Source organism: Hemitrygon akajei, chromosome 4, assembly GCF_048418815.1.
Source record: "Hemitrygon akajei chromosome 4, sHemAka1.3, whole genome shotgun sequence".
Classification (NCBI taxonomy): Eukaryota; Metazoa; Chordata; class Chondrichthyes; order Myliobatiformes; family Dasyatidae; genus Hemitrygon; species Hemitrygon akajei.
Genome location: NC_133127.1, coordinates 30,312,246 through 30,456,424, shown reverse-complemented (window position 1 = coordinate 30,456,424; position 144,179 = coordinate 30,312,246).

The following is a 144,179-nucleotide window of genomic DNA, read 5'->3' as shown; positions in this document are numbered from 1 at the left end:
ATAAACATGCACTTGGTGGCGACTTCATTAAGTACAGCAGGAACCTAATAAAGTGGCCACTGAGTGTATATGCAGTCAGGGAGAAGAAGGTCTGTTATTCATTAATGAAGTTAGTTGTGATATGAAGTGACAGTAAATATATTTTATTCAAGCAAGCAGGTTCCGTTGACAGTACTTACAATTCCAAGAGGATTTGATCAAGATAGAATTCACACAGCTTTCGTGGCTCTTGCTGATGCTAAATTAGCTAAGGCTTGAATTGCATCCAATAGAAGCACAGGGGCAATTCATTGTATTTACTGTATGATCTTCATCTGGTCTCCTTATGGAGAAGAACTTGCCTTATGGAAAATAATTTGAGTGCAAAGAATTTAGACGTAAATTTATTGTTCATGCATGACACTATCTTAGATGTATGTACACCATCTTAAATGTTTATAATTCTGTGCTGCTTAAATGTTCATCAAGAAGACCAGTTTGTAATTGGTCTGCCAAATTTATTCTTTTAGTAAAAAGAATTACCTACTTGGCCAAAGTTTAGATAGCATTAAAGTATGTTATATTGGCAAAGCTGAAACTTAGAACTTTGAATACCTTTGCTATCAGGATTGCTGTTATGTCAATGGATTTATCCTATTGCCCATGAATTCTATCAAAAGATATATAGAAAAGTAAGGTCCAATTCTAAGTCAAGGATCAAACAAATTATTTCTTGCCCTGAAAGTTGGCAGCAGAATCTGTGAGGCCAATTTAAGTGTGGCCATTGTTTAAAGCAGTCCAATGAGCTCTCTAGCAGGACTTAATAATTATGTATACTATATTAACAAGACTTTTGATATTTGGGGATAATGAAAGATTTTGATCAATTTTGATCAATTAGTTAACTGGGACTTTTGTTTAGCTTCATTAGTATAACTGACTTCACCAAAGATAGAGCAAATGTTTTCTGCACTGTGTATGATAATAAGTGCAATACCATTCTCCAGACCAGTCAAAATTTATTTTCATTGGTAACTCAAATCAATTTTAATACTTCCAAAATTTTTAAGTGTGTACTTAAATAAATCTAATCCCGTTTCATTGTACATGCTTTGGAAGTTTACACTCTAATAAAATTTGGTTATTCTTGTTAAGGCCTCGATGGCAGCCTGTTCTGCCATCCACCAGGCTCCATATCAAGAACAGAGCTTTGCTGTGTCACCCTCGTCCTTCCACTTCAGCAGTATCTTCAAGATTATCTGGTACAAATGATTTACTTACTTTTATGTTTTTTTAGAAGAGAAGGAAGACGGGAAAGTTGGATTGGGCAAACACTTTTGTTCTGGATGAGAAATATAACTGTTGGAAATGATATTTTCCCACATTCTCACATCAATTCCAGCATTAGGAACTTTGGAAGTAATTCAGAAGGTGTGTGGCTCGGGTGGTTGATGGTTGGGTTGAGTTGTTCTTCAAACTTGGCAGTCCATTTGCAGGTGGGTCATCACCATACGAGAAGACATCATCAGTATTCTGTTCAATTGTGGTGTGTATTCCAGACGCTTGGCCTTTATATACTTAACAATCAGCTGATTGGTCATTATTACGGAAATTCAGTTGTGACGTAGGGAGGGGATCTCATTGCTGATTGGATGTATGGTGAACTCTGTGTGTTATAATTTGGAATTTTGCCCGCATTGGCTTATAAATAGGATTGAGGTCTACGTGTCTGCTTACAGAATTGTTTGCTGAAAACCACGCTTCTAGGAGTTCTTTTGCATGCTGCATGTTTGCTTATGCCGTGACTTTCATTGATATCCAGTCAAATTTATGCCATTCTCAGTCTTCATGGGTAGGGATAAGGGAGAGCTGGTCATGTCACTTAACAGCCAGTTGATGTTCATGTACGCCTGTGGATAGTTTTCTCCCAATTTGACCATCATAATATTTGCTGTGTCCCTGCACCGGATTTTTAGATCACGTTGGTCTTGTCCAATAGCTTGGATTGTTTTTTTGTCTGCAGAATGCTCCATCATGTATAATAGGAGCTTGATGTAAAGTAGTATTATTTCAGGGCTGATCCTTTTCCACTTCAGGAGAAGTATTTTTAGTACATTCTTACGTTAACTTTCAATCCCTTGCTGCTAGATGAGGTGGCCCTTGGATTAGGGAATTGGAGATGAGGTAGAACCCAGAGGTAATCCGGATAGAAATGTATTTGTTTCCATCATTTTCTTACGGATTGAAACTTAGAAGGCATTTTCACCCTCATGCTCTGCATCAAAAGACATGTTACATACGATCCAGGCGTTGTCATGCATGCATTTATAAGGCACACAATTATGTGGGACTCCATATAAGGCTGAAGAATTTGACAAAACTAATCATCCAGCCATAGTAAATTAGGAACAGTAGTTTTGCCCCTCAAACCTACTCAGATATTCAATAAAGTCTGATTGTAAACACAACTAGAGATTCCTGTCCTTCCCGAGTTCCCTTTTTATCTATCTCTGCCTAAAATACCCTTTGTGAAACAGAGTTTCTGATCGTCTGAGAGAAAAAAAATAAACTTCATGTTTAACATAAGTGGCTGTTCTCTTTTTTAAAACAGGGATCCTACTCCTACTAGGAGAGCCAGTGGACAGAAACCTAGCCTGGCCAACCATTGTTCCTAAATCAATCTATCCATTTCAGTTATCAGTCTCATACGGTAAACCTGATCTGGACTGCTTCCAGTTCATTCAGTCCATCCTTAGGTAAGGATACCAATGTACACTCGATATAAAATTCAATAATTTAGGATAACTACTCATTTTAGTTCATGTAGGAATTGACCAGTTCTGATGGAAGACCACTGATCTATAACACTGTTATTTTTTCTTCCTCCACAGTTATTGCCTGATCTAGTATCCAGTAACAACTGCATTCTGCATTTCACAGTTCCAGCACGTTATTCTTTCCTAACTTCCTCAGTCACCCTCCCTCCAAGAATTACTAAACATTCTTCAAGGCAGATCAGACATGATTAACTAGATGGCACCAGAAAGAAGTGTGTCATCTGAACAAACTGTCTGGGCATGACCCGAGTTCTCGCTATCTCCCCATCTCCACAAATTAAACCATATTAGCAGAGATTGGGCACCCCTTACCTGAAATGCTTGAGGTCAGAAGTGTTTCAGATTTTGGATTTTTTCGGATTCTGAAACATAGAATGAGTTAGATTGGGATCACCATAATTTCTGACTCTGAATTCATGTGCTACCAGTTAGCAGTCTTTGTCTTACACTTGTTCATCACACAGATGTACTTAACAGTAAAAAATATTACTTACCATTATTAATGGAATTATAAAATGCGTGCAGGGTAACAGAAGCAGCACAGTAGCATTAGAAGAATCAGCTGTTGTACAATAACAAACAATGTGAGGCTTTCAGTCTCCACCTACGATGTTGTGATTAAAAGGTTACAGTATACTGTATTTGTATTTTACTTTTTATAGGCTTTATGTAAAATATAAAAGCAATCAGCATTGTAAATTTGTTCTGGTGTTAGATTTTCATCAATGACAGTCTTGGCAAACTCATCAATGGATTTTTCTCTGCTGCTTTGTATTCAGCAGATGCTTTAAAAATTTAATGCCGTGCCTTTTTTTAAATTTCTTGTGTTGAATATTCACAATTACCTTCAATTCTCAGTTCGTCGTGATAGATCTTTGTTTTTTTTATGATCAGCACACCATTAAGCAGCTGATGTTCACTCTGACGCTGACAAATGCACTCTTTCAATATGCATTCGAGATCTTCATTTTTCGCTTTATGCAGTGTTTTTCCATTTTTCTTTACTTCTGCTCATTATGTGTCTGAGGTGGTTTCTCAGAACTGTCTGTGTGTACGGAGACCTGCACATCACCTGGGACCCTTCCTAGCGCCTTGTGGAATTTTCCATTTGTCATATCATGTCACAGCCCGAAAGAACTTCGGATTCTTGGATTTCCATATAGGGGTACTCACTTTATCAGTTTTGTTGATAATCCTGTTTTCCTTTGCACTGAGAAAATCTAGCATTTTTAGCTTTTATATTTCTCGCACCTGTAATACTTTTGCTTCCCATTGGAGTATTCAGCACTCCAGATCTCTGCAAGTATGGGGAGAATAAAAACTAATCTATGACTAATGTAGGGAATTCTGTAAGTGGGTTAGCACAGACACAGTGGGCTGAAGGAGCCGTTCTGTATTGTATCTCTCTGTGACTGCTCTCACTAGTATCCTCTATAACTGAGCATAACTATAATACTTTATATTAAATCACAAATATTATGGCTCCCATTGGAACCACAAATCCCTTAGAACTACTTTATGTTCTCTGTTAACTCTAGTGGAGGTAATGGATTTAAGATGCATTTAGACAGATAATTAAATAGGCAAAACATAGAAGGCCTGGTCCTCATGTGGATGGGATTTGTGTAGATAGGCAAAATGTCAGTATGGACATAGTGGGCCAAAGGGTCTTTTTCTGTGCTGTCCAACTCTGACTCCATGACATATGATGTAAAGTGAAGACTGCCATTCATTTTTCCCTTCAGAAATTTTTTGTAAAGTCCATAGATAACAATGCATATTTTCTTATTTCTCAATCAAACTCGTTTTATGATATTCCTCTCATTAAAAATACAATTAAAAATCAGCAAGCATCAAGAATTCTGCTAATAGTGTTGAAATATTAAAAAGTTCAGACATAATCTTGAAAACAAAGTAGATTTTGAAGTCAGCTTTGCCAAATGCATAGCAGCTTTTACCAGTAAGATCTACAGAGCCTCTTTGCAACCTGATCAATGCCTCAATGTCACTGCTCAGAATAAAAAAGCTTCCAATCAGATATGCCTTTAATAATTTACTTTCCACATAGTCAACTGAAATACAATAAAGCAGTTGAAACTAAAATTATAAAAAGCTTTGAGCTAATAAATTGTGTTCATGTATACTCTACAGCTATTTTAAATTGTTGAAGCCATGAATTAACACTCCCTGTAATACAAGTTTCAAAGAACTGCTTCAACGATCAAAGGTAAAATAATCAAAGATTCTGAAATGCCAAGTAACAATGGAAATTTATACAAAGCCATCAAGTTTTAGGTCCTTGAAGTTAAAATTATGAAAGACACAGAAAGAGCAGAGATTCTGCAGATGCTGGAAATCCAGAGTAACACACACAGAGTGTTCGAGGAACACAGCAGGTCAGACTACATCCATGGGAATGAATAACAGCAACGGTTCAGGCCGAGCCTCTTCACTGGGACTGGGAAGGAAGGGGGAAGATGCCAGAATAAGAAGGGGCGGGAAGGAAATGAGTACAAGCTAGAAGGTGATAGATGTGAAGCCAGGTGGGTGAGGGCAAGGGTGGGAATGAAGTAAGAAGCTGGGAGGCAATAGGTGGAAAAGGTAAAAGATTGGAGAAGAAGAAGGAATCTGATAGGAGAGTGGACCATGGAGAAAGGAAGGGTGGAGAGGCACCACCGGGAAGTGATAGGCAGGTGAGAAGAAGAAGTAAGATGGGAACCAGAGTGGGAAATGAAGCAGAGGGAAGGGAGAAGTTGGAAAATTGTTAGAAATTGGAGAAATCGATGTTCAGGCCTTCAGATTAGAAGCTACCTAGATGGAATATAAGATGTTGTTCCTCCAAATTGAGAGAGGTCTCATCACACAGAAGAGGAATTGGGAGTGGAATGGCAATGGTTAGCCACTTTAAAATCCTGCTATTTGAAGATGGAGCGAAGGTGGTTGATAAAGCGGTTCCCCGATCTACATTGAGTCTCACCAATGTGGAGGAGGCTGTAGTTTGGGCATTGGATACAGTAAATGACCCCAACAGATTAGCAGTTGAGGAACCTGGAAGGCCTGTTTAGTGGAGGTGAGAGAAGAGATGAATGGGCAATTGTAGCACCTTGCCACTTGCAGGGGTAAGTACTAGAAGGGAGATTAGTCGGGAGGGACAACTGGACAAGAGAATCACAGAGGGAGTGATCCCTGTGGAAAGCAGACAGTGGGGGAAGGCAAAGGTGTTTGTGGCAGGGTTCCATTGAAGATGGCAGAAGTTGCAGAGAATGATGTGTTGGATGCAGTGGCTCATGGATTGGTACGTGAGGGCAGGAGGAACTCTATCCCTGCTAGGGTGGCAGGAAGATGGGGTGCGAGTGAATGTTTGGGAAATGGAGGAGATTAGGGTGAGGGCAACATCAATGCTGGAGAAAGGGAAACTCCATTCGTTGTCAAAGGAGGACATCTTAGATGTCCTTTAAAGGAAAGCCTCATCCTGAGAACAGATTCGGCAGAGACAAAGGAACTAAGAAAAGAAAATGGCATATTTATAGGAGACAAGGTGGAAAGAGGTATAGTCAAGATAGCTGTGGGAATCAGTAGGTTTATAAAAGATTTCATTAGACAGTAGATGGTATAAACAGTCTTATGATTCTGCATCTTGACCCAGGAGATCTGCAAGTGTTTTGTAATCTATTGTAACTTTTAAAAAACAAAACCTAAACTTATAATCATCTGATTAGATTCACTTTTGAGATTAGTTCTGCTGCAGGAGAAAATACACAAACATCTGACAGGATTGTGTGCTAATGGAGATAGATGCCTCTTTCTATACTAAAGATGAGTTTGATCAGTGCATTCAGTCCAGATAAATAAAGTCCAGTTACATAGGACAACTGTTTGGTCAGGAGATAAAATACACGATCAATTTGCAGGCTGTTTTTACCCAGGCTCAGTCTGCAGCTGTTCAGTAGGGTATGACCATCTGCAGAGGGTACGTTACATCATTAATCAGGGATCTGAGCTGCTTGGGAAATGTCCGACATGACAGCAATGTTCGGAATGATTGTTGTAATTTATAAATATATAATTTGTTTAACATTAGGACATTCACTTTCTAAAATATGAAAACAAGTAATGTCAATTAGGAATTACAGAGGAAAATCCAAAATTTGATAGGATGTCCTGAAAAAATCGTGTTGTCAAAGTCGCTGCAGATGCTGGGGTACCCAGAAATGTGAGTTATGTGCTTAACACACCACACCCGTTATTTGCTATGCAGGCAGCTCACAATCCTTGTGTTGGCTGCACATTTATAGTGATATCAGCATCCAATTAATATGGTGATGGGCTACATAGAAACATAGAAAACCTACAGCACAATACAGACCCCTCGGCCCACAAAATTGTGCTGAACATGTCCCAAACTTAGAAATTACTAGGCTTACCCATAGCCCCCTATTTTCGTAAGCTCCATGTACCTATCTAAAAGTCTCTTAAAAGGCCCTATCGTTTCTGCCTCCACCACCGTCGCTGGCAGCCCATTACACGCACTCACCACTCTGCGTAATAAACTTACCCCTCTCTTCTGTACCTACTCCCCAGCACCTTAAACCTGTGTCCTCTTGTGGCAACCATTTCAGCCTGGGAAAAAGCCTCTGACTATCCACACGATCAATGCCTCTCATCATTGGGCTAGATGTATCTATCGATTTTGTGGATGACCTTAGTGGTAAAATGACCTTGAGCCCAAAAGAGGAGGTGTGCTGTGGTTGGTGCAGGTGAGGCTGACCTGGAAAGTTGTGATGACTTGGATGTAGTGCCAGAAGCAATGGAGAGGTAGAAAATATGGGAAATATGCTATAACTGCAGGTTACACAGCGAACAATGGGAAGAGATAACCATTGTATGTGTCCAGGACTAAGAAAAGGGCAGGATAAATCATTTTGGATGCTACCCACCCAGTAAACTGCCTTTTTTATAAAGATCCCTTCTGAAAAGCAGTATAGGACTATTAAAACAAAAACTTCACATCATCTTAAACAAATTCTTTCGCCAGGCACTGAATCTCATCGACCATTCCTTTAGCCCCTCCCCTCTATCTATACCTCAGTAACAGTACTGGCATGAAAATGTTTTAAACCACTTCTTATAATCACTATCTTCCCTCTGCATTAACAGGGATGGAGTTCCTTTTGTCCTTACCTAACACCCCATGAGCCTCTGCATCCAGCACATCATTCACAACTACTGCCATCTACATGCACCCTTGCTGAGCTCATCAATTTCATCAGCTTTGCCTCCAACTTCCACCCTGCCCTCAAATTTACCTGCTCCATTGCTGACACATCTCCCCCTCCATCTTGAAAGATAAACTGTTTTTCAATATCTATTATAATCCTACCGGCTCCCTTGACCATACCTCTTTCCACTCTCTCCTGTAAAAATAAAAATTCCCCTTTTCTCCATTCCTTATTTGTTCCCAGGACGCTACCACCAAACACATCTTTACCTCCCTCTCACTCTCTGCCTTCCATAGGGATCACTCCCTCCATTGTCCATTCATCCCTCCCCACTAATCTCCCTCCTAGCCCTTATCACAGAAACAGAAATGCCACACCTGCCCATTCGCCTCCTCCTTCGCCTCCTGTCAGGGCCCCAAACAGTTCTTCCAGGTGAGGCAACACTTCACCCGTTGGGGTTGTCAGTGCTCCCAATGCAGCCTCCTTGACATTGATGAGACCTGACCTAGGCTGGGGGACCACTTTGTTGGGCACCTTGGCTTCATCTTAAAAAAAAAATCAGGATTTCCCAAGGCCAGCCATTTTAATTCCAATCCCCATTCCCATTCTGACATGTTAGTCCATGGCCTCCTCTACCATGATGAGGCCACTGTCTGGTTGGAGGGCCAACACCTCATATTTCACATGGGTAGCATCTGACCTGATGACATGAACATTGATTTCTCCAACTTACCGTAATATTTTCACCTCACCTTTTCTTCTTCTTCAATTCCTCTCTTTTACCTCTTCTTTTCTCCTCACCTGCCTATTTCCGAACCTCCACCCCCCCCCCCCCCACCTTCTCCCATGGTCCACTCTCCTCTCCTATCAGATTTCTCCTCCAGCACTTTATCTTTTCCACCTGTCGCCTCCCAGCTTCTTACTTCACCCCCTCCCCCACCCACCTGTCTTCACCTATCATCGTCTAGCTTGCACTCCTTCCATTCCACCAACTTCTTATTCTGGCTTCTTCCCACTTCCTTTCAAATCCTGACGAATGGTCTCATGTGTGCTGTGCTTTGCTCTTACAATAGAAGTACCTGTAGGTTGATGCACACCGGGTCCTTGCTAGCTGGACATAAATGGAGTCACCAGTGGTCAGAAGAATGGTGAATCTGGGACTCATTACTGCCCTAGGAGCTGAAGTGACAGTAGGTTGACCATCTCAAGGGTTTAAGGCCAAAGAAGATTAACCTCTTAAATAAAGTACATTTCACCTTTGCATTAGACCTTGAACTCCTACCAAAATATCTGTCCACAGCAGAGAAATTAAGGAAAGTAGACTTTTTTAAACATTCCGACAACAACACTGCAACTATCACCAAAGCTTCATCAAAAATTGTCATATGTGCAGGATCTCACACTGTTTCACAGAATCCTTCCCATTTCCCTGAATGTTCTAACATACAATTCACTAACCTTTCTGGGCAGAGCACGTACAAATGACAATGGGGGACAGTTTCGATGAAGCTTTGGTGATATAAAGGTGCACTCACCCTTTGATGAAGGGTTGCGGCCCAAAATGTCGACTGTGCTCTTTTCCTAGATACTGCCTGGCCTACTGTGTGTTTCTGGGCAGATCTTGCATTTCAATTCATACTCTCCTCTGAGATTCCCTGCTTCACTCAAGCATCCTGAATACAGAAGCTCCTTTTCTAGTTTTTGAGATACAGCATATAATTGGTCCTTTCGGCCTTTCAAAGTGCTCTGCCCAGATACCTCTGATTTAACTCAAGCCGAATCATGGGACAATTTACAATGACCAAGTTCCCTATTAATGGGTACATCTTTGGACTGTGGGAGGAATCCAGAGCATCTGGAGGAAGCCCACACATTCCACGGGGAAGACATACAGACTCCTTACAGATAACGTTGGAACTGAACTCTGAAATCTGTCACCGCAAGCTGTAATAGCATCGCACTAACCACTACACTACCGTGGTGCCCCGAGAGGATCTACCATGGGTCCTTTAGATCCCATTCCAAAAGTCCATAAAACACAGGAGCAGAATTAGACCATTTGGCCTATTGACTGCTCTTTCATTTCATCGTGGCTGATATATTATCCTTGTCAACCCGATATTCCTGCCTTCTCCCTGTAACATTTGACACCCTTATTAATCAAAACGTATTAAACTCCACTTAATATATAATCCAATGACCACTTTTAGATCCCATTCCACAGGCTACACCACATTATCGAATATATCCAGTGGTGTTCTGTTCCATATTCACCACACATGGTTTTTGTTGATGTTTGTAAATTGCAGCTCTTTCTAAATAATGTACTGTTGGGGTGTTGAAATTCCACCTCTGTTAATTGCTTTACATGGAGCGAGTTGAGTCCCTGGTGAGTCTGAAGGATTGGTCTCAGTCACTAAACACAGTGTACTAATTTGCCATTCTGTAAGACTCTAGTTATTCAGTGTTTTGTTGTCTATTGATTGCACCTGTGGCTTTAATTCTTTTGGTCAGATAGTCTACTCTGCAGCACTTACAGCTGTTACTCAAGAAGTTTTAATAAGCCTTCATTTATCCTGTTCCTTTTCCTGGTTTTGTTATTGTATGAGATGTCTGTCTGCCTCAGAAAGATGCATGGTACGGGTATTGATTGAGCTCACATCTATGAACTCCAGGGTGCCCAGATTCATTACATGTAATTTCTCTTACCACGGGTAGTAATTCATCTGCTGCTGATTTTGACCAAGATCTTAATTTTTCCCTTGGCAGAATTCTTTTAAAATGTTGTAATGTCTGCAAAGTTGACATTTGATTTAGTGATGGGCATGTTCATCAGACAACACTTTGAAAATATTAGGAAGAAACAGGTTGGTACTACCACTTAAAAGGTACATATTGAATAAAAAATATAAACAAGACACTTGTTGAGAATAACTCTGTTTTCAGTGTTCCAGCTTTCATCCTAAGCTGCCTATTGCCTCTCCCTCTCTATCTTTCTCTCTGCCTCTTGAGTGGCCATATCCTCAGCTATCTTCCAACCACTACTGAACTGACATACTGTCTTCTCATTACTACCATCAGGGAGGAGGTACAGGAGCCTGACGATGCATACTTACGTTAATATATATTATATATTGAAATTTGTAGTATACTTTTTCTTTTGCATTGTACTGCTTCTGCAAAAGAACAGTGTTCATAGCATAGGTCAGTGATAATAATTCTGATTCTGATATAGTCCATTGATAATTTTATAATTTATATGGATTTTGTGCTTTTGTGAGCATTTGACTCATTATTATGATCCGTGGGTTATGACTGAAGAAAAGATGGCTGAAGTCACTTTGCACTACACTGCCAGAGTGTTTATTTTTAGCGAAGATAGCAAAAAGAAACCTGCTAATAATTACAAAAGGATATTGTGGTGAACTACATATACCTGTCTGGACAAGCCCCCCTGCTGACTGCTCCTGTGGCTCCTCCCACAGACCCCGGTATAAAGGCGATTGGAGCCACAGACCCTTCCTCAGTCTCCAGGATGTCGTGTGATGGTCACTTGCTGCTTGTGCTTTCTTCCAGCCAATAAAAGCCTACCTTAACCCACGTCTCAGAGTTATTGATGGTGCATCAGATATCTACAAGAAAACACAATTAAAGTGCCTATAAAAAGTATTCACCCCACTTGGAAGTTTTCATGTTTTGTCACAATGGATTTAATTTGACTTTTTTGACACTGATCAACAGAATCAGACTCTGTCATGCCAAAGTGAAAACAGATCTCTACAAAGTCATCTAAATTAATTACAAATATAAAACACAAGTATAAATATTCACCCCCCCCCCCCCGAGTATGACACACCAAACCATCACTGGTGCAGTCAGATGGTTTTAGAAGTCACATAGTTAGTTAAATGGAGATCTGTTTCTGGAGACCTCTGCAGTCAAGGTGGTTCAATTGATTGTAGTTAAAAAAAAAATACAACTGTATCTGGAAGCTCCAACTGCTGGTTAGTCAGTATTCTGCCAAAAACTACACTATGAAGGCAAAGCAGCTTCGCGAAAAGGTTATTGAAAAGTACAATTCAGGAGATGGATACAAGAAAATTTCCAAGTCCCTGAATATCCCTTGCCTATTTATTATGTGTGGTGTAAGCCAAACACCGCGCATCATCAAAAACACACCATCCCTGCTGTGAAGCATGGTGGTGGCTGCATCGTGCTGTGGAAATGCTTCACTGCAGCAGTTAAGTCACTCATCATGAATTGGAAAGAATATGGCACAGCTGTAAATCTGGCTAGAGCAGGCCGTCCTCAAAAACAGAGTGACTGTGCAAGAGGGGGACTAGTGAGGGAGGCCACCAAGAGACCCATGACAACTCTGGAGGAGTTGCAAGCTTCATTGGCTGAGATGGGAGAGATGGCAAATACAATAACTGTTGGCCCGGGTGCTTCATCAATCGCAGCTTTATGGGAGAGTGGCAAAGTGAAAGCCACTGTTAAAAAAAACTCACATGAAATCTCCGCTAGAGCTTGCCAGAAAGCATGTGGGAGACTCTGAAGTCAGCTGGAAGAAGGTTCTATGGTCTGCTGAAACCAAAATTGCGCTTTTTGGCCATCAGGCTAAATGCTACTGAATGTGTGGTGTAAGCCAAACACCGCACATCATCAAAAACACACCATCCCTGCCGTGAAGCACGGTGGTGGCTGCATCGTGCTGTGCGGATGCTTCACTGCAGCAGGCCCTGGAAGGCTGTGAAGGTAGAGGGTAAAATGATACAAGAAAATCCTGGAGAAGAACGTGATGCAGTCTCCAAACGAACTGCGACTTGGGAGGTTTATTCTCCAGCAAGACAGTGACCCCAAGCAAAAAGCCAAAGCTACACAGGAACGGCTTAAAAACAACATAGTTAATGTCCAGGAGTGGCCAAGTCAGGGGCCAAGAACTCAACCCAATTGAGAATTTGTGGCTGGACTTGAAAAAGGCTGTTCACTCACAATCCCCATGCAATCTGACAGAGCTTGAGCAGTTTAGCAAAGAAGACAGGGGAAATTTGCAGTGTCCAGATGTGCAAAGCTGATAAGAGACCTATCCACACAGACTCAAGGCTGTAATTGCTGTCAAAGGTGCATCCACTAAATACTGACTTGAACTTATGCAATCAATTATTTTGTGTTTTATATTTGTAATTTATTTTTGTAGAGGTGTACTTTCACTTTGACATGAAATAATCTTTTTCTGTTGATCGGTGTCAAAAAAACCCAAATTAAATCCACTATGATTCAATATTGTAAAACTATAAAACATGAAAACTTCTGGGGAGGGGTGTGGGTGAATAATTTCTATAAGCACTGTATAGCTGTATACCATGTCCAGTGTGAACTTCTGGCAGCTCGATTTCTCTCTCTTTCTCCCAACTGAGTGTGTTTTTTAGACACAAGGACATACCACAGAGTGAATTAGAATATGATGCACCCCACTATGTAGTTACAGTCATATTACAAAATAAACAGAATTATCTATCTTAAATACAAGTATGCAAACAACATATACACATCATTTACACATCCCCGTAGCTAAAGAAATGGAATATTGCACCTTGTATGGTTGAAAAGGCACAGTAAAGCCAACCCATTATAAGAAGATGCCGGGGGAGGAAGATGATAAAGTGCACACACTCACCGCAATGACAGCAGAATGACGGGGGGGGGGGGGGGTGGTGTGTGTGTGTATGTGCCTAACTGCATACCAGTACAGAGGAAAGCCAATAGTTTTCTTGTCTACATTCTGACCACCTGAGATTTTCCTTTACTGGCCCTAGAAGAGCTACTGCATCTTGGCGCAAGTGTCACAGTCAGCAGCAACATCCTCCAGGTCCTAGGGTCTGATCTTGCACTTCCTTAAAGCATTCTTCATCTGATCCTTATAGCGGTTCTTCGGCTCTCCAGCTGAGCGTCGACCATGATGTAGCTGGCCGTATAACACTCTGCGGGGTAGCCGACATGCAGGCATCCTTATCATGTGCCCCAGCCACTGCAGCTGACGCTGGGTAATCATGGCCTCAATACTTCTGCAGTTGGTCTTTACAAGTATTTCAGTGTGAGGCACCCGCTCACGCCAGGTAATTCCCAGCTTGCGCTGAAGGCAGCTTATGTGGAAGCGCTCCAAGGACTTGATGTGGCGGCTGTAGGTTACCCAAGCTTCACAGCCATAAAGGAGGGTGGTGACACAGACCGCTTGGTATACGGCGACCTTTGTGGAGGGACGAAGGCTCCCGTTCTGAAAGACTCTACGCTGAAGTCTCCCAAAGGCAGCTGATGCCTGTTTAATGCAGCTCTGGATGTCGTTGTCAATGCTGCTATCCTCAGAGAGAACGCTCCCCAGATATTTGAAAGATGGCACCACTGACAGCTTTTCATCACTAACGGTGAAGGCAGGTAGGGTGGGTGGGACACTGGTACTCCAATGGCAAACCACTTCTGTCTTGGTGGTATTGACAGTCAGCCCCATCGGGCTGTACGCTCTCACCGCCACAGCAAGGACAGTCTGAAGATCCTCTGGAGTATGGGCCACAAGAGCACAGTCATCTGCATACTGCAGCTCCAGGACCCATTCTCTATGGAGTTTGGTGGTTGTGTGGAGCCTCCTGATGTTAAAGAGGTTGCATAATTTTTACAATGCTGTCAAGACCATCTACGGCCCAATAAATTGATGCGTTACTCCCTTGAAAACAGCAGATGGTCTAACACTTCTGAAGAATCGGAATCCCATTCTTCTGAGGTGGGCTGAGCATTTTAACACCCTGCTTAATCAGGATTCTGACGCAGACCCCACCATCCTGGACGAACTGTACCTGATTAGCATGGCCCTGTAGAACTTGAAGCATCAAGCGGCAACCTCAAGCAGAGGTGGAAGGAACAGTAGCTAGCCAAACCTCAGCTTTTTGGCTGTCAACGCCATCAGAATTTGAATGGATGCATTCATAAACATTCAAAAGTATTTAAAAACATTTTTTTAAATTGTGGGCATGCTGTGTTGGCATTGGAATATGTGGCAACATCTGTGGGCTACCCCAGCACATTCTCGAGTGTGTTGGTTGTTAATGCAAAGGACGCAGCTCACTGTATGTTTTGATGTACATGTGATAAATAAATTTGAATCTTAAAAACTTATTAATGTGGAAAGATGCACATCTGTTTGATTACATAGTATCTCTTGGAAAAACAGGTATTACATTTCAGGCTTTCTGCCAAAGGCAATATTTACTGTTTGTACAGTTTCTGTCACGAATGCAGATAAGCAAAGTTTACTTGGGCAATGAACTCATCTGTGATCGCAGTGTGGTTTTCATTGCTCAGCTTTGTGTTTGTGTCTATAACACAAGAGCTTCTTTTAACCCTCACACCTTCATCTTCATTTGTGGTGAGACCAAGCAGAGATACACAACATTTCTGTGAGCAGTTGACAATACACTGTCTGACCATAAAACAGAATGTGCTGGAAACAGTATAGATCATGTAACATTGTTGAAAAGAAAGGTAAATGCTACAAACCTGTGATACACTACATTTCCCCCTCCCCCCCCCCCCCCCCCCCCCGTTCACTGGCTGTGTTGTACCTGCTCTGATGTTCAGATTGGATTAGTGCATTACCATCACATGCACCGAGAAACAATGGCAGTAATAACATCAAAAGTGACAGCAACAGTCCCAACATCAGAAGCTTGTAATGCATGCTGTTCGTACAGATCAAATGCATTGAGGTAGAATAAGGTAAAACAATAACAATGTGGAATACAGTAAGTTGTAAAATTTATTGTCTTTGTGGCAGCAGTATATTGCAATACATAATAATAGAAAAAACATGAATTACAGTAAATATATATAGTTAAATAAGTAGTGCAAAAATAAAAATTAAAAAATAGTGAGGTAGCATTTATGGGTTCAGTGTCCATTCAGAAATGAGATGGCAGAGGGAAAGAAGCTGAATCTGAATCATTGAGTGTGTGCCTTCAGGTTTCGGTACCTCCCTCCTGACGGTGGCAATGAGAACAAGGCACATCTGGGTGATGGGGTCCTTAGCGATGGATGCCATCTTTTTGAGGCATCGCTTCTTGAAGATGTCCTGGATTCAGTTCAATTCAAGTTTAATTGTCATTCAACCATATGTGAATACTCATGAATACAGCCAAACGAGACACCGTTACTCTGGGGCCAAGGTGCAAAACACAGTACCAATATCACACACAGCGCATACAAGATAGCAAGCATGCAGTAAAAGAGTTCAAACTACGAAGGCGGGTGCCCGTGATGGAGGTGGCTAAGCTTATAACTCTGCAGTTTATTTCAATCCTGTGAAGCAGCACCTCCCCATACCAGACAGCGATGCAGCCAGTTAGAATGCTCTCTACCGTACGTCCGTAGAAATTTGCAAGTGTAGGTAAACGATAAAGTGCAAGATCATAACAAGTTCAAGTTCAGTTTATTCTCATTCATCTGTACTCATGTATACCGCCAAACAAAACGATGTCCTTCCAGACATGGTACACAACGCAGTATATATAATTCACACAGGTAACACATAAAGTAACATTGCCACAAATAAATTAACAATTATTAAGATGCAGATATGATACAAGGTAAAAAGTAAACAGTATAATGCTTCTTACACTACAGGCCTAATGAGTCCATATGATGAGATTCATACATGGTGGCAGGGGGTTCAGTAGTCTTATGGCCTGGGGGAGAAAGCTGTTTCCCATCTTAACAGTTCTTGTCCTAGTGCTACGATTCCTCCTGCCTGATTGGTAGATGGTCAAAGAGGTTGTTGGATGGATGGGAGGGGTCACTTACAATGCTTAGGGCCGTGCATACACAGTGATCATGATAAGTACTGTATCTTTTATGAGTGGAAGAGAGAAGTAGATTGTGAGGCCAAGGGTCCATGTTACTGTACAAGAGGTCTGTTCAAGAGTCTGATAACTGTAGGATAGAAACTGTCCTTCAGCCTCATACGTGCTTTCAAGTTTTTTCCAGTAGGAGAGGGGAGGAAAAAAAATGTCTGGGGCAGGGTGGTTAAGATTTCTATTTTCTTGGATCGTGGTTTTTTTCTCAGTTTATCAGTTTATTCTTCTCAGTTTAAAATGTCAGTTTATTATCACTGGCATGTGTCGTGAAATTTGTTAACTTAGCAGCAGCAGTTCAATGCAATACATAATACAGAGAAGAAGATGACTAGCCCTTAACTCGACAGTGGAATTATCGGGGCACCATCATGACGGTGTTTCCGTAGCAAGCTATTCTTGTCTTTATGAGGCCGAGTTGCTAGCTCGACGCTCAACCCGACTTGGATTCGAACTCGGGAACCTTCGCTTCGGAGTCCAGCACTGATATTATTGCGCCACCAAGTGGGACACATAATATAGAAGAAGAAAAAAATTAAATAATAACAACAAATACATAAATAAATTACAGTACATAGTACGTATATTGAATAGATTAAAAATTTGTCCAAACAACAGAAATGATATCAAAATAGTGAGGTAGTGTTCACAGGTTCAATGTCCATTTAGGAATCGGATGGCAGAGGGGAAGAAGCTGTTCCTGAATTGCTGAGTGTGTGCCTTCAGGCTTCTGTATCTCCTACCTGATGGTAACAGTGAGAAAAGGGCATGCCCTGGGTGCTGGAGGTCCTTAATAATGGATGCTGCTTTTCTGAGACACCGCTTCCTAAAGATATCCTGGGTATTTTGTGAGCTAGTGCCCAAGATGGAGCCGACTAGATTTACAACCCTCTGCAGCTTCTTTTAGTCCTGTACAGTAGCCTCTCCATACCAGACAGTGATGCCGCCTGTCAGAATGCTCTCCACAGTACAACTATAGAAGGTTTCGAGTGTATTTGTTGACATGCCAATTCGCTTCAAACTCCTAATAGAGTATAGCCACAGTCTTGCCTTCTTTATAACTACATCAGTACGTTGGGACCAGGTTAGATCCTCAGAGATCTTGACACCCAGGAACTTGAAACTGCTCACTCTCTCCACTTCTGATCCCTCTATGAGGATTGGTATGTGTTCCTTTGTCTTACTCTTCCTGAAGTCCACAATCAGCTCTTTCGTCTTACTGACGTTGAGTGCCAGGTTGTTGCTGTGACACCGCTCCACTAGTTGGCATATCTCACTCCTGTACGTCCTCTTGTCACCACCTGAGATTCTACCAACAACGGTTGTATCGTCAGCACATTTGTAGATGGTATTTGAGCTATGCCTAGCCACACAGTCATGGGTATAGAGAGAGTAGAGCAGTGGGCTAAACACACACCCCTGTTAATTGTGTTAATTGTCAGCAAGGAGGATATATTATCACCAATCGGCACAGACTCAGGTCCTCAAATCCGAGCAACATCCTTAGAAATGTTTTCTGCACTCATTCAAGATTTTTATATTTTGTCGTAAAAATATATCATGTTAAGTATTGATGGATACATTTCAAATAATGCTCTAAAAAGGTGGTATTGCCTGCAAAGCAACAAATAGAAACTTGTTTTTCTATTGTCCCAATCTGGTAATCCAGCCAAACATGTTTAAATGATTGATTCGGTTGCCTGTTGTATCCAACAGCACTGGGGCAGCTCCACTCTTTTGACCTCAGGTCCAGTGGTACAACTAGTCATCAAAACTGGGGTCCTACTTGTTTGCAGTGGATGACCTTGACTGCTTTTGTGTCTGGTCATGCCCTTCACTCTCCACAAAGTGTTGTGGAGCTGTCTTCCTGACTGCTGGATCTCACTGTTGATCTCATCCGACCAATCAGCCAGAGCTGACGTCACATGCTTGGACAGGAGAATAATCAATGGATTAAATAGAAGTGAAACAATTAAATGTTTGATTTTAGAGTAGTTACAATTACTTTAAGAAATTCAAAGTTAATTAATGCTTTGGAGAATTTCAGAATGACTTGAGCACAATTAAATCCCTCAAAAATGTACATAAATTTCTGGATAACTGTCTGGCTCTGCATCCTACTGTAATTATCTTTGCTGTAGATAATCTGGAATAAAATATTGTTCCTTGAACCTGCTGGTCTTTTTTTGAAATAAACATATTTAAAATTTGAAATACATACCCATCCACCTCTTCCCTACCGCTATCACTCAGTGGCACTCACATTTACTGTGATGAAATGCATTGAGAGGTTGCTCATAGCTGGAATCATCTCCTGCCTAACCAAGGACCTGGACCTGCTGCAATTTGCTTATCACCACAATGTGTCTACAGTGGATGTAATCTCACTGGCTCTCCACTTGGCCTTGGATTGCCTGGACAATAGCAATACCTACATCAGGTTGCTATTTATCGGTTACAGCTCATTGTTCAACTTAATTAAGCCCTCAGTTCTAATCAAGTTCCAAAACCTAGGCCTCTGTACCTCCCTCTGCAACTGGATCCTTGGCTCCCTCACTGGGAGACAAGTCTATACGGATTGGAAATAACATCTTCTCCTTGCTGACAATCAACATTGGCATACTTGAAGGATGTGTGCTTAGCTCACTACTCTACTGACTACTCTCACAACTGTGGGGCTAGGCACACTTGAAACACCATCTATTAATTTGCCAATGACACAACTATTGTTGGCAGAATTTCAGATGGTGATGAGGAGGCGTACAGGAGTGAGATAGATCAGCTGGTTGAGTGGTGTCACAGTAACAACCTTGCACTCACTGTCAGTAAAACCAAGGAATTGTTTGTAGACCTCAGGAATGGGAATTCAGTTCAGTCCTCATCGAGGGATCAGACATGGAAAGGGTGAGCAGTCGCAAATCCCTGAGTGTCAATGTCACTAAGTATCTATCCTGGACCAAATATATTGATGCAATTACAAAGAAGGCACGACAGCAGCTATACTTCATTAGGAGTTTGAGGAGATTTGGTAAGTCACTAAATACACTCACAGAGTACTGTGGAGAGCATTCTGACTGGTTACATCACCATCCGTTATGGAGGAGCACAGGATTTCGGAGAGCTGCAGAAAGTTGTAAACTCAGCCAGCTCCCATCATGGGCACAACTCTCCCCAGCATCCAGGACACCTTCCAAAGGCAATGCCTCAAAAAAGTGGCATCAATCATTAAGGACCCCCATCACCCAGGACATGTCCTTTTCTCATTGCTACCATCAAGGAGGAGATACAGGAGCCTGAAAACACACACTGGACATTTCAGGACAGCTTCCCTTTTGCCAACAGATTTCTGAATGGACAATGAACAATACCTCAGTATTTTTTCCCCTCTCTTTTTGGAATACTTTTTAAATTTAACTTTATTTTTTATATATACTTCTTATATTCTTATTGAAATGTACTGCTGTGCAAACAACAAATTTCATGACATATGCCAGTGATATTAAACCTGATTCTGATTCTCCTTCCCGTACATAATGACAAACTGAAGGGTTTCACTGGAATATGGAAAAAAGTGTCATTATTTAAAATGTATTTAATGTTTTGCAAGTTTCCTAACATTCCACCTTGAACCTTGATCAGCAACATCTGGAAGAAATTGTTTCAGTCAGCAGATCCAAATTGTTTAAGGTAAAATAGGAAACACATTACAGGTGAATGTTCAGAGATAAGTGAGATGTGCCTAGTAAATGTTTGATGTTTGGAAGCCCAATCTGATTTGCATTTATGTTGTGGTTACTAATCAGATTCCAGTGAATCATCTGCATTCTATCTTCTGTTTCAGACTTAAATAAAAGGTAATGCTGTCACAGTGATTGGTTTTATTTGTCTGATTTATTGCTACAAATGATAAAGAGAAAAGTGCAAAGCCAAGACATGTAAATTCCCTTCAGATGGCAAATGCGTTCAGAGATTTTACAACAATCTATTTGTGTGCTAAACTTTATAAATCCATTGAATCAACTTCAGTTGTGTAAGTGAGAGAATGCAAAGCTTGGGCTCTCCTTTCGAATGCCTCACTAAGTGGAGGAGATACCATGGATATGTTGAGTGCAGCTTGTTGTGAAGTGATTAGTGAACAAAGAGAGGTAAACTGAGAAACCATAATAGTTGGCTGAACTTACCGCTACACATTGAACATAGCACAGTACAACACAGGAAGAGGCTCTTTGGCTCTTAGTGTCTGTGCCCAACATAATGGTGAATTAAACAATTTCCCTTCTGATTGTACATATCTTTCCATTCCTTGCATATTTATGTGTCTATTGCTTATTTACTTAAATGACACTATAATATCTACTTCCACCACGACCCAATAAACTTTCACATACCACCACTTTTCCTTTCCGCCATCCAGGATTCTAAAAGGTCTTTGCAGGAGAGGCAAGGGTTTACTTACACTTTTACCAATATAATGTAGTGTATTCAGTACTCCAAATGTGACCTCCTCTACATTGGAGAGTCAAACACAGATTTGACTTGCTGAGTTCGTCCAGCATTTTGTGTGTGTTGCTCAAGATTTCCAACACTTGCAGAATCTCTTATTAAGCGACTGCTTTGCAGTGCACCTGCCATCATTCTGAAGGAATGAGCCTGGCCTTCAAGTTGTCTGCTATTTGGATTGACCTTCTGATTTCCATTCTGACCTTTCTCTCTAGTACGGCTACAACAAGGCCAGCACACACTTGCGTATCTTTCTGGATACGTCGCAGCCTTCCAGATTCAGTGCCGAATTTTACAACTGCAGAGAACTCACTCACCCTTTCTGTCCATTGCAGAATTGGTCATTTCTATGTGCCATCCATCTGTGATTTTGTCTTAGTTTTTCTCTGTCTGGGCATATCCCATACTTTGTTATTAACAGCATGTAATACAGCCTGAAAATTTACTCATTTGATCTCACCTTTTCTCATTTGCTCTATCCCCCAAAACTTACAGGAAAAAAGCCTCCTCTTTCTCCCTTTGTCAGTTTTGATGAAGGATATCAGATCTGAAATGATTTTCTTTCCTCAGAAGCTTTCTTACACCTGTTGAGCAAAATGAGGGGGGTGCAAGATTAGAATATGGTTTGTTAATGAGCGGTACCATTGACTCCTTCATGTTTTGGCTGGTGGTTGGTTTAGGTGCTGAGAAATATTGAGGCTTTATTTAGCAGCCAAGTGCCAGTGCCGGGGAATAATGAAATTCTCTGAACTTACAGCTCACCTATATTCAATCTAGTTGATTTAATGTTGAAAAAAAGCACTATCTAAATGTGTATTGATGAATGTCCCAGTCCTGATGAAGGATCTTGGCCAGAAACATCGACTGTTTATTCCTCTCCATAGATGCTGCTTGACCTGTTGAGTCCTCCAGCATTGTGTGTGTGTGTTGCTCTTGCTATGATGAATGATCTTTTTCTCTCCCATGTCAGAGCTAAGATTTTAGATTGTTTTGCCAGACCCGAAGGCTACATTGCGTTTATATTTAAAATGAGATTCCGGGGAAGTTAATTGAAGTGGGTTGGGTTTTACCATGTTTCAAGTTAGGGCTCATTGAAGTCAATTATTTTCAACAGAAGTTGCTATCTTCCACAGGGAAAAAATCTTTCTGTGCTACTTCCGAAACTTTAGAATCCTCTTGAGTATTATACTGCAAAGATGAAGTATTCTCCCTGCTTTCCTGCGGGCAGAGTGTACTGCTCAGGTTTAGAATGTCCTACGATCAAAGCTGAGAAGGTGCTAATGAACTGCATTTGCTTCATAGTACGAGTGTCCAGGTTCTTTTTTTGTCTAATCTCTAAGCTCATAAGCTAACTCACTGGACATGAAATATCTTGTACATATGGGACTAATTTAACTGCCTTTAACATCCAAGATGCCAGGATTTGGTGCCCATAGTTAGGTACTAACTTATTTCCTGTAATCGCTGTTTTATATGCGACGCAGATTCTAATGAATATTGATAAATCTGCCAAGATATCACTTATTAGTTGGGTAACTACTGCATATATCCTCTAGACTGTGTTTTTTAAAAATGATACAACTGTAATTTTCAGAGTTAACAGCTGCAAAGTGAATGTGATTGATGCCAGTTACAAAGAGTTTGCCGGGCCAAACAACTTGGATTTATTTTAGCTTCGTCTCCATGTAGACTAAGCTGAATGTTATCTAACCACTGGCAAATGTTCAGAGTGTCCTTAGCGCTTTCTCAACAGTAGTAGCAGTTTTATGAGGGTCCGCTGCGTTATCAGCATATAAACAGATTTGGGAATGTGAACAACCTTATATTAATAGTTTCCTATGGTCTTTCAAATGTCATGACTGTTTTTGACATGTTTAAGTGGACTGAATGTGAATAATGGCATGTTAGCTTAGCCTTTCCCAAGGTTCCCAAATATAAAGTCTAATATTCCCTTGCTGCTATGTAGCAGTGAGAAGCCAAGTCCTCAAGCGCATGGAAACTGGCAACATGTGTGAATGTAACAAGCTCAAGATTGCTGGCTATATGACCTCAGTAATGTTTTTCTTCTTACTTGCTAAATAAACTGTTTAAAAAGCATGTCAGTTGTCTCACCCCTCTCTCCATTTAATCTCTTAAAACCTCCTGAGGTATTTGTCAGAATCAGAATCAGGCTTATTATCACTGACATATGTTGTGAAATTTGATAAGTTAGCAGCAGCGGTACAATATAATAGATGATAATATAGAAAGAAAAAAATAAGTAAATTCACTACAGTAAGTATATATATTAATACTAATTTGTTAGATTAAAAAATAGCGCAAAACAGAAATAATATATATTTTTAAAAGTGAGGTAGTGTTCATGGGTTCAATGTCCATTTAGGAACCAGATGGCAGAGGGGAAGAAGCTGTTCCTGAGTCACTGAGTGTGTACCTTCAGGCTTCTGTATCTCCTACCTGATGGTAACAATGAGAAGAGGGCATGTCCTGGTTGATGGGGCTTCTTAATAATAGACGTCACCTTTCTGAGACACTGCTCCTTGAAGAAGTGTTAGGTACAACAGAGGTTGGCACACAAGATGGAACTGCTAATTTTACAACTTTCTGTAGCTTCTTTCAGTCCTGTGCAGTAGCCTCCCCCTCCCCATACCGCACACCTCCCACCCCGTACCAGACAGTGATGCAGTCTGTACTTTTCCAGTCTATTGCTCATTTCCACATTTAATCACCCCACCACTGGACACAGTGACTTCAGTTGCCAAGCCCCAACTTTTTGGAATTTCCTCAAACCTCTCCACCTCTCTTCTCTCAGTGAGGAGAGGGCAATCAAGAGATGTAGAGTACCTAGGTTTTCAAAGCTGGAGAAATAAATAGGATTATCAGCTTGCTTACAGTAATGTAGTCTTCTCCATATTAATGACTTAGATAAATAGATGTAAAACTCATCATCATCATCATCATCATCAGGTGCCGTGCCCAGTCTGAGCTTTGACTGCCATGGCCCCCACACTCCTGTTTCGGGTCAAGTGGATCAATTCATTGGTATTCATTTCCAGTTCTCTGGCTGCTGTCTCCATCATCATTTGTCTTTGCCTTCCTCTTGCTTTCTTCCCTTCAATCTTTCCCATAATCACCGTGAATTCTAACTCCTCTTTCCTAATCACATGTCCAATAAAGTTACGTTGCCTCTTCATGATCTCATACATTATTTCTCTTTTTGTAAGGCTAAATGGCATCCATATGAGTGGATGTGGAGAGGAAGTTTCCAATAGTGGGCGAATCATGGACCAGAGGTCACAAATTCAGAATAGAGGGACAACCATGAAGAAAAATTTATTTAGCCAGATGGTGGTGAATCTGCGGAATTCATTGCCACAGAAGGCTGTGCAGGCCTAGTCATTGGGTATATTTAAGATAGATAGATCAATACTTTAATTGATCCCAAAGGAATTTTCAGTGTCATAGTAACATTACAATCAGAATCAGATTTATTATCATCGGCATGTGTCGTGAAATTTGTTAACTTAGCAGCAGCAGTTCAATGCAATACATAATATAGAAGAAGAAAATAATAATAATAATAATAAATAAATCAATTACAGTATTCATATATTGAATAGATTAAAGATCATGCAAAAAAACAGAAATAATATGTATTAAAAAAGTGAGGTAGTGTTCACAGGTTCAATGTCCATTTAGGAATCAGATGAATTACATAAGGTTTCGTTATACACAGATGATTTATTAGTTTACATTTCAAATCCTAAGAAATCTATTCCTTCTATGTTATCTATATTTATGGAATTTGGTACTTTTTCTGGATATAAACTTAATTTACATAAAAGTGAATTATTTCCTATTAATATTTATTCTGATTATTATGATCAAATACCTTTTAATATTGCCAAAAACCATTTTACTTACCTTGGTATCAAAATTACAAAAAATTTTAAAGACCCATATAGGTATAATTTCTTCCCTTCAGTTGAATATACTCAACAGGCCCTTTTTAAATGGTCACCTATGTCGATGTCATTGATAGGTCGAATAAATGCTATAAAAATGTTTATTCTACCAAAATTTTTATATATATTTCAAGCAGTTCCCTCTTTTGTTCCAAAAACATTTTTTGATAAAATAGATTCTCTGATTTTATCTTATGTTTGGAATAATAAAAGCTCTAGAGTGAATAAACTTTTATTGCAAAAATCAAAGAAAGAGATGGAGGACTGGCTTTACCAAACTTTAGATTTTATTATTGGGCAATTAATATTCGTTATATTACTTTTTGGATTTATGATATAGATGACCAAGATCACCCTTCATGGTTACAGTTGGAGGAAAATTCAGTAATGGGGTTTTCGTTAGCTTCTTTATTAGGAGCTCCTCTTCCGTTTTCACTCTCCAGACTAGGTAGACAAGCTCTTAACCCTATTGTTAAACATACTTTAAAAATTTGGTTTCAGTTTCGTAGATTTTTTGAATTAAATGATTTTTTACTTTCTAGTAATATTTATTCTAATTTCTTTTTTAAACCATCAACTTTGGATAAGGCTTTTTTAACATGGAAAATTAAGGGAATAAAAACTTTTTTAGATTTGTTTTTACAAAACTGTTTAATATCTTTTTCACAGTTAATGGATAAATATGATATCTCTAATACACATTTTTTCAGGTATTTACAGGTCAGGAATTTTTTACGTGATTTTTTACCGAATTACCCCTTGGCCTGCTCTTCAAATTTGGCTTATGTTATTTTTCAGTTTAAACCTTTTCAAAAATGATTAATAGCTATCATTTATAAACAGTTAGTGAATGCTCGCATGTCGCCTAATGATAGGGTTCAACGTACCTGGGAAGTAGAACTTCAACATTCACTTTCAGATAGTCAATGGAGTAAAATTTATTATTTAGTCAATAATTCATCTATCTGCGCACACCATATCTTAATTCAGTTTAAGATAGTATACAGGGCCCATATGTCCAAAGATAAATTGGCGCATATTTTTCCGAATATAAGCCCTATTTGTGACAGATGTAACTCAGAAATGGCTACTCTAACTCATATGTTTTAGTCATGTGTAAGTTTAAATAATTTTTGGAGGGATGCGTTTGGAATATTATCTAAAGTTATAGATGTGGATGTTCAACCTAATTCACTTACAGCAATTTTTGGGATTATTCCAGAGGAAGCAAGCGAAGTATCTGCTTTGGCTCAACATATGATAGCCTTTTCAACTTTACTGGCTAGGAGAGCTATTTTGCTACATTGGAAAGAATCTAACCCACCTACTGTTTTCTATTGGCTCTCCTCCATCATGTCATGTCTAAGCTTGGAGAAAATTAGAAGCCGGACATTTGATACATCCTTTAATTTTGAACAAGTCTGGCGACCCTTTATTCAATATTTTCACATGATTTAATTTATTTTTCTTTATTCTCTTTGGGGAAAATCCTTATCCATGAAGGTTTGGAGATGACTGGAAGGATGTGGTTTTTTTTCTCTCTCTTTTTTGTCTAATTTTATCCTCAATTGGACTGCCCAATCTTTCTTTTTTTTTCCTGTTTTTCTTTTTCTTTTTTTTTGTTTCAGTTTAGTTAGTGGGGGTTTTTTTCCTTATCAATAAAATTTCCAATCTACTTTTTTCATGATTGTTATGAGGAGTTGTAGTTTTTTTTGACTATTTTATATATAACAGCATAATATTTTACTTATTTGATTTTGATATTATATACTTCTTGTTTTCACTATTGCTGTTTATATGTCTTTTATATTATCTACTTGTTAAACTCCTCTTCCGATTTGTATATTCTTTATTTGGAAATCAATAAAAAAGATTGAAAAATGAAATGAAGGAATCAGATGGCAGAGGGGAAGAAGCTGTTCCTGAATCGCTGAGTGTGTGCCTTCAGGCTTCTGTACCTCCTACCTGATGGTAACAGTGAGAAAAGGGCATGCCCTGGGTGCTGGAGGACTTTAATAATGGATGCTGCCTTTTTGAGACACCGTTCCTTGAAGATGTCCTGGAGACTTAGTGGGCTAGAACCCAAGATGGAGCTGACTAGATTTACAACCCTCTGCAGCTCCTTTCAGTCCTGTGCAGTAGCCCCTCCATACCAGACAGTGATGCAGCCTGTCAGAATGCTCTCCACAGTACATCTAAAGAAATTTTAAGTGTATTTATTGACATACTAAATCAGTTTAATCTCCTAATGAAATATAGTCGCTGTCTTGCCTTCTTTATAACTGAATCCATATGTCGGGATCAGGTTAGGCCCTCAGAGATCTTGACACCCAGGAACTTGAAACTGCTCACTCTCTCCACTTCTGATCCCTCTATGAGGATTGGTATGTGTTCCTTCATCTTACCCTTCCTGAAGTCCACAATCAGCTCTTTCGTCTTACTGATGTTGAGTGCCAGGTTGTTGCTGCGGCACCACTCCACTAGTTGGCATATCTCACACCTGTACACCCTCTGGTCACCACCAGAGATTCTACCAACAGTAGCTGTATCATCAGCAAATTTATAGATGGTAGTTGAACTATGCCTAGCCACACAGTCATGAGTATATAGAGAGTAGTAGAGAGTAGAGCAGTGGGCTAAGCACACACCCCTGAGGTGCATCAGTATTGATCATCAGCGAGGAGGCTATGTTATCACCAATCCACACAGATTGTGGTCTTCCGGTTAGGAAGTCGAGTGCATGGGTATACCGATACAGGATACAAATATTAGAAGAGAAGTAGGAAAGAATAAAACATAAGTTACCTCAAACAGGAAAGGGTCATCACTTCCCCCATTATAGAGCCTAATGGCCGAGGGTAAGAATGACCTCATATAGCATCCCTCTGTTCAGCCAAAGTGGCATGCAGAGGGTGAGAAACATTGTCCAGAATTGGCAGGATTTTTTGTAGGGCCCTTTGTTCTACCACAGCCTCCAGTGTGTCCAGTTTGACTCCTATAACAGAGCCAGCCTTCCTAATCAGTTTATTGAGCCTGTTGGCATCACCTGTGTTGATGCCATTGCCCTGTATACTGCATAGAAGATTGTGCTGGCAACAATAGACAGGTAGAACATTTGAAGGAGAGGCCTGCGTATTCCAAAGGATCTCAGTTTCCTTGGGAAGTAGAGGCGACTCTGGCCCTTGTACACGGCCTCTGTGGTGGTGCTCCACTCAAGTCTGTCATCCAGGTGCAGCCCCAGGTACTTGTAGGTCCTCACCACATCCACGTCCTCACCATCAGTAGTAACATGGAGTAGTGCTGGCTTAGTCTTCCTAAAGTCCACCACCATCTGTTTTATCTTACTGATGTTGAGCAGCAGATGATTTAGCTTGCACCATTTGACAAAGTCCTCACCAAGGCCCTGTATTCATCCTCCCATCCTCCCTTTATACACCCAACTATTGGTGAGTCATCAGAGAATTTCTGCAGATGACATGACTCATTGTTGTATCTAAAGTCTGAGTAAACAGGAAGGGAACCATTACCGTCCCCTGTGGAGCCCCATTGCTGTTTATAGCCAAGTCTGACGCATGGCTCTGAAGCCGTGGAGGTTGATAGGCTCTTGATCAGGCCAAGGTTATGGGGAGAAGGGAGGAGAATGTGGTTAAGAGGCATAATAAATCAGCCATGATGGAATGGCAGAGCAAACTCAATGGGACATATGGCCTAATTCTGTTCCTATGTTTTATGGTCTAATGGGGTTGAGAAGGATAATAAACCAGCCATGATTGAATAATGGAGCAGACTCGATGGGACGTATGATCTAATTTTGCTCCTGTGTCTTACTGTCAAATGTATTGCTGATAAGAAGCAAAATGGGGAAAGAGCTGGAGGAGAATGCAAGGGGATATATAACTGAGTGTGTCAGTACTTGGAGGTGGATATAGGGAAATGCAGACAACAGAAAACTGATTGTTTTAATTGGTAAATGTCCAGTTACTAATTGTTTAAAGTTTGGTCCTCTTATCTGAAAAAACAATATAGTAACACTGAAGGCAGTACTAAAGGGTTCACCAGACTAATTCCTGTGACGAGAGCGTTGTCCTATCAGGAAAGACTAAATAATCTGTAACTGGATACCTTAGACTTTAGAAAACTGAGGAATAACTTTATTTAAATGTACAAAATGCTGAAGGGGGATGACACAGTAGATTTAAGATGTTTTTACAAACGAGGAAGTTTCGAACAAAGGAGATGTAACTTCAAAATAATTGCCCAATCATTTAAAGCTGAGGTATGTGGGATATCTTTGCACGGTGGGTAGAGCGTCGCTGGATTCTCTGTGATAGAAGCTGGTTCAATAAAAGTGGAAATGGATAAATGTCTGATAGATCAAGCAATTGAAGGCTGTGGAGAAAAGCGATCGTAGAAGAGTTGAGAATCAGAATCAGGTTTAATATCAGTGCCATATGTCATGAAATGTGATGTTTTTGCAGCAGCAATATAATGCAATGCATAATAGTAAAAATCTGAATTACAGTAAGTAAGTATATATATAAGTAGTGAGATAGTGTTCACGGGATCAATATCCATTCAGATATCAGATGACAGAGGGGACGAATCTGATCCTGAATCTCATTGTGCCTTCATCCTTCCTGATGGCAGCAATGCAAAGGGGGGATGTCCTGGGTGATGGGTGTCCTTAATGATGGATGCTGTCTTTTTGACTCATTTCTCCTTGAAGATGCCCTGGATGCTATTGAGGTGAGTGGCTACGATGGAGATGACTAAGCTCACAACTTTTTGCATCTTCTTTCGATCCTGTGCTGTAGCCACCCTCACCTCCCATACCAGACAGTGCTGCAGCCAGTTAGAATGCTCTCCACAGTACATCTGCAGAAATTTGCCAGTGTTTTTGGTGACTTATCAAATCTTGTCAAACTCCTAATGAAACAGAGCTGCTGTCATGCCTTCTTTGTAGCATCAATATGTTGGGCCTAGGATGGTTCCTCAGAGATGTTGACTCCCAGGAACTCAAAATTGTTCACCCCATCCACTTCTGATCCCTCTATGAGAACTGGTGTGTGTTCCCTTGTCTTACCCTTTCTAAAGTCCACAGTCAGTTCTTTGGTCTTACTGATGTTGAGTGCAAGGTTGTTGCTATGACACCACTCAACAGGCTGATATATCTTGCCTGTGTCCACCTTCTCAACACCATCTGAAATTCTGCCAATAATCATCAGCAAATTTATCAATGGCATTTGAGCTGTGACTAGCCACACAGTCATGGCTGTAGAGAGAGTAGAGCACTGGGCTAAGCACACATCAAGTGTTGATTATCAACAAGGTTGAGATGTTTTTTTTCCAATCTGCTCAGACTGTTGTCTTCCAGTGATGAAGTTAAGGCTATAGGTACAAAGATAGAAGTTTTGGAGATTTTTGATTATAACTGGAGGAATAACTGTGTTAAACATTGAGCTGTAGTTATTAAACAGCAGCCTGACATAAGTATTAGTATTGTCCAGATGATTCAAGGCGTCGTGAAGAGCCAATGATATTGCATTTGCTGTAGACCTATTATGGCGATAGGCAAATTGCAGTGGTTCCAGGTCTGTGCTAAGACAGGGGTTCATTCTCGTCATAACCAACGTCACAAAAGCACTTCATCACCGTAGATGTGAGTGCGACTGGATTACGGTCTTTAAGGCAGACCATCCTGCTCTCCTTGGGCAATGGTATGGCTGTTGCCCTTCAGAAGCAGGTGGGAACTTCTGACTGTAGCAATGAGAGACCGAAGATGTCTTTGAACACACCTGACACAGGTTCTTATAGCCCTGCTAGGTACAGGGGACTGCTGCTTTGCGAGGGTTCACCCTCTTGAAAGACAATCTGATGCCGGCCTCCGAGACAGAGATCACAGGGTCAGCAGGTGAGATAGCAGGCATGAAGATAGTTTTATTCTCGTTTTCAAAGCGAGCATAAAAGGTGTTGAGACAATCTGGGAGTGAATGTAGCTGAAGCATGATCATATTAAATAGTGGGACAGGCTTAAAGGACCTGATGACCTACTCCTGCTTCGAATTCCTTGTGTCTCTTGTGTGCAATGGAGTTGTGGTCTATGAATTTATGAGATACAACAAATTTACATGCAGATGCAGCACATAATTTTAAAAATAAATGGTATAATAGATTTTAGTAACACACACAAAATTCTGGAGGAACGCTGCTAACCAGGCAGCATCTATGGAGAGAATAAACAGTCAGTGTTTTGAACCTAGACCCTTCATAAGGCCCAAAATATCAACTGTTTAAGGTTTTTAGTAACACAAAATGCTGGGTGAATTCAGCAAGTTAGGCGGCATCTATGGAAGAGAGAAACAGTCGATATTTCAAAACGAAACCTTTCACCAGGCCTGAAACATTGGCTGCTTATTCCTCTCCATAAGTGCTGTCCGACTTGCTGAGTTCCTCCAGCACTGTGTGTGTGTTGCTCAAGATTTCCTGCATCTGCAGAAGCTCTTGTGTTTATAATGGATTTTAATGCAAAGAATTTGGAGTAACAAAGAAAGTAACCCTCGCTGTTCTTGTTTAAGGACTTGGTGCCTACTGTACCTGTGTATTCTGTGCTGTTTTGGCATATATAGTGTCAATGGAATGAGGTGTAGGTTTACTTCATTGAAACTTGAAGGAAGTGTGAACTGTCAGGAGAGATTGTGTAACATTGAGTCATATTGGCCACAATTTAAGGAGTCAGATGAGCTCATTGAAATGTTCAAGATTTTGGGAGAGATTAACAGGCCAGACACTGAGTGGCTATTTCCTCATATTGAGAAGTCTAGAGCTGAAGAACGTTTTCACAGGGGAAAGGGGTTTGGAATTTACCTGAGGAGAGCCTTGTGAATGCTTAGCCACTAAGTGTATTCAACACTGAGATGGAAGTTTGGATACCAAGAGGATTGAAGAAAGTGAAGATTGGGCTGAAATGGAGACAGGATGCATAAATAGCCTTTTGCTTTGAATAACTGAGCAAGTCTTGATAGAGGCATAGAAACATAGAAACATAGAAAATAGGTGCAGGAGTAGGCCATTCGGCCCTTCGAGCCTGCACCGCCATTCAGTATGATCATGGCTGATCATCAAACTCAGAACCCTGTACCTGCTTTCTCTCCATACCCCCTGATCCCTTTAGCCACAAGGGCCATATCTAACTTCATCTTAAATATAGCCAATGAACCGGCCTCAACTGTCTCCTGTGGCAGAGAATTCCACAGATTCACCACTCTGTGTGAAGAAGTTTTTCCTCATCTCGGTCCTAAAAGGCTTCCCCTTTATCCTTAAACTGTGACCTCTCGTTCTGGACTTCCCCAACATCGGAAACAATCTTCCTGCATCTAGCCTGTCCAATCCCTTTAGAATTTTATACGTTTCAATAAGATCCCCCCTCAATCTTCTAAATTCCAGTGAGTATAACCCTAGTCGATCTAGTCTTTCTTCATATGAAAGTCCTGCCATCCCAGGAATCAATCTGGTGAACCTTCTTTGTACTTCCTCTATGGCAAGAATGTCTTTCCTCAGATTAGGGGACCAAAACTGCACACAATACTCTAGGTGCGGTCTCACCAAGGCCTTGTACAACTGCAGTAGAACCTCCCTGCTCCTGTACTCAAATCCTTTTGCTATGAATGCCAACATACCATTTGCCTTTTTCACCGCCTGCTGTACCTGCATGCCCACCTTCAATGACTGGTGTACAATGACACCCAGGTCTCGTTGCACCTCCCCTTTTCCTAATCGGCCACCATTCAGATAACAATCTGTTTTCCTGTTCTTGCAACCAAAGTGGATAACCTCACATTTATCCACATTAAATTGCATCTGCCATAATTTGCCCACTCACCTAACCTATCCAAGTCACCCTGCATCCTCTTAGCATCCTCCTCACAGCTAACACCGCCACCCAGCTTCGTGTCATCCGCAAACTTGGAGATGCTGCGTTTAATTCCCTCGGCTAAATCATTAATATATTGTAAACAACTGGGGTCCCAGCACTGAGCCTTGCGGTACCCCACTAGTCACTGCCTGCCATTCTGAAAAGGTCCCGTTTACTCCCACTCTTTGCTTCCTGTCTGTCAACCAATTCTCTATCCACATCAATACCATACCCCCAATAGTGTGTGCTTTAAGTTTGCACACTAATCTCCTGTGTGGGACCTTGTCAAAAGCCTTTTGAAAATCTAAATATACCACATCCACTGGCTCTCCCCTATCCACTCTACTATTTACATCTTCAAAAAATTCTATAAGATTTGTCAAACATGATTTTCCTTTCACAAATCCATGCTGACTTTGTTCGATGGTTTCACCTCTTTCCAAATGTGCTGTTATCACATCTTTGATAACCAACTCTAGCATTTTCCCCACCACCGATGTCAGACTAACCGGTCTATAATTCCCCCGTTTCTCTCTCCCTCCTTTTTTAAAAAGTGGGGTTACATTAACCACCCTCCAATCCTCAGGAACTAATCCAGAATCTAAGGAGTTTTGAAAAATTATCACTAATGCATCCACTATTTCTTGGGCTACCTCCTTAAGCACTCTGGGATGCAGACCATCTGACCCTGGGGATTTATCTGCCTTTAATCCCTTCAATTTACCTAACACCACTTCCCTACTAACATGTATTTCCCTCAGTTCCTCCATCTCACTAGACCCTCGGTCCCTTACTATTTCCGGAAGATTATTTATGTCCCCCTTAGTGAAGACAGAACCAAAGTAGTTATTCAATTGGTCTGCCATGTCTTTGTTCCCTATGATCAATTCACCTCTTTCTGACTGTAAAGGACCTACATTTGTCTTGACCAATCTTTTTCTTTTCACGTATCTATAAAAGCTTTTACAGTCAGTTTTTATGTTCCCTGCCAGCTTTCTCTCATAATCTTTTTTCCCTTTCCTAATTAAGCTCTTTGTCCTCCTCGGCTGGTCTCTGAGTTTCTCCCAGTCCTCTGGTGTGCCGCTTTTTTTTGCTAATTTATATGTTTCTTCTTTGGACTTGATACTATCCCTAATTTTCCTTGTCAGCCACGGGTGCACTACCTTCCCTGGTTTATTCTTTTGCCAAACTGGGATGAACAATTGTTGTAGTTCATCCATGCAATCTTTAAATGCTTGCCATTGCATATCCACCATCAACCCTTTAAGTATCATTTGCCAGTCTATCTTAGCTAATTCACGTCTCATACCTTCAAAGTTACCCTTCTTTAAGTTCAGAACCTTTGTTTCTGAATTAACTATGTCACTCTCCATCTTAATGAAGAATTCCACCATATTATGGTCACTCTTACCCAAGGGGCCTCGCACGACAAGATTGCTAACTAACCCTTCCTCATTGCTCAATACCCAATCTAGAATGGCCTGCTCTCTAGTTGGTTCCTCGACACGTTGGTTCAGAAAACCATCCCGCATACATTCCAAGAAATCCTCTTCCTCAGCACCCTTACCAATTTGGTTCACCCAATCTATATGTAGATTGAAGTCACCCATTAAACCTACTGCTCCTTTTCTGCACGTATTTCTAATTTCCTGTTTAATGCCATCCCCAACCTCACTACCACTGTTAGGTGGCCTGTACACAACTCCACCAGTGTTTTCTGCCCCTTAGTGTTACGCAGTTCTACCCATATTGATTCCACATCCTCCAGGCTAATGTCCTTCCTTTCTATTGCGTTAATCTCCTCTCTAACCAGCAATGCTACCACACCTCCTTTTCTTTCCTGTCTATCCCTCCTGAATATTGAATATCCCTGGATGTTGAGCTCCCATCCTTGGTCACCCTGGAGCCATGTCTCTGTGATCCCAACTATATCATATTCATTAATAACTATCTGCGCATTCAATTCATCCACCTTGTTACGAATGCTCCTCGCATTGACACACAAAGCCTTCAGGCTTGTTTTTACAACACTCTTAGCCCTTATACAATTATGTTGAAAAGTGGCTCTTTTTGCTTTTTGCCCTGGATTTGCCTCCCTGCCACTTTTACTTGTCACCTTACTAATTTTTTCTTCTACCCTCATTTTACACCCCTCTGTCTCTCTGCACTTGTTCCCATCCCCCTGCCACATTAGTTTAAAGCCTCCTGAATGGCAGTAGCAAACGCTCCCCCTAGGACATTGATTCCAGTCCAGCCCAGGTGCAGACTGTCCTGTTTATACCGGTCCCACCTCCCCCAGAACTGGTTCCAATGCCCCAGAAATTTGAATCCATCCCCCTTGCACCAAGCCACGTATTCATCTGAAATATCCTCCTATTTCTACTCTGACTAGCACATGGCACTGGTAGTAATCCAGAGATTATTACCTTTGTGGTCCTACTTTTTAGTTTATCTCCTAACTCCCTAAATTCACCTTGTAGGACCTCATCCCGTTTTTTTACCTATATCGTTGGTACCTATGTGCACCACGACCACTGGCTGTTCACCCTCCCATTCCAGAATGTCCTGCAGCTGCTCAGAGACATCCTTGACCCTTGCACCAGGATACCATCCTGGAGTCTCGTTTGCGGCCGCAGAAACACCTATCTATTCCCCTTACAATGAATCCCGTATCACTATAGCTCTCCCACTCCTTTTCCTTCCCTCCTGTGCCACAGAGCCACCCATGGTGCAGTGAACTCGGCTGCTGCTGCCTTCCCCTGATGAGACATCTCCCCCAACAGTATCCAAAACAGTATATTGTTTAGGAGGGAGATGACCTCAGGGGACTCCTGCACTACCTGCCTACTGCTACGCTGTCTAGTGGCCACCCCTTCCCTTTCTGCCTGTGTAGCCTTTACCTGCGGTGTGGCCAACTCACTGAACGTGCTATTCATGACTTTCTCAGCATCGCGGATGCTCCAGTATGAATCCAATCGCAGCTCCAGATGCTCAATGCGGTCTGCCAGAAGCTGCAGTTGGACACACTTCCTGCACACATAGTCGTCAGGGACACTGGAAGTATCCCTGATTTCCCACATGCTGCAGGATGAACAAACCACGGGGCTGATGTCAGCTGCCATGACCTACCCAATACTTGCCTCAACTTTTGAAACTTTCTCCTTTGAAAGGAACTTACCCGGCCTTACCTCACTTGTAGTGAAGTCCTCCGCCTCTTCTCATTGAAGCCTCTCGAGTCAAAGCCTCAAATCTCTGTAGAAGATTGAGAGGCATAGATAGAGTGGGCAGCAAGCACATTTTTCCCTGAGTGGCAATGGCCGATACCAAAGGACGTCATTTAAGGTGAATAGAGAAACTTTAGAGAGATGTCAGAGGTGGACTTTTCACACAGAGTTTGCTATGTGTCTGGAACTCACATGGGGGGGGTTGTTGGCAGTGGAGGTGGATTTATGCAGGACTTTGAAGAGACTTTTAGATAGGCACATGGATGTAATAAAATTGGAGGGTTATGTGCTCTTAGGAGAGAAGGGTTAGATTGATAGTGGAGTAGATCAATATAGTTAGGCACAGCATCATGGACCAAAGGGCCTATACTGTGCTGTATTGTGTAATGTTCTATTTTCCAAGACTAAAAATTAATATCTGCTTCTGTCCTTTTTACTTGCTTAAAAGTTGCTGCTACATATGTTGAGCAAATTTCTGTTTCTGCCATAATATCTCCAGATGTAAAGGTGGAGCCAAAGGCTCTCAACTCGAACTGCCAGCAGTCCATTTCCCCACACAGATGCTGCCTGACCTGCTGAGTTCTATCAGCTTTTTATGTGTTGCTCCAGATTACCGCATAACTGCAATCCCCTGTTATCTCCATATCTCCACATGTGCCCACCTTTGTTTAACAACATGTCTGTGATGCACCTGGAATGTTTTTTTGCCAATGAAAGTTCTTGTTCTACAATGAAAAGCAGTCCAGGATATCTTGAGGGAGTGAAACGTGCTGTATAAAAGCAAGTTCCTTCATTCAGCCGGTATAATACATGCAGCTCGATGTGAGAAAAGACAGTGTGACCTTGTAGAACACACTAGACATTTAGGAACAGCTTCTTACCTTCTGCCAGCAGATTTCTGAATGGTCCATAAACCCATGAACACAACCTCACAGTTTTTGTTCACTCTTACATATATTAATACTCTGGAGCACCCGTACTCTTCCTCTTGGTGAAGATGACATGAGGTGCCACTGCCATAATCTACAAGGATTTGCCCCTCCAGAAGCAGCCAAATGTGCTCCATGGGAGAATCTAGAACTGGGGTCCAGAGAATGTGGTTCATCCATTTAAGGCAGAAAAGAGGCAAGGATTTTTCACTCGAGAATATTTTTCAAAGAGCATTGGAAGTAAAAGGTGAATAATTTCACAACAGAGCTAAACAGAATCTTGATAAGCAAATATGGGAATGTGGAGCTGAGGTTACAATCAGATAAGGCATGATCTTATTAAATGATGAGGGCCAGAATGCCTTACTCCTGCTCCTAATTCATGTTCATGTCCATAAATATAAATTTCTGTGCACCCTCTGTTTTGACTGTTGGTCTTACTGATGTATGTAACACGGGTATAACATAGGAAGGTCTTATAGCCCTTAACGTCTGTGCCAAACAGAATGCTAGATTAAATTAATTCTCTTCTGCCTCCACATAATTTGCATCCTCCATTCTCTGCATATTCATGTGTCTAATAGCCTTTTAAATTCCACCATTGCATCTGCTCCCCCTGGTAGTCCGTTCCGGGCACCTTCCATTCTCTGTGTAAAAACAAATTGCCCTGCACGTCTCATTTAAACTTTCCTCACTCTCCTTAAATGTATGCCCTCTAGTACTTAACATTTCCACCCTGTCGGGAAGATTCTGACAATCTACTCTATCTGTTCCTCTCATAACCTTGTAAGATTCCAGCTGGGGTGGCTTGGTAGTGTAGTATTTAGCGTAATGCTACTACGGCAACAGCAATCTGGGTTCTATTCCTGCCTCGGTCTGTAAGGAGTTTGCATGTTCTCCCAACATTGAATAGGTTTTCTCTGGGGCTTTAGCTTCATCCCACAGTCCAAAGACATACCGACCAGTAGGTTAATCAGTCACGTCAGTGTAAATGGCTGTTGTGGGCTCATTGGACCGGAAGGGCCTGGTACCATGGTGCATCTGGAGATAAAATAAAGTAAAAGATATCCACACAGCCTCCAATGCTCCAGAGAAAATAATCCAAATTTGTCCAATCTCTCCTTGTAGCTCATAAACTCCAATCCAGGAGCTATCCTGGTAAACCTCTTGTCCACTCTTTCTAAAACCTCCGCATCCTTTCTGTAATGGGACCATTACATCTGCACATAATACTCCAATTGCTGCCTAGCATGGGTCTGTAAATGCACTCTCAGGTGGATGTCGTAACAGAGAATTGATCATTCTTGTGGGACATGAGATGTGCCCTCAAAGCTGCAGAGGAGAATGTTCTATCATTTAAGGACTTGGCATTATGGTATATGACTAGTATCTCCTGAGGCATGGTGAGTTGTGAAACTCATTGGGTAAGTTGTAAAGCAGAAGCAGGAACTAGTGGCTTTGAGTTGTTGTGTACGATGGTGTACTGGTTTTATTACTGATTTGGAAATCCAGAGATATGGAATAGATATCCACAGCCTCATATTTCAAATTCCATCTCACCAGATGGAGAATTTAAATTTAGACCGGGGAATAAGGCACAGAAACAGAATGAGGCTACTTGGCTTATCAAGTCTGCTCCACCATTCTATCATGGCTGATTTATTATCCCTCTCAACCACAATCTCCTGTGCTCTCCGTGTAACTTTTGACACCTTTACTAACCAAGAAGCTGTCTGACCAATCCCTTATTAAGTCTCAGCATTACATCCTTGCTTTTTAAAATCTGGAAGTTCAACTTAAAGTTATTATCAAAGTACATGTATGCCACCATGTGCAGCCCTGAGATTCATTTTCTTGTGGGCATTCATGGTAAATACACGAGACACAATAGAATCAATGAAAGAATGGACAGACAACCATCGTGGAAAAGGCAACAGACTGTGTAAGTACAAAATGAAAGAAAAACAATAAGAAAAGGGAAACATGAGATGAATTGTCCTTGAACATGAGTGAAGTTATCCCCTCTGGTTTAAGAGCTTGATGGTTGAGAGTAAAATCGTTGTTCCTGAACCTGGTGCTGTGAGTCCTGCATCTCCTGTACCTTCCTCCCGATGGCAGCAGTGAGAAAAGAGCGTGACCAGGGTGGTGGGGGCCCTTGACGATGGATGCTGCTTTCCTGCAACAGCGTTCTCTGTCGGTGTGCTCAGTGGTGGGGAGGGCTTTACCCATGACGGACTGGGCTGTATCCAATACTTCTTATCGGCTTTATATTCTAGTCCTCTCAAAATGAATGCTAACATTACATTTGTCTTCCTTACCACTGACTCAACCCGAAATTATGGATAAATCTGAATGAACTAAATTTAGGTTTTCTATTCATTAAGGCAGAATTGTAACATTTCTGGTTCAAGCTTTGAAAAGGACATTTTCTTTTTGTAGCCAAATGTGATTCTACACTGCAATAATGCTCTGAGTCAAATTGCCTCAGAATTTACTCACTTCAACATCAATGGGTGATGGACAGTTAATGCTGCCAATACCCAGCTCTCATGAATGAATAATTCAAAGTAAAATTAGCAGAAGAAATAGCTTCCCTCTACCACCTCATCAAAACATCTGGGGAAAGGCTGTATTTGTGTTTCATCTCAAAATAAATATTTCAGCTGAAGATTTTTGCTATTTAGTCACTATTGTACTATTATTGTCAAGTAGCCTTGACGATGCAAAGCAATATCTGCTTTTCCAGATGCAAGGCAAATCACATACTCTGCAACTTAATAAAACTTTTACAATGCATAACACTCATAAATACTCAGGAAAGGGAAGGGATAAATAGCAATAGGTTTTCAAGCATCTGGTCACTTTAATGATACATGCCAACTTAGTCCAGATGTCTTTGCACACAATATTGTTCAGAGTTTATGGATTTTATTTTCTGTAAATGATGTTTTGCTGTTATCCTCATATTTAAAAATCATGCATTTTGCATGAATTGAGGCTGCATTATTGAGATCGACATAAAAATAACTAAAACCTTTTGTTCTCTTTTCCTATTTGGTTATTCAAAACTATATGAGAAAATCTGTTCAGGAATTATACTAAGCTCCAGGCTGTATAGGTCTAACAGATAAATATGGCAGGCTAATGGGTACTTAAACAGTTGGGGAAGAAAGAAAGCAAGAAGGCTTCGGGGAATTTTGGCATGGTAGTTGGTGGGGAGTAGGTGCTTGTATTAATCAGGGATTACATAATGCCAGTAGCGAGGAGGAACATAGAAAACAAAGACATGAATAAAACCCATATGCATTGAATTATGGATAGGAGAGGATAGACGGAAGTCTTAGGGCAGGGGTTTCCAACTTTTTTTTATGCCATACATCCGTACCATTAACCGAGAGGTCCGTGAGCCCCAGGTTAGGAACTTGGGGTATTCTGTAAGACCTCATGATAGTGTAAACAAGTAAATATTGATACAAATCTTATTCTTAGGTATTTCCTGGAGATTGAGGAGAACCTTGACGCGCTATTGATTTGGGTATTCAGAGCTGTCTTGTGGAAAACGAGGAACTGATGTCTCTCCCGCCTATGAACCAAGAGGACTTTGATGCAATGAACAGGTAGGTAGCTTGTGAGGCGGTGCTCTCCTTTGGCCACTATTATAGGGGTTCTGTGTGTAGGAACATAAGAAATAGGAGCAGGACTGGGCCATCTGGCCTGTCGAGCCTGCTCCACTGTTCAATAAGATCATGGCTGATTTGGCCTTGGACTCATCTCCACCTACCTGCCTTTTCCCCATAACCTTGTCTTAAATATACTTACTGAGGTAACCTCCACTGCTTCATTGGGCAGAGAATTCCTCAGATTCACCTCCTCATCTCCGTCCTAAATATACTCCCCTGAATTTTAAGGCTATGTCTCCTAGTTCTAGTTTCACCTATTGGTGGGAATAACTTTCCTGCCTCCACATTATCTATCCCTTTCATAATTTTAAATGTTTCTATAAGATCTCCTTTCATTCTTCTGAATTCCAGCAAGTACAGTCCCAGATCTTATCTATTTAATACTGTTTTTCTATTACTGTCTTGTTTTTATCTACCGCTTTATTTAATTGCCTGAGATGAAGCCAAACAGAGTTTCATTCTATCTATGTATAATGACAATAAAGATCATTTTCATTCAGATGACTCAATCTCTCTCTGTAGTCTAACCCCCTCATCTCTGGAATCAACCTGGTGAACCTGTTCTGCATCGTCTCCAAAGCCAGTATATCCTTCTTCAAGTAAGGAGATCAGAAATGCAGTTCTCCAGTTGTGGCCTCACCAGTACCCGGTACAGTTGCAGCATGACCTCCTTGCTCTTAAATTCACTCCCTCTATGTGGTGAACTACATATACCTGTCTGGACACGCCCCCTGCTGACTGCTCCTGTGGCCCCTCCCACAGACCCCTGTATAAAGGCGATTGAGGCCTGAGCCCGGCCTCTCTGTCTCCAGGATGTAGTATGGTGGTCAACCACTGCTTGTTCCTTCTTCCAGTCAATAAAAGCCGATATCTCGCCTTTACGTCTCAGAGTGAGTTATTGATGGTGCATCACTCTATCAATGAAGACCAATATCCCATTTGCCTTCTTGATAGCCTGCTGCACCTGCAAACCAACCTTTTGTGATTCAAGCACAAGCACTCCCAAGTCCCTCTGAACAGCAGCAAGCTGCAATTTTTTAACCAGGCACTAGGACATACCATCTTTAATCACCCACAAAATTAACAAAACTACACATGAATTAGAATATGATGTACCCCACAATGTAGTTATAATCATATTACAAAATAAACAGAAGTACATACCCTAAATACAGTATACAAACAATGTATGCACATTCATATTACCAAAGAAATGGAATATTCCACCGAGTATGGTGGGAAAGGCACCATGAAGCCAACCTGAGTTTATCAGTTCAGTTTAGGAGCAGTAGAGTGCTTAACAGAATCATACACTTGCAGTTAAGTACAAATAAGGGATAAAATTAAACTAAACCCAGGAGTCTGACTCTAAGTGTATGTTGCAATGCGGACGGAAAACAGGTATACAGGGGAAGATATTGAATTGCACACACTCACTGCAACAACAGCAGTATGACAAAGCAAAGTTTGTGTGTGAATGAACGTGCGTGTGTAAGGAGTGCATTTACTGAGTTCATGCCGTCACAGATGTATATCTAGAAGTTCTGTGAGCTGCCCAGAAAACATCTCTGTATATCACTGTTGCTTGATTTCTTTAAATTGTCATGGTTAGGAGGTTTCCAGGAGTCAGTCATAATGTTGTATTTCTTCAAGGAAGTTTGAATACATCCTTGAATCTTTTCCTGTATCAACCTGAATATCTCCTCCCATGGACCAGACTCAATGCCGGGTATTTGTTTCAGGAGTATTGTGGTATTGGGCATCTGAACGATGTGGTGCTACCGATGAAGTTGTCTAAGTGTAACCAACTTCAAGTTCAAGTTTATTGTCCTAGACAGACATACACAGGGTATAAATGCCATAAAAATTAGCTTTTGTGCAGAAGCAAACAAGTCAACACAAACTTAAATTACTGTATATTATGCATAACTTATAACATGAAATAAATATAATGATATTAGTGCAAGTTCAGAGAGAAAAGAAGAATAAATATAGTCTGGGGTAACGTTAGGGTTTTTCAGGTTGGTGTGAGAACCTGGTGACAGTGCAGTGTTGAACATTGAGGTGTGGGTCTTCAGGTTCCTGCACCTCCTCCTGGTGATAGCATAGAGAAGATGACATCATTCAGGGTCTCAATGCTTGGGGGAGGATGCTGACTGACATCGATTCACTTGTCCTTCCAATAAATTTGGAGGCTTGTGTGGAGACAATGTTGGTGTTACAAACACAGATTCTTTCTTCTCCAGCCCTTGACCTTTCCCACCCACTGGCCTCCTTTCCCTCCCACACCTTCTAATTCAGGCATCTCCCACCCCCTCCTTCCCTCTCAGTCCTGAAGAAGGTTCTTGGCCTGAAATGAAGTCTGTTTACTTTTTTCCATTGATACTGCCTGACCTGCTGAGTTCTTCCAGCATTTTGTGAGTGTTGGTGTTATTTCTTCCGTGTTGTGAAATGCCTTCTGTAGATAGGTCAGGTCTCAGAAGCAAATGGGACCTAGGATCACTGCTGCCCAATGAGCCATGAGTTTACTGCCAGGTCAGAGGTCTTGATCTTCATACCTTTTTCTCTAATTGACCAAAGGCTGTGCTTGATACATTGGGTAAATACAAGCGAATATATTGACACAATTACAGAAATACAGTGAAAAAACTCTCTACGCCATCGAGATTAGATCATTCCACATATAAGTAAATCAAGGTAATTCAAAAGGAAGAAAAGAATAAACCTCCAGTACTATCCCTGTCGAGTTTGCATGATCCCCTGTGGAAGCTGAGGGGTGGCCTGATAGAAAGATATAAAATGATTGGCATTAATTTTAAGGGGAATAGAATACAAAAAAAAGGAGGTAACGTGGAAATTTTATGAAGTTCAAGTCCAAGTCACTTTTTATTGTCATTTCGACCATAACTGCTGGTACAGTACACAGTAAAAACGAGATAGTGTTTTTCAGGACCTTGATGCTACATGAAACAATACAAAAACTACACTGAACTACGTAAAACAACACAAAAACTACACTAGACTACAGACCTACCCAGGACTGCATAAAGTGCACAAAACAGTGCAGGCATTACAATAAATAATAAACAAGACAATAGGCACAGTAGAGGGCAGTAAGTTGGTGTCAGTCCAGACTCTGGGCATTGAGGAGTCTGATAGCTTGGGGGAAGAAACCGTTACATAGTCTGGTTGTGAGAGCCCGAATGCTTCGGTGCCTTTTCCCAGACGGCAGGAGGGAGAAGAGTTTGTATGAGGGGTGTGTGGGGTCCTTCATAATGCTGTTTGCTTTGTGGATACAAAGACACTAGTCAGGCTGCACTTGGATGATTATCAACAGTTTTGGGTCCCTTATGTCAGAAATGATGTATTGTTATTGGAGAGAATCCAGAGGAGGTTCACAAGGATGAATCTGGGAATGAAGGCGTTAACATATGAGGAGCGTTTGGCAGCTTTGGACCTGTACTCACCTGAATTTAGAAGAATGCATGGGGGTCTCATTGAAACCTACCAAAAGTTGAAAGGACGAGATAAGGGGGATGTGGAGAGGATGTTTCTGGGTACCCCCTCTGGTGGGTGTATCCAGAACTAGAGGGTACAGCCTCAAAACTGAAGGGTGACCTTTTAGAACAGAAGTAAAGAGGAATGTTTTTAGCCAAAGAGTGGTGAATCTGTGGAATTCTCTGCCACAGACTGTGGTGGAGGCCAAGTCTGTAGGTATATCCAGAGCAGAAGTTGATAGATTCTTGATTGGTCAGAACATCAAGGGATTTGGTGAGAGGGCAGGTGTGTGGGGTTGAATGGGATCCATGATGGCCTAGTTCTGCTCCTATCTCTTATGATCTTATGGAAAGGCATAGGTAGAATGGAGAGTCAGAGTCTTTTCCCCTAGGTGTAAATGTGAACTACAAGAAGGCACACTGTAAAGTGAGAGGGGGAAGGTTTATGTGGCAAGTCTTGGTGGTAGGTGCCTAGACTGCACTGCTAAGGGAAGTGGTAGAAGCAGATATGATAGGAACATTTAAACAGACTCATGAACAGGCAGGGAATGGAGGGTAGACCTTGTACAAACAGATGGGATTAGTTTGAACTGGCATCATGGTAGGCACAGACACTGTGGGCTGAAGGGCCTGTACCTGAGCTGCACTGTTGTGTGTGTGGATTTTCTCTGGGTGTTCTGATAACTTCCAACATCCCAAAGCCATATGGGTTTCTAGATCAATCAGCCATATAAATCATCTCTAATGCAGGTGGGTAATGGAACTGATGAAAATGTGGGGGCAAAAGGAAAAATTAGTGACCCAGTGGGCTGAGGAAATATTGATGTGGGAATGACAGGGGAGGAGGAGAGAGATTGCAGTGTTTGTAAGAGTGTTTCTGACTCTGGAAGATAAAAATTTCAGTACAGGAGAAAGATGTACTGGATCCAATGTTAGGGACTGATCTGGACTGGTAGGGTTGGAGCTGATGGTGTGGCGACCACATTCCAGTGTGGTTTGATATAAAAACAACACGATGGGCAAAATGTAGACTGGGGGAAAATAAAAACATGATTGGGGTGTGAGGTTGGAGCTGTGCCAAGGTACACTGGGCAAATTACTGACAGTGTAAGGTTGCAATAGGATGGTTCAAAAGAGATGGAAAAAATGCAGATGTTGGAAATCTAAACCAAAATAGCAGAAAATTCTCTGCAGGTCAGTAGGAAGAGAAACAGCGTTGAAATTTCAGATTGAAATCGGAATTGGGTAGGAGAAAGAAGAAGCTTGGTTCAGGGGAGAAGTGCCATGTGGAAGATCCATTTTAGTTTCCTCCTGAAATACTCTTCACACAGAAGCCATTCTTCAGTCATCTTGATGCACTGCATGTGATACAAGTAGCTGAGGGCACTGGATACAGCAGAGGCTGTGGGGACACACATTATATTGGTTGTAATACTAAAGATGTCTGCTCTGGAGCTACAGCAACACACACACACACCAAGAATTGGAGGAACTCAGTTGGTCAGGTAGCATCTATGGAGGACAATAAATACAGGGATTGCTGCTAGACCTGCTGAATTCCTCCATTGTGATGCCCTGGATTTCCAGCATCCACAGAATCACTTGCGTTTATGAGTTGCTTCTCCAAAACTGTACCTTTGCAATTAGTTCTACCATTTACCCGATAGTACAGAAAGTTGCCAAAGGATGTCCTGTTCATTAAAAAAAGTGCAAGGAATAAATGATCTAGTTACTTTTTACAATGTCAGTCTACAAATCATCAGGAAAGTGATCAGAGCTGTCATCGACAGAGCTATTAAACAGCACCACCTCATCAATAACCTGCTTACCATTAACCTGAATGTTAGCCTTGCCTGTCGCGCTCAGATTCTGGAAAACGTGATTAAAAAGGTGAAGCTAATTAAATGCATGCAAAATATATTCATCTTAGATCATTAGACCGTAAAGCATAAGAGCAAAATAACACCATTTGGTCCATCAATTTCGTTGTATCATTCCATTATGGCTGGTTTATAATCCCACTCAACTCCATCTTCCTGCTTTCTCCCCCCAGCCTTTCATGCCCTTACGAACCAACCTCCACTTAATATACCCAGTGACTTGGCCTCCACTGCCATCTGTGGCAATGAATTCCAGCACGTACAGGCCCAGAGCCATCAAACCCTTCTTAAGCCAAGTAATTAAATAAAAGTCACCTCTAAGGAATGCTTGACTTCTGAATCTTTGCCTTACACTCCCCATTGAAACCAGTGGAATGTTGGATTCTCCATAAGCTCTAGACACAGAATCCAAGTCAATTTCCCAACTTAATTGTTGGCCAGCATTAGCTTGACAGGGCTCTGCTCTTCAACAGCAGTACTACTATGAGTATTGGGAGCGGGAAAACACACGACCTCTGGTGGACCCTTTGGCATTAGCCAATAACATTCTAGAAGCCTAGAGAATCAACTAACAGTGAAAAACCCTTGAGGTCAAGATCATGTTGTACTTTTTTCTAAGGAGTAGGCCTCACAAAGGAGAACTTTGAGTAAGGTTGGAGGGGAGTCTGAATGATGGATAATGTAAGAGACCAAAGTAACAAGCAAATGAATGCAGTTTTTTCTTAATTGCCTGTTTAAGACTGTAATTATGTCCGGTTTTTATTAAATATCTTGTGAGACAGGTGTTATTCATCCAACTAATATAATACAGCTGCTGTGGATTCTGGATTGACTGGTCAAAGAGCAAGAAACTTCATTTAAAGAAGCAAAGGCCATGGCAGAGTACTGGTTAGTAATTGGGACCATACAGTTAATTGAAGGATGAGAGGAGATAAATGGAGAAATATGGTCCAGCATGCTTACTGTTGTAATTTAATAAAATAATATCATTTTTTTTAACCCTTTGCCAGTTTCCTCCGTGTCTGTGAAAACCAGTGAAGCCTCAACAGGTTAGTGTGTGTTTCCATTCAATCTGAACTCAGACTGTGTCTGGTTTGGGCTAGGGGAACATTGTGGTGTCTTATTTCGCCAGTGCAAAAGCACTACACTGCTTCCACTGACTGTTCACTGCGAAGTCATAAACATCAAGCTGAAAAAGGAAGTTCCCCAACACTTGAAAGAAGAATTAGATGACCAGAGGCCTTCCTGTTTCACGGATGTGAACTTGAAAAACAATGAACTTATTGGCCTCAACTTTAATGGAGCACCTTCATCACTGTAGAACATCTGAAGGGACTTCACAGGCACATAGCCAAAGCATGCAATGATGGTATGGATAACTAACTGAGTCAATAGGTAGGTTTAAAATGAATGCATTCAAAGTAGAGGGAAAGGCATAAAGGTTAGGGAAAGGCCTCCAAGCTTTAAGATGTAAGAACATTTACCTTGTTGCTGGGACTTGAGGAACTGAGTTGTAGTGAAAGGTTTATTCCTTGGGGTGTAGGAGAATGAGAGATTTGATAGAGGTATTAAAAAAAATGAGAGGTGAATACAGAGTAAATGCAAGCAATCTTTTTTCCACTGACGTTGGGTGAGACTACAACTAGAGGTCATAGGTTAAGGGTGAAGGGTGGAATATTTAAGGAGAACCTGAGGGGGATCTTTTTCACTTAGCGGGTGGTGCGAGTGTGGAATGAGCTGCCAGTGGATGTGTGGATGCGAGTTTGCTCGCAACATTTAAGAGAAGATTGTGTAAGTAGATGAATGGGAGGGCTATGTACCAGCTGTGGGTTGATGGGACTAGGCAAGCTAACTGGTCAGCACAAACTAGAGTGGCCGAAGGACCTCTTTCTGTGGTGTAGCACTCTATGACTTGTTGACTACATTGGCAGTTCAAAGCTGAGCTACTCATAGGGAGGTGAAGGAAACTGGAAAAGCATAACTAGACAGAATGGTACCTGGATTGTTTCTGAAGGGTGGAGGCCAAGGAAATGTGGGAGTGGGAAGAAACAGAGAAGATTTGAAAAGAAGGAATAGAGTAAATAAGTGCTGTCAGCACAAGGATGGATAAGATCAGAAACAGAAAAATGAGTAGGACATTCAGCTCTTTGTGTGACATAGCTGAATTCAGCACCACTTTCTAGCAATATCAGCAACTTCATCTGGTATCAATACCTGGCTACATGCTGCTGGGGTGGACATAGTGACCATCTGTTAACCCTTTAAAGGAAGATCTCATTGAAACCTGTCAAATATTGAAAGGCCCAGATGGAGAGGATGTGCAGAGAATGTTTCCCAAAGTAGGGCAGTCTAGGACCAGAGGGCACAGCCTCAGAATAAAATAATTTCCCTTTAAAACAGAGATGAGGGGGAACTTCTTTAGCCAGTGGGTGGTGAATCTGTCAAAGTCGTTGCTACAGACGCCTGTGGTGGCCAAGTTTATGGGTACAGTCGGCCCTCCTTATCCGCGGGTTCCGCATGCACAGATTCGACCAACCGCGGATCGGGAAAACCCGGAAGTTCTCTCTCCAGCCTCATTGTTTGAGCATGTACAGACTATTTTTTCTTGTCATTATTTCCTAAACTATACAGTATAACAACTATTTACATAGTATTTACATTGTATTGGGTATTATAAGTAATCTAGAGATGATTTTAAAGTCCAAGCAGTCCCCGGGTTATGAACGAGTACCGTTCCTGAGTCCATCTCTAAGTCGGATTTGAAGTCGGAACAGGTACATTTGGTATTATTTAGCATCAGTTAGTCACATGTCTGTCTTAGTATACAGTATATATTTTACCTTTCTATTCATATAAAACTCTTAAGAAACGTATGTATTTCAATAATTAAATCACTGCGTTGCTTAGTAATAATTGTAGCTTTCATCGGGGCAGGACCTTGCACATGCTCCATTAAAATTGTTGCGATCGTTGACCAACTGTAGTCTAACGCTTTTCCAATGACCGATGGCGTTTCACCTCTTTCTGATCGCTTTATTACTTCCACTTTATTTTCAGTCGTGATCGTCATTATTTTCATGAACAGAAACACTGCAGGTTCAGAGGTGCGCCGCCGGGTCCTAATGTCCACCGCACTGAGACAGGTTAAATAAGGGACTTGAGCATCCGCATTTTTTGGTATCCACGGGGGGTCCCGGAACCAATCCCTTGCGGATAAGGAGGGCCGACTGTATATTTAAAGCAGAGGTTGATAGGTTCTGTCACCAGGGTGTCAAAGGTTATGGTGAGAAGGCAGAAGAATGGAATTGGGAGGAATCATTAGACAGACAGACAGACAGACAGACATACTTTATTGATCCCGAGGGAAATTAGGTTTTGTTACAGCCGCACCAACCAAGAATAGTGAAGAAATATGGCAATATAAAACCATAAATAATTAAATAATAATAAGTTAATCATGCCAAGTGGAAATAAGTCCAAATAATCCATGATGGAATGGAAGGGCAGACGCAATGGACCAAATGTCTTATTCTGCTCTTATGGCCTCATAGTCTTTACATCTGACCCTTGTAAGTGTGGCAGAGCTTTCAGGTGACTGACCAAATCTGTTATGAAGTAGCACCAAGATTTTGACATTCTCATGTTTGACCAGAGGAAGTTTCAGTTCCTCCGTGACTGGATGTCAGACAGACGAAAGTAACAACAGTCGAGACTGGTAAGAGTTATTTACTTAAAGCCAAATAATATTCATCCTTTTTAGAAACTTTAATGCTAGTCTTGCTTGAGACTTCTTGTCTCCAGTCAATAATTCAAACCTCTTTAACTTATCAAGTTCAAGTGCCTCAAGCTAAGGAGTGATTTAACTGTTTTATTCCTGCACCCACCCCCTCTGTCCAGTAGCTTCACTGCTAAATTATGACAAAGATTATATTCTGTATTCTCAAGAGTTCGTGCTACATTGTTTACAACTTTTCCTTCCTTCCTGTATTGTTTACTGAGTTCATGTGACAAAGAGGAATATCCTCGGTAGTTTCCTTTGTAACACTCTCATAAATATAAAGATGCTTCATGTTAAACATATGCTCATTGGCCACTTTATTACCTGTACACCTGCTCTTTATTGCAAATACCTAGCCAGCCAATCATAAAAACATGCAGACGTGGTCAATCGGTTTCATTGTTCAGACCAAACATCAGAATGGGGAAGAAATGTGATCTAAGTGACTTTGACTGTAGAATGTTGTTTTGGTGCCCGATGGGGCATCTTGAGTATCTCAGAAATTGCTGATCTTCTGGGATTTTCACACACAACAGTCTCTAGAGCTTACAGAAAATGGTGAGATTGGCAGATCTATGGGCAAAAGTGCCTTGTTATTAATAGAGGTCAGAGAAGTTTGGCCAGGCTGGTTCAAGATGACAGGAAGGTGACAGTAACTCAAATAGCCATGCATTACAACAGTGATGTGCAGAAGAGCTTCTCTAAATGCACAACTCATTGAACATTGAAGTGGATAGGCTACAGCAACAGACATAAGCTTAATAGCCACTTAGGAAATACCTAATAAAGTGGCCACTGTGTGCAATTTCATATGGAAGATAGTGACCCTGATGTGCCCAAGAGTTAAAGAGAAAGGAAAGAAGAGAAACAAACATTCATTTAATGATGATAAAACGCCAGGTGTCAAGTATATTATAGTGAATGCCTAGAAAACATGGAGAACCAAAAAAAAAGATGACATTTAAAGGGAATCAGTTGTTAGTGAAATGGACTGAGAAATGACAGATGGAGTTTTATCCAGAAGAGTGAGATCATGGATATTGGTACACTTACAACACACACCATGGTTGGTCAAGTCCTAGAGAGTATTGAGGAACAGAGGGATCTTGGTGCATAAGTCCAAAGATCTTGAAGGTGGCACCACAGGTAGATAACATAGTTAAGAAGACATATAGGAATACTGGATGCCATTAGTTGAGGCAGTGAATACAAGAGAAGGGAGGTTATACTTCAACATTATAAATCATTAATCAAACAACTTGGATACAACTTGCAGTCCCACCACACCTTAGAAATGATCTGATCACGCTGGAGAGAAATTAGAGGAGATTCAGCAAGCTGTTGTAGGATCACATTAGATCAATTAAAGGGAACAGGTCAAAGTAAATTTATTATCGAAGTACATAAATGTCACCATATACAACCCTGAGATTCATTTTCTTGCAGGCATTCATAGTAAATACAATGAAACATACCAGGATGTTGTGGGTCCTTGATGATGGATGCTGCTTTCCTGTGACAGCCCCCCGGTATATGTATTCAGTGGTGGGGAGGGCCTTCCCCATCATGGACTGGGCTGTATCCACTCCTTTTCGTAGGATTGAAGAAGGAATTGTCAACAATTACAATTTGTTGTCAATAGTCAATAATTCTTCTCCCCCTTCAGATGCAACTCGACTCACTGAGTTCATCCAGGAGAAAGTCTATTGCTCTTATTTCCAACATCTGCTGTCTTTTGTATCTGCATTTTGATTATAAGAACTCCAGAGAGTTTAGGTGTCTGGACTGATGGAAGGTAAGAAGAGACGTGACTGAAACATACAAAATTATGAGGGGTTTTTAGATAGAATAGGCTGCAGAAAGCTTCACCTATATCTCTAATGTCCTCCCACATATGTGGGTTAGTAAGTTAATTGGTCAATTTAAACTGTTGCTATTAGTAGAATCTAGGAGAAGGTGGGAGAATGCAGGAGAATGGGATTAATGTAGAATTTTGTAATCAGTGGTTGTTAGCACAGGCCTGATGGGCTGAAGAGCCTCTTTCAGAGCTGTATCTCTGTATGAACCTATATCAGTATAGAGGACATAAATTTAGGGTAATATGTAAGAGATTTAGAAGAGGTCGAAGAGGGACCCTTTTCATGTAGAGACTGGCAAGAACCTGGAATAAGCTTCCAGAAAGAGAGCTATTGACAACATACTGTATTAGAACTGTCCAGGCATGGAAAACTATTGGCTAAGTGCTAGGAGATGGTATTACTATGGATAGGTGCCCACTGATTGATGCAGACCTCGTGGCTTCTCTCCAGATCTCATAACTTCATAAACACATAGATACTTACTGTCCTTTATGCCGCTGGTATTTAAGATGGTCCTCCATCTCTGCCTGCCCTTGGCCATCTTCTCTATGATGTCCTACTTGTTGTTTAGGGTTGTATTTCTGCCTTGACATTAGGGAACCATGTTGTCTTTGGCCTCCCACATTTCCTCTGCCCTTCACTGGTTTAATGAAGTGCTGTTTTGATGATAGGGGAGAAGCAAACAGAAGAATGTGAAGATAGAATTAAATACCAGGCCTGGGAGGAAATTCCAAATAGACCTGTTTGAAAAATGGTGGGGCATATTGAATACATGAAGAACTTGGAATCTGTTGAAGTAGCCTGCTTAACCAGAATACTGTTTGAATGAATCTCATGGCATTTATCCAGAGCTGGAAAATCTTCTGCGAGGATTAAAAAACATAAATTGATAAAAACTGCCAAAGTCTGATAGAGTCAACCGGTATTTTCATTAATCTGAATTCCAAGGTCACACAGTTGAATATATATTACATAGGTATAGAATGGGTTGGTGCAAACCTCATCTCTATGGTTGGTTGTTTCTTATTGCTTTGAGTAACATACTCAAAATGCTGGAGGAACTCGGCAAGTCAGGCAGCATCGATGGAAAGGAATAAAGAGTCAACATTTCAGGCCAAGAGCCTTCATCAGGTTTAATGAAGAATTGTTCCCTGACCTGCAGAGTTCCTCCAGCATTTTGTGTGTGTTGCTCTGGATTTCCGGCATTGTAGAATCTCTTGTGTTTTATCACATTGATTTGAACTAGACAGAATGCTGAATTATTAAAGCAGTGGCCAATGGAAAATACAAGATAGCTATAGTGTTTGTTCATAAGCTGCTTGGAAGCAGAGTACCATATTGCAGACATGAAGAAATATTTAACATTGAGAGAATAGCAAAGCTACTGCAATTTCGGTTAATCCACTAGGTGGATTTTGAGCAACTTTAAAATCAATTATTGTGTCTTACATCTGGGTTTTGAATAAACCTTGTCGTGGTTGAATTCCATTCTGTTTTATTTCATCAGATATACACAATAGAATTTATCAAAGCCACTGTTGTCTAAATCGAGAATTAATGGAACACATCAAAGTATTTTTCATTTGGCTGTGACTTTTTTCAGGATTAATTAGCTTTGCTGTTTCTTTGATAAACCTTTTGATGCTTTGATAAATATTTCAGCAAAAAAATGCATCTACATTAAAACAAAGTCATGCAAATTGCCTGATCCCAAGTTGGATTATAAACATAATTGATCTGAACTCTGTAAGCAGTCATACTCACATATGTATATTTAATCTCAATGTAAGCATTCTCTCTCAGAATAGGTTCATGTTATTAGGATAGTCTGGTGCCTCATCATGTTGGTGTACTAATAGACACCTAGATTTTGTCTGCAGTTAATGCAGTTAGATAGGTTACATGAAGGTAGGCAAAGCAATGCTTCCCCGAGAAATGGAGGAAAAGGTATCATGCCTGTAAAGGCTGATTTATAGTCGTGTACGGTCTACGCCGCAGCCCTGATTTTCACTTCTGCGTCGCTCTATGCCGTAGCGAGCATGCGTTGGTGTGCGCCAAAACGTGAATTGGCGGTGGGGCTTCTATGCCACTGCGTTGAGTTTCTTCGTGAGAGACATGGAGGAGGAAATGCATTTCAAACATTTTCACATGTCGGCAGGTAGATTTGACAATTTGGTTCATCTATTTCGCATCGGTGTTCGGACATGGCAAAGAAGAAACAACTGGAAATGTGATGCTACCAAGCGGACCAATCACAGTTGTTGCGGTCTGCGTCGCAGCGACGCGCGAGTTACTTTTCCAGGAAGGTGCACGTCACCCTACGGCGTAGGGTACACGGTATCTATGGCGTCGATGTGACGCACAAATATAAATCAGCCTTAAGAGTTGCATTGTTTGAGCAAAGCCTTTAGCGTAGCTGGCTCAAGGTCATAATTGGAGCATGTAAGAGTGCCAGGAAAGAATGTTCAGATAATGAGCAAAGGAGAAAACAATATAAAGTCTGACCTGTGCGTGGGTGGAAAAAACATCTTGGCAGTAATTGTAACAATCACATAATTACAAGGCTACTATTTTCTGACTTCTTGTGATGTTGCCTACTGACTTTAATTTAAAAGTATCCGGTCAAATTGAACAGATTTGTGAAGTGGAAGTGAAGTACTTGACCTTTTGATTAAATCGTACAATATCAGGGTCATTTTTTAAAACTTCTCCATGATTGATGTGAATTTGGCCTATCAGCAGCACAGCCAACATCAGGGTAGACAGATTCACACAGGATGTGCCTGCATTTTAATAGCTGCTCCTGGTGGCTGATGGTCTTGGGTGTTAGTTTAATAATGACTTGCTGTAGCTGCTTTTAATTTATATTAGGATTATGAGCATCATTGGAATCTCAAACATTAATTGCTCAGTTAGTTTTACCCTTGACAAAGTGGTGTTGAAGCCTTACATGAAGCCAGGCGAAAGTAAAACGCAGCAGTGAGTTCGAAGGCATCCGCACTTAGCACATCCCAGCAATTTTCTTTCCTTTTCCTAATTTGAACCAAGCTCTGAAGAGGAGAAATCTCAGTGGAACATAATAAGGTCAAGAGCTGAGAGATCCTAATGGAGAAAAAGCCAGCAAAGTGATGTGATTGGTGATGTCGCAGTGAAAAAATTACCTCAGTCATTTACGCTCAGAAGCCACTTTATTTTTATGTATCTCCTGTACCTAACGAAGTGGCCACTAAGAGCATGTTTGTGATCTTCTGCTGATCTAGTCCTTCCACTTCAAGGTTTGATGTGTTGTGCATTCAGAGATGCTGTTCTGTACATCACTGCTGTAACGTGTGGTTATTTGAGTTACTGTCAGCTTCAACCGGTCTGTGCATTCTCCTCCGACCTCCCACATTAACAAGGAGTTTTTGCCCACAGAACTGCCACTCATAACACAGAAACATAGAAAATCAACAGCACAATACAGGTCCTTTGGCCCACAAAGTTGTGCCGAACATGTCCCTATCTCAGAAATTGCTAGGCTTACCTATAGCCCTCTATTTTTCTAAGCCTAACAAAAAGTCTCTTAAAAGACCCTATTGTATCCGCCTCCACCACCGTTGCCGGCAGCCTATTCCACGCACTCACCACTCTCTGAGTAAAAAAAACTTACCCTTGACATCTCCTCTGTACCTACTTCCAAGCACCTTAAACCTGCGTCCTCTTGTGGCAACCATTTCAGCCCTGGGAAAAAGCCTCTGACTATCCACATGATCAATGCTTCTCATCATCTGATACACCTCTATCAGGTCACCTCTCATCCTCCGTCGCTCCAAGGAGAAAAGGCCACGTTCACTCAACCTATTCTCATAAGGCATGCTCCCCAATCCAAGCAACATCCTTGTAAATCTCCTCTGCACCCTTTCTATGGCTTCCACATCCTTTCTGTAGTGAGGTGACCAGAACTGAGCACAATACTCCAAGTGGGGTCTGACCAGGGTCCTATATAGCTGCAACATTATCTCTCTGCTCCTAAATTCAATTTCATGATTGATGAAGGCCAATACACCATATGCCTTCTTAACCACAGAGTCAACCTGCGCAGCTGCTTTGAGTGTCCTGTGGACTCGGACACCAAGATGCCTCTGATCTTCCACACTGTCAAGAGTCTTACCATTAATACTATATTCTGCCATTGTATTTGCCCTACCAAAATGAACCACTTCACACTAATCTGGGTTGAACTCCATCTGCCACTTCTCAGCCCAGCTTTGCATCCTATCAATGTCCCGCTGTAACCTCTAACAGCCCTCCATACTATCCACAGCACCTCTAACCTTTGTGTCATCAGCAAACTTACTAACCCATCCCTCCACTTCATCATCCAGGTCATTTATAAAAATCACAAAGAGTAAGGGTCCCAGAACAGATCCCTGAGGCACTCCACTGGTCACTGACCTCCATGCAGAATATGACCCGTCTACACTACTCTTTGCCTTCTGTGGGTAAGCCAGTTCTGGGCCCACAAAGCAATGTCCCCTTGGATCCCATGCCTCCTTACTTTCTCAATAAGCCTTGCAAGGGGTACCTTATCAAATGCCTTGCTGAAATCCATATACCCTACACCTACTGCTCTTCCTTCATCAATGTGTTTAGACACATTCTCAAAAAATTCAATCAGGCTCTTAAGGCAGGACCTGTCCTTGACAAAGCCATGCTGTCTATTCCTAATCATATTATACCTCTCCAAATGTTCATAAATCCTGCCTCTCAGGATCTTCTCCATCAACTTACCAATCACTGAGGTAAGACTCACTGGTCTATAATTTTCTGGGCTATCTCTACACCCTTTCTTGAATAAAGGAACAACATCCGCAACCCTGCAATTCTCCTGAACCTCTCCCGTCCCATTGATGATGCAAAGATCATCGCCAGAGGCTCAGCAGTCTCCTCCCTCGTCTCCCACAGTAGACTGGGGTACATCTCATTCGGTCCCAGCGACTTATCCAACTTGATGCTTTCCAAAAGCTCCAGCACATCCTATTGTTGTATCTTCAGGCAGCGCTGTACAGAATGTGAAATCCACTCCCTCATCTCTGTGTCCTGCCTTTCCACATCTCTGCCAATCTCTGGTGAATTTTTGACCTCTTCTTGGCTGTCCTCTCTTGCCTCTCGAATTATTCTTCCTCAGTTTCTTCCTGTACTCGGTTGATCTTACATCCACGGACCTCCTTCATTTAAATGTTGGCCTTCCTCCTACAAATTCAAGTCTTCTGCTCAAAGGCGCTCTTCCCTCTCCCATCAGCACCATCGGGGCATCACCTGTCCCACAACCTGGGCTCTCTTCATCGTTCTGCACTTGTTCGTCACCTCCCACTGTTTGATCCTCACTTTCACATCTCACTCTCTCTTCGGTGACAATTACATTGTCTTTGTTTTCACTCACTGGATGTTTTTTGCTTTTTACACCATTCTATGTAAACTCCAGAGACTACTGTGCATGAGAATCCCAAGAGATTCAGAGGTACTCAAACCATCTGGTTTGGATGGTCAAAGTCACTCAGGTCACATTTCTTCCCCATTCTGATGTTTGGTCTGAGCAACAACTGAACCTCTTGATCATGTCTTCATGCTTTTCTGCATTTAGATACTGCCATGTGATTACTTGTATGTGAACAAGTATGATAGAGCTGAGGATGAGTCAACAGGTTCACAAGTAGATGATGTAATATGCAATTAGAATGTAAGGAAGGACAAGCCAATGATTGGGTACAACTGCAGACAGAGCAAAGAGTTCAGTTGTACCACAGAGGCAAAATTCATAAGGACAAAGTGAGAAGAGATAACGGATGCATTGGACATGATCTGTCAAGAATCACTTGATTCTGGCATGGTCCTAGAGGACTGGAAAATTGCAAATGTCACTCCACTCTTTAAGAAGGAAGAAAGACCTAAGAGAGGAAATTATAGGCCAGTTAGCCTAGCCTCAGTGGTTGGGAAAGTGTCAGAGTCCATTACTAAGGGTGAGATTTCAGGATACCTGAAGACTAATGATTAAATAAATCAAAGTCAGCATGGTTTCTGTGAAAGGAAATCTGTTAAAATTCTTCGAGGGAGTAACAAGCAGGGTGGACAAAGGAAAGGCAGTGGATGTCATTTACTTAGATTTTGAGAAGGTACTTGATAAGGTGCCTCACATAAGACCATAAAACATGGGAGCACAATTAAGCCAACTGGCCCATTGAGTCTGCTCCGCCATTCAATAATGGCTGATCTTTTTTTCCCTCTTCAACCCCAGTTCCCATTCTTCTCCACATAACTTTTGATGCCATGTCCAATCAAGAACCTATCAATCTCTGCCTTAAATATACCCAATGACCTGGCCTCCACAGCTACATGTGGTAACATTCCTCAATTTCACCTCCCTTTGGCTGAATAAATTTTTCTGCATCTCTGTTTTGAAAGGGCTCCCCTCTATTCTGAGGCTGTGCCCTCTTGTCCTAGACTCTCCCACCATGGGAAACATCCTTTCCACATCTACTATGTCTAGGCCTTCCAACATTCGAAAAGCTTCAGTGAGATTACCCCTCATCCTTCTGAATTCCAGCATGTACAGACCCAGAGCCATCAAATGTTCCTGGTATGATAACCCTGTAATTTCTGGAATCATCCTTGTGAACCTCCTCCGGACCCTCTCCAATGCCAGCACATCTTTTCTAAGATGAGGGGCTCAAAACTGTTCACAATACTCAAGGTGAGGCCTCACCAGTGCGTTATAAGCCCTCAGCATCATATCCTTGCTCTTGTATTCTAGATCTCTTGAAATGACATGGCATTTGACTTCTTCACCACCGACTCAACCTGCAAGTTAACCTTCAGGGTGTTCTGCACAAGGACTCTGAAGTTCCTCTGCATCTCAGATTCCTGGATTTTCTCCCCATTAAGGAAATAGTTTGCACATTTATTTCTACTACCAAAGAGCATGACCGTACATTTTCCAACATTGTATTTCATTTGCCACTTTCTTGCTCGTTCTCCTTCTTCAAAATCCTACCTGTGTCCGCAATACTACCTGCCCCTCCACCAATCTTCATATCATCTGCAAACTTGGCAGCAAACCCATATATTCCATCATCTAAATCATTTATATACAGCATAAAAAGAAGTGGTCCCAACATCAACCCCTACAGAACACCACCAATCACTAGCAGCCAACCAGAAGAGGATCCTTTTATTCCCACTCGCTGCCTCCTACCAATCAGCCAATGCTCTAACTATGTTAGTAATTTTCCTGTAATACCATGGACTCTTAATTTGGTAAGCAGCCTATGTGTGGCACCTTGTCAAAGGCCTTCTGAAAGTCCAAATATACAACATCTACTGCATCCCCTTTATCTATCCTACTTGTAATCTCCTCAAAGAATTCCAACAGGTTCGTCAGGCAGGATTTTCCCTGAAGAAAACCATGCTGATTTTGTACTATCTTGTCCTGTGTCACCAAGTACTCCATCACCTCATCCTTAACAATTGACTCCAACATCTTCCCAACCACTGAGGTCAGGCTAACTGGTCTATAATTTCCTTTCTGCTGCCTTCCCCCTTGCTTAAAGTGTGGAGTAACATTTTCAATTTTCCAGTAGTCTGGCCCCATGCCAGAGTCCAATGATCATTGTAAAATCATTTCTAATGCCACCACCATCTCTAACACTACCTCTTTCAGAACCCTATGGTTCAGTTCATATGGTCCAGGTGACTTATGTACCTTTAGGTCTTTCAGCTTTTTAAGCACCTTCTCCCTGTAATAGTAACTGCACCCACGTCTCTTACTCCACACACTACAATATCTGACACACTGCTAGGGTCTTCCACAGCGAAGACTGGTGCAAAATACCCATTTAGTTCATCAGCCATTTGCTTGTCCCCCATTATTTTCCCAGCCTCATTTTCTAGCGGTCCTATATCCACGTGTTGGCGCGTGGCCTAGTGGGCAAGGCATCAGACTAGTAACCTGAAGGTCACTGGTTCGAGCCTCAGCTGAGGCAGCGTGTTTGTGTCCTTGAGCAAGGCACTTAACAACACATTGCTCTGCGACGTCACCGGTGCCAAGCTGCATGGGTCCTAGTGCCCTTCGCTTGGACAACATTGGTGGCGTAGAGAGGGGAAGGCCTGCAGCTTGGGCAACTGCCGGTCTCCCATACAACCCTGCCCAGGCCTGTGCCCTGGAAACTCCAGGCGCAGATCCATGGTCTCTCGAGACCGACGGATGCCACCACTAGATCCACTCTCATCTTTTTATTTTTAACATAGTTGAAAAAACTTTTACTATCCACTTTGAAATTATTTGCAAGCTTGCTTTCATATTTCATCTTTTACTTTCTAATGGGTTTTTTTTAGTTGCTCTCTGTAGGTTTTTAAAATCTTCCCAATCCTCTATCTTTCCACTAATTCGTTGTATACCTTTCTTTTGCATTTACAATAGCTTTGACTTCCCTTATCAGGCACATTTGTACTATTTTACCATTTGAGTATTTCTTCGTTTTTGGAATACACTTGTCCTGCATCTTCCTCATTTTTCCCAGAAACACACACCACTGCTGCTCTGCTGACACTCCTGCCAGCAGCTCCCTCCAATTTACTTTGGCCAACTCCTTTGCCATATGAGGGTAATTTTCCTTACTCCACTGAAATACTGCTACATCAGACTTTACTTTCTCCATATCAAATTTCAAGTTGAACTCAATCATATTGTGCTCACTGGTTTCTAATGGTTCTTTTACCTTAACTTTCCTAATCACCTCAGGTTCATTACATAACACCCAATCCAGTATAGCAGATCTCCTCGTAGGCTCAACGACAAACTGCTCTAAAAAGCCATCTCTGAGGCATTCAACAAACTCACTCTCTTGAGATCCATTACCAACCTGACTTTCCCAATCGACCTGCATGTTAAAATCTGCCATGACTACCATAACATTGCCCTTTTGACTTGCCTCTTCTATTTCCTGTTGTAACCTGTGATCCACCACCCAGCCACTGTTGGGAGGCCTGTATGTAACTGCCGTTAACACTCTTTTACCCTTGCAGTTTCTTAACTCAACCCACAAGGATTTAACATTTTTCAATCCTATGTCACATCTTTCTACTGATTTGATGCTATTCTTTACCAGTAGAGCCACACCATCCCCTCTGCCTACCTTCCTATCCCTCCGATATAACGTGTAACCTTGGACATTCAGCTCCCAACTACAACCATTCTTCAGCAAAATGAGGCTGCTTAACAAGATAAAATTGTACGACATTCCAGGAGAGATACTAGCATGGATAGAGGAACGGCTGGCAGGGCGGACAGGGAGTGCAAATAAAGGGGGGCTTTTCCGGTTGGTTGCCAGTGACTAGTGGTGTTCTTCAGGGGTCTATGTTGTGACTGCTACTTTTCATGTTGTTTGTCAACGATTAAGATAGTGGAATTGATGGCTTTGTGGCAAAGTTTGTGGATGATACGAAGATAGGTGGAGGAGTAGGTAGTGCTGAGGAAGCAGTGCAATTGCAGCAGGACTTAGACACATTGAAAGATTAGGCAAAAAAGTGGCAGATGGAATACAGTGTTGGGAAATGTATGACGAGGCATTTTGGTAAAAGGAGCAATGGTGCAGACTGTTATCTAAATGGGGAGAAAATTCAAACATCAGAGGTGCAGAGGGACTTAGGAGTCCTCGTGCAAGATTCCCAGAAGGTTAATTCACAAGTTGAGTCTGTGGTAAAGAAAGCAAATACAATGTTGGCATTTATGTCAAGGGAAATAAAATATAAAAACAAGAAGATAATTCTGAAGACACCAGTCAGGCTGCACTTGGAGTACTGTCAACAGTTTGGGGCCTCTTAGAAAGGATGTATTGTCATTGGAGAGAGTCCAGAGGAGGTTCACAAGGATGATTCCAGGAATGAAGGGGTTAACGTACGAGGAACATTTGCCAGCTTTGTGCCTGTGTTCACAGGAATTTATAAGAATGCATAGGGATCGTATTGAAACCTACTGAATGTTGGAAGGACGAGATAAGGTGAATGTGGAGAGGATGTTTTGTCTGGGGCGGGTATCCTGAACTAGAGGGCACAGCCTCAAAATTGAGGGGGGACTTTTTTAAACAGAAGTAAGGAGGAACTTTTTTAGGTAAAGGTCAGTGAACCTGTGGAATGCTCTGCCACAGGCTGCGGTGGAGGCCGAGTCCATGAGTATATTCAAAGCAGATTTTGATGATTCCTGATAGGTCAGGGCATCAAGGGATATGGTGCGAGGACAAGTGAATTGGGATCAGCCATGATGACATGGCGGAGTGGACTCAATGGGTTGAACGGCCTAATTCTGCCTCTACGTCTTATGGTCTTAACTGATTTGATATTTGCTTTAATGAGCTAATGTACAGTTGTACCTAATAAAGTGGCCACTGAGTGTATTTTTGAATAGTTGTATAAATTGCAATTGTAAGGAATTGTGGGAAGTTTGGCTAATTAAGTTAGAGTTCAAGAAATATTGATTGTGGACTTCAGAAAGGGGAAATAGGGAGAACACAAACCAGTCCTTATTGAGTTGTTCGTGGTGGAAAGAGTGAGCAGCTTTAAGTTCCTGTGTGTCAACATCTTGGAGAACCTACCCAAAACAATCATGAAGCAAGCATGCCAGCTTTTCTACTTCTTTCTAGCAAACTTCTACAGGTGACCAGTGAGAGCGTTCTGATTGACTGCATCAGCATCTGGTTTGGAGGCTCCAATGTACAGGCTGCAGAGGGTTCTAGACCCAGCCAGCTCCTCACAGTCAAGGACATCTTCAAAAGGCAGTTCTTCAAGAAGGTGGCATTAATCAATAAGGACCCTCATCATCTGGGGTATGCCCTCTTCTCATTACTACCATCACGGAAGTAGACCCATTCTCAATGATTCAGAAACAGATTCTTCCCCTCCATCATCAGATTTCTGAACAGTCAATGAACATTACCTCCTCATTCCTTTCTTTTGTTGCACTATATTTATTTTGTGGCGGCCCGCACACACGGGACTCGAACCGCCATCGTGAGCTGTGGGCAGACACGCGGTAGCATGTCTGGAACTATCCGCTGAGGGCGGACCTTCCGGGGACAGTCTGACCCAGTCCCATGGGTCACAGGGGCCCATGGGAGCGCAATTTTGAATCAGTAAAGGCATTCTGAGTTCAGCTCTCTCTGCCATCGTGTGCTTCTTTAGTAGCGCTTTGCACGCAACTACATTGGTGACCCCGACGTTCCAGACAGCATCTGGAGCCGGCGACTCGGCGACCAGCCATGAGTTCGAGCAACTCGCACAGCGCGGTCTCTCTGAAGCTCCCGACTTTCCGGGCCACTCAGCCCCACGTGTGGTTCGAGCAGGCTGAGGCCCAGTTCAATATCAGAAATTACAGCCGACGCCACGCGGTACTACTACGTGGTCAGCATGCTCGACCAGGAGACGGCAGGCCGGATCATCGACTTCCTACACCAGCCGCCAACGGAGGACAGGTACGCTAAGCTTAAGGCGCTCCTGATCGGTACCTTCGGACTCTCCCGCCGTGAACGGGCCCCGCGGCTCCTACACATGGATGGCCTGGGCAACCGCATGCCATCCGAGCTCATGAACGATATGCTGGCGCTCATGGATGGCCATAGGCCGTGCCTTCTATTTGAACAGTTGTTCCTGGAGCAAATGCCAGAGGACATTCACCTCCTCCTCGCGAGTGAGGATTTCGGCGACCCACACAGGGACGCGGCTAAAGCAGACGTCCTTTGGCAGAGCAAGCAACGTGGAGCAGCCTCCATTGGCCTAGCCACAGTCGCGTGCCCCAAAGCCCAGGCCCCGCAACCGAAGCCGTCGAGACCCACAGGGGAAAAGACGAAAGTTCAGAACGATGGTGTTTCTATCACCAGAGATGGGGCTCAGGCGCGTGCTGCTGCCGTCCACCATGTGCTTTTCCGGGAAACGCCGGGGCCAGCCGTCACTAATGGCTACGACGGCTGGCCACCGAGACAGCCTCCTGTACCTCTGGGACTGACACTCTGGGCGGCGCTTCCTGGTAGACACCGGGGCTGAAGTCAGCATACTCCCCCCCTCGAACATGGACACCCGTAACGCAGTCCCAGGCCCCGAATTTACTGCTGCAAATGGCACCAGTATTCGGACGTACTCACTGCATTTCGGGTCCAGCCGTTTCACTGGGACTTTCACGTTGGCAGCGGTGTCACAGCCACTACTAGGGGCAGATTTCCTACGAGCCAACTGCCTCCTGGTCGACCTAAAGGGCCGGTGTTTGGTCCACACCGAGACGTTCCAGACTTTCCAGCTCGGAGAAGCCAAGCTACCGGCCCTCGACCTGGATTCCATGACCCTCTCGGGTAACGAATTCGCCAGGGTGTTGGCGGAATTCCCTTCCATAGTCACCCCGCAGTTCTCCACGGCCAACCCTAAGCACGGCGTGCAGCACCACAGCCCCCCGCAAGGCCCACCGCTGCACGCCCGAGCTCACAGGCTCCCACCCGACAAGCTCCACCTCGCCAAGGAGGAGTTCCATAAGATGGAAGAGCTGGGAATCGTACGCCGCTCAGACAGCCCGTGGACATCCCCGCTGCACATTTGTGCCCAAGTCCGCAGGAGGATGGAGGCCCTGTGGAGACTACAGAAGGCTCAAAGACGCCACAACTGCCGACAGATACCTGGTACCCCGCATCCAGTACTTCACAGCGAACCTGCACGGGGCGACCATCTTCTCGAAAATTGACCTGGTCAGGGGATATGATCAGAACCCAGTGCACCCCGACGACGTGCCCAAGACAGCCCTCATCACCCCGTTCAGCTTGTTCGAATTCCTGAGGATGCCTTTCGGTCTCAAGAATGCAGCCCAAACTTTCCAAAGGCTCATGGACTCGTTGGGACGAGGCCTGGATTTCATTTTCATTACTTGGACGATATCCTGGTGGCCAGCAGTTCGCACCAAGAGCACGTGGCACATTTGCGCCAGCTCTGCCAATGCCTGAGTGACCACGGACTGGCAAACAATCTGGCGAAATGCCAGTTCAGGCTGACGGAGATCGACATCTTGGGCCACAGAGTCAACCGACATGGCGCAGTTACCCCACCGGACAAGGTCCAGGCCATCCGCCAGTTCCCTAAGCCCAGCACGGTCAAGGGCCTGCAGGAGTTCATAGGGGTGGTCAACTTTTATCATCGGTTTGTGTTGCCGGTGGCGGCACGCATCATGAGACCCTTGTTCAGCCTGATGACTGGCAAGGCCCAAGAAGTGGCATGGGACGCGGAGTCCATGGAGGCGTTCGAGCAGACCAAGGAGGCGCTGGCAAGGGCGGCCCTCCTAGTGCACCTGAGAGTCGATGTACCCACGGCACTCACAGTCGATGCTTCCAACACGGCAGCCGGCGGAGTCCTGGAGCAGCTCGTCGAGGACCAGTGGTGACCACTCACTTTCTTCGCCGGCACCTACGGTCACCAGAGGTGAAGTACAGCGCTTTTGACAGAGATTTGCTAGTGCTCTACCTGGCTGTCTGGCATTTCCGATACTTCCTCGAGGGAAGGGAGTTCACCGTGTATATGGAACACAAACCCCTCACCTTCGCACTGTCCTTTATTTCAGAATTCACCACGGACGTCCGCCACATTGCAGGGAAGAACAACATCATCGCCGACACACTGTCTCGTCCCTGCCTCCACTCAGTAGGCATATCATCCTCAGGAATAGACTACGCAGCACTGGCGGAAGCACAACGGTCGGACACCGAGATCCCGGCTTACCGCACCGCCGTTTCGGGGCTCAAGTTGGAGGACGTCTCCATCGGCCCAGCAGCGGATCGACTCCTGTGTGACATGTCTACCGGCAAACCCCGACCCGTGGTACCAGCGGCATGGAGGCGCTGGGTGTTCGACACGCTGCACGACCCGGCCCACCCGTCCATCCGGGTGTTCGACACACTGCACGACCCGGCCCACCCGTCCATCCGGGTTTTCGACACGCTGCACGACCCAGCCCACCCGTCCATCCGGGTGTTCGACACGCTGCACGACCCGGCCCACCCGTCCGTCCGAGTTTTCGACACGCTGCACGACCCGGCCCACCCGTCCATCCGGGTGTTCGACACGCTGCACGACCCGGCCCACCCGTCCGTCCGGATGTTCGACACGCTGCACGACCCGGCCCACCCGTCCGTCCGGGTGTTCGACACGCTGTACGACCCGGCCCACCCGTCCATCCGGGTGTTCGACACGCTGTACGACCCGGCCCACCCGTCCATCCGGGTGTTCGACACACTGCACGACCCGGCCCACCCGTCCATCCGGGTGTTCGACACGCTGTACGACCCGGCCCACCCGTCCATCCGGGTGTTCGACACACTGCACGACCCGGCCCACCCGTCCATCCGGGTGTTCGACACACTGCACGACCCGGCCCACCCGTCCATCCGGGTGTTTGACACACTGTACAACCTGGCCCACCTGTCCATCCGGGCTTCCATCAAACTGGTAGCGGACAGATTTGGCTGGCACGGTTTGCGCAAACGGGTCGGACACTGGGCCAGGACCTGCGTACTCTGTCAGACCGCCAAAGTCCAGCGGCACGTGAAGGCTCCCCTCCAGCAGTTCCAGCCAACGCAAAGGAGGTTCCAACACATCCACGTGGACACTGTCGGCTGCCTGCCAGGTATATCTTTACCATGGTAGACAGGTTCACCAGATGGCCGGAAGCCGTACCACTCACAGACACGTCCACTGAGTCCTGCGTCAGGGTGCTCATTGCAAACTGGATCGCCAGGTTCGGCCTCCCAACGGACATCACCTCCGACAGAGGGGCACAGTTCACGTCTGGTTTGTGGACAGCACTGGCGCAGCTCCTGGGCACCCAGCTGCATCACACCACAGCGTAGCATCCCCAGTCTGACGGTTTGGTAGAGCGTTTCCACCAGCATCTCAAGCCGGACCTGATGGCACGCCTCAGGGGCCCCAACTGGACAGATGAGCTTCCCTGGGTCCTACTGGGCATCTGCACAGCCCCCAGGGAGGACCTGGACACCTCCTCGGCAGAATTGGTCTACGGCGCCCCCCCGACGGTCCCAGGCGAGTTCGTACCAGAGGCCCCGAGGTTCGGAAGAAACTCCAGCAGCGGTGCTAACGAGGCTGCAGGACAAGGTAGGGTCCCAGGCACTGGTCCCAACCTCCAGGCATGGTCCCACGCCATCCTTCACCCCCAAAGACCTCCGAGACTGTGAGTATGTTTTTATTCGCAGGGGCATGCACAGGTCACCTCTACAGTGGCTGTATGAGGGACCCTTCAAGGTGATCCGGTACAATGGAACCACGTGTGTCGTGAAGGTGGGTGGCTGGGAAGAGACTTTTACAGTGGACCGCCTCAAACCGACGCACTTGGACATTGAGCAGCCGGTGAGGGTACCCACACCGCACCGGCGAGTCCGTCCATCCAGGCAAGCCACACAGACTGGGGGCTCCACTCCCCTGATGGACGGTTCTGGGGGGGTGGGGTGGTGTGGCGGCCTGCACACGCGGGACTCGAACTGCCATCGGGAGCCGCGGGCAGACGCGTGGTAGTGCGTTTGGAACTACTCGTTCGGGGCCAACCTTCCGGGAACAATCTGACGTCACGTCCGCCCCACGGGTCGCAGGGGCCCATAGGAGGGGAGATTTAAGCGCGCGATTTTGGATCAGTAAAGGCATTCTGAGTTCAGCTCTCTCTGCCTCCGTGTGTTTCTTTAGTAGCGCATTGCACGCAACTACAATTTCATAATTTATCGTAATTTTATGCCTGCCACTAAACTACAAATTTCACATTATATAAGACAGTGATAATAAATCTGATTCTGATAAAATCAGAAATGCTGGAAAACACTCAGCAGGTCAGACAGTATGTCTGGAAAGAGTAAACAGAGAATGTTTTGGGTCCAGAACCTTTGTCAGAACTGAGAAAGAAAGAAACTGAACATGTTTTCAGTTGTGGAGAAGGTTGGGAAGGAAGTGGGAGAACAAAGAAAATACGTCAGAGAGGATGAGACCTACTGTACTATGTTCTAGTTAGAAACATCTGTGTCTGTGTTACGTGTTCTAATAGGGCTGTGGAAATGCCAAGCAGAGTGTGGAAATCCAAACACAATCACAGTCAATGACTGTTAGAAATATCCAGTTCTTCAGTAGGGAGGAAGAAAGACTGACCAACCTAAAGTTAGACCATGTAGGGACCAATGACATGGGTAGGAAGAGTGAGGAGGTCCTGAACGGTGGGTTTAGGGAGCTAGGTGCCAAGTTAAAGGACAGGACCTCCAGGATAGCAATCTCAGGGTTGCTACTAGTGCCAAGTGCAGGTGGGTTTAGAAATAGTAAGATAGTGCAGATCAACAGTGGCTGAAGACATGGTGCAGGAGGGAGGGCTTCAGATTTATAGATAATTGGGCAGTTTTCCAGGGAAGGTGGGACCTGTTCCGGTGGGACAGTTTACATCTGAACTGGAGGGGGACAAATATTCTTGCAGGTAGGTTTGCTAGAGAGGCTCCAGTGGATTTAAACTAGATATGAGGGGGGAGGAGAACCAGAGTTTAGGAACAGATGTATGGGAGAAGGAAGAAAAAGACAGTAAAGTACTTTGTACTGTTAGAGATAAACAGAGAGGAAGAGGTGGAGAATTTCTTAAATGCATTTATTTTAATGCTAGGAGCATTGTAAGTAAGGTGGATGAGCTTAGAGCATGGATTGATACCTGGAAATATGATGTTGTAGCTATTAGTGAAACATGATTGCAGGAGGGGTGTGATTGGCAACTAAATATTCCTGAATTTCATTGCTTCATGTGTGATAGAATCAGAGGGACAAGAGGGGGAGGTGTTGCGTTGCTTGTCAGAGAAAATATTACAGCGCTGCTCTGGCAGGATAGATTGGAAGTCTTGTCTAGGAAGGCTATTTGGGTGGAATTGAGGAATGGGAAAGGTGTAGTAACACTTATAGGGGTGTATTATAGACCACCTAATGGGGAGCGAGAATTGGAGGAGCAAATTTGCAAGGAGATAGCAGATATTTGTAGTAAGCATATGGTTGTGATTGTTGGAGCTTTTAATTTTCCACACGTAGACTGGGAAGCCCATACTGTAAAAGGGATGGATGGTCTGGAGTTTGTAAAATGTGTGCAGGATAGTTTTTTGCAGCAATACATAGAGGTACCAACTAGAGAAGGGGCAGTGTTGGATCTTCTGTTAGGGAATGAAATAGGTCAGGTGACAGAGGTATGTACTGGGGAGCACTTCGGGTCCAGTGATCACAATGCCATTAGTTTCAATATAATTATGGAGAAGGATAGGACTGGACCCAGGGTTGAGATTTTTGATTGGAGAAAGGCTAACTTTGAGGAGATGGGAAAGGATTTAGGAATGGATTGGGACAATTTGTTTACTGGGAAGGATGTAATAGAGAAATGGAGGTCATTTAAAGGTGAAATTTTGAGGGTACAGAATCTTTGAAACAGAATTGGTTGTTGACTTCAGAAGGAGTAGCGGACTGCACGACCCCATCTACATCAGCGGTGCGCAGGTGGAACAGGTCAAAAGCTTTAAGTTCCTCGGGATGAATATCACAAATAACCTGACTTGGTCTAACCAACCAGAATCCACTGCCAAGAAGCCCCACCAGCGCCTTTACTTCCCGAGAAAGCTGAAGAAATTTGGCCTGTCTCCTAAAACCCTCACTAATTTTTATAGGTGCACCGTAGAAAGCATTCTTCTAGGGTGCATCACAACCTGGTATGGAAGTTGTCCTGTCCAAGACCGGAAGAAGCTGCAGAAGATCATGAACCTAGCCCAGTACGGCACACAAACCAATCTTCAATCCTCAGACTCACTTTACACCACACGCTGTTGGAGCAGTGCTGCCAGGATAATCAAGGATAAGTCCCACCCAGCCAACACACTTTTTGTCCCTCTTCCCTCTGGGAGAAGGTTCAGGGGCATGAAGATACGTATGGCCAGATTTGGGAACAGCTTCTTTCCAACTGTGATAAGACTGCTGAACAGATCCTGACCCGGATCTGGGACGTACCTTCAAAATATCTGGACCTGACTTGCACTACCGTACTTTCCCTTTTCTATTTTCTAATTATGATTTATAATTTAAATTTTTATTATATTTACTTCGATTTGTACTTCAGGGAGCACGAAGCGCAGAAACAAATATCACTGTGATGATTGTACACTCTAGTATCAATTGTTTGGTGACAATAAAGTATTTATATTTGTATTTATGTTCCTGTTAGGTTGAAAGGAAAGATTAAAAGTTTGAGAGAGCCATGGTTTTCAAGGGATATTGGAAACTTGGTTAGGAAAAAGAAAACAATAAATATACGCAGAATGGAGTAAATGAGGTGCTCAAGGAATATAAAGAATGTAAGAAGAATCTTAAGAAAGAAATTAGACAAGCTAAAAGAAGATACGAGGTTGCTTTGGCAAGTAAGGTGAAAATAAATCCAAAGGGTTTCTACAGTTATATTAATAGCAAAAGGATAGTGAGGGATAAAATTGGTCCCTTAGAGAATGAGAGTGGACAGCTATGTGTGGAGCTGAAAGAGATGGGGGAGATTTTGAACAATTACTTTTCTTCGGTATTCACTAAGGAGAAGGATATTGAATTGTGTAAGGTAAGGGAAACAAGTAGGAAAGTTATGGAAACTATGACAATTAAAGAGGAGGAAGTACTGGCACTTTTAAGCAATATAATAGTGGATAAATCTCCAGATCCTGACAGGATATTCCTTAGGACCTTGAGGGAGGTTAGTGTAGAAATAGCAGGGGCTCTGACACAAATATTTCAAATGTCATTAGAAACGGGGATGGTGCCGGAGGATTGGCATATTGCTCATGTGGTTCCATTGTTTAAAAAGGATTCTAAGAGTAAACCTAGCAATTATAGACCTGTCAGTTTGACCTCAGTGGTGGGTAAATTAATGGAAAGTATTCTTAGAGATGGTATATATAATTATCTGGATAGACAGGGTCTGATTAGGAACAGTCAGCATGGATTTGTGCGTGGAAGGTCATGTTTGACAAATCTTATTGAATTTTTTGAAGAGGTTACGAGGAAAGTTGACGAGGGTAAAGCAGTGGATGTTGTCTATATGGACTTCAGTAAGGCCTTTGGCAAGGTTCTGCACGGAAGATTAGTTAGGAAGGTTCAATCGTTAGGTATTAATATTGAAGTAGTAAAATGGATTCAACAGTGGCTGGATGGGAGATGCCAGAGAGTAGTGGTGGATAACTGTTTGTCAGGTTGGAGGCTGGTGACTAGTGGTGTGCCTCAGGGATCTGTACTGGGTCCAATGTTGTTTGTCATATACATTAATGATCTGGATAATGGGGTGGTAAATTGGATTAGTAAGTATGCAGATGATACTAAGGTAGGTGGCGTTATGGATAATGAAGTAGGTTTTCAAAATTTGCAGAGAGATTTAGGCCAGTTATAAGAGTGGGCTGATCAATAGCAGATGGAGTTTAATGCTGATAAGTACTACATTTTGGTAGGAATAATCCAAATAGGACATACATGGTAAATGGTAGGGCATTGAACAATGTAGTAGAACAGAGTGATCTAGGAATAATGGTGCATAGTTCCCTAAAAGTGGAATCTCATGTAGATAGGGTGGTGAAGAAAGCTTTTGGTATGTTGGACTTTATAAATCAGAGCATTGAGTATAGGAGTTGGGATGTAATGTTAAAATTGTACAAGGCATTGGTAAGGCCGAATTTGGAGTATTGTGTACAGCTCTGGTCACCGAATTATAGGAAAGATGTCAACAAAATAGAAAGAGTACAGAGAAGATTTACTAGAATGTTACCTACATTACATACACAATACATACATCAAATACAGCCCATAAAATAATATTAACAAATAAATTATGTGTTCTAGAGCTCCAGAGACTAGAGGGTTGTGAGTTATAAAATTTTGTACTTAATCAAATCTCAGTCTATTATATATATTTCCAACTGCAGCTCAGTTTGTCTTGTCCTGTTGATTAGTTGGCTCCCAGGCAGGACTTGACAAAGCACCCAGTATTGTGTAAAGAGATCTGACACTGTCAACAACCACACTCAGAGAGCAAAAGAACCACACCTGGGGAGGGCAAGGCAGGCTTCTATGTACTGATAGTTCTGATGTTTAACATCAGCTTGGAAATTGTAGAATGTTGGTTAAAGGTATTATTAACCTAGGCATGTCTGACAAAGGTGCATGTATTATTGGCAGACCAAAGGAGATACAGTCCCCTTCCAGTAGGTGGTAAATTTAAGACAAGATTAAATAGATCAAAAGATTACAGCAAATCCAACTCTGTTATCTGATAAGGATTTAAAAAAATTTTTGGAGAGACAAATTACTCATTTTTTTGAAGAGACTACGCTAGAAGAGACTTCTAGTTTTATTTTATGGGCTGCTTTTAAGGCTTATATTAGAGGACAAATTATTTCTTTTACCATAAGTGCCAAGAAAAAAGCTAATAAGTAGAGAATTGAATTAGCCAATCAGCTGAAACAATTAGACCAAAAATATGCTTTGGCTCCAGATCCTGTTTTATATAAAAGACGTGTTGAAATTAAAACTAAAAATGATCTGCTTTTAACTTATCCAATTGAAAATCAACTTTTAAAAGATAAAAGTCAGTTTTATGTTCATGGAGATAAAACGGGTAAACTATTGGCTAACAAATTAAAGACATTTATAATTAAAGGCCAAATTAAAGAAATTTATAAAGCTAATGGTTATAAAACATCAGATCATTTAGAAATAAACGATACTTTTAGAGAATTCTATTCTAAACTTTATAGTTCTGATCCTCCTAAAGATAATACTGTAATGAATAATTTCTTAGATCGATTAAACATTACTACACTTTCTGATGATAATCGAAGATTGCTGGATCAACCCATTTCTTATGAGGAAATTGCCGAGGTTGTTCACTCTTTGCACTCAGGAAGGCTCCGAGTCCTGATGGATTTTCTGGAGAGTTTTATAAGGCATTTTCCTCTTTGCTTATACTTCATTTACATTCAGTCCTTTCAGACTCTTTTAAATTAGGTAGGTTGCCACAATCTTTTTATGAAGCCTCTATTTCACTTATTCTTAAAAAGAATAAGGATCCATCTGAATGTTCATCTAATAGACCAATTTCCTTACTTAATGTTGATACTAAAATTTTATCTAAACTTTTGGCTCATAGGATTGAAAATATTTTACCTTCTATTATTTCTAATGACTGGACTGGATTTATCAAAAATCGATACTCCCACTTTAATATTTGTTGTTTATTGAATGTTATTTATTCTCCTTCTGAAGAGATATAGGAATGTGTGATATCCTTAGATGCTGAGAAAGACTTTGATCGTGTTGAATGGAATTATTTATTTAAAACTTTAGAAAAATTTAACTTTGAGCCCGATTTTATTCAATGGATTAAGTTACTTTATCTATCTCCCTCCACTCAGGCTCTTACTAACTCTCAGAATTCTAAACCTTTTAAACTTCAACGTGGAACTAGACAAGGTTGTCCTTTGAGTCTTTTGCTTTTTGACATGGTCTTAGAACCTTAAGCTATTGCTTTCCGAGAATCTAATGATATCACTGGTATTTTAAGGAGTGGTATTACCCACAAAGATTTGCTTTATGCTGATAACCTTTCGCTCTACATTTCAAATGTGGAGTCTTCTTTACCATCTGTACTTTCTTTACTCTCCTGCTTTAGTCTGTTTTCAGGATACAAACTTAACTTTAATTAGAGTGAACTTTTTCCTTTGAATAATTTGGTATTAGTTAATACTAACCTTCCTTTTAAAATTGTAGGAAATCAATTTACTTATTTGGGCGTAACAATTACTAGGAATTATAAATTCCTTTTTAAAGAATTTTTTTTTACACTTTTGAATTATGTTAAGAAGGCACTATCAAATTGGTTACCCCTCTCTTTATCATCGATTGGCTGAATTAATTCTATTAAAATGAATGTTTTGCCTAAATTTTCATATTTATTTCAGGCCGTACCTGTTTTTATTCCTAAATCCTTTTTTGACTCTCTGGATTCTATTATATCTTCTTATATATGGAAAAATAAAATTTCTCGATTAAATAAAGTTCATCTTCAAAAAGCTAAAAAGAATGGAGGTTTAGCCTTGCCCAATTTTAGGTTTTATTACTGAGCAGTCAATATACAGAATCTTACGTTTTGGTTATATTAATCGAGAGGACTGTCCGGTTTGGGTTTCTTTAGAAGCTAATTCTGTTAATAAATTTTCTATCATTTCTCTTCTCGGATCCTCAATTCCTTTATCTGTAAGTAATTTAACTGATAATTTTGTTGTTAAACACTCTTTGAGGATTTGGGTACAATGTAGAAAATATTTTGGTTTATTGAGTTTTTCACTTTCGTTCCATTTCTTCTAACTTTTTTTAAACCTTCTGTGACTGATGTAGTTTTTAAAAGAGTGGAATAGATTGGGTATTAAATGTTTTCAGGATTTGTTTGTTGGAGATAGTCCTTCTTCATTTGAACAACTGTCAGCTAAGTATAGCCAACACAAAACCCACTTTTTTTGTTATTTACAAATTAGAGACTTCTTGCATTCTCAAGTACATACATTTCCTAAAAGTCCAGATAAAAATTTATTTGATGCAATTTTTAATTTGAAACCCTTCCATAATGGATCTATATCTAATATTTATGGTATGTTGTTGGGAATGAGAAATACTCCTTTAGACAAAATTAAAAATTTCTGGGAACAAAATTTACAAATTCCAATTTCTGAGGATACTTGGAATGAAATTTTTAAATTGGTTTATACCTCATCGTTATGTGCCTGTCATTCCCCTCTACAATTTAAAGTGGTTCATAGGGCCCACATGACTAAAGATAAGCTGTCTTGTTTTTATTCTGATACATCTCCCTATTGTGATAAATGTAACAATGGAAAAGCTTCACTAATTAATATGTTTTGGACTTGTCCGAGTCTTGAAAAATATTGTAAGGAAGTATTCCAAACTTTTTTGGTGCTTTTTAAAGTAAATTTTAAACCTAATTCTTTGACTGCCTTATTTGGTATTGTTGGAGGAAATGATATTATTTTGGAGACACATGATTTGCACATTTTGGCCTTTATTTCTCTTTTAGCCAGGAGGGCATTGTTGCTTCAGTGGAAGGATGCCACTCCGCCTACTCATGCTCATTGGTTACATGATGTTATGTCATGTTTAAATTTAGAGAAGATTTGCTTTTTTAATTTCTGAACCTAGACAAGATTTTTTAAGATTGTGGGGACCTTTTTTGAATTATTTTCAAAATCTTTGATTTGGTATTAAGCACAGATGTTGGCTATATGATAAGACTATATGATATTTACTATATGTTAAGGATTTTTTCCTTTTTTTTTAGCCAAACAGCTGTTTTTTTCTGGCAGTGGGTTAGATTTTTTTGTATAATAAAATTATATATTTTCAGTACAGTATTATGGTAAAATTGAATTTATATGGATATGGGGTAATGAGACTATGTTTGTGATTCAAATATATTGTAATTGATACATACTATATATCATGTTGTACTCTGTATTCTTTTATGTAAGAAATCAATAAAATATTGGAAAAGGAAAAGATTACAGCAGATAAGGGTATCACACGTTCTGTTTTAATAGCATTTAAAATGACAAGTAATGTAAAATGCAATTGGATGAAACTGAGGATCCGAAGGATTGAACTCACTGCTATGAAATGGAGGTGAAATGGCCCTTCTTTCCGCAGCTGGGGCGGGTAGCTTCTCAGGCCAGGCAGCCTTTTCGGGGATGCTTTTCGAGTCCGCAGAAGTAACACTGCACGGACTTGCGACTGGCAGCAGCTGTGGTCGATTCGCTGGAGGGTTGCAGGGAGTTCACGGGCTCGCAAGTGGCAGCAGCTGAGGTCGATTGGCCGGGTGGCGGGGTCTGCGGCGTCCACGGGGCCGGTGGGAGATCGCATGGCTGGACAGCGTCAGCATTGTGCAGAGCAGCCTCCAGCATGTCGGCCAGCTCGATCGCCAAGCGTAAGGTAAGATCAGCGTTTTCCAGCAGCTGCTGGTGCACGTACACTGACCTGATCCCCGTAACGAAGGTGTCTCGTACCAGGAGCTCCGCATGCTGTTCCGCCGTCAGTCCCCTGCAGTCACAGGCCCGCATGAGTGTCTGTAGGGTCCGGACAAACTCAGCACTCGACTCTCCGGCCCGCTGCCACTGTGTCACTAAGCGATGTCTCGCGTAGACGGTGTTCACCGGCCACAGGTGCTGTCTTTTGAGGGTGTCCAGTGCCCCTTGGTAGGTCGGCAGGTCTCTGATGAGGGAGTATACCCTCGGACTGACCTTGGAGAGGAGGATTTTGTGCATGATAGCAGGCTCAGTCACGGGAATCTCTTCCAGGTATGATTGGAAGCATGCAAGCCAGAGTTCAAAGGCAATAGCTGCTTCTGGAGCTTGAGGATCAATGTCTAATTTTTCCGGACGTAAAATACTCTCCCTGTTTTAAAATTCCAGCTAATAAAATTGATGCACCATCAATAACTCTCGGAGATGTGAGGCGAGAGATAGGCTTTTATTAGCTGGACGAGAGAGCACTGTCAGCAGCAAGAGACCATCACACAACATCCTGGAGACTGAGGGAGTGCCTCCAATCACCTTTATACCGGGTCTGTGGGAGGAGCCACAGGAGCAGTCAGCGGGGGGGGGGGGGTCCAGACAGGTATATGTAGTTCACCACAACATTATCATTTACCTGTATCTTACTTTTGCACTTTGTTCTGCATTGTTTTTCTTTTACCTTATTCCAGCTCAAGGCACTGTGTAATGGTTTGAACAGTATGCAAGGCAAGCTCTTCCTAGTACATTGGACAGTAATAAACCAATACCGACATCAAGAAGCTGTGCCTAAATTGTTGATACCTCCTCCCCAATGGTAGTAATTGGAAGAGGGCACGTCCCAGATGGTGAGGGTCCTTAATGATGGAAGCTGCCTTTGTGAGATACTGCCACTTGAAAATATACCTAAGGGTAGGGAGGGTTGTGCCTGTGATGGAGCTGCAGTTGCTTTTGATGAAAATAAAGGACCAACTGTAACAATGATCCAAGAGGCAACCTTCCTTGAGGCCTTAATGCCAAAAGTAATCAATAGAGTTTAATTTAGATCTTTCGAACTTCCTGATTGTGGCAGATCTTCTTCATATTTCTGAGCCCAAATGCTGCAGATAAACAAATCTATGACCCAAGTGGTTTGGACGAGCAAGATAAGGCTCCACCAGTGGTGCCTGTTGGGAATACTTGACACAGTCCTGTGGTAGGTGGAGGTCAACCCTTTAGGTATGGTCATCAAGGAAGCAAAGCCCCTGAAGATTAGGTGCAACACGTCTCGTCAGGGAAGTGGAAGTGCAGAGGGTGCAAAGGAAGGGAGTGCCTGGGAGAGTGTTTAAATGGAAGAAAGGCTGAATACATTGCTGATTGAGTAGGGCAAGCAGATCTCATAAACTGAATACTGTTGCCATTCATAAATTAGAAAGTGAGAGAGCTTCGAGTCTGTTTGAGTTTGGTTGACGTGGAGAGTGTTTGCATGATTAGTAACTCCAAGTATTCCTTCACTTTAAAGCCATTAAAGGTTAAAAAGTCTCCAAGCACAACACTGTGGGCCAAAGGTCCTGTGCTGTGCTGTAATTTTCTATGTTCTATGAATCTTATTGCCTACATTTTAAGCTGTCCTGCTTAAGAGTGAGTTAGATTTTGTAACTGAGCTGAACTAAAGTGCATGAACATGGGACAAGTTTTCAAATGATGTTTTATATCCAGCAAATTCTGAGCTCCCTATGGATTTAAACAAGGATAAAGAGAGAAAGTGTGTATGTGTGAACGAGGAAGTGAAAAAGCTGTTCATCTGTGATGAAGAGGAAATTGGAATTACCCAGTATTCTGCCCAAACTGATTATATGCTAAGGAATAGGGTGAAATCAAACAAAATATCCTATGTTATTTAAAATTGTAATGCTCCTTATATTTTAAGATATGATGTGAATCTTTATTGCTTATTGTAAGATACAGTCAACCTGCCTTTTATCACTAAAAAAAAGAATGCACAGAAGGTACAGTTTATTTCAGGGACAAAAGACCCTAAAATAAAATACCTCTCTTTTGACAGTGACTATTACTATGGGGTTCTGTTACAGGATAAGCCCCTTGTGGAGAAAGATCTTCCATAGCAAACATCGAAAGGTATCAGAACTACCATGTCATGAAGCCTGACAAGACACAAAGGAAGTATAATTAATAAAATAAGCTGCATTCCTTATGTATACTCTGTCAGCTGTGTGGCACATATAAAGTAAAATTTTACTAGCTCTGACTACGCTTGAAAATTATTAGGAATATCAAAAGGATCATACAAACAACGTGGTATTCCTCCAATGTTTTTAATCAGTCATTTCTTTCTGATAGAGTCATACAGTATGAAAAGAGGTCCTTCAGACCAAATGGACCATCGCAACCAAGATTCACATCTAAGCCAGCCCTATTATCCTGGGTTTGGCCCTGGGCATTGTTGTTTCCATACCAGGGCAAGATTCAGCAGTTAGTATACGCTCCACAGTGCATCGAGAGAAGTTTGTCAAAGTTTTTGCTGACATGTCATATTTATGCAAACTTCTAAGAATGTAGAGCAAGTGTTGTGCTTTCTTTGTGATAATGCTTACATGCTATAAGATCAGCCAGGATTCCCCTACGCGTCACTGAAAAAAATGTTCCAACCTGCTCAATCTATCTCCATAATTCAGTCCCTTGAGTTCCAGCGACCTCCTTGTAAATTTTTGCTGCACTCTTTGAAGTTTAATGGCACCTTTCATATAGCAGGGTGACCAAAACTGTACATGATACTCCAAAAGCAGCATCAAAAACATTTTAACAACTGTAACAAAACATCCCAACTTCTATACCCATTGCTTTGACTGATGAAAGCCAGCATGTCAAAAGCCTCTTTCACCAATACCATTTCTGGGAAATATATTTCCACTCCAAGGACCCTCTATTCTACGATACTGCCCAAGGCCTTACTGTTCACTGTGAACATTGAAATTATGGAATGTTTACTGTGTTTACAAATATAATTAGAATATGTAGAAGACCGATCAGACCTGAGGTGACTGGCACACTGCGGAGATACATTCAATTCTCTAACCAAGACTGGATATTTTCTGGCTCCATGCGGTTCTACAAATGTTCATGTATAGCTGAAAATGCATGTAAGGTTTTATGACTTGGTGTTACGTCAGTTAATGTAGGAGATATTAAATGTTTATTTTATACATGGCGCACAGCTGACAGTGTGTAAAAAATGCAGCATGTCTTACTTTAAGGACAATAGATGTTGAATGCCTACCTTGACTGTTGGCTTTATGTTATAGAAGTGGGTTTCAGTGGGTCTGTGGAATTTTGTATTTGCAAACCCATTCCTGTGCTCTTAAACACTAGAATTGGAGAAGGGCTGGACAGGTGAAGATCAAGTTTCAAGTCAACTTTCAAGTGCTAGCTGATCTACTGAGGGGTTACATAGAATAATACAGCATAATACAGGCCCTTCGGCCCACAATGTTGTGACGACCCTTAAACCCTCCCTCCCATATAACTCCCCCCCCCCCCCCCGAGTTCCAGTGAAGAGTTCCAGACATCTCTTTCAATTCAGATTTCCAGTAACTCCTATGCTCTATATTTCACTGTTCTAGCTCTTATAGAAGGTGGCACGGTAGTGTAATCCTCCTATAGTCCATAATCCCTCAGCACATCTTTAGGCTATGTTTATCATCGATGTGAATGATGCATTTCACCATGTGTTCCAAAGCTTTGATGTACAGGTTACAAATAAAGCTAATTTTAGAAGATCTTTATCTTTAAGTCAGCTCTTTGGTTTTGCTGATGTTGCGTGAGAGGTTGCTGCTGTGAACCGCTCAATCAGATTATCAATCTCCCTCCTATTTGCCGATTCATCACCACCTTATGATTCAGCCAACAACAATAAACACACAGCCGTGTGGGGCACCTGTGCTGGTGGTGAGTGTGGAGGAGATTTTATTGCCAATCCTTACTAACAGGAGTCTGTCAGTGAAGAAATCAAGGATCCATTTGCACAGGTCTTGGGGCTGAGTGGGATGTATGGCCTCCCACATCCATGCCAACACTTTTGTTCATCTATGCTAATCCAATGTGCCTGTATTAGGACTGCCTACGTAGGTATCTGTCCAAATACCTCTTGAACGTAATACCTGTATCTGATTCCACCAGCTCCTCTGACAGCATGTTCCGAATACCAACCACTGGCTGCATAAACAAATTTACTCCTAGGTCCCCTTAAAGTATCTTGCCTCACACATAAAAACATCATGTTTTTGGTCCTCTTATCATGGGAAAAGATTTTGGCAATCTACCCCATCTCATAATTTTATATACAGTACTTCTATTGAACTAAAAATCAGCATCCTTCACTCCGGGGAAAATAGGCTGAGCCTGTTCAATCTCTCCCATTTAAGTACTGTAATCCAGGCAGCATCCTGTTAATCTTCATTGCACTCTCTTCAGCTCAAACACTGTCTTCTGATATGGCTGCGAGAACTGCACATAATACTCCAAGTGTGGTCTAACCAGCATTTTGTAAAGTTCTAACACAACAGGGCAATGGGGTGAGGTGTAGTGGTATGAACACAACCCCTTCCTTAGTAGCATAACCCTGATGGCTGATAATTTTGAGTCTCTGGGCATCCATATCACCAGCAACTCCAAATGGTCCCTCCATACTGATGTGGTAACCAAAAAAGCATCAGCATATGTAACTCCTTAAGTGGCTTGATCCCAAGGATTCTCTTGAACTTCTACAGATGTGCTAAAGAAAATATTGTGATGGATTGCATCTCACTTTGTATTGGTGACTGCTATGGTCTGATGGAACCTGCAGATGGTGGCAAGCACAACTCAGTCCATCACAGGATTGTCATTTCCTTCCATTCTGCATACTTCACGTGATTGCTTCAAGGAGGCTTACAATGTCATCAAGAATACCTGCCATTCTGGCCATTCCTTTTTCTCTCTTCTGCAGTACTGTGCAAAAGTCTTGGGCACATACAGTATAATACAGCTAGGGTACCTAATACTTTTGCACAGTACTGTATTTGTCAATGTGGAGTGGAGAGCAAGTTTGTAAATCAGGTGGGAGCAAAGGATGGTGGGAATGGCAAGGGTGGAATGCCACGGGAGGAGTGTGGGACAGGTGGCAGAGAAGGAGTGCTGGGGTGGGGGATAGCATGGGTGCAGACACACCCAGCTCTGAAACACCATGAAAGGACATTTGATTGCAAACAATTAGTTTATTGATCATTACAGAATGTCTCTCTGGTGCTTCCTGCTCCCTTTCCCTTTTCCCAACCATGATTCCCCTCTTCCTGTCCCCTTACCATTCTCAGTCCACAATAGAATTTCCATATCAAAATCAGGTTTATCATCATTCATGTATCATGAAATTTGTTTTTTTTTTGTGGCAGTAGTACATTGCGATGCATAACATTACTACAGTACTGTGCAAAAGTCTTAGGCACCCAAACTGTATATATGTGCCTAAGACTTTTGCACAATACTGTACCTTCTGGGTTGAAAGGGTACAGAGAAAATTTACAAGAATTTTGCTGGGACTGGAGGACCTGAGTTATAAGGACAATTTGAATAGGTCATGACTTTATTCCTTGGATCTTAGAAGATTGAGAGAAGATTTGATAGAGGCATACAAAATTATGAGGAGTATAGACAGGATAAGTACAAGCAGGCTTTTTCCACTGAGGTTGTGTAGGACTGTAACTAGAGGTCATTGGTTAAGGGTGAAAGGTGAGGAGTTTAAGGGGAACATGAGGGGAAACTTCTTCACTCAGAGGGTGGTGAGAGTGTGGAATGAGCTTCCAATGTAAGTGGTGCAAGCCAGCTCGATTTCAATGTTTAAGGGAAGTTTGGATAGGTACATGGATGGTAGGGGTATGGAGGTCTATGGTCCCAGTGCAGGTCGGTGGGCGTAGGCAGCTTAAATGGTTTGACATGAACTAGATGGGCCAAAGGGCCTGTTTCTGTGCTGTATTTTTCAATAAATCTATGACTGTCTATGACAATCACCATCAGCACAGGTGCACTACAAGTCTGTGTGCTTAGCCCCTTGCTGTACTCACTTTACACTTATGACTGTGAGGCTAAGCACAGCTCCTATGCCACACTTAAGTTTGCTGATGACACCGCTGTCATTGGCTGAATCACAGGTGGTGACGAATCAGCACGTAGGAGGAAGATTGAAAATCTGGCTGAGTGGTGGCACAACAACAAGCTCTTACTCAATGCCAGCAAGACCAAGAAGCTGATTATTGACTTCAGGAGCAGAAAACCAGAGGTCCTTAAGCCACACCTCTTCAGGGGATCGGAGGTGGAGAGGGTTAACAACTTTAAATTCCTTGGTGTTAACATTTCAGAGGGCTGCCTTTGGTCTAACACGTAAGTGCCATTACAAGGAAAGTATGGCAGTGCCTTTAGAGGTTTGTGAAAATTCGACATGTCATCTGAAACTTTGACAGACTTCTACAGATGTGCAGTAGAGTTTATTGACTGGCCGCTTCAAGGTCTGGTATGGAAACACCAATGCCCTTGAATGGAAAATCCTACAAAAAGTAGTGGATTCAGCTCAGTCCATCGCGGGTAAAGCCCTCCCCTCATTGAGCACATCTACATGTAGTGCTGTCGCAGGAAAGCAGCATCTATCATCAGAGACCCCCACCATCCAGACTATGCCCTCTTCTCGCTGTTGCTATCAGGAAGGACGTAGAGGAGCCTCAGGACCCAAACCATCTTGTGGATCGAGAACTGGCTTGCCCACAGAAGGCAAAGAGTGGTTGTAGATGGGTCATATTCTGCATGGAGGTCGGTGACCAGTGGAGTGCCTCAGGGATCTGTTCTGGGACCCTTACTCTTTGTGATTTTTATAAATGACCTGGATGAGGAAGTGGAGGGGTGGGTTAGTAAATTTGCTGATGACACAAAGGTTGGAGGTGTTGTGGATAGTGTCGAGGGCTGTCAGAAGTTACAGCAGGACATTGATAGGGTGCAAAACTGGGCTGAAAGTGGCAGATGGAGTTCAACCTAGATAAGTGTGAAGTGGTTCATTTTGATAGGTCAAGTATGATGGCAGGATATAAGATTAATGGTAAGACTCTTGGCAGTGTGGAGGATCAGAGGGATCTTGGGGTCCGAGACCATAGGACGCTCAAAGCAGCTGCGCAGGTTGACTCTGTGGTTAAGAAGGCATATGGTGTATTGGCCTTCATCAATCGTGGAATTGAATTTAGGAGCCGAGAGGTAATGTTGTAGGACCCTGGTCACACCCCACTTGGAGTACCGTGCTCAGTTCTGGTTGCCTAACTACAGGAAGGATGTGGAAGCCATAGAAAGAGGGCAGAGGAGATTTACAAGGATGTTGTCTGGATTGGGGAGCATGTCATATGAGGATAGGTTGAGTGAACTTGGCCTTTTCTCCTTGGAGCGATAGGATGAGAGGTGACCTGATAGAGGTGTGTAAGATGTTGAGAGGCGTTGATCGTGTGGATAGTCAGAAGTTTTTTCCTAGGGCTGAAATGGTTGCCACAAGAGGATACAGGTTTAAGGTGCTGGGGAGTAAGTACAGAGGAGTGACAGGGGTAAGGATATGTCAGAGAGTGGTGAGTGCATGGAACGGGCTGCTGGCAAAGGTGGTGGAGGCAGATACGATAGGGTCTTTTAAGAGACTTTTGGATAGGTACATGGAGCTTAGAAAAATAGAGGGCTATAGGTAAGCCTAGTAATTTCTAGGCTAGGGACATGTTCGGCACAACTTTGTGGGCCAAAGGGCCTGTATTGTGCTGTAGGTTTTAATTTTCATTTTAAATCTTTTTTGTTAATTATTATTGAAGATTAACAAAAAGAAAGATACATTAAGTCAATATGTCATTATGTACAATAAAAAATTAAATCAGGAAATAACTGATTAACAAAGCTAAGCAACATATCAATAATAAGAAGAAAAAATAAAGTGTTAAGAATATTTTTTTGAAAGAAAAAGAAGGGAAAAAAGAACCCTTACTAACTAACAAAAACTCCTACTAACTGAAAAAGAAACCAAAAACAAAAAAAAACCATTGGGAGCACAACCCCGGAGCTATACATCATATAAGCATCCATTTTTAAAAAATCAATCCGCCAAATCAAATCCACTTAAAGAAAAATCGGAAGGAAACCATATTAATTAATTCAAATCAGATGATAGTAGCGGGCGAATGAACCCCACCTTTTCTCAAAATCAAATCGAGGATCAAAAGTTCGACTTCTGATTTTCTCCAAACTAAGACATAACATCACCTGGGAAAACCATTGTATCAAAGTAGGAGCAGAAACATCTTTCCATTTCAACAAAATAGCCCTTCTGGCCAATAATGTAACAAATGCAATTACATGATGGTCTGATGGAGAAATATTATGAATATATTGAGGAATTATACCAACTAAAACTATCAATCTATTAGGTTGTAAATTAATTTTTAAAGCTTTAGATATTGTAGAGAAAATAGACTTCCAAAAATGTTTCAATACAGAACACGACCAAAACATATGTGTCAATGTGGCTGTCTCAGTTTTACATCTGTCACACTGACTATCAACATTAGGAAACATTTTAGACAGTCTCTGCTTTGTCAGATAGTAAGGATGTACAATTTTAAATTGAATTAAAGAGTGATTGGCACAAAATTTAAACTCTTTAGTTTAATTTATCAAAATTATTTATTTAAACCTTCATTAAGTGATTCTACTTTTCTCCTTTGGAGGAATAAAGGGGTTTATTCCTTCATGGATTTGTTCCAAGATGGCCGACTGATGTCTTTTGAGAAATTAGTAACTAAATACTCTCTCTCATATTCACATTTCCTGCAATATCTTTAGGTCAGACACTTCTTACAAAAATACTTAAGTAATTTTCCATATATACAAGATTCTGACCTGTTAGATATTATTTTAAAAATGAATCCTTTAGTGAAAGGTTTTATTGGGAAAATTTATAATTTATTGTTACAACAGCACAATTACCCTTCACTTAAGATTAAGCAAGATTGGGAGAGAGAGCTTAACATGACCCTGATAACAGAAGATTGGATGCGGATTTTGAAGTTGGTCAATTCTTCTTCAATTTGTGCCAATCACTCTTTAATTCAATTTAAAATTGTACATCATTGCTGTAGGTTTTCTATGTTTCACCAGGTTCAGGAACAGGTATTCCCACTCTACCATCAGGCTGTCGAATCAGAGGAAATACCTTAACTGAACTTTGCTCACCACAACTGTTCCCACAATCTACAGTATGGATTCACTTTCAAGGACTCTTCATCTTATGTTCTCGATAGTTATTTATTTATTATGATTATTTTGTTAGTTTTTTTTCTATGTTTTTGCTGTTTCTTTATATTCACTGTGAATGTCTGTAAGGGAATGAACCTCAGGTTTGTATATGGTGACATATGTGAACATAGATAATCAATTTACTTTTCAACATACCCTCCTCCCTGATGGGACTGAGACAAGCAGTCCAAGAGCATTTTGGGTTACTGGCCCTTTTCCAGCACCTTTCTGCATATGTGTCCTTGATGGCTGGTAGGCTGGTGCTGGTGGTGTGTTGGGCAGTTTTGACTACCTGTTGTAGAATCTTTCTGTCCACTGCAGTGCAATTTCCATACCAAGCGGTGATGCAGCATGTTAGGATGCTCGCTACTGTATAATTGTAGAATGACATGAGTGATGGGTGCATATTGTCCTGCTCTCTTCGGCCTTCTGAGAAAGTAGAGACATTGGTGAGTTTTCCTGATTGTTTAGAAGGTGTTCTGGGACCATGAGAGTTTGTGCGAGATGTGCCCTCCCAGGGGTTTGAAAACGCTCGCAGTTTCCTTTGCTGTGCCACCAGCTCCTTGGTTTTGTTGACATTGAGAAAGAGGTTGTTTGCCTGGCTTCCAGCTCTTCCTCCTCCTCTCTATAGGCCGTCTCATTGTAGTTGGTGATGAGCACTTTCCACTGTCATGTCATCGGCAAATTTGACAACGTGATTACTCGTGTGATTGGCTGTGCAGTCACGTTTCAGCAGAATGTACAGCAGTGGGCTCAGCGCACAACCCTGGGGCTGGGGCACCTGTGTCAAGGATGATGGGGAGGGGGACGGTTATGCAACCCGAGTATCTGAGGTCTGTGGGTTAGGAGGTGGCAGAGTGGTGTGTTTGGACTGAGGAGTGGCCATTTGTTCACCAAGATCTGTGGGACAATATTGTTGAATGCTGAACTGAAATCCAGAAGCAGCATTCTTGCATAAATCTCCTTGTTTTCCAAGTGTCAGAACCAGGTGCATGATAGATCTGTTGAAGAGTGATTCTTTGGGCAAATATATTGATAACGGTCTAAAATGGCAGGAATGGTACTGGTTTAAAAAAACCTTTGATCTTCCTTTGGAAGTAGAAGTGATGCTTTGTTTTGAGACAGATTGTTTACAGGAGGATTTTCTTTCCAGTTTGACTCTGTTGGTGGGTCCATTACAGTCGGTAGGGGTAATAACCATTAGTGAACCTGGTAGTTTGAGGTTCCTGGTATTCTTTGCTGCAGCCACCTTCAGCCCTCTCAGTTCAAAGCCTCATCCGTTTGACACTGGGGGACACTCTGTTACAAGGACGTGGCAGTGGAACAAACCCAAGTGCTGAACACGGGCGCAGAATTGGTGCCAAGGGAGTCTTTACCCGGAGTCTTGGCTTTAGTTGAGAATTCAGGAACGATGCTAGACTTAGAACTGATAGTCCTAAGAACCATGGAACGAGGTTACTCGTACACAAGTCAACCAATGAACTGGCACCTCCTTGTTGTGGTCACAGGGTTTTTATACTGCATTTGCTGATGGAAATCAGGTGTTTGTAGTTAGTGGAACCTGGGGATGATTGGGAACTAAACAAGGTGATTGAGGCCCAATTCCTGCTGAAGATAGCCAGGTGCCAGAAGGGACCATGACACACTCAGATTATCCCCGTGCCATTTTCTCAAGGGCTGCTTCAACATTCAAATCTCTGCATTTGGAGCACACAGCGGAAAGGTAGGAAGAAACCATTTGGTGCGCCCTGTGGGATTTTATATCTGTAGATCGCTTAGCTGTGGATTTCCAAACCTGTTTTAGAGGGCCAGTGTGACCCAAGGGAGCAGACAGCTCACCCTTTCAGACAACATGCCTGCCAGCTAAGCGGCCAGAAACAGGTCCAGCAGCTTCCCTTGTGTACAATATACCTAAATAATCAGGGTGAAGCACTTAATCTGTGGAGACAGGAATGATTTCATTTTAAGCGAGTGGTTGTGAGAAGGATGAAGATGCTTTGCAACTAATTAGCAGCCACCACTTTCACGGTCCGTACCCTTTTACAAGATCATTTTCTTGATGTAGTCTTTAAGCGGTGATGGGCGTAGTCTCCGTGATCTTCTCTATTCCCCCCACCACCACCACCGTTTGAGCGAGCCCGACCGCTGAAGGAAATGCCCATTACCTTGTCGGAAATTGTATGAACGGCGATAATTGGACATAGACTCTCCCTGTCACGCAAACAAACTCACTAAATGCTAGTCCAATCACAAACACGAGAAAACATGTAGATGCTGGAAATCCAGGCAACACACACAAAATGCTGGAGGAACTCAGCAGGCCAGGCAGCATCTATGAAGAAGAGTAAACAGTCGACGTTTTGGGCCGAGACCCTTCGTCAAATCCGGAGAAATCGGCCCCAAACGTCGTCTGAACTCTTTTCCATAGAAGCTGCCCGGCCTCCTGAGTTCCTCCAGCAATTTTGTGCGTGTCACTAAATGCCAGCGTTGCTTTTTCTTTGCGCCACAACCCTGATCTGGTTTGAAAGGTGTTGGAGTTGGCATTTCCCCTAGCCCTCATCCGGTGCTATTTGCTTGAGCTTTTCAGTCGCGGCACCGACACGGGAACGGGCTTGTTTCAAAGAATTTCCACAGATAAAACGCTTTAAATAGAGAAGGCCGGCTTCCTGCAGCGCGATAAAGATCTTCACAGGTAAAATAGCGTCTGATTATTAACACGCAGACTGGAATGTGTGGAACAGCATGAATACAGGCTGCGAGATGAACAGATTTTATTCGGTTATCTCCGCAGCCGCCATCTCCCCCACCATCAACACATTCCTCCGCACAAGATAGGGAGAAAAAAAGGCTCCATGTCCTTGTTTTTTTCCGGATAATGGAAAAAGGTAATCTTTTGGGTCAACTGTGCCTTAATAATGTACAACTGCTTTCAGGAGCTGGATGAAAGTCGGCTTTGATCTCTTTTCATGATGGTAGCGGTAAGAATAATAATATTAAAAAAAACTTTGATCTTCGTTTGAAAGTAGAAGCGATGTTTTGTTTCGTGACAGTGATTATTTACAGGAGGAACCTTTTTCCAGTTTGATTCTGAGGACAGTCATTGAGGGAACCCAGAGTCCATGGATTCTGCTACAACTGCTAACTTTCTCAAAGTAGATTCAATTAATGGAATTAAGAACCCTCGGCTTTTCGAGAGGCATTTGATTTAACGTCTCCAACACATTAATCTTGGTGCTGGACCTACCTGATAGTCCAGTAATATAGCCCCAGACCCCCTGTAATAGAAGAAATGTGACTTATTTATTACACAGCAAGTTTCTGTAAATGGTAATAAGTGATTAGAGCAGAGAGGTACAACTTGTAGAACCACTAGGACACAAAGACTACTGTGTACTCTTCTGATCAAAACATTATAAGAAGGTGTGATTGCCCCTGAGAAGGTGAATAGATTCATAGAACATAGAACACTACAGGCCTTTCAGCCCACGATATTGTACTGACCTTGTAGCCTATTCTAAAATCAATCTAACCCTTCTCCCTTCTGCATAGCCTTCCAGTTTCCTATCATCTATCACCTTTCTAAGAGTTTCTTAAATGTCTCTAATGTACCCGCCACTACCACCACCCCATCAGGATGTTCCACGTACCCATAAGACCATAGGACATAGGAGCATAATTGGGCCATTCAGCCCATCAAGTCTGTTTTGCCATGGCTGATTTATTATCCCTCTCAAACTCATTCTCCTGCCTTCTCCCCATAATTTTGACATCCTGACTAATCAAGAACCTATCAGCTTCCACTTTAAATATACTCAAGGCCTGGCCTCCACAGCCATCTGTAGCAATGAATTCCACAGATTTACCACCCTCTAGCTGAGGAAATTCCTCCTCATCTCTGTTGTAAATGAGCTTTGTTCTGAGACTGTGCCCTCTAGCCCTAGCTCCACCACTATAGGAAACATTCTGTCCCCATCCACTCTTCTGGTTTAGCCCAGTGACTACTTGCTGGTGGCAAACAAAACTAAGAATACAACTAAATACTTCTTAGTAACACTTATCCTTGTAACAATCATGGTAAACGAGCATCACAAACAATGGGGAGGTGACCAAAGGCGAGGTTGAGTTGAGGGTCGAAGCGTGTGGGTGCAATACAAAGTAAAGACGAGGTTGAGGCATGTTCGAGGCAAAGTCAGGGCTAGATTGAGGCATATTTGAAGCAAAATCAACGTGAGTAGAGTGGAGCTAAGTCGGAACAGATAAGAGACAGATTTGAGGCCCATCCACTTTAACCGAGAGCAAGGTCTGATCGATCTGAGCCCAAAGCTATTTTTGAAAGGTCGGGTACGGGCTGAAATGTGGTAGTGGAATCCAGGCCCAAAGCGTATTGATGCGATAGGGCCCGAGTTCTAGTGCAAGGAATGGCTCAATGTTTGGATAATTTAAATGCTGGGCCAAATGGACTGAAAAGGCAGGGTGTCAGGACAAGAGGCATGGTTTGGTTCGGGCCAGTTCTGCTGGCTGCTCCATGGTGTTTTCTCCACTCTGCACTGAAGAGATTTGGCATGTCAACAAATACACTCAAAAACTTCTATAGTTGTACTGTGGAGAGCATTCTGACAGGCTGCATCACTGTCAGGGGCTACTGCACAGGACCGGAAGATGCTGCAGAAGGTTGTAAATCTAGTCAGCTCCATCTTGGGCACTAGCCTACAAAGTACCCAGGACATCTTTAGGAAGTGGTGTCTCAGAAAGGTAGTGTCCATTATTAACAAACTCCAGCACCCAGGGCATGCCCTTTTCTCACTGTTACCATCAGGTAGGAGATACAGAAGCCTGAAGGCACACACTCAGCAATTCAGGAACAGCTTCTTCCCCTCTGCCGTCCGATTCCTAAATGGACATTGAACCCTTGGACACTACCTCATTTCTTTAATATACAGTATTTCTGTTTTTAAACATTTTTAATAATCTTCAAAATATGTAATTGATTTACTTATTTATTTAGTATTCTATTTATTTATTTCTCTCTGCTAGATTATGTATTGCTTTGAACTGCTGCTGCTAAATTAACAAATTTCACGCCACATGCCAGTGATAATAAACCTGATTCTGATTCTGAACTGAGGCTGTGGCCTGTTCAGGCTGCTTCATGTCTATGGACTCACTTCTGTTCTGAATATTATTTGCTTACTTTTATTATTTGCACAATTTGTATTTTTTTTTTCTCTCTGCACATTGGGTGCTTCACGGTCTTTTTTTATAGGTTCTTTTGGGTTTCTTTGTTTGGTGGCTGTCTATAAAGAAACTAATCTCAAAGCTGTATAATGTGTACATACTTTTCTAATAATATACTTTGTAGTTTGCACTCTATCTAGGTCATTCAGTATTCAATAGGTTTAATGAAGCCCCACACCCCCCATTCTTCTACACAGAGCCATCATGTGCTCCTTGTATGTTAAAAAACTGACCTCTGACATCCACCCTATTCTTTCCACCAATCACCTTCAAATTTGCCCCCTCGTACTATTTTATCTACTTGTTCTATGCCTCTTATCATCTGGTACAGCTCTGTCAAGTGTTCACCGGGATGTCGCTTGGGATGAAGCTTTACCCTTCTGAGAGACCGGATAGGCTGGGTATGTTATCCTTGCTGCTTCTCCACTCTGAGGAAAACAGACCCAGATTGTGGGGCATAGGCAGGATAGATAGTGAGAAGCTGTCTTCCAAACAAGTCCTCCAAATCCAGACGAGTCTATGACATATGCTGAAGTTAGGAGATTTAGAGGAGTTTCGAAAAAACAAAATTCTCCTGGTGAGTTTTTTGAGATCTTGAATGCACTTCTGAGGTCTTTGGGCCAGGCATTTACTGTCACTGCATTAAAGAAATATTTCAAGGACCATTTGAAATCCAATACCCCAGAACTAGAAATGGCATTAGTGTACAAAATTCATAGTTCAGGATACATCTTAAATACTCCCCAATGCCATTAGGCTTTACAATTCTACCGCCAGGACTTAAGAACTTTTTAAAGCTATTATTAATGCTTTTTGAGATGGTGATTTAGATGCATATCATATTTTTTTTATACTGAGTTAAGTATTGTATGTAATTAGTTTTGCTACAACAAGTGTATGGGACATTGGAAAAAAGTTGAATTTCCCCATGGGGATGAATAAAGTATCTATCTATCTATCTATCTATCTACATGAGTGGAATATGATGTTCTCCTAAGGGGTTGCCTGTTGGTGGATCCTCAAGTGGATGTAGAGGCTGATCCTGGATCCACATAGGTGGATTTCCCTAATGGAGAATGCCCCAGCAATCCTTTCTTTAATGTGAGGAGGTTGATGTATGGGCAACCACCAGACAGTCCTTGACAGATCATGGTCAGGGTCCAGTGGCATGAAATGCAAGGGGGATGGGGATCCTTCACTGCTGCAGCCTTCCTCTCCCTTCATTGCTGTTGTGGTATGTCACCATCTTATGCCAGCTCCACCGTTGAGGTCTTGGTTGGATCGCTCTTTTGTTGGGATTCTCCTCCTTGGCCTTACTGCCATGGGTGACCCAACAAAAACTAAACACCGGACAGCTTTGCTCTCGGGATCTCAGGAACTCACAGGCCTCTCCAGCACATTGAAGTGTCAATCCTTGGAGAAAATAGTGTAGATAGATTTGAGGGATACCATGTAAGTCTTTGAGGGACATTTCTATACCAAGAACTTCCAATCCTCATAAATGAGGAAAGCCTAAGCTGTACTATGCACTGACAATTATTTATTTTTGAGATAAATAAACGTTGCAGCAAATTACTGTTGTGTTGTGAGGTGCGGATATTTTAGGGTAAGGTATGTGCACATGTGGAAATGATTGCTGTGCTCCAGCTGTGTCCTGCAGTTAGGCAAAATTCTTATCCATGCTGGCTGCCTATTTTTGCAGCTGCCTTTGTTATGATGATCAGGTGACTTTGATTCTTTATGAATTTACGATCAAATCATTTACCCTACAACCATCAGGCTCCTGAACCAGCATGGATAACTTCACTCACCTCAACACGGAACTGACTCCACAACCAGTAGATTCACTTCCATGGATTCCAGAACTCATATTCTCAGTATAATTTATTTACTTTTTTAATTTATTATTGGCATGATTTGTCCTCTTTTGCACATTGAATGTTTCTCAGTCCTTGCTATGTATAATTTTCCAGCAAATGCCTGCAGGAAAACAGACTTAAGGTAGTATGTGGTGACATACGTCTTTTGATAATAAATTTACTTTAAACATTAAACTTTGTCAGGTGAACTGTAATATGTTTTACAGCACAATCCAGTGCTCCAGACTAGGGGTTCTGGCAACTCTCGATTGCCCTTGGAATGCCAGCATGGTTTTTAACTAAGCCTATTGCATCAATGGTACTTTCAACTTCACCCTTTATTTCTAATCTTGAATTTCTTCAAGTGAATAAACATGAAAAAATACAAAGCAGCACACACAATATGCCTGATAAACTCAACAGGTCAAATAGCATCTATGGAGATGAATAAACAGTCGACATTTCAGACCGAGACCCTTCTTCAGGACTGAGAAGGAAGGGGGATTGGTGCCAGAATAAAAAAGTGGGGGGAGGGGAAGGAGACTAGCTAGAAGATGATAGGTGAGGCCAGGTGAGTGGAAAAGGTCGAGGGGTGGAGAAAAAAAGAATCCGATAGGAGGGAAGACTGGGCCATTGGAGGAAAGGGAAGGGGGTGGGGACTCAAGTGAAGTAATAGGCAAGTGAGAACAGATAAAAGGTCAGAGTGGAGAAGACAGGAGTTGGGGAGGTGGGGAAATTGTTTACTGGAAATCGATGTTCATGCCTTCAGGTTGGAGGCTACCCAGTCAGAATACAAGGTATTGCTCCTCCTCCCCGAGGGCGGTCATGGGCCAACATGTCAGAGTGAGAATGGAAATCAGCATTTAACTGTTTAGCCACTGGGAAGTCCCACTTGTGGCATATGGAGCAGAGGTGCTCAACAAAGCAGTGCCCTAATTTATGGAGGGGCTGACCAGTATAGAGGAGGTCATATTGGGAGCACCAGACACAATAGATGACCCCAGCGGATTTACAGGTGAAATGTTTCCTCACCTGGAAGGAGTGCGTGGGGCCCTGAATGGGGATGAGGCAGGAGGTGAATGGACAGGTGTAGCAGGTAGGCTGCTTGCAGGAGTAAGTGCTGGGAGGGAGATTAGTGGGGAGGAATGAATGGACAAGGGAATCAAGGAAGGAGTGATCCCTATGTAAAGCAGAAAAGGGGGAGGTAAAGGTATGTTCAGTGGTAGGAACCCTTTGCGGATGGCGGAAGTTGCGGAGGATAATGTGTTGGATGCTGAGGCTGATAGGGTGGTAGGTAAGGATAAGAGGAACTCTATCATTGTTCCCCCGCGGGAAGATGGGGTGAGCACGGATGTTTGGGAAATAGAGGTGATGAAGGTGGGGACAGCATCAATAGTAGAGGGAAGGAAAGCAGATCTTTAAAGGAGGAGGACTTCCCTGATGTCCTGGAAGAGAAAGCTGTGTCCTAAAACAAGTGTGGTGGAGGCAAAGAAATGGAGAAAAGAGAATAGCATTTTTACAGGAGACAGGGTGGGAAGAGTTACAGTATAATCAAGATAACCATGGGAATCAGTAGGTTTATAAAAGATGTCTGTCAACAGTTTGTCTCCAGAGATGGAGAAAGAGACATCAAGAAAGTGGGCGGGGGGGGGGGTCAGTTGTCAGAGATGAACCAAGTGAATTTAAGGGCAGGGTGGAAGTTGGAGGCAAAGTGGATGAAATTGATGAGCTCAGCATGGGTGCACGAAGCAGCACCAATGAAGTCATCAACATAGCAGAGGAAGAACGGAAGGGTTGGGGAGCATTACAGGGGAAAGCTTGGAACATGGATAGTTCTATGTACTGTAGCTAACAAAGAGGTAGGTATAGCTTGAGACCATGCCAGTTCCCGTGGCTACCCCTTAAGTTTGGAGAAAGTGGGAGGAGTCATAGGAAAAATTGTTTAGGGTGAGGACAAGTTCAGCCAGATGGTGGAGGGGAATTGATTGGTTCTTTTGTCAAGAAAGAAGTGGAGAGCTTACAGGCCTTCTTGATGAGGGATAAAAGTCTATAGGGACTGAACATCTAGTAGATAACCTGAACCTTTCCATCTGCTTTCAATGTTGGAATCATACAGTATCATAAACTAAATGACTTGCATCTGTTCCAGGGAGAAGTGATGCAAACTGTACGGCTGAACATCCGCAGTTACAGGCTTCCTGTATGTGGACAGACTGGGCCTTTCTCTTCAATCACTAATGTTGAGACTGGATACAGCTGCAGACATGCAGTATTTACCATAATACTGGTGAATCCACACAGACGATGTGTTTTACTCATAAAATCTGGTGAATTCAGGGCCCCACGCAAAATGAAACACCTTTTCTCAAGAAGACCCTGTTGATGGCTGCAGCAAAATTTGTTGCTGTCCCCTGGACCAAAAAAAGGAGCAGCGGTTTTGAAATTTGAACCTTGGAGGTACAAGAGACTGCAGATGCTGGAACCTGGAGCAAAAAACAAGCTGCTGGAAGAACCCAGCGGGCCAAGCAGAATCTCTGGAGGCAAAGGGATAGTTTATGATTCGATTGGAGACCTTGTGCCAGAGTTGAGAGTATTGATGGAATAGAGCCAGTGTATCGAGGTGAGAAGGAGGGATGAGAAAGAGGCTGACACGTGATAGGTGGAGGAAGGGAATATTGGGCAGGTAGAGCTGGGTGGGAGAGGGAAAGGGATGGGGTTGAGAGACAGCGGTTAATGAGTGATAGGTTGGGACAGGTAAGACAAGAGGGAAAAAAAGTGGCAGATGGAGGCAGGTGGAGAGAGGGGAGAAGGAAGAGTGGAGGTAGAGACACAGGCCAGAAGGTGATTAGTGGAGACACCAGAGGCTGAACAGACTGGAAATCTGGTAAGTAAATAAGGTGCTAAAGTTGAACCTGATAAAGGAGGGACGATGGGTAGATGGAACCCATTGCGGGTGAGTATAGGAGGCACAGTAGATACTGTGTGTGGTGGGGATAGGCAGCTAGGACCAGCTAGGAAAGAAGAGATCATAAGGAGAGAGAACAGAGCACAGTATGTGTGGATTTGCATTAGAAATGTCAATGTTTATATAACTGGGTTGTAAACTACCCAAGCTTAGCAAACCAGTTGATTGTACCTGCTATGTGTGGGTGAGGTTATCTATACTAGTAAAGGACTACGGTATTTAAAGGATTAGTCCTGACTTTGGTTCTGAGTTGTCAATTTGGACATCCACATGCTGATTGGAATCCTTCTCTTTCACTAGGAAGTAGTAAATAAACTGAGAGGCCTAGGAGGATATTCCTGGCTTCTCTCAAGTGGTACGCAACAGGGATAATTTTAACTTTAGCTTGATACCAGCTGTAGATGGCTCTGGATTTTCATTTTCATTAGAGTTTAACAAGAAATGCATTGTGATCTGCCTTTTCCTTCATTATAAAAGGCAAATTGCCTCAGTGAAGAACTCAGTAAATACACAAGATATAGTGTACGGACATAGTGGTTTCAATAAGATTCATTTTTTTTCTCATGAAGGTGCAGAAAAAGCAAATAAGAAGCAGATGAAAGGAAATTAATAAACTAACAATATACATTCAGCACAATACTTAACTTGAAGGAAAAGAAAGTTTAGCCAAAACCCTTTATACTTGCATTGAGAAGCCTTACAGATATTCACACTTTATCGGACCCTGGAATAGCCTGGCCCCGAGTAGATGGATATGCTCTGAGCAACGAGAGCAACAGAAAGGTACGTTATTAAATGGTGTCTTCATACAGCATTGAATGAGTTGCTTAATGCTTTACAACACCAGTTATAAGATCGGGGTTCGATTCCCACCGCTGTCTGGAAGGAGTTTGTATGTTTTCACTGACCGCGTGCTTTTCTCCAGTTCTTTCCTCCCACTTTCCAAAGATGTGTAGCTTAGGGTTAGTAAGTTTTTTGGGCATGGTGTGTTGGTACTGGTAGCATGGTGGCACTTGCAGGCAGCCCCCAGCACATTTCGGATTGTGTTAGACCTTGACACAAAACCACACGTTCGACTGTATATTTTCATGTTTCGACGTATGTACGACAAATATAGCTAATCTGTAATCTTAAAACCTTTTAAGCATAGAACACAATTCCAATGCCACTCACATCCCTCCCCATTCTTCTGTGGTGAACCACCTACCCGCCAGCTCATAGCCATCACCACCACTCCCATTTACACTGGAAATCGTCACAATAGGTCAACAGCAGACGCAATCTCCATGGCTCTTCACACGGCTTTAGACCACTTAGAAAACACAAACACTTATGTCAGGATGCTGTTCATCAACTATAGCTCAGCATTTAATACCGTCATTCCCACAATCCTGATTGAGAAGTTGCGGAACCTGGTCCTCTGTACCTCCCTCTGCAACTGGATCCTCGACTTCCTAACTGGAAGACCACAATCTGTGCGGACTGGTGATAACATATCCTCCTCGCTGACGAATGACACTGGCGCACCTCCGGAGTGTGTGCTTAGCCCACTGCTCTACTCTCTATATACACATGACTGTGTGGCTAGGCATAGCTCAAATACCATCTATAAATTTGCTGATGATACTACCATTGTTGATAGAATCTCAGGTGGTGACGAGAGGGCGTACAGGAGTGAGATATGCCAACTAGTGGAATGGTGCCACAGCAACAACCTGGCACTCAACGTCAGTAAGATGAAAGTGCTTATTGTGGACTTCTGGAAGGGTAAGACAAAGGAACACATTAATCCTCGTAGAGGGATCAGAAGTGGAGGAGCTTCAAGTTCCTGGGTGTCAAGATCTCTGAGGAACTAACCTGGTCCCAACATATTGATGTAGTTATAAAGAAGGCAAAACAATGGCTATATTTTATTAGGAGTTTGAAGAGATTTGGCATGTCAACGAATACACTCAGAAACTTCTATAGATGTACCGTGGAGAGCATTCTGACCGGCTGCATCGCTGTCTGGTATGGAGGGGCTACTGCACAGGACTGTAAGAAGCCCCAGAAGGTTGTAAATCTAATCAGCTCCATCTTGGGCACTAGCCTACAAAGCACCCAGGACATCTTTAGGAAGCGGTGTCTCAGAAAGGCAGCGTCCATTATTAAGGACCCCACACCCAGGGCATGCACTTTTCTCACTGTTACCATCAGGTGGGAGGTACAGAAGCCTGAAGACACACACTCAGTGATTCAGGAACAGCTTCTCCTCTGCCATCCGATTCCTAAATGGACTTTGAAGCTTTGGACACTACCTCACTTTTTTAATATACAGTATTTCTGTTTTTGCACCTTTTTAATTATCTATTCAATATACATAATTGATTTGCTTGTTTATTTATTATTATGTTTTATTTTAGTTTGTATTATTTTTCTCTCTCTGCTAGATTATGTATTGCATTGAACTGCTGCTGCTAAGTTAACAAACTTCACGTCACATGCTGGTGATAATAAACCTGATTCTGATCCTAAATTCTTTGTCACTCTATGCAATAGTTTTAATTTAATGGAGGGTAGGTTTTCATCGAGCTTACTTGTTGAAATTACCTGATTGAAATCATATTCCCGCCATTCTGCCTGTAACTTCAGTTACCTGCTACTACCATTCTGAGTCGATTTAATCTTCAGGCTCCCTCTGTCACTGGCTCTCATCACTTGACTTATTCTGCTGCCAATTTCATCTACAAGTTAATACCAACTGTTACACAAACTGGCTTATGTCAAGGCCCCAGATATATTCTCTGCAGTGTCACTTCCATTATGGGGCTCTACACTATTGTTGACCCACCACTGAGACATTAAAATATTAATTAATATTGATTGTTAATCCTTCCTTTCACCTAAGACTGCTCCACCAATAAACAAGACCATTGCTTCTCCTGTACTTCCCATAGCTCAGCACTTTCCCACACAGTCTTCCTACCTCTTGATTCCCTGGTGTATAAAGATCTGGTCGCCTCACTACAGGAAGGATGTGGATACTATAGACAGAGTGCAGAAGAGATTTACAAGGGTTGTGTCTGGATTGGAGAGCATGCCTTATGAAAATAGGTTGAGTGAACTTGGAGCAACGGAGGATGAGAGATGACTTGATGGAGGTGTATAAGATGATGAGAGGCATTGATCGTGTGGGTAGCCAGAGGCTTGTTCCCAGGACAGAAATGGTTAACATGAGGGGGCATAGTTTTAAAGTGCTTGGAAGTAGGTGCAGAGGGCATGTCAGGGGTAAGTTTTTCACACAGAGAGTAGTGGGTGCGTGGAATGCTCTGCCAGTGATGGTGATAGAGGCAGATACAATAGGGTCCTTTACGAGACTCTTAGGCAAGTACATGGAGTTTAGAGAAATAGAGGGCTATGCGGTAAGGAAATTCTAGGCAGCTTCTAGAGTAGGTTACATGGTCGGCACAACATTGTGGGCCAAAGGTCCTGTAATATGCTGTAGATAATCTATGGTCTATCAACCTTCTTGAACACCTACATTCCTCTAGAGTCGAGACTACCAAATATTTACAAGCCTCATTTTCTTTTCTTCTTGGTCTAACTCACCCCCTAACTCTGTCTCTCTCTTCCTAACCTGTCAGACAAGCAACCTGTAACAATAGTAAGTCATGGTTCTGGTACAGAGGAGGAGTTGAGGCATAATGTAGATCAGGCAAGGTCAAAGCCAATATTCACTCATCTCCATTACCTCCCATAGATTTAGAACTTCGTCTACATTCCGCAGCCTCCCAAACAATAAGACTGAAATACTACTCTGAGAAATAAAAAGGAATCAAGTTTGGCTCATTGACTTTAGATTGATGCCAACTGTACAAGGACTTCACATCATTGGCACCAATTTGGCGCATAAATCTGTTGTAGAGCAATGAAATCACAGGCCAGTGAATCTGTGGTCAGACTGAGCATCAGATTCCAATGTAGTTAGACTGAACCGCAGATTGAATGCACTGATCTAAACCTTCATGCTCAGCAGTCATTTCCATGTATTTCGCATTGGGGCCTGGAAAAGATGCAGAGATCAGCAGCTGAATGCAAAAGTAAGTGGAGCAGTGAAGGTGCCCTCTTCTCCAGAGGCATCAACATGAAAGAACACTGCTAGTGTTAAACTTTACAGGGAACAAATGGGTTCTGCACTTACAGCCATCCGTAAATTATTTTGACTGTGTCGGAAAAAGCACAGAGCCATACTTCCATGCTATTATATTGGATGGCACATTAGACTGATGATAAAAAGAGAGAGGGAGAGATATTACTGACATATGTCATGAAATTAGTTGTTTGCAGCCACAGTATAGTATAAAAATTACTATCAAGTCAAGTTACTTTTTATTGTCATTTCAACCATAACTGCTGGTAAAAAAACAAGATGACTTTTTTCAGGACCATGGTGCTACATGAAACAATACAAAAACTACGCTAGACTACAGACCTACCCAGGACTACATAAGGTGCACAAAACAGTGCAGGCATTCCAATAAATAATAAACAAGACAATAGGCACAGTAGAGGGCAGTAAGTTGGTGTCGGTCCAGACGCTGGGTATTGAGGAGTCTGATAGCTTGGGGGAAGAAACTGTTATATAGTCTGGTCGTGAGAGCCTGAATGCTTCGGTGCCTTTTCCCAGACAGCAGGAGGGAGAAGAGTTTGTATGAGGGGTGCATGGGGTCCTTCATAATGCTGTCTGCTTTGCAGATGCAGTGTGTAGTGTAAATGTCCGTAATGGGAGGAAGAGAGACCCCGATGATCTTCTCAGCTGACCTCACTATCCGCTGTAGGGTCTTGTGATCCAAGATGGTGCAATTTCCAAACCAGGCAGTGATACAGCTGCTAAGGATGCTGTCAATACAACCTCTGTAGAATGTGATGAAGATGGGGGGTGGGAGATGGACTTTCCTCAGCCTTCGCAGAAAGTAGAGATGCTGCTGGGCTTTCTTTGCTATGGAGCTGGTGTTGAGGGACCAGGTGAGATTCTCCGCCAGGTGAACACCAAGAAATTTGGTGCTCTTAACGATCTCTACCGAGGAGCCGTCGATGTTCAGCGGGAACTGGTCGCTCTGTGCCCTCCTGAAGTCAACAACCATCTCTTTTGTTCACATTCAGAGACAGGTTGTTGGCTCTGCACCAGTCCGTTAGCCGCTGCACCTCCTCTCTGTATGCTGACTCGTCGTTCTTGCTGATGAGACCCACCAAGGTCGTGTCATCTGAAAACTTGATGATGTGGTTCGAGCTGTGTGTTGCAGCACAGTTGTGGGTCAGCAGAGTGAACAGCAGTGGACTGAGCACACAGCCCTGGTGGGGGGGCCCTGTGCTGTGTGATGGTGTTGGAGATGCTGCTTCTGATCCAGACTGACTGAGGTCTCCCAGTCAGGAAGTCTAGGAATAACAATAAGAATATTTGGCACTTTTGCTACCTTTTGGGGAATTCGGTCAGGCTGAGCTCAGCGCAAGCAGCCTAAAGGCTATGATCCCACAAACCCATGATCAGCTCCATTACTTCTCGCTCATCACAGCATCGAGCAAGACTGAAATCACGAGGACGACTGTGGAAGCTGAGTGGGTGTCAGTGCCATCTATCTGTATGTGACCGGTCTCCCATGCTGCCGCTGGAACAAGCTGCAAGAGTCTTGTTTCCCACGCTGCAAGACTTGATCGGCACAGCTCAGGGCTGTGCTCTCAGCTTTGGAGAACTCTGTGGTTCATGTTACTTGTGTTTCTGGATTCTGTTTTTTTTTTTGCTATTTTTGCACAATTTGATCGAGCGCTTTGGCAGGGACTGGCTCTGTGGCCTGCGTGACACAGCTCTAGACTGAACTAAACTGAACACTCCTAGACTCCTTTAAGGATTCTGTGGTTTGATGTTTAATATTCTGTGTGCTGTTCACTCGCCTTTCGACATTGGCACAATTTATTTATTGTTCGTGTGTTGGGTGTTTGATGTTTTCTTTGGAAGGCTTACTTGGTGTTTCTTTGTTTAGTGGCTGCCTGTGTGAACCTCTGGACTGTATCTATACTTTGATTTAAAAAAGTACTTCGAATATAAAATAAGTAAGTAGTGAAAAGGAGAGCAAAATAGATGGGGGGGGGGAACAAACTCTTCCTAAAACGTTAAGTGTGCACCCTCAGGCTCCTGTAGCTCCTCATTGATGGTAGTAATGAGAAGAGGAGATGTCCTGGATGTGAAGTTCCCTCATAATGGATTCTGCCTTCTTGAGGCATCACTTTTTGAAGATGTCCTTAATGATGGGGAGGGTGGTGCTGGCTGAGTTTACAACTCTCTGGTCAACAAACGGAACCTTTGTATCCTGGAGGTGGCCTGTAAGAATGTTCTCTGTAATAGTATCCTGCGATCAGGGCACCTGACTGAAATCTTCAGAGGAGTTGCTTCTAACCATGATGTTATCAGCTGTCAGACAGGAGATATCCATTGCACCAAACAGGTCCTAACAACGCTCTTCCCTGGATTGTTTACAATAAGGCAAAGAGCAATTTAAATACATATATATGACTAGAGCTTGATTTTTATTAGGTGAGTGAGAACACCAAAAAAGTAAAGTTAAAGATTAAAGATTAGCTTTATTTGTCACATATATATCACAGCATCAAACCTTACAGTGAAATGCATCATTTGCACCTCTGAGGATTGAGCTGAGTCGTCTGCAAGCGTCGCTATGCTTCCCGCATCATCACAGCATGCCCTCACTTACCATTTGTCTCTGGAACTTGGGAGGAAACCGGAGCACCAGGAAGAAACCTACATGGTTTTGGTAAGAACATACGAACTCCTTACAGGCAGTGGCAGGAACTGAACCCAGGTCGCTGGTGCTGTAAAACGTTACGCTATCTGCTACTCCGCCGTGCCGCCTGCAACAGAAGCCGAAGTCCTGCAACATCGCGTAAGTGATCACCTTCTGGTAGGTGGATTTTAAAAGCAAAGGGGAGCCCCGTCATTATGTCTCGTGACTGGGTATCGCAGCGGCACAGACAGCAGAGGCTATGGACTCACGGCTCCAGTGATAAATTCAACCCCAACATCTATACCTGGCAGTAAGAAGTCTGCATATTCTCCCTGCAACCATTGAGGTTTCCTCCAGGTTGCTGCCACATCTCAGTGACACGTAGGTTGGCAGATTAATTGGCCATTGTAACTTGCCCCATGTTTATGGGCGAGTGATGGGATCTGGAAGGAGTTGAGGGGAGTGTGTCGAGAATATGTAGGATTAATGCAGGATTGATGTAAGTGGGTGCCTGAAGTGGGCATGACTAGATGGCTGAAGGGCCGGTTTTTATGCTTAATGGCATCATTAAAAAATAAAGTTACTTGCCTTAAACAATAAGATTGATTGCACTATAGATTTAACACTTTTTTTTCTTCAGATGGCCAAATTAGTGAGGTAATATTTTTAAACTCTTTATAGGTTTTGTTTCATACTTGCTGATTACCATTTCTTCCTCTGTACTGCATGGTGTTTAGCTAAGTCAATAATAAGTAGAAACCTAACCTCATTATATCTGAACTTAAACAGCAAGCATTAATAAGTTGAGACAACGGAGGATTCAGATCCTGTAACTTGGAGAGAAAAAACTCAGTAAGTCAGACAGCATCTGTGGAGCAGAATAGTATCGTGTATCAGGACTGATCATTCTGTTTTAACACTCTGGTGTTATTTTTGTTAAATCATTTCACCTATGCAGTTTGATAGTTTTAGCCATTTCTGCAAAAAAGTTCCAGTGATGATTTTTTTTCATTTGTTCCATTGAACAAGCTAAATAATCAGGAATGAGTTGTGTGAGGACTGATCCAGACATTGCTGTGTTTTCATACAACTGAACTCCCAATGTGAGTCTGATTGGAAAGAAAAATGGAAATACTCAGTAGTTTGGACAGCAATTGATACTTAATAACCCTAGGCCACTGAAACAGAAAGTGTCCAAATCCCACCATGGCAGCCAGGCAAATATAAATTTAGGTAAATAAGTTTCTTTTAAATCTTGACTCTATACCAAAATCCTGAAACTACCTAACATGTGCAAGTTTTCCTTGGAGGATCAGTGGAGGAGAGAATCAGCAGCTTTTAATTCCTGTGCATTAATATATTGGATGACTTCTCCTGGGTCCAGCATGAAGATAGAATCACAAGGAAGGCATTAAGCATCTTTGCTTTCTTAGAAGATTAGGGAGGTTTTGCAGATTATTAAATACTGCCACAAACTCCTACAGTTGTACTGTTGACAGTATCCTGAGTGATTACATCATGGTCTGGTATGGCAATCTAAATACGCAGAAACATAAGAAGCTGCAGAGAAAAGTGGACTCGGCCCAGTACTTCACAGGCACATCCCACCCCAACATTGGTAGTACAAGAAACACTGCCTCAAGAAGGCAACATCAAGGATCCCTACCATCTGGGCCATGTCATCTTCTTGAAGCTGCCAATGAGCAGGAGATACAGAATCACAAAGTCCCACTCTACCGGGTTTCAAGCACGGTAGTGTAGTGGTTATCTCAATGCTTTACAGTACCAGCGACCTGAGTTCAATCCCCACTGCTGTCTGGAAGGAGTTTGTATGTTCTCCCCATGACCGCGTGGGTTTCCTCCCACAGTCCAAAGGTGTACCGGTTGGTAGGTTAATTGGTCATTGTAAATTGTCCTCTAATTATGCTAAAGTTGAATAGGTGGATTGCTGGGCAGCACAGCTCAAAAGGTCAGAAATCCCTATTCCCCACTGTATCTCAATAACTAAGAAAAAACAGCTATTTTCCTTCAGCAATTTGGTTCTTGAACTAACCCTGAGCAATCCTAATCACTACCTGTAGTACTCTGACAACTTTGACCACTTTCCTCTCCAGTAGAGCTTTATTTGTTTTGATTGTGGGTTTTTTTTCTTACAAACATTGTGTAGAGTTTTTGTTCCCATGATTTGTTGTTGATCTGATGCAATGTGCCTAAGATGCTGTTGTGACATTGCACCTGTATGACAATGACTTTAAATTCACCTGATTTACTAATAACTTCCAGGGAGAGGAAATTAGCTATCATCTCTCTGTCTGGTCTAGCAGACCCACTAACATGTTTGATTCTGAACTGCCTCAGCAGGACCATTTATGGGTCATCAAAGCTGTCGGTGTTGCCAGCAATGTCCAGCTCCCATGTATAGATTAAAAACCAAGCTGTCTTGCCTGCTACATTTATTCAAAATCTCCATTTTGTATCAGATTTTTAGCAGCTGCATTATTGTGCTTTTTGGATCCCACCAGGAGTCATTGGCCAGGTGTCAGAAACAAAATTACTTGCCAACTCCTGAATCAACACTTACCCTCACCATTACCTTTCAGATGAAGATTCTTGATCCAAAATGTCAAGTCTGCTTTTCCTGCCACAGATACTGCCTGATCTTTTAGTTTCTTCCATTAATTTCTTTTTTCTCTATATTTCAGTGACTGCAGCCTCTTGTACAAGAAGGAAGTTACTGTCTGCAGTTTGATTTCTGTGGACATGGGGAGCTGGTGGATTTGTTAGAACAGTTTAGAATTCTAAAGCTGTGGAATTTTGTATCTGGATAGTTACATCTTTCTGTTCCTTTCTCTGCTTCAAACAAACTAAACTAATTTTCCTGACCTTTTGAGCTTAATATCTGATTTTGTCTCCTCTGAAGGGCTTCACTTGTTTAATTTTATTGAAGTGTAACTTGTTGTTTTTGGATAACACAACATTGAAAAAGACATGGCCCTGAAATCAATATTTTCCAACTTGTTAGGATGAATTAAACCCAAAGGTTTTGCAACGCTGAATCTTGTCAGAAATGTCAAGTTCCTCGTATCTGTTGACACACGGAAGACACCCACTTGACAAGCTGCCAGAGGGCTTTCCAAGAGGATTGCAATTCTTCCTGAAGCTATTTGAACAATATTGCAGAAAGCTCCTTAAGATCATCTTGTTATCCATGGCATCTGAAACTGGATCCCAACCATACAACTGAATGGCTTTCTTTAAGAGGAAAATGTATGCCAATACTTATGTATTTAATTTGACCACTTTCATCATGAACGTGTGGAAGCCATGGAGTAATTTAGATCAGTAAAGTGACTGGGAGAGAAAGTGTCAGATGTAATAGTATGTGGACAATTGTAAAATTATCCACTTAGTGCAAAGAATGGAAAGGCAAAATAGCAGAAGTTGGGATTTTGAGGCACTTAGAGGTCCTGGCATTTGACTTTTAGCTGGTCCATCAGATAATTATAAGGGAAATTGAAGGCAATCCTTTGTTGCAAGAAGAATTAAGTCTAAGGAGGGGACTCTCTCATTGCGATCATATAGGGTTTCATGAGGTATGCAAGGCCATGTTGGTATTAGAATCTGAATCAGGTTTGTTATCACCAGCTTATGTGTCTTGAACCTTGTTGTTTTGCATCAGCAATACAGAGCAAAGACCTAAAAATACTATAAATTACACAGTAAGTAAATAATGTAAATGAACAGGAATAACAAATTAGTTTTCATGGACCAGAGAACCATTCTGAAATCTGATGTTGGAGAAGATGAAGCCCTTTCTAAGTTGTTAAATACATCTGAAACAAAGGTTCAAGAGAGTGAATGATGAAAGGATTGAGCGGATTGGTCACTATTCTTTAGATTACAAACAAAAAGTACAAGGAATACATTGTGATTCAGATATTATAAATGAAGAGAGAAATCAACTCTGCCGGTTTCATGTTGATGAATTGATTTGAAAAAGAGTCATCAACTTGAAATGTCAATTCTGTTTCTCTCACCACTGAAGCCTGATGACCAGCTGTGTATCCCAACTTTCCTGAGCTTATTTCAGATTTTCAACATTTTACACTTGCTATGCTCTTTGATGGACAAGATGGTGCCAGTGATCAGCCGCAACATTCTCCGGGCTGCGGAAAATGAATCTCAGGGTTGTGAGGCCTCCGTCGGTCAGAGTCAATCATGGATGTTGCATCCTAGATGTCTAGATACGAAAGCCAGGACAGTCCAAGCCGTTGCCCATGTAGCAAGCTCCCCCTCTCCATGCATCTGATGAACCCAAAGGAATGGCAGAGACCGATACAGTTTGATACCAGCAGTGTCACAGGAACTCGATGTAAGACTGCCTTAGAGACTCCAGCTCCAGATTTCTTCCATTTGAGTTTCCTCCTGAAGCCTTCCCCATCGGAATGTACAGTATAGCCGCAAGCCAGCAGAGTTTTCCTTTTCCTGGGTGAGCTGCCAACCATGCATCTGCCCAAAGCGACTGGTTTTAAGGTGGCAGTAACTCGCCTTTGCCCCTTCTCCTATCAGTAGAAATGGTTCTGCCAGGCTTGTTAGCTAGGCCTCATGTTAAGGCCAGGAGCTGGATTTGGTTGTCCGAGGATATTTGAGGCACATGCCATTAGGAGTATTTAATAGGGAGTGGGAGCTTGACCCCTTTGCTGCACATGGTAATAACAACCTTAAGGAACCTCAGGGTTGTATATGGTGACATATATGTATTCTGATAATAAAATTTACTGTGAGATTCGATTGTCTTTCAGACCACACCTACTTAATTGAAATATATAAATTCTTTAAGGACTTGATAAAGTGGATACCAAAATTATTTCCCCTGGGTGGAGGATCTAGAATAGGAGTCATTGCTTCAACCATTAAGAATGAGATGAGCCAAATGTTCTTCCGTCAGGGCTGTTGTGAATAAGGAAAATGACATGTATGGCTGTCTAGGCTGCAATGAGCTCTTGATATAACTGTGCGTGTGTATGTGCGCCCTTGACTCCTGGTGGAGTCGTTGGGACGCCGTCATGACAAGCTTTTTGCACCGATCTTTTCGTGATTACTCATCGTACGGCGTGTCTTGGGTATCTGAAACCTGGCGGAGCCCATCTCTCTCCAGGGTTTTTTAATGAGATCAAGTTGCGAGCTCGACACTCAACCCAGGCACGATGGAGAGCATGCAAAGGAGCCGGCTGGATCCGAGCTTGGGACCTCTCGCCCCGAAGTCCAGTGCTGATGCCACTACGCCACCAGCCAGTTTGATATAACTGTGTATGCATAAAGGAATGTTATCAACAGGAGCAGGAACTATTAGTCCCTCAAATCTACTCAGTCATTCAGTTGGATCATTGCAGATTTTCACACTGATGCTATTTTCTTATCTTGTGAATTATCTGTAAAGCATCATCTATTGAAGTCTTCAGTTCCCTTGACACCTGTAGCTGCATGGGGAGCTCAAGAATTCTACTTCCCATTGTGTGATTGCTTTTTCTCCTGAGTAATCATCTTTAAGATCATACTGAATTAATATCGCTTCTTCTAGACAAACTCCACTATAATAAATCCATCAGAATTAGAATCAGCATTATTAACACTGGCATATGTCGTGAAATTAGTTTTTTTTTGGCGTAGCAGTACAGTACAAGACATAAAAGATTTCTATAAGGTATAATAAAAATAAAATAATTAAAATTCTGTACCTCCTCCCTGATGGTAGCAATGAGAAGAGGGCATGTCCTGGGTGGGTGAAGGTCCTTAATGATGGACGTCACTGCCCTGAGGCACCACCTCCTGAGGATGTCCTCAATGGTGTGAGGCCTGTGCCCATGATTGAGCCAGTTGAGTCTAGAACCCTCTTTCGATGTTCTGCATTGGAGCCTCCATATCAGACGGTGATGTAACCAGTCAAGATGCTCTCCATGGTACATCTGTAGAATTTTGCTGGAGTCTTTGGTAACATACCAAATCTCCTCAAACTCCTAATGAAGTATAGGTGCTGGCATGTCTTCTTTGTGATTGCACCAATATGTTGAGCCAAGAATACATTGGTGAATTTGCAGTGGACATCTGAGCTGTGCCTAGACACATAGTCGTGAGAATATGGAGAGTAGAGCAGTGGGCTAAACACACATCCTTGAGGTGCAGCTGTGCCCTGTGAATAGTCCAGGATCAGAACATTGTTTTAATCCCCCCTGCTGTGGCCTAACCACATAATTTAACATTCTAGCCCCGGTATCATTCTGAAGTGCATCTTCTTTCAATGAACTGGCATGAATGCAATGGCTCAAATGGCTTTCCACTATAATGACTGATCTTGAATAGGCTGTTCCTGTAAATGATGATAGATATTGTACTTGTACTCCTTCCTCTTCTCCAACTTCCTATTCTGGCTTTTGCCCCTTTCAAGCCTGATTTAAGGTCTCAGCCCAAAACATTGACTGCTTATTCCCCTCAATAAGTGCTGCCTGATTAGCTGAGTTCCTCCAGCATTTCGTGAGTGTTGCTCTGGGTTTCCAGCGTTTGCAGAATCTCGTGTTTAATGTAGCTGACAGTATCTCTCAAATTTGAGGAGCCTACTAACTAAAAGTTCACAGCACAGATTTCTACAGGACAAAATGACCACTTGGATCAAAGCAGAAGATCACCGATGACAGGGAATTGATGATAGTAGATTGGCTTTACATTGAAACGAACGGTGAAATGCATTTTTTTTGTGTCAAATCAAATTGGTGAGGATTGCGCTGGGCAGCCAGCAAGTGTCACTGTGCTTCTGGAGCAGACGTAGCATTCCATAAACTCACTAACCTTAATCCATAGGGCTTTGGAATGTGGCGAGAACTGGAGCACCCAGTGAAAACCCGTCAGGGAGTGGGAGATAAACTCCTTACAGACAGCAGCGGGAATCAGTCCCCAGTCTGTGATTGCTGACAATGGAATTGTGTCACGCGAACCGCTACACTACCACTTTACCATTTCACCTTTCTGTCTTGTCTACAATCTCAAAACAGCAATGATTGACCTAATCCAATGACTGCCATGCAATTAAATACTGAATAGCTGATGAGGAGAAATCATCTCTGCCATAAGAGAGGAAATGAAGATTTTAAAAAAAGCAACTGAAATCTGGAACGCATAGATTTGTTATTAGAACTGACTCTGTTAGCTTAAACAATCCACTAACTTTTCGCTTTGTCGCACAGAATAAGGCATTTTCTTTAGTTGCCTCTCTGAAGTACCTGGCGTCTGGTTTGTATTGCAGAGGAAGTTTATCCTCTGTGATTGCAGCATTTCTATAGCAACAAATAGGTTTCAGATGAAAAAAAATATTAAGCCAAGTATTTAATGGATAAATGCTACAATGTTTATAAATTAATAAATTGTAAACAGTTTCCCCCCCAACCTCCTTTCAATATCAAAATCAAGCCATCTAGAAATTGAATGGTACCAAACCCAGAAGCATCTTCTACTTCCTCACGGCAAAATGAAAATAATTGCTAAATACAGAAAGAGAGACCCATAAATTTTACTGCATGTTTTATTAAAAGGCTTAGTGTAATTCAAGGATATAAGGTATATTAAGTTTAGACGCTGAACATTTGAAGTTCGCTCTAGAGATACAGAGAAATTTAATGGAAAAAGTCCTTTCTCTCCAATAGATCTCTGCTAATTTTAATACTCCACTGAGTTAGAACTCAATAAATTCATAGAATATTATGCTTCCTGGGAGTGTCACAGATTAGAAGCGTGGCATTCTTCCCTTTGAGTTTGCTTTGACCAGGCTGTCTAGGTTACTCCCAGTCTATTGCTCACATGCAATAGACTGCTTTTTGAGCAATTTCCCTTCTGCTGTTGCAGTTATACTTCGCCCTCTGGACCACCACAGTCACTGAAGTCTAATTGATACACTTGTGGAAAAAGTCCTCGCACAACAGGCAGAAGTTGATGGCAAATTTCTGATGTAAAGATCATAGTCATAAATTAATATGATAGAAACACAGGCTGTTTGGCCCAAAAAGTCCATGCTGAACTTCAAGCACCCATTTATAGTAATCCTGTTTAATAGTATGTACTGCAACATACAGTAGTACACAGGAACAGGCAGTTTCCTTTACCACCTAGTTACTCATTAGATGCCGATCTAACTAATCCCATCTCCTTGAACAAGGGTTAAAATCCCTCTAATCTCAGCCTATTCTCGTGAATGTCTAAATGCCTCTTAAATGTTGCTCTCGTAATTGCCTCTACCCCCTCCCAGGTAACACTTTCAAGGCACTTACCATTTTTTATATATAAAACTTGCCTCGCAAAACTTCAACTTTCCATTTCATACCTTAAATCGACACTGTAGATTATTTGTCAATTCCATCTTTGGAGATCAGGTGATTGGAAGGAAATACATCTGTACCAAAGGAGGTGTAAGCCGCTCCTTCAATCCACTGGCCTGCAGATCACCCATGGGCAAGATGTAGCACCTGCTTAGACCCCTCAATAGGGGTCACATGAAGCCACAGAAGCAGGGGATGGATGGTTCGATGAGCAGCTGATGCATTTCACAAGATCTGGTTATAAAACCACTGACGCCAAGCAGACAATCGCTGGGGTCACAAATCTTTATGAAGACACTCCCCAGAAGAAGGTAATGGCAAACAAATGTAGAAAAATTAGCCAAGAACAATTATGGACATGATAGTGATCACCCACGTCATACAACACGGCACACAATGATGATGACCCTGGGAAAAGACTCTGACCATCTACCTTATCTGTGCCTCTCTAAATTATATTTATTTCCATCAGCTCACCTCTCCGCCTCCTACCTATTTGTGTTGCTGCTCTCAGGGATGTCAGCTTCTGCAGTCTCTTGTGTCTGCTCTTGCAGAACACCACAAGCAATAAAAACAGCAACAGCAGAACAAACCCCTTTCCGCCCAACCCACACACATGGACAGTCCTCCAACCCCAGGACACGACAGCTTTCTGGGCCTCCAGTCCCCATTCTCCAGGCTTCAATTTCCAGACTTCGGGCTTCGACCTTCAGTATTGATCCATTGACCGGCTGATGATCAGAACCCCAGGCTCAGCGGCTCACCAGCCCTCATGCCTCTTGATTGCATGGACTTTGACCCTAGGACTCACTGACCTGGAACAACCCAACATCCCTGGATGTCCTTCATCACCTGTCCACAACACTGGCGTTTGAATGCGGAGCAGAAGCCCAGGTCCTTCATCAGCTGTCGATGTCAACCTTTGAGTGCGGACTGCAGAGTAGAGGCCTAAAGTCCAGGCTGACCTGGCCTCCAACTGCTCCTCATCCCTTTCCCTGAACCCTAACCTGACCCATAATTCCCCTACCTGGCCCAAAACCATTCCCCAGAACCTAAAAAGTAATTATGTCTGAGCCACGATCTCAAAGGAGTCCACAACTGGGCAGTATCCTGACTGGAAGTTTAAAAAAAACCCCTCCACCACTGATCTCTGTCTTCTGTGTCCAAGCCAATTTTGTATCCAGCTTACCAACTCACCATAGTCTGCATGTCACTTGTTTCATAGTCTTGTATGCCTTGACAACTTAAGTGCTCATCCAGGTATTTCTTAAATATTGTGAACGTACCTGCCTCCAACACTCACTCTGACAGTGCATTCCAGATTCTAACCAATCTCTCCTTGAAAATAAATTCTCCTCAGATCCTCTCTGAATCTTTTGCCTCTCACCCTAAAACAAGCTCTCTGCATCTTTATGATGGTCATTTCTTACTTTTTCATGACATACAATCCTTTTTCCTTGTTCTAGTTGCATAAGGAAGGGTGTAGAAGCTTTAGAGAGGGTGCAGGGGAGATTTTCCAGGGTGCATGGGAGATTTTCCAGGGTGCAGAGGAGATTTACCAGGATGCTGCCTGGATTGAAGAGCATATATTATGAGGAAATGTTGAGCAAGCTATGTCTTTTCTCTTTGGAGAGAAGGAGGATGAGAAACAAATTGATAAGAGGCGTACGAGATGATCATAGGAATAGATCGTGGATGGTCGGGGAATTTTTCTTTGGGCAAAAATGACTAATACCAGAAGGCATAATTTTAAGGTGATTAGAGGAAAGTATAGGGTGATGATAAAGGTAAGTTCTTTTCACAGAGAATGGTGAGTGCATGGAATGTCCTCCCAACGGCTGGTGATAGAGACAGATACATCTGGGCATTTAAGAAACTCTTATATAGTTACGTGATGGAAAAATGGAGAGCTATGTTGGAGGAAAGGGTTAGTATAATCTCAGAGTAGGTTAAAAGGTTGGCCCAACATTGTAGGTCTATAGGCTTGTACTGTGCTGTAGTATTCTAAGCTCTCCGTACAAAAGAAAACTAATTACATAAAAACATCAAATTTGTAGTTTTTCTTGACTCCACACAATCCTTTAGAAAAGTGGTGATCAAGTTAGTTACAGAGCAGCAAGCTGGAATGGAATTGGCAATGGGAAGCCAACTATTAGGCAGTGGAAACTCACAAATTTGGAAAAAGTAAGTAAGCTGCAGTTTGGTGAACTGTACTGATAGATGTAGCAGACAGAAGCCTAAGCCAAAGTGAGGAAAGGCTCTGTAGTGAAACTGAACATTACCGAACCTTCCTACTCTTGCAGTGTCAGTTTGTTGTAACATGTGACTTACCTCCAATTTGTTAGATAAAACAAAACTAATTAAAACCAAGAGGCACTGCAAATCGTTGAAATCATTATTTCCTTAAATTATTTATAATGGCTGGAGTATGGAGTTTTCAGGAGGGATCAAAGGCTGTTTATGTTTATACTTTGATCTTGTTGAAGCATTTAACTCTGCTTGTCCACAGGGATCTCTGCCACAGCCAACTGTTTCTTGGCTGTCTGCAGTGATTCACTGAATGCAGCTCTATAGGAGATTTGAGATGGAACTAAAACAAAATGACTGTTGCTGTAAATTTGAAAGAAAATGCAAAATGTTGCAAAGCCAAGTTAGATAAATCAATGTCCATTTCTAATGAAAGGCCATTTATTGGGGACAATGGCTAGCTATACTGAAGTTAGAACACAAGTGTGGGATTGCTGAAGAATGAAACTGGGGAATTAATAAGGAGAAAAAGGGAAAGGCCGGCAGTTTAAACCAATACTTTATATTTTCTTTACTGTGGAAAACACTGTAAATATCCCACAGATATCCAAGCTCATACTTTTTATATGAAAAAGCATCATCAAAGATTCTCACCACTCAGGCCATACTTTATTGTTGCTGCAGTCGTCAGAAAAAAGTACAAATTCCTCAGGACTCTCACCTTCAGGGTCAAGAACAGTTACTACCCCTCAACCATCTGGCTCTTGAACAAAAGACTATATCTACACTCATTCTATTTCTGGTGTTCCCCACAACCAATGATCTCACTTAAAGGACTCTATCTTGTTATTTCATGCTCGTTATTCATTGCTATTTATTTATATTTGCATTTGCACAGTTTGTTGTTTATTATTACTGTTTACAGTTACTGTTCTATAGATCTGCTGAGTATGCCCACAAGAAGTAGAACCTCAGGGTTGTATGTGGTGGCATGTATGTACTCTGATAATAAATTTTACTTAGATCTTTGTACTTTGAACAATGGATCTCTGGTTTCTCCAGAAAAAAAAGCTGTAGAACACCTTATCAAACCCATCCACCACCACCCCTTTAACCATGGAGAAATAAGGCCTTAAAATATAGAAGCAAAATTAGACCATTTGGCCCATCGAGTCTGCTCTGCTGTTCATTCATGGATGATCTTATTTCAGCCCCATGCTCCTGCCTTCTTCCTGTAACTATTAATCCATTGGCCAATCAGGAACCTTGGGTACAATTGTAACTCTGCCTTAAACGTACACAACAACTAAACCTCCAAAGCCTTTGGGGCAATGAATAAGCAATGTTTAGAGACATATATTTGGATAGTGCCTTACACAGGCCAAGGACATTCTAAAGATCTTCACAGTTGGCTAGGATGTTGGTGGGGTTATTGTAATGCTGAGAATGTGGAACTTATTTTTATTTTTATTTATGGATACAGTGTGGAACAGACTGGCCCAATGAGCTGTACTGCCCAGCAGCTCACCTATTTAACACTCGTCTAATCAAAGGACAATTTAAAAATTAATCTACTAACCTTTGGACTGAGAGAGGAAACACACAGGGTCACGGGGAGAATGTACAAATTCCTTACAGATGGTGCTGGAATTGAACTCTGAACTTTGACACCCCCCCCCCCCCCCCACCGTGCTGTAATAGCATCGCACTGACCACTACGCTACATGGTGCCTTCAAATTAGGCACAGTGAGATCCCACAAAAGACACTGCGATGATGACCATATACTCATTTTAAATATTGGCTAGAACAACAGAGAAATCGAGCTATCTCCCCTCTATTAGACCAGGTGCTCTTCACTCAAATTGCTGACGGTCCATTTCCCTCCGCAGATGCTACCTGATCCACCAAGTTCCAACAGCATTTTGACTGTTGCTCCAGATTCCAGCATCTGCAGTTGCTTGAGTCTCCATCAGGGAAATCCAAACTCCTCTCAGTGGGTGACAATTCAGCTGAAGGATTGAAGGAGGCTCAGCTTATTGTCTCCTGTATCCACAGAGCACTCTCTTAGTATTGCACTGACCCACTGCTCCTTACTTATTACCTCATTATAATCTTGCACTTTATTGTTTATCTGCACTTCACTCTTTCAGTAGATTTTATATCTTATTGTGGAGTTCTTTCATGAGCAGAATTAGGCCACTTGGTCTATCATCCCACTTGGCTGACTTATTATCCCTCTCAACCCTATTCTCCTGCCTTCTCTCTGTAACTGGTGAAGCCCTTTCTAATCAAGAACTTCTCAACCTCCACTTTAAAATAAACCCAAAGACTTGGCCTTAACAACCATCAGTGGCAATGAATTCCACAGATTCATGGCCCTCTGGCTAAAGAATTTCCTCCTCATCTCTGTTCTAAAGGGATGTCCTTCTATTCTGAGGCTGTGCTTCTGCTCCTAGACTCCCCTACTATAGGAAATGTCCTGTCCATATCCACTCTATCTGGGCCTTTCAATATTCAATAGGTTTCTATGAGATCCTCCCTGATTCTCTAAGCTCCAGTGAGTACAGGCCTAGAGCCATCAAACACGTTGCTTTATCTTATTCTAGTTCAAAGTACTGTGTAGTGATTTGAATCCTATAAACAGTATGCAAGACAAGATTTTCACTATATCTTGGTACTTGTGACAATAATAAACCAATACCATAACCAATTCAAATATCAACAGGGATTGGAAAGAAAAGGTAAAGGTTAGCTTTACTTGCCACAGGTACATCAAAACATGCAATGAAATGCATCGTTGGCGCCAAATTAAATCAGGATTGCGCTGGGCAGCCTGCAAGTGTTGCCACACTTCTGGGGCCAACATAGCATGCCCACAACCCACTAATCCTAACCATACGTCTTTGGAATGTGAGAGGAATCTGGATCACCCGGAGAAAATCCACACGGTCACCGACAGTGCCGGGAATTGAACCCCGATCTTACAGCTGGCGCTGTAGAGCGTTATGTTAACCGTTAACCACTACGCTACTGTGCCACCTTTCATAATAATATTACCATTGATGGTAAAATATAGCAATGAACACTTTGTGCATTATTTTTGCTACCTGCAATCGGTTGAAATGACATTCTTCACTGAATTTCAGTGCCTGTCTGGGGTCCAGACAGTGCTGTTATTCCTCTGGATTTCATTTAGTGGCTGATCTGCCGCAATAAGGCAAACAGTGGTGATTCTATTTCAGGTAAGGAAAGAGATATTGCTTCACTTTGTAATGAGGCCTCGAAAGGACAATGGCAGGAATGAAAGGAGTCTTTATTCAGTTGCTTGAATTGACTGAGTATCTGGAGGGCAAGTCAAGACGGTAACAGCATCCCATTGTACAATAAAAGGACTCTGTCCGATTAACAATCCACTGAGAATCAAGAGAAATCTGCTGAAACTGCTGTTTGTTTTGTGTGAGTTAAGTGACACAATAATCTAAACTGACAGATTATACAGCACTGTACTGAAAGTAATAGCCTCAAATCAGGGAGCTTTATCCTTGCCTTGCACGATATTTATCGCAAAAACCCAGCAAAGCCAATATTGGCAAAATGTAAGATGTGACAAACTGATATTAAAACTTCACTTTCATGACAACAAAAATCAATTAATTATGATTTATTCGCCTCTTTAAAATAAAACGGGGGTTAACAGCAGCAGCTCTTTTACATTGCCGGGTGTGCTACTGGGCTTTCAGAGTGGTGAGAACCCATGCTCCGGTGCCTGTGTGCACTGAGAGGCTGATGGTGCCTAGCCAGATAGTGCTGAGCTTGAAAAGGTCCATTCACAACAGGAGGAGGAAGGTCCACAGATGAGGCTCTGCAATGAGTCTTGCTGGAATTTGTGCATCTCTGGAATTAGGCACTTGTGCTTGCCCGCTGTGAATCTTCGTGAGGTGCTGTGGGGTTGCCAGACTGCCAGGTTGAATCACTGCCTTCAGGGAAGGAGGGACATGGACACAGGAGATCCTACAGAAAACACTGGAGGAACAGCAGGCCAGACAGCATCTATGGAGGGGAATAAACATTTTACATTCCGGGCTGAGACCCTTCATCAGGACTGAAACCAGAATAAGAGGGTGGGGGGGGGGGGGGGGTGAAGGAATGCACGCTGGTAGGTGAGGGGGAAGGTGGGTGGGTGGATGAAGTAAAAAGCTAGGAGGGGGTAGGTGGAAGAGGAAAAGGGATGAATAAGAAGGAATCTAATAGGAGAGGACAGTGGACCATGGAAGAAATGGAAGGAGGAGGGGAACCAGAGGGAGGTGATTGGGAAATGAGGAGAAGAGAGGGAGTGAGAGGGATGGGGAATTGAAAAAGAGAGAAGGAGGAAAGGGGGAGAAATAGCCAGAAGTTAGGGAAATTAACGTTCATGCCATCAGGCTGGAGGCGACACAGACAGAGTACAAAATGTCACACATACCACTGGGCTCAAAGATAGCTCCTACCCTGTCTTTATAAGACTATTGAATGTTTCCTTAGGATAGTAAGATGGACTTTTTTTACTTCACAATCTACCTCGTTATGATCTTGCACCTCGCTGTTTACCTGCACTGCATATTTTTCATAACTGTTACACTTTATTCTGCATCTGTTATTACTTTACCTTGTCTACTTCAGTGCACTGTGTAATGATTTGATCTACATGAACAGTATGCAAGACAAGCTTTTCACTGTACCTCAGTATATATGACAATATTAAACCAACAATAATAGTAATCTTCTATCAGAAGGCCAGAAGAAGCTCAAGGCCTTTCCAGCACTGAATCACTGCATGCTGGGAAATACGTAGATAGTTACACCGTCCTGTTCAAATCCACAAGGAGTCCACAGGGGCACTGAAGGTGTCCCACAGCCAGCTCTCCAAAGAACAGAATATTGCACTAATCCTCTGCAAGGGACCAGCTCAATTTGGGGCTTGTTTTCTAAGTCATAAGGATCTCAGCAGAAGATCTGCTGGTTCCACTGAGAAGCATGTCAATAACCAGACATAAATTTAAAATGACCATCAAAGAACATGGAAGCAAGGCAAGTTTTCTTCATCTGACGCCAATTGCTGTGATCTGGAATGACGTGTGAATTATGATAGAAGTAAATTCAATATTCAGTAAAAGCCAGGGATTAGGACTAACTAAATAGATTTTAATGAGCCAGCCACAGACACAAAGGGCCAAATGATATAATTCTGTGCTACAATGTTCATTGCCATATTTACTGACAACCTAAAGTAGTAAGGTGGAAATTCATCTCTGATTCTGTGTTCTAAAGTTTGTAAAGTGGAAATATGCATGATGTACTGATACTGGAAAGGGTTCAAAAGGAGGTTTAAGAAAATGATTCCTGCTTTGAAAGGTTTATTATATGAGGAGTGTTGAATGGCTCTGGGCCTGGACTCACTGGAATTTAGGAGCATGAGGGGTGATTATTCTTCTGAATTCGATGTGGCTAGGCATAGCTTAAATGCCATCTGTAAATTTGCAGATCATACAATCGTTGTTGGCAGAATGTCAGATAGAGACATGTGAGCAGACATGTGTAAGAAATATCAGCCTGTTGAGTGGTGTCACAATAGGAACCTTGCACTCAACATCAGTAAGACCAAAGAGCTGCTTGTGGACTTCGGAAGGGGTAAGACGAGAGAGTCAATCCTCATAGAGTGATCAGTTCGTGGGTGTCAATTTCTCTGAGGATCTAACCTGGTCCCAACTTATCAATGCAGCTAGAAAGAAAGCATGACAGTGGCTATACTTTATCAGGAGTCTGAGGAGATTTGGTTTGTCACCTAAAATACTCAAAAATTTCTACAGATGTACTGAGAAGAGCATTCTGACTGGCTGCATCACTGTGTGTTACGGGGGTGGAGGGGGGCTACTGCATTCGATCTTAGGAAGCAGCAGAGAGCCATTACATTAGTCAGCTCCATCATGGTTATTAACCTTCACAATATCCAAGACATCTTCAAGGAGCAGAGCCTCAGAAAAGTGGCTTCCAACATCAACGACCCCACCAGCCAGGACATGCCTTCTTCTCATTGTTACCATTAGCAAGGAAGTATAGAAGCCTGAAGGCACACACTCAGTGATTTGGGAACAGTCTCTTCCCCGCTGCCATCCAATTTCTAAATGGACCCGTGAACTTTGTTAAAAATTCTGTTTTTACACTACTTACCTTAGATAAACTAGTTAATATACAATGCCTATAAAAAGTATTCACTCCCTTGAAAGCTTTCATGTTTTATTGTTTTACAACTATGAATCACAGTGGATTTAATTTGGCTTTTTTTTTGACACTGATCAACAGAAAAAGACTCTTCTGTGTCAAAGTGAAAACAAATCTCCACAATTAATTACAATTATAAAACACAAACTGATTGTGTAAGTATTCACTCCTTCAAGTCAATATTTAGTGGATGCACCTTTGGCAGCAATTACAGTCTTGAGTCTATGTGGATAGGTCTCTGTCAGCTTTGCACATCTGGTCACTGTAATTTTTCCCGTCTTTGCTAAACTGCTCAATCTCTGTCAGATTGCATGGGGATCGTGAGTGAACAGCTCTTTTCAAGTTCAGCCACAAATTCTCAATTAGATTGATGTGAATACTCTGACTTGGCCACTCCAGGACATTAACTTTGTTGTTTTTAAGACATTCCTGTGCAGCTTTAGCTTTATGCTTGGGGTCATTGTCTTGCTGGAGAACAAATCTTCTCCCAAGTCACAGTTCTCTTGCAGACTGCATCAGGTTTTCCTCCAGGATTTCCCTGCATTTTTGCTGCATTCATTTTACCCTCTACCTTCACAAGCCTTGCACGGCCTGGTGCAGTGAAGCATCCCCACAGCACGATGCAGCCACCACCATGCTTCACAAAGGGACGGTGTGTTTTTGATGATGTGTGGTGTTTGGCTTATGCCAAACATAGCGTTTAGTCTGATGACCACAGAGCTCAATTTTGGTTTCATCAGACTGGAGAACCTTCTTCCAGCTGACTTCAGAGTCTCCCACATGCCTTCTGGCAAACTCCAGCTGAGATTTCATGGGAGTTTTTCAACAGTGGCTTTCACTTTGCCACTCTCCCATAAAGCTGCGACTGGTGAAGCACCTGGGCAATAGTTGTCAGCAATAGTAGCTGAGCGAAGGGCGCTGAGTAGGCTACGGTCAATTATGGAAAACTCTGAACATCCTCTACATAGCACCATCCAGAGACAGAGAAGCAGTTTCAGCGACAGGTTACTATCGATGCAATGCTCCTCAGACAGGATGAAGAGGTCAATACTCCCCAATGCCATTAGGCTTTACAATTCAACCGCCAGGACTTAAGAACTTTTTAAAAGCTATTATTAATGCTTTTTGAGATAGTGATTTAGATGCATATCATATTTTTTACTGAGTTAAGTATTGTATGTTATTAGTTTTGCTACAACAAATGTATGGGACATTGGAAAAAAGGTTGAATTTCCCCATGGGGATGAATAAAGTATCTATCTATCTATCTATATGCAATCTCTCCCATTTCAGTCACTGAAGCTTGCAACTCCTCCAGAGTTGTCATAGGTCTCTTGGTGGTCTCCCTCACTAGTCCCCCACTTGTATGGTGTTACGTACCCCGTAACTGGGTGTCTTACCAGCAAAGATAGAAGTATCCATTGCAGTCTGTTACTATTTTCAAAACAGTGTTTATTAGTAAAATATACAAATCTATATCAACAATGCAAATATACAGATAATACACGTTAGCAATGCTAAACCTAAAAGTGTGGGTATAATAATAATATTCAATAATAAACAAGCTCTATCATTGTCTAGGGGATAAGGAATTATCATGGGAAAGTATAAAGTTCAGTTCAGTTCATGTAGGCTGAGGTAGTTGTTGGTCGATGTGTTGTAATTGTTGGAGAGAGAGAGAGAGCGAGCAAACAGTGACAGCTATTGTCTTGCAAACCTTCCTTTACGATCTTGATCCGTCAATGTGTTGTTGTGGCCATTCAGGTATGACCCCTCTGTCCTTTAGCTAGACCGTTCTTCTATGGTGGACTCGTCACCCAGGCAAGGGTGGACACACACACAAGCCCCCACCAGCCTCACTATAAACACTGTGAGTTAAAATTGACCAATCCTTCGTTCAGTCTCCGATGCCCCACACTTTTCTCGTGGGTTCCAATACGTAAACAGTGCTCACTAGTGTGTCTCCTGGTGTGTCTGAGGGGTGTCTCCCCAGACCTCACTTTTATCCCTACTCACGGGGTCTCAGATGTCAATCAGTTTTGAATGGCTTAGCCCATCAAACCAGCCCACTCCGGCTGTCCACTGAGGAATTTTCATGAACAGAATAGTACCAAGTAAACAGCCCTCTCCGGAGCCGTGAGTCTTACAGGATTCATAATATGGTCTCTCTCCCCCGGTGTTATCTCGCCCTTGTCTGAAGCAAATGTTCCAGTCCCAGTATGTTTTGTTCCATCTCTTTCTCTCTCATTAACAGCCTGGCAACAGTAACGGTTTGTAATTCTCCCAGGGGAGGGGGACATGGGCAACCTTGCACCCTTCTGCCCATCAGAGCTGTTCATCCTTCGTAACAATGGTCACTCAGTTCTTGAGGACGGTCTGCTGTACGCAGATTTACAGCTGTGCCATATATTTTCCATTCCTTGATGATTGACTTAACTGTATTCCAAGGGATATTCAGTGACTTGGAAGTTTTCTTGTATCTGTCTCCTGACTTGTGCTTTTCAATAACCTTTTCACGGAGTTGCTTGGAGTGTTCTTTTGTCTTCGTGGTATAGTTTTTGCCAGGATATTGACTCATCAGTAGCACACAGGTTTCCAAAAACAGATCAACATTTACTAATGAAGTTACTTCAAAAACCAATTGTCTGCACTAGTGATGATTTAGTGTGTCATATCAAAGGGGGTGAATACTTATGCAATCAATTATTTTGTGTTTTATATTTGTAATTAATTTAGATCACTTTGTAGAGATCTGTATTCACTTTGACACAAAAGAGTTTTTTCTGTTGACCAGTGTCAAAAAAGTCAAACTAAATCCACTGATTCAATGTTGTAAAATAATAAAACTTAAAAGGATGGGTGTACAAGGGGGAGGTGAATACTTTTTATAGGCACTGTACAAACATATACAAATGTAATTCAGTTTTTTAAAAATATTCATCATGTTTTGCATTGTACTGCTACTGTAAATTTCATGACATTTGCCAGTGCTATTAAACCTGATTCTTCTACACAACACAGCAAGTCCAGTTGCCTTGATTTACTACTGCTTGATATACAATGACCTGGATGACTGAGGACCTTCATAGATAGATTCTGATTCTGATCTCATTTGAATCTATTGGATGTTGAAAGGCCTCAACAGTATGGATGTGGAGGGGAAGTTTCCTGTGGTGGGGGAGTCTAAGACCAGAGGGCACAGCCTCAGAGTAGAGGGACGTCCATTTAGAACGAAGATGAGGAGGAATTTCTTTAGCCAGAGAGTGGTGAATCTGTAGAATTAGTGGAGGCCCAGTCATTGGGTATATTTAAGGCAGAGGTTGATAGATTGTTGATGAATTTAGGGCATGAAGGGATATGGGGAGTAGGCAGGAGATTGGGACTGAGAGGGAAATAGATCAGCCATGATGAAATGGTGGAGCGGAGCAGATGGGCCAAATGGCCTAACTCTGCTCCTACATCATATGGTCTTATATTGAACTCAGAAGTTGAATCTAGTGTGCACACATTATTATGTTGCAGGTTAAATATCCAATGCAAATTTATAATCAACGTATGTAATTAATGTCATCATATACTGAGATTTACTTCCTGTGAGGCATTCACAGCAGAACTAAGAAATACCATAGAATTAATGAAATACTACACACAAAGACTGACAAACAACCAGTGTGCAAGAAGAGGCAATCTGTACAAATAAAAAATAATAATCATTGATAAATAAGTAGAAAATAATGCTGAGAACATGAGTTGTAGAGTCCTTGAAAGTGACTTGGTAGGTTGTGGAATCGGTTCAGATTTGAGGTTTAGTGCATGTAGCTGAAAGGTGAATTTAAAAGATCAGTAAATCAAATGATGTCAATGTGATTGTAACGTTATTACAGATAAAGGAAAGTATTTTGTCTTATGGGATAATGTTGATCAGTACTAGTGAGTTACAGCACGATCTTGTCACTCATTGTAACTGAAAAATGCTAACTGCATTACAAAGAATTTTCTAGGTTACACTTAAGAATTCTGCTGATGATTTTAATATTAATCATTTCTTGAAGATCTTATCGGTACTTGCTAACATTAAAAAGATAATGGAAACTATATGAATTATAATTGCAATGATAGTTTGAGACACATTGCAGATGTGGTTGGATAAAGGTATCGACTGGTACTTCCAGCATCCAGACACTGACTATAGGAAATATTTCAGGGTAGTTGCTTGCCAATAATCTTTTGCCTGCACATACAGTACATTGGGTTCAAATAAGATTACATGGAACTGTTAAATAAAATATGGAGTTTCACCCAGCAGTCTGGCCAAACAGCACCATGATAACTGGTCATCTTAACTCTGCCTGCATGCTTTGAAAGGAGCTGCTATGTTTGATGATTTAACAATCCTGGCACTTCAAAGCAGTTCTCGTTGTGAAGTGGTTTGAGGAATTTCTGCCAGGTGTGGTCAGGTGTGGCTTGAATGTATGTCTGACTGTTACTGCACTTGTTCTCAATGTACTGTCATCCAGATTTATTGTGTGGGAACGTACTCTGTCTGCAGCATTGCTGATCACGTTGCAGAGGTTGGTGTCATTTACCATTTCCATCAGGTCTCTGGGGATGTTGTCAAGTTTGCCGTTGGCTCTGCTAGATCATTCAACTGCATTCAAGTTCAAGTTTAATCCTCATTCAACCGCTCACATGTATACGGCTAAACAAAACAGCATTCCTCTGAGGTCCGAAACGCAGTACATATAGCACATATATTTACTATAGCACGTACAGTCACAAAATGGTATTGGCATAAGGCCCTGAGTGGCATGAGATGAGGAACTGCTGCCTACTTGTCCTGGAGCCACGTTTCTGCAGGAACAAGTAGGCAGCAGTTCCTCATCTCGCACAGATGAAGGCAGATTAGCTTGTCTTCCACTGGGTCAGCCATAGGCAATCAACCGTGTCTGCATTGATGATGCAGGTGAAGGCAGTGGTCAGAATATTGTCAGTAGTCTGACAGCCGCTGACTGTAAACAAGCTGACAGGAGCTCACTGCTCCTGCTTGATCCACTGACTTATCCAGCGGATCGTTTGCTCAGTTTCAGAATTATTTGTCACATGTTCATTGAAACAGACAGTGAAATGCAGTGTTTGCATTAACAAGCAACAAACTCAAGGATACACTGGGGACAGGATATCCTGGATTTTGACCTTTTGCCGCCTTTTATTCATTGACCTCCGGCTGTCGACCCCAGGACTTGCTGATCACAGTTGCTCCATGTTCTAGCATCTGCACGCTCTTGTACTTCCACTTGTTTTCACAGCTGGAGTATATATGTTGGCTAGCTGGGGCAAAGAAATCGTGTACGTTACCTCTGCTATGAGGGAGCCAGACACCTCCTTGGGTTCACTGATGGTGAAGTTGCTCCCTGCAGCAGAATGTTCAACAATTGTTACCTTTTGATTATATCAATAGCCCTGGAGCTACCCTCGGAACCAGGGGTAATTTCAAAGGAAATGTGAGGAGCAAGTTTTGTTCCCCAGAGAGTGACAAGTGCCTAAAATGGGGTGATAGTGGAGGCAGACACATTAGGGACTTTCAAGAGACACTTAGGTGGGCACATGAATGTGAGGAAAATGGAAGGATGTGGACATTGTGTAGGTAGAGATTAGTTTAGCTGGTCATTTGATTAATAATTTAATTGGCTCAGGACGGAAGGACCTATTCCTGTGCTGTACTGTTCTATGATTTAAGGTATCACTCAAGGTCATAACATTGCAGAGCATTCTCAACATTGCATACATTATTTACTACTATCCTTAAAACCATAGCTTTTCTCAATTTGAGGGTCCAAGTTGACCTAAGCACAGGGGCCTGCTTTTCCATAGTTTTCCCAGCGCTTGACTGAAGGGTGGAGAGGTTCACTGCAGACAAGATGTCACCATTGCAGCCACTGTGAGTTCTTGATCACTGTTGTCTCCTCTATCTGCTTCTGGTCTTCCTAGCTGGTGTCCCTGGTCTCTCGGTACTGGGGTGCATCAGACTCTATGCTGGTAACAGTCTCCTGGAGCTGGGGTGCATTCAGCCATTCTCGAACTCTTGAAGTTGTGATATAGTGAACCCTGCCCCACTCCCATTCTCCCAGAGGTGAATGCATTTGGTAGTTGGCTTATTATTGTCACAGGTAACTAAATGCAATGAAAAGCTTTTTCACATGTCATCCAAATGGATTATTCCACATCAAGTTTGTATGAAAGGTAAAACAATAACAGGTTGCGAAGATTAATTGTTACAGTTACATAGAAAGTGCAATTCATGTAGACAATTGACACGCAAGGTCTGTGAAGATATAGACTGAGTGATCAAGATTTCACCTTTATCAGACAGGAGGTTTGTCTGTTCAACAGTCTTGGATAGTGGCTGGCTTTGAGCCATGTGGTATGTGTTGTCAAGCTTTTGCTTTTTTTGCTCAGTGGAAAGAGGGGAATTACTCAAAGTCAAAGTAAATTTATTATCAAAGTACGTACATGTCTCCATATACGGCCTTGAGATTTATTTTCTTCCAGACATTTACATGAAAATAAAGAAATACAGTAGAATTTATGAAAAACTATACACAAAGACTGGCAAACAACCATTGTGCAAAAGAAGACAAATTGTGCAAATATATAGATGACACACCACGGTAGCCTAGCGGTCAGCATGATGCTATTACAGTTCGGGGCATTCCAGAGGCTGGAGTTCAATTCCAACACCATCTGTAAGGAGTTTGCACATACTCCCTGTGAAATGCATGGGTTTCCTCCAGTTTCCTCCCACAGTCCAAAGACATATCGGTCAGTAGGTTAATTGGTCATTGTAAATTGTCCTGTGATTAGGCTCGGGTTAAAGAGGGGGGCGGCGCAGCTTGTTGGGTCTGTTCTGCATTGTATTTCTAAAAAAATATATATATAAATAGATAGCTAAATAAACGATACTAATAACATGAGTTGTAATTAATTGAAAGTAATTTGAAAGTAATTCTATAGATTGTGGAATCAGTTCTGAGTTTAGGTGAGTGAAGTTATCCATGCCAATTCTGGAGCCTGATAGTTGTAGGGTAATAACTGCTCCTGAAGCTGGTGGTGTAGGGAACCCGTACCTCCCGTCTGATGATATCAGTGAGAAGAGAGCATGGCCTGTCTGGTGGGGGACCTTGATGTTGGATGCTGCTTATTTGTGGCTGTGTTCCATGTGCAGTGGGAGGGAGGGCTTTGCCTGAGATGGACTGGGCTGTGTCCACCACTCCCATTCCTGGCCATTAATGTTTCTGTACCAGGCTGTAATGCATCCAGTTTTGATACATTTCACTGTGCATATATAGAAGTTTGTCAAAATTTTAGATGGCATGCCAATCTACACAAGCCTCTAAGAAAGGAGAGGCGTGGTAATGCTTTCTTTGCGATGGCACTTAAATGAGCATCCCTTACCTCCGCAAATGCTGCTTGAGTCACTGAGTTCTTATTTTCTGCTTTCAGTTTTGCTGAAGCTGGGGTGCATCAGATGCTGCGTGTTACTAACCTCCTGGAGATATTCTCGGCTGTTTTATTTCCTCTTTGCAGTATTGAGCTTTGTCCTTGGACAGAGAAAAGCTGCTGACATCCATCTGGAATATCTGCTGCATCTTTCCACTCCCCTGCAGTTGTACGGGATCACTTTTCTTTTGGGAAGTACGCTTGGTACCTTATTTCTCTTCACCACCTGCTCCTCACTGGAGTAAAGTAGACAACTTACTTAACGCCGACCTAAATCAGATGGGTTCTGAGTAGTTGAAACCTATTCAGGCTGGACCTCTTCTTCAATGCTGAAGCAGGTATTACCAGCACACTTACAGACCGCTCTGCATGAGTGGACCCTGCTATATGTACCATTACCCTCTGGGAATTGCAAAGTGCACCACAACTCCTTTCTACATTGGTACGCCAGCCTGGAAGAAAAGTCACGTGCTTTGTAAAATCCATAATGATTTTTAATTGAAATTTAGGGAAGTAGTAGACAAAATAGTGTTGTTGCATGATCTCATTTATCGGTAGTGACAGTTCATCTCTGCTTGAGCGTTAGGCAAGAGTGAAGTTGTAAATGCTGGCCGGTTATATAATCCCCAGCGAATCTTATCATAATAGATGTGCTGCCATTTTCTCAACATTATCAAGAAGGCAGAATTGCACTTGCAAAATGTACAATATTGCTGAGACTTTCTCAAGGCTTTGTAATATTGTCATTGTACATCTGGGTCACCATGACTGAGGAAACGATTGAGCAAGCAGTTTATCCCATCCGTTAGGCCACTTTATACTGTCCTGGGATTTTTCCTTCCTTCCCCTATTTCTCAGTGAAAATTAGATGGTTCAGTTCCCAAATGTGATTGTAAATTTTAGTCATAGTCATAAAACACTACAACACAGAACTTCAGCCCTTCTACTCCATGCCGAAATATTAATTTGCCTAGTCCCATCAACCTGCTCTTGGACCATACCCCTCCCATCCAAGTTTCTATCCAAATTTGTCTTGTGTTGAAATTAAACTCAAATCCACCACTTCCATTCGCAGCTCATTCCACACTCTCACCAACCTTTCAGTGAAGAAGTTTCTCTCACGTTCCCCTTAAACAGTACACCTTTCACGTTTAACCTATGACCTCTAGTTCTAGCCTTATCCAACATCAAGGGGGGGAAAAGCCTGCTTGCATTTATCCTAACTATTATTTGTATAATCTTTGGTCTGCTTAGTAAATTTTAAAGGTGTTACTGTGAATTAAACATATTCCTCAAAGTGACCTGAGCGCAGTTTGATCCCTTTCTCACCAGTCAGAGTTAAACAGCCAGGTTTTAGTGATATATTACTGATACAGAGATCAGACCAAAGTCTATGTATATCTGTTTCTTACACAAGGACTTTCAATGTTAACATTATCATACTGTACATCCAGAAAATTTACAATTCATGAAAGCTTTTTTCAGAATTCCAGTGATCCCAAAAGGGACAAACACAATGGACTTCTACTAATCACAGAAAAAAAAATTTGCAGATGTGAAAGTCTAAGCAACACATATAAAATGGTGGAGTTCTAATGAAGGGTCTCGGCTCAAAAATGTCCACTCTTTACTCTTTTCCATAGATGCTGCCTGGCCTGCTGAGTTCCTCCGGCATTTTGTGTGTTTTGTTTAGACTTCTGCTAATAACTTCATCCACCTATCAGTCACTTTTGTTCCAATCAGCGAAGTGGTAAGGGCCAAACGTAATTGATGTTTGTGTGCTGAGAAAAATGACAATACTACATCATGTAATTTTTTAGATTTCTGCAAAGATTTGTGTCTTTTGATCCCACTGAAGTTCAAAGTAAATTTATTATTGAAGTACACATATATCACCATATACTACCCAGAGATTAATTTTTGTAAGCTTTCACAGTAGAACAAAGAAATACATTAGCATCAATGAAAAACTACACACAAAGACCAACTAATAGCCAATGTGCAAAAAAAAGACGCAAACATTAAAGAAGGATAATAATAGATAACTAAATAAGTCAATAAATAATACTGGGAACATTAGTTGTAGAATCCTTGAAAGTGAGTCCATAGGTTAATGCATCAGTTCCATGTTGAGGTGAGCGAAGTTATCCGCGCTGGTTCAGGAGCCTGATGGTTGGAGGGTAAGAGCTGTTCCTGAACCCAGTGGTGTGGACCCTAGGGCTCCCGTAAAGCAGCAACAAGGGAGCATGGCCTTTGAACAGTCTAAAATTTAAACCTGAAATGGTTGGCAGATTTTGTGCTCATGTGATCCACAGAAATAAAAGTCAATTATTATATTATTCCTGAATTGTCAATGGTTTATAACGCACTGGTGAATAGACTGAATTCTTAGATCATAAAAAAGAAGCTATCTGAAAAATTTCAACACTTGAATGTTCCCTTTTAACATAATAGTAATATTATTTTGCTTCAGTTCTCTATGCCCTTAACACGTACACCTCTTTGAAAGATCAGGGTATTAAATTTGTTAGTCTGACGTTGAGCACTGGATTCACAGATGTGCTTTTCTTTGCAAGAACAGCAACATCTTTTCATGTAACACTTTAAAAGAGTAAAACATCCTTTGGACTTTATAAAAGGAACATCTAATAAAATCACATACCCTGCCATACAAGGGGTATTAGTGCAGATTATCAGAAGCTTGGTTGAAGAAAAAGGATTTAAGGATCGTCATCTTAGAAGAGGAAAGGACGTCTGAGAATTAGAGAGACGGAATAGACTGCAGATGCTGGAATCTGGAGCCCCACTGGATTCCCTTCCCTATCTCAAAGGTTCGATAATTCAGTTTAATATCTGAGAATGTGCACAGTATACAATCTGAAATTCTTATTCTTTGCAAACATCCACAAAACAGAATAAACCCCAAAGAATGAATGACGAAAACATCAGGATTCCAAATCACACCCCCCGTGCATAAACAGTAGCTACAGCTTCAACCCTCCCCACTTGCACCAGCAAAAGATATATAGTTTTGTGTTCCTGCTTACTACTCTCCTAACTATCTCCACCGTCACTCTTACCTTCCCAACCTGGTCATCTGCATTTTGTCCTTTATTTATTTCTACCTACCATCTACCTGCCTCCGTCTTCCAACTCCACCTTTGTCTTTCCTGATGAGGGGGTTTTGACCCAAAATGTCCCCACAGTCACTGCTCAGCCTACTGAGTCCCTCCAGCAGATTGTTTGTTGACCCAGACAGCACAACTTGTTTTAATGCCTCTGAATTTGACGACAATAGACTTCTATTAATACAATAAGCAAAACAAATGAGAGCAAAGGGTTAAATATTGTTTGTACAAAAATGCCTCTTGACAATAAGTGACAGCAGCAGAATAAAAAAGAAAAAAACATTTGTACGTTTGATTAAACTGCCACTTAAATTAACAACTCTTACTAAAGCTGCAGCTGGTGCATTAAAAACCATATTTGACCAGAGGGACTGTAAAAAGGATTTGCATGATATTACAAGTGCAATGAAACATTTATTTGCAGAAGCATCACACGTCACATTAAACACAAAACATTCATAAGAAAAACATAAATTAAACATAAATTATATAAAATTATACCAGAAAGAACAGAATTAGAATAAAAAGAAGCCTCAGTCCACTATAATACTAAGTGGGCATAGTGTTGCTGCACCAAGGTTGCGATTACACTTGGGCAGGTTAGTTCAAACTTTTTTGAATAGATAATATTTTTGAAGCTGGTGGGAACCTCAGAGCACAGAAGCGAAGAAGCCAATACCCTGGGGCTGTGGATTTAGTTTAATTAGTGGAAGGTGTACCCAAAGAGAAGCAGGCGGTCTGGTACTAGCAGTCTGAAAAGCTGATGGGAACAGATTTCCTCGTTACGTTTAAAACATAACTGAGTGAGCGCTTTAAGATCTTGAACATGCAGAACCACAGATCAAGACCATAGGCTTTTATCTAGTGCTGTCATACAGAAGGGGAACAGACCCTTCAGCCCAACTGGTTCATGCCAATCAAGATGCCTGTCCAAGTTAGTCCCATTTGCCCCATATTTCTCTAAACCAGGGGTTCCCAACTTTTTTATACCATGGAGTCCATGAACCCCAGGTTGGGAACCCCTCCTCTAAACCATTCCTGTGAGTCTGATTTATTTATCACATATACACCGACCACAAATGTCCATGGCTGTATGATTATGGCTAACTCCAATGGGTAGTATAATGCTCCTGTCAAGCCTCCTGCGTAGCACAAACATACCCCCTTGTCTGACAATGACCCCCTTCATCTCTCTGCTTCTGGGCTGAAGACACAGAGAAGAGGCAAATAGGATAAACAATAATCAAAGCAGGAAGTGCTGAAAAATTCACACCAAGTTAATGTTTCAGGTTTATGGTTTGTCATCAGATTGTCAGTGTACACATTTCCAGCATTTGCATTTTAGTTAGATTTTCAGAAGGAAAAAGTCGAGGCTGAATAATTCTCCCAACACTAGAGTAAAAATAACCTAAAAGTGGAAAAAAACCCAGTATTTCACCTGCCCACTGAGGTGTCCCTTTTTCATTTATAAGGATTAGTTTTTGAAGAGACATGTCTTTTGAGCTGCCAGAGAATCTAATGGAGATGCCTTTGAGATGGTGAGACATGGGCCCTGCCAACTGGATCATCCCTCGGAGGGCAAAAAACATTCATGCTGTTTAGAAGGGAAATTAACGTGTAATGTGTAATTAAGTGTAAACAGCGGAAAATAATGATATTTATCCATGGATCCTCTTTTAATTAAAATGGCCCATCACTTCCTTCTAGTTTTATAATATTTCTTTTTGCACATGCTTCCAATTGAATGCAAAAATGTTGCATTACGTAATAGTACCAGTAAGTACTTCAAAGGCTAAACTTAATTCAGTTTAGCTGTTCCTTCTGAAAGAAAAGCCCTGGAATTTTTATGCATCTCTATAGACAAGGGCGGATGCTGATTGCCCTGGCATATCACTCAGCACATTTAAGCAAAGGAAGGATCTCTGTCTAACAAAGAGTTCATGTTGTTTGAAAAACATATGGAGAAGTAGCATGATCTAGCATACTGCCAAGTCATGATCCTTGAAGGCATTAAAGCATTAAGGCAAATCAAAGGGGATGGGAGCATACAGTGAGATTACCAATGTGTTCTTACAGCTGGGACCCATGGAGGGCAAAATAGTGAAACCATGACCTTTCATCCCAAAACAGGCATAGCATATTTTAAGCTGCAGGGGGTGTGTGGACAAGGAAAAGGGTAGGGTAGGGACCAGCTTTTGGGAAGGGACCATCACTGTCCAAATGATGCAAATGCTGTTGATAGCATTTAACTGAGTGGAATGATCTTGTTAATCAAAGTTGAGTATAAATAGAAGGAGATGAATGAAGGGAGTATTGAAGAAAAAGAGCAATATTGGAATTATGTTACACCACACCAGCAGTAAGGACTGGATGGTTAAAATATGAGCAGGGATTATGCAAACTTTCCGATTCAGAAGGTTAAAGTGCTTGAAATTCTCAAGATATTACAGGGAACAGATTGAATAGAGAGAAAGAAATATTTTTTGATGTTGGAAAGTACAGTGCTAAAGGCTGTAGACTCAAAGTCAGAGCTACACTCTCAAAAGTAAAATTATGAAGTAATTCTACATGCAGAGGGAGATGTATGTTTAGATTTTCCAAATGTAATTGTTCCTTTGGATCTAAAATCGATGAACATTTTGGAACTGGGGCACTAAGAGATAAGGAGAAAATGTGGGAATATGGAATGAGGTCACAAATTAGCCATGACCTCAGTGAATGGAACAGGCTCCAAGATTCATATTCCTAGCCTAATGTTCTTTGAGTAATAGCATTAAATATTGTATTAATTCACTTCTCTTACATTTGTCACTTTTTGTGGCCCTCCTTTAATGCGTGGGCATTGTTTTGATGTAGGATTTTCTGGCCCTCTCACCTTGTCTGTTTGTTACCATTCTCCAGCTTAATGGCTCCTCCTGTCTGAATTGGTGACAAGGCTGTGGGAATGACCCAAGAGAGTGTGCAGTGCAGGTTCTTACAAAGGTATTAGGGCGCCATGGTAGTGTAATGGTAATGTGACGCTATTACAGGTTGGGCCATCGGAGTTCTGAGTTTAATTCTGACATTGAGTTTATACGTCTCACTCCGTCAATGTGTGGGCTTTCTCTGGCTGCTCCACTTCCCTATCATATTCCAAAGACGTGCCAGTTAGAAGCTGAACTGGTCATTGTAAATTGTCCTGTGATTAGGTTAGGGTTAAATAGGTGGGTTGCAGGGCAGCATTGCCCTTTGGGACAGAAGGACCTGTTTCATGCTGCACCGCTAAAACAAAATAAGTGTAAATCAAAGTGGAATGCGTTGTAGTATGTATAAGAATGTGTATACACAGTTATAGTGACAGCTACATTCACAGCAGCATCATATTGACAGAGCTATCAAGAGAAACACAGATTAAACATAGACAATTTTTACAAGAGTTCAAAGAGAAAAATGTACACTTTTGTGCAAAGTGATCAAAGAGGACATATATATTTAAGACAAGGTTTGATAGAGTTTTACATAGTAGGGGAAATGAGGTTTTTGGGGAAAAGGCAGGTAGGTGAAGATGAGTCCATGGCCAAATCAGCCATGATCTTATTGAATGGTGGAGCAGGCTCGACAAATCAGATGGCCCAGCCCTACTCCTATTTCTTATGCTCTTATGACATAGTGTTGCTAAAATGTACTGATTAGGGTTGTGCATATTGCTTCAATAATTGAATGGAGAGAAGGAAGCAGCTGGTCTTGAACCTGGTCGAGTCTCTGTGAGTCAACTATGAATGTTGAAAACCCAAGGTTTGCGAGTGCAAGTCCATTGGAGGCCAAGGGGCCAGAAATGCATGCCCTAGGGTTAGAGGAGTGTGTGTGTGTGTGTGTACCTGTGTGTTTGTGTGCATGGGAGAGAGGCAGGTAAGATTCTTGTTTTTGTTGTTGGTGCTTGTACTTTCTGCAAGTATTGGAATGCTATGTTGGCACTGGAATGTATGGTGGCATTTGCAGTCTGCCCCCGGCAAACCCTTACGTTGTGTTGGTTGTTAGTGCAAATGATGCATTTCACTATTATTTCAATGTACATGTGATAAATAAATGAATCAGTATCTCAATATGGTAGTGTGGGACTTTAGGCTTCTATACCTCCTTCCTGATGGTAACAACAAACAGGTGGCATGGCTAGGATGGTGGGAATCTTTGATGATAGATGTTCTTTTCCTGAGGTAGCCAGTGGTAAGGAGGGAAATGCTGGAGGTGTATTGGGCAGAGTCCTCTATTCTCTGCAGCTTCTTATATTCCTATACATCGAACATAATTAAACCAAAAGGCACAGGAGCAGAATTAGGCCATTTGGGCCATCACGTCTGTTGTGCCATTCCATCATGGCCTGATTTATTATCCCTCTCAACCCCATTCTCCTGCCTTCTTCCCGTAACCCTTTAATGCCCTAACTAATCAAGAATCTATCAATCTACACTTTAAATATACCCAATGACTTGGCCTCCACAGCTGCCTGTTGCAATGAATTCCACAGATTCACTAGCCTCTGGCTAAAGAAATTCCTCCTCATCTCTGTTCTAAATTGATGCCCCTCTATTCTGAAAGTGTGTTCTCTGATCCTAGACACCCCACCATAGGAAACATTCTCTCTATATCCACTCTGTCAAGACCTTTCAACATTCAGTAGGTTTCAATGAGATCCCCTCTCATTCTTCAGAATTTCAGTGAGTACAGGCCCAGAGCCATCAATGGTCCTCATAACCTTTTCAATCCCACAATCATTTTCATGAACTTCCTTTGAACCCTCTCCAATGTCAGCACATCCTTCCCTAGATAAGGGGCCCAAAACAGCTCCCAATACTCCAAGTGAGGTCTTACTAGTACCTTATAAAGCCTCAACATTACATCCATGCTTTTGTATTCTAGTCCTCTTGAAATGAGTGTTAACATTGTATTTACCTTCCTCACCACTGTCTCAACCTGCTAGTTAACCTGTAGAGAATCCAGCATGAGGACTCCCAAGTCCCTTTGCACCTCAGATTTTTGTATTTTTTTTCCACTTAGAAAATAGTCTACACTTTTATTTCTTTTACCAAAGTGCATGATGCTGTATTCCATTTGCCACTTCTTTGCTCATTCTGATCTGCCTAAACCCTTCTGTAACCTCCCTACTTCCTCTAAGCTTCCTGCCATTCCACCTATAATCTGCAAACTTGGCCACATCTTTACTAATCAGTAACTTATCAACCTCTGCTTTATGTATACTCAATGATTTGGCATTCACAGCTGTCTGTAGCAAGGAATTCCACAGATTCACCACCTACATAAGCCATTGTTGGGGGTGCCCCTGAACTCACTTCCAATCCAAATGAGCAGATAGTTCTTTACCATTTAAAAATATCAAATACCTGTTTAATTCAAATTACTTTGCACCACCCTTGCTTTCTTTAAAAAAAGAGCAGAGCAAAAGCTGGAACATGTTTCCTTTGCTATATTTTTTCATAGTGCTTTGCTGTCATCAAGGTGACTTGCAGCAGCAGCTCTGTTCTCTAAGGTAATGGAAGCATAAGGTGGCCAGCAACACGCAAGCAGACGCTGAGTGACGCCAATGCTTTTCTCATGAAGGCTGCTCAGGGATGTTTGATCTTCAGCCAGTTGGCTGTACAGTGTGAAAAGCTACACTTAAATTTTGATAGTATGTTAACAGGGAAGAAAATAAGTGTTTAAAGACATGGGACAAAATAGCACAAACACTGTCATTCCGATCTTCAGTGCAGATGGTTGACTTCTAAAAGGACCAATGTTCTCTCTGGATGATTAATAATATATCAGGACACAGCTTTGAACCAAATACAATGTTATGGAACATATTGAAGAATTTCTTCATAAAGGTTTGTTTGCTTTGCTACCTCAAATGTAAAACCTGTATTAAAAATCTTATCATTTGTCATACAGTGAAATGTTTCCCTTTTGTAGGGAGTTCTGACAGAATGATTCCACTTCGCAAGATCGTGTGGCAGAAGTTAAACAGGTGTGCCCGCCCCTCCCCATCACAAATGAGGAGCTCTGTGGACAAACAATCCCATCCAACACACACAGCTGTTGAGTGGTGAAATGGGATTGAAAACCTCCATTGAAAGGAGGTCCTATTCTGTCAGGCAACTCCAAAGGATGTTCCAGGAAAGGTTCAAAAGAAAGTGCCTAGATTAGAACTGCTTTTGTTCTGCTTCACGGGTTGACATGAAAGGTTTGGCCAGAGTCCCAGATGGCAGATGTTTGGGTCCCAGCTACTTGCACTTCTTCTGTCCCACAAATGCCATTGGTATGAAATAATTGATATTTACTCTGCCATGCATCTATATTTTTTTGTGTTTAATAAAAATGGCAAATGGACCAATTCATTTTTTTTTAAAGCCTTTTCTAGATTCACAGAATCATTTATTTTAAAATTGGAACAATTTGATCAGAGCAATGAGGAATGAGGCATGGGAGGTGCATGCTCTGGAAATGCTGCACTGGTGTAAGAATAGGAAGCCCTTGAAGCACTTCCTTATAACCCAAGCCTTGCATGGTGCAGTGGCTTGTAACCAGAAGACAAAGGGAGTGAATATCAGTCTGAGCTAATTAAATTAATCTGAGACAATAACTGAGACAATGCAGTCGGTCTTAGAAGCTTAATGTTAAAGTTTAATACATACAACTGTGTTGACAGTTTAAATATTTCAAACCTGATCCTAACTCTTCCATCTCAGAATTTAAATTAAGAAATAAGAACTTGAAGTAGACCTGATTTGAACCTGCTTTGCAAAGCAGAAATGTCATGGGTGATTAGAGTCACAGAATTAAGCAGCAAAAACAGGTCCTTTACCAACTCATTCTTGCTGACTAATGTCTCTACTTGAGCTAGTTTGGTTTGATTGTGTTCAGCCCTCTAAACCTTTCCTGCCGATGTATCTGTCCAAGTATCTTTTGAAAGCTGCATTTATACCTGCCTGTACCAATTCCTCTAGCAGCCTGTTCCACATATCTACCACACTCTGTATGAAAAACATGCCCCTCAATTCCTCTTTAAATCTTTCCTTCTTAATTTAACTCTATGCCCTCAGTGTTTTCTATGCCCTTCCCTGGGGTCAATTATCTGTGAGCCTTCATCTTATCTATGCCCCCACCCATTATTTTATAAACCTTAAATGAAAAGATCCCCTGAAGCTGGAAATCCAAGCTGCTGGAGGGACTCAGCAGGCCAGGCAGCATCTATAGAAAAGAGTACAGTTGACGTTTCAAGCCGAGACCTTTTGTCAGAAAGGGCCTTATAATCCTCTCTAAATTCACCCCTCAGCCCTCCTATGCTCCTGTCCCAGCCAATCCAGTCTCTCCTTATAACTCAAGCTGTCCAGTGCAGGTAACATCATAGAGTCCTACAGTTCAGAAACAGGCCTTTCAGCCCAAATGGTCTATGCCGAACAAGATTCCCATCTTAACTACCCAACTTTGTCCTATAAACCTTTCCTGTCTGAGTAACTGTCCAATTTCTTTACAAAAGCTGGAATCTTTGTGAAACTTTTCTGAACTCTTTCCAACTTAATGACATCCTTCTTAAAGCCAGACAACCAGAACCACACACAATCTCTACCTTTAGTCTACTTTGCCTCTCAGCCCCTGTACCACTAGATTCTCTTGGTTTTGACTGGGATGGGCCATGATGTAAGCAGCCAGCAACCTCTGCAAGTGTGCTTGTTATAAGTATTTTCATGAGATTTGCGGGACTTGATTTAATCAAATTTTAATAGCAGTCAGGTGTTGGGAAACGCAATAACTGAAGGGAGCCAGGGACAGTCTCACGGAGAAGGTAAATATCATTCTAGGACTGCAGAGGACCAAGAGGATCCTGAACATTTTTCACCCCATATCTGCTTCTCTTCACTGCCCCAGAAAAAGATCCTCAAAGAGGAAGGAAATCCGAACTGATCTTGCAAACCTATTTTGGAGCCCGCCCTGCTCAGAAGTGCCAAAGCACGGAATCTTCTCGAAGTGATACTCCCTACAATGAAGAAAAAGCTTCTCAGTTTACAGGAAAACGCATTCCATCAATATCCCCATTTCCCACCTATTTAACACCAAACCGGCCCGAGCTCGGTATCCACTGATGTCAAATTAGTAATCTCATTCAGAAATCAGAACCACAGCTGGTGTAGAGTTTTTTGAACCACCTTTTTGGAACAGAGGAGAGGTAAAACAGCTGGCCCTGTTACTTCATTTAATTGTTAACAGAGAGTGCCTTAAATATGTAAGTGTTTCATTTACCTGCTCAAAGTCCTAATTAAACATGCGCCTTTCAAATCAGGCCAAAAGGAGCTCTTGCTTGCTCCCATAATTTTACCTGTCCAATTACAGTATAGGTTATATCAGATTTTTACATTTCTATTGAACTTTTCTTTTTTTCAGTCTCTTGCTCTGGACCCAAAGCAATCACCCAGACCTTGATTGTATCCTGGCAGGATTTCACTCGATGTTTTATCTTTCACTCGATGTTTTATCTTTCTAAGTGAGGCAAAGTGGGCAGCAAAGCTTTAGGAGGAAACCAAAGGGTCCAGAAATAGACAGAATCGCTTTTGTAGTCTCAAAACTGGGAGAAAATGGATAAAGTCTCTCCCTCTCCACCTCCCTCTCTCATATGCTTTTCTAAATAAGTGTAATTAATGCATTAGCACAGAAACACCAAGTTCATGCCAGTCAATTAGAATTCTATACTAATCCCATTTTATTTATTCCACATTTCCATCAATGCCTCCCGTGGTTCCACCTCGTACCACATACTAGGGGAAATTCTCAGTGGCCAATTAACCTCCTAGCTCATATGTCTTTAGGATGTGGAAGGAGAGCAGAGCGTGCAGAGAAAACCCACACAGTTACGGTGGGAACAGAAACAGACCTCCACACAAACAACACCAGCGCTGAGCCTTGCTACAGCTGCTGTACAGGCTGCATCAATTTGAACCCACAGGCACTTTCCTCCAGGTTAATGTGTGCTATCATTATATACAGCATGCTAAGGGGGTATATCGGGTGTTCAGGGAGGGGTAGTACCTTTGGTGAAGGGGCTTGTCCTTCCAATCTGGGGCAGCTCACTGGACACTCAGCTCTCACCTGTGACCCTAAATCGATCTTTTCATGCGACAGCAGCCACACCCTGGTACACTGGTTCGACTGACAGGCTAAACCAGGTGAGGGTAACCGTCGGGTCCTGCATCCTGGTGAGATGTGGACATTCATGTGAAGTCGGCTCCATTGGACTGGGCAGTTGAGATCTACGGAGAGATCCAGTGGCTGAGAAGGCGATTCTGCGAGGCTCTGTGGAGAGCAAGTGGCACAACAAGGCACAGATGAACTCATCGTCATGCAATGCAACAAAGGACGACCCCAGTTGTGACAAGTACTCATACCACTGGACCTGGACTTCCGAGGTCGAGAGAGTGGAATTGCCCCAATACAATGGCTGTCCCACTTTAAAAACACTCCTGCACAGGTGTCCTTTCATCATCAGATACGACAGGCAGCCACCACAGCAAGCTGTAATAATTTTTCTCAGTAACTTAAGGGCAAAAATGCAAATCAGAAGAATCAGAATCAGGGTTATTATCACCGGCACGTGATGTGAAATTTGTTAACTTAGCAGCCGCGGTTCAATGCAATACATAATGTAGCAGAGAGAGTAAAAATAATAATGATAATAATAAATAAAATAAAACATAATAAATAAGAAAATCAATTACGTATATTGAATAGATTTTTTTTTAAATGTGCAAAAACAGAAATACTGTATATTAAAAAAGTGAGGTAGTGTCCAAAGCTTCAAAGTTCATTTAGGAATCGGACGGCAGAGGGGAAGAAGCTGTTCCTGAATCGCTGAGTGTGTGCCTTCAGGCTTCTGTATCTCCTACCTGATGGCAGAGGGGAAGAGGCTGTTCCTGAATCGCTGAGTGTGTGCCTTCAGGCTCCTGTACCTCCTCCCTGATGACGGAGGGGAAGAGGCTGTTCCTGGATCGCTGAGTGTGTGTCTTCAGGCTCCTGTACCTCCTCCCTGATGGAGGAGGGGAAGAGGCTGTTCCTGGATCGCTGAGTGTGTGTCTTCAGGCTCCTGTACCTCCTCCCTGATGACGGAGGGGAAGAAGCTGTTCCTGAATCGCTGAGTGTGTGTCTTCAGGCTCCTGTACCTCCTCCCTGATGGTGGAGGGGAAGAGGCTGTTCCTGGATCGCTGAGTGTGTGTCTTCAGGCTCCTGTACCTCCTCCCTGATGACGGAGGGGAAGAGGCTGTTCCTGGATCGCTGAGTGTGTGCCTTCAGGCTTCTGTATCATACCAAATTGCCTGCTTGGTCTCTGACAGCTAACACCATTGCATTGAACACTTGCACCAAACCATCTCTATAGATCCACTGACAAATTATATCTAAAAGAAAAAGGAATCTTCCTTACCCTAGTTTTATGATGTAATTGATTAGGGTGGGTGAAAGAGACTGGATGAGTAGTCCTGGGATTGCAGCAGATATTACACTTCACAGCATTAGAACAATGGGCTGAGTGGCCTCTTTCTGTTCTGTAAATGTAAATGATTGATTCGTTGAGACAGGGTCTGCTGAAGGAGGTAAAACCATAGAACATTACAGCGCAGTACAGGCCCTTCAGCCCTCCATGTTGTGCTGACCCATATAATCCTTAAAAATAAAGCTGGGTTGAAAGTTTCAGAAGGAAAATAAAACAAATTATATTCCTTTAGACCTTTCCAATTATATTTTTTACTTCCTCTTTGACCACTAGAAGATGTGAGGCAGTGCCCTGAAGCCAGGAAAGCAGTGCTGGCAAAATTAGCAGAGCAGTCTTAACACATTTATGTGGCAGATGATTACTCATTTAATTGAAATGGGTCACCTCCTTCAGTAAAATATTCCTCTTGAAAGGAGTAGACCCGTATTGACAGGGCCGTTTATTTTTGTTTGGCTCCATTCCTGGAACACCCAGGCATGTGCTGGGTGATGTGGCTGTTCGAGAGTTGTTCACGAGGGAAAACCAGAACATTTAGAGAATGTGCTGGGATGTTTTTCTCGATTCTCCCCACAAATTGTGCTGTTAAACCAACAATTCTCATTTGAAGGTTTCCTTCATTTATTTTCCATCGGCGTGAACTTGCGATGGGTCTTCAGCCCCAACAGTCTTGGCTGCCCTGCAGTTCTGGGCCACCCGTGATGTGAAACTTACAGTGAGCAGCGAAGGGGCAGGCATGCCAGGTAAGAATGATCCCCTTGGGTAATATGTCCTCTGAATTTTTATTTACAGCTGCGCAGACCAAACGTTGCTACAGCTTTTACCTGGCCTGAAAACTGCACAAAGCCTATGTGCACGGCTGCCTTTAAGTTGCTGCGCAGCCATGCTCCAGCGCAGCTTAGAGGGACCAGCAACCTCGACCAGACGCTGGAAACCTCAGGCTGGAGAGTAAGGTTACATGGAAATGCAGCCGTTTGTTCAGATTCATGTGTCGATCACGTGCACATCAAGATATGCAGTGAAATTTATTACTTGTGTTCATTACCGACACAACCAAAGGATGTACTGGGGGTAGCCTGCGGCTGTCACCGTGACTACCAGCGCTGCCATAGCGTTCTGCATATCAACACGACAGCGACAAAATCAAACAACAACAGTGCCCTCACGCACACCAACACAGGCCTCCAACCCCAGGCCAGGCTGCCTCCAGAGTCCTTGGTACTAGACTCTCAGACCAGCAGACGCTGGGCCAGAACGTGCAGTGGCAGACAGACGTAATGGTTCAGTCGGGAGCCCTTCCTCCTTTGGAGTCGAGCTCTGCTCCAGAGCCTCGTACAGAGCAGAGACTACATTGCATTACCCAAGGATCAGAGTACCTCTGGTTCACTATCAAAGGTACCACGCTTCAGATAAGATGTCCCACAAAGGCTGCTGCTCTCAGACAGCGACAGAAAGATCCCGTGTCACAATTTCAAGGATACACCCTGCATAATACTGATTACGCAATCAAAATTATTAAAACTGATTAATTGGTTGTCAGCAGATTGCTGTCGGCAGGGGGTTACTGCTCCTGAATTGGCTGCCATACATTCTACTTTACAATTATATGACCCATGTACTTCGTCAGCCCCAAAGCATTTGAGGACTTCCATATGAAAATGTGATAAAATAACGTCTTCCTTCCAAAGCAGAGGGCCACTGATCTCTGTAAGACGTGTGCTGTTTTATTGGTTAATTTTTAATTGCAGTATAGTTCATTAAAAAGTGTGTGCAATCTGTTGAATGTGATGGACTGTATTACGTATGATGGATGGGCAGCTGCTGTCAGCTCAGGCATTCAGTGCTGAATACCCAGACAAAGAACAGATAGATGTGCCAGAGCTACACAGTGCCAGATGAATTTCCATGGCCCCATATGATTACTCCTGGCTTTGAAAACCACAGGCCGTTGTCTATACCTTTTGGCCCAGTATTGATCTGTGATAACTCAGTCAGAGACCTGTACAAACGTGAAGCCAGTTGGCAAGAGAACAAAACAAAAACGCTAGCTACTTCTGAAAGCAATCAGGTGCTTTTCAGACAGTTGTGTACAACGTGGTCTATGGAAACACACACTGAAGAAATGTAACATGATTGATTTGCAAAGCCTGGTTGCACTGAATAGAGACACATGCCACATATGTCTGTGTAACAATCTCTAATTTAGATACCATACAATTAAGCCAAAGTAGATTCAAAGGCCGGCAGCTATTTTGAGTGGGAGTATTTAGCTTCACCACTTATTGTGTGGTCTGAGTGCAATAATGATGAAAAGGTCCTACAAAATGAATCTAGATCAAAGCTTCAGACCAACATAGATGATAGATGGCCTTACTGTGCTCATTTCCCAGCTAGGACACCAGATGGCGTGCCACAAGTCAAACAGAGCATTTGCCAAAGTGTGCACGTTACTGCAAAGACATTGAGAGCAACTGAAGAGTAAGAAGGTTGGCATGGATGTGCTAGTCTGACAACCCCATTACAGTCCTCTACAACCCCATTACAGTCCTCTACAACCCCACTACTGTCCTCTACAACCCCACTACAGTCCTCTACAACCCCATTACAGTCCTCTACAACCCCACTACTGTCCTCTACAACCCCACTACAGTCCTCTACAACCCCATTACAGTCCTCTACAACCCCACTACTGTCCTCTACAACCCCACTACAGTCCTCTACAACCCCACTACTGTCCTCTACAACCCCACTACTGTCCTCTACAACCTCATTACTGTCCTCTACAACCCCATTACTGTCCTCTAAAACCCCACTACAGTCCTCTGCAACCCCACTACTGTCCCCTACAACCCCACTACTGTCCTCTACAACCCCATTACTGTCCCCTACAACCCCATTACTGTCCTCTACAACCCCACTACAGTCCTCTACAACCCCATTACAGTCCTCTACAACCCCGTTACTGTCCTCTACAACCCCACTACTGTCCTCTACAACCCCACTACTGTCCTCTACAACCCCATTACAGTCCTCTACAACCCCACTACTGTCCTCTGCAACCCCACTACAGTCCTCTGCAACCCCACTACTGTCCTCTACAACCCCACTACTGTCCTCTACAACCCCATTACAGTCCTCTACAACCCCATTACTGTCCTCTACAACCCCACTACAGTCCTCTACAACCCCACTACTGTCCTCTACAACCCCACTACAGTCCTCTACAACCCCATTACCGTCCTCTACAACCCTACTACTGCCCTTTATAACCCCATCCATTAATGAAGATGACTCCCTCCCTCCGAATACCCCATGAAAAAATGTTTGGCCCAATAGCAAAATCATTCACTAAGTTTAAAATCTGTATATTTTCTCTGTGCTCTTTCAATCTTATTTCCAGTAGGTAGGTGACCAAAACTGCACACAATAGTCCAAATTAGGCCTCACCAACAGTTTATACAACTTCGACATAACATCCCAAAAGAGTGCAGGGAAAATATACGAGGATGTTACTAGGACATGAGGACTTGAGTTATAGGGAAAGGTTGAATAAATTAGGAAATTATTTCCTAAATATAGAAGATTGAGGGGAGATTTGTTAGAGCTATACAAAAGAATGAGTGGTATAGATAGGGTAAATGTAAGTAGGCGTTTTCCACCACAAGTTGGGTGAGACT